General features: G+C 35.9%; 2 protein-coding genes across 5 annotated transcripts; one reads left to right on the forward strand and one right to left on the reverse strand.

Annotated features, from left to right (window-relative positions):
- The first annotated feature begins 15,476 nt into the window (after positions 1-15,476).
- On the forward strand, positions 15,477-79,927 carry LOC134534955 (uncharacterized). Of its 4 annotated transcripts, XM_063373706.1 has the most exons (19): positions 15,477-15,809; positions 21,947-22,139; positions 23,167-23,442; positions 27,676-27,817; positions 31,148-31,453; positions 32,126-32,334; positions 33,759-33,912; positions 36,108-36,220; positions 40,500-40,679; positions 46,280-46,485; positions 48,265-48,421; positions 50,662-50,883; positions 52,359-52,526; positions 69,542-69,655; positions 69,902-71,391; positions 72,463-72,725; positions 75,030-75,225; positions 76,652-76,787; positions 79,522-79,927. In XM_063373706.1, exons 2-19 carry the CDS (start codon positions 21,954-21,956, stop codon positions 79,549-79,551), a joined length of 4,548 nt encoding a protein of 1,515 aa, XP_063229776.1. In that variant the 5' UTR covers positions 15,477-15,809; positions 21,947-21,953; the 3' UTR covers positions 79,552-79,927. The 4 variants fall into 4 exon arrangements, with proteins under 4 accessions (XP_063229776.1, XP_063229775.1, XP_063229779.1 ...); XM_063373705.1 differs by lacking the exon at positions 79,522-79,927 and having other exon boundaries at positions 76,652-77,958; XM_063373709.1 differs by lacking the exon at positions 40,500-40,679 and having other exon boundaries at positions 15,480-15,809.
- A 5,576-nt stretch (positions 79,928-85,503) lies between these two features.
- LOC134534956 (uncharacterized protein KIAA0513) lies at positions 85,504-114,258 on the reverse strand. The gene is made up of 9 exons (XM_063373710.1): positions 114,135-114,258; positions 104,537-104,875; positions 101,973-102,147; positions 98,770-98,862; positions 96,743-96,912; positions 95,376-95,565; positions 92,766-92,991; positions 90,998-91,092; positions 85,504-89,911 (listed from the first exon to the last, which is right to left on the reverse strand). Exons 2-9 carry the CDS (start codon positions 104,867-104,869, stop codon positions 89,847-89,849), a joined length of 1,347 nt encoding a protein of 448 aa, XP_063229780.1. The 5' UTR covers positions 104,870-104,875; positions 114,135-114,258; the 3' UTR covers positions 85,504-89,846.
- Positions 114,259-119,851: the final 5,593 nt, after the last annotated feature.

Below are 119,851 nucleotides of genomic sequence, written 5' to 3' on the forward strand. Positions count from 1 at the left end.
CCAGAGTGTATTCCCTCAGTCGGTCCAAATGTAATCCCTCCCCTCTCTGGATGCGGTGTACCGCGTCATTCAGTCGTTTCGACACTTCACGTGGGCCTTCCTTCTGCCGCTTGAAGTTATGGGCACGTGGCTTTCTTCCGTCGCGGGGTTGTACAGCCACTCCAGTTCGCCTTTCTGTGATCCGGTCGAGTCAGCCGTCATATATGTACATGTGTCTTGTTTGGAACGGAAGGTTGTACATATTGTTACTGGCTGTGTTAACGCTGTAAGATAGCTAAAAATGTAGATAGGTAGTTAAAAAATATATATAAATGAATGTGTTCGTCTTCTGTTTTGTAAAGATAAAGATACAAAGCATTTTTAGAAAGAGGTATAGAGAGATAGAGGGATATATATAGATATGTAAAGATATATAGATAGGTAGATAGATTGAGATATAGATAGAAACGTATATACATAGAGAGAGATTGAGTGGTATAGAGAGATATGGATACATGCATATTGATATGTATAGGTGAGATATTCGGAGTGATAGGTTTAGATATTTTCTGTATATAAAGAAATATAGTGAGATATAACTACAAAACAAAAATTGATGAAAGAGGCATAGAAACGCTTGCCGCGCATTAGCTATTTAAAATTTAAAAAATTATGTGCCAATTAAAAAAAAAATTTCATTAATTAAAAATAATAATAATAACCATAGCCACGTGTGTTACAAAATTTAAAATATATTTTCTTGTAGTGTTAAAAACTACTTCCTTGGCAACTGGTTTCCAAAGTAATCTTTCGTGAACGTACGAGGAATCGCCTGCGACGCAGACGAACGCCGGGATCACCCTTCGAGCGGGCTGGAGGGGGGTGTAGGAGGAGGGGGGAGGTTGGGGAAGGAGGGGGATGGGTGGTGGTGGAGAGGGGTGGGTGGATGAGGAGGGGGGGGGGGAGGGCGGGTAAGGTGTGGCGGCGGCGCAGCCCGCGGGCAAACAACGCCGCTCGGAATGAAGTGGCGGATTGAGTTTTCTCCGAAACAAGAGTCCTCCGGGCGGCGGAGAATTCCAATTACGGGGCGAGCGCGTCGCGCGCCTGGCGGTTACAACTCAAACAGGATCCCTGGCAACTGTTTCCGTCGCGAGTGGGGGGAGTCTGCTGAAGTCCGACTCCCCGTCTCGTTCGAGGGTTTTTTTATTTTATTTTCCGTTCCTTCTTTCCAGTTTCAAGTTTTTTTTTTCTCGGGCAATCTCGGATAATTACTTGTGCGCTTCGCGGGCTTGCCGTTTCCAACTTGTGTATTCATCTGAACGGTGTCTCGGTCCCAGTTTGTTGTTATTATTATTATTATTATTATTATTTTATTTTTGGCCTTGCGATCAAATTTTCAAAGTCCACGAGAATTTTTTTCTGGGGTATGCATCTAGTTAGAAAGAGGGCAGCTATCCCCTTTCGTGTTTGTTTATTCCGAAGTAGAAAATTAAAAAAAAATATATGTAAAAAACAAATTTCTGAAAAATTTACAAACAGGTTGATTCTTTGTATTTAAAACACTTTGAAAGATTCGCACTACGTACTAGAGACTTTTTATCGTCTGTGAGAAGTCAAAAGGTCTTCCTCCCTCATGAAAGATGTTGAATTCCGAAAAGAATTTATTGTTTGAGCTGGCAACTTCCTTGGACACGAATGAAGTCTTTAAAACGTGTTTTAAATTATTATTATTTTTACTTCGTAAATTATTGGGTGAAAAATCAGTCTTGGAGAAAATAACAAAATATTTCTGTAGTAACTTCCGGAAACAGGATGGTCGCCGTGCACTCGGCACAAAATGTCCCCCTTCGTGCCCCGAAAACAAGTGCGTCGTTTACGTTTCGGATGAATGGCAGCTACACAAATTTTTATGTGCGACTACGATAACTGAATAACGGGGAAAAAAAAATAATAATTAGGGCTATTTTCAGGTAAACTTTGTTTTCTCATGAAATTGTAATTGGGTGTAATTAATGTTGATCTGTATTTTACTTGAGGATCATTTCAATCCCGTGATACTTAATTTCAATGAAATGTGCACACGAATCCTTCCAATGATTAGAGGAGAATGCTTAAGAAACGTAAAACTATTTTTTGTAATATTTCGTATGAAAACAGTTGGATTATACGCAAATAAACATTTCAATTTTCTTTGTAATTATTATAATATTTTACATCATTAAAATAATTCAACATGTATTTTAATACATTACTTAACTTATAAGATTTTGTAAATTTAAATCCCATTAAAACTACTTTCGTAAAAAAAAAAAACAATATTTCAGTGTCTTTAAAAGTTACAGTTACGTAATTCGCTTTTCACGTAGACAATTCTTGAGATACGTCATTAATATCAGAATTATTTTCTTTTTTATAAACGCTTTATATATCCCGCGAGTTTTTAGCCAATTAATTTTAAAAAACGCACATTTCCGTTCTCACTTTAGCCCGAGTTCAGATCGGCTGCTTCTGTCAAACATCCGAGAACGTGTTTTCGGGTCATCCGACTTGTCGAGAAGAAAACATGGCCTCCGCTTGTTCAAGGACGCCGCGATTTCCCCGTGACGTGGCGGGTTTCGCGACGTTCTTTATTTCACAGACGAGAGAGCCACACCCGAAGTTCCCCGAAGTTCATGCTCGCTTTTTTTTTCCGTACTACAACAGGTGTATTTATTTGAGGGGGGGGGGGGGGGGGAATTCGCGGCCATTTATTCTTCAAATGCGTGGGTTTAACTTATAAGATGTCATTCTTAGAATTAGCAAGAAGAGTAATTTAAAGAATTATTCAGTAAATGAAGATAAAACGGTACCTGTTTTTTTTTTTTTAAGTCAAAAGAAGCATATGATAGGTTAGCTACATTATAAATACTTCAAAATAAAGTGGATGGTTGGTTATATTAGGTAAGTAGCTATAGCTATATTAAAAATACTGTAAAATCATTTTATGTTTGCTTAGCAAATAACTTTTTAATATGTAGCTATCCAGCGCTAGGAAACCGTTTGCATGATTTCACAGCATCTTTAATGTAGCTATCCTAACCAAATCAACCGTCCACAGTGTTTTAAAGTATTTATAATGTAGCTAACCTAACATAATTGACCATAAGTAAGTATCCTTTTATCAACACCACCAAATTTATTTACAATGAACCAAAAAAAATACCCCGAAGATGCACGATCGGTCGTTCGGCTCTCTCGTCTGTGAAATGAAGGGTTCCCGAGCGGTATACCGCCCGCCCGGCACAAAGGGCTGTGGAGATGAGGATAATGCCGGGGCAGAGCCCTCTGCCCCCTTCCCATCCTTTTCCTCGCTATCAAATAATAACAGAGCCAGGACTCGGTAAACACTTCCCTCTACCACCCCCTTTCACGGGTACAGCCCTCCTTTTTCTCCTTTCGCACTTTTGCTTAACTCCTCCCCCCCTCCACCACATTTCAACCACCCCCCCCCCCCCCCCCCGCCCCTCCTTCGCCAAGCAGCAAGCAGCAATCCGATAAACCCTCCAAGTGCTGGAAGGGTTGTTTGTTTGCATGCCGCTGGCTCCCGTGGTTACCAATTCCCCCTGTTCCCCCCCCCTACATCCACCCACCCCCTCACCCTTCCAACAAAAATTTTTCCAGCTCTCCGACCGGTGCTGTACACGACCACACGCGTAGGAATTTATTTATTTTTTTCCCCCAAGAGGATATTAACGTACCAAGCCTTATGCCGGATGGCTTAGCGGAGTCCGGAGGGGGGGAAGGCTTACAACGGAACTAGCTCATCCTAAATACACCCCTGCTGTGAGAGGGGTGGAACTCGAATCCACCAACCACCCCCCTCACTTTTAACAGACGTAAGGTAAGGCGATGTTAAGATAAACTACCGGGAAATTTTTTTAAATAATAAGTAGAATATTTTTATTTTTTTAGTGCGATTTAAAATTTTGATCACGGATTCAGTTGAATATCTAAAACCTTACATCCCCAAATGTGTTAACAATCCATTCAATATATTTCAAAACGTTTCTGGGGTTCATCTGCAATATTCTCAAATTTTAATCAAACACAATAAATAGTTGTTTCAGTGCTAGACACTAGAAGAAATATTTCATTAAATTTAACTAATCACGCTTTTTTTAACTGTAATGATTAATTTTGGAAATTTATGAATAACATTACAAATAAATATTTTATTAAGATAAGTTTTTAACTACATATTTGAAACATTAAGTGCGGACTTTGACTTTAAAAAAAATTATGCAGACGTCTAGTGTCTATCTACCCAAAATAACTAAAATTCAGATGTACTGAAAAATAAAAACAAAAAAATTATATAATAATTTTTTTTTATTAAAACTGCGCAAGCGCACACTCACAGCAATTCGCAGCTTCAAATATTTCAGTGTTGACATCAAGTAGTTCAAGCATAGTTGATTCTGCGATTGTCTGTCCAACTAAGTCATGTCGGCAATAAATCTCCCTACAATCATGTATATGCAATTTCTCTTCGTCTAGTTCATAACGTTTGTGAACGTAACATCTCGGTTGCGTTGCCGCGCTGTCAAATCTTCGCTTCCAACACCTTATCATGAACCTGGTCCAAAAATGTAGGTGCGTTGAAGACACAGAAGACGTCACTAGCGCGGAACTGTTTGTTTGACAAGTTGGAAAGACTAGAGCTTCAAACAAATATCTTATAATATGGTGGATGCTTTGACAGAATCAGCCTAACAGAATCGTTCCCAGCGAGAACGGATATGGAGAAATTTTTAAATGGCTAAAAAGCCATGGGATAAGTGGTTATCAAAAGCAAATAATTGTGATATTGATGTATCTAACGTAATTTATGGTGAATATCGAATGATGTGACTGTCAGTTTTAAAGATAGTGAAAAAAATTAATTTTTGCACAATGAGTTTCAATGTGATTTAAATTTATAATTTTATTAAATTTGAGTAATATATTTAAATATGATAATTTGTATTATTTTAATGACGTGATATATTACTTTAATTTGATTTGGACTTGAAAGGTTTTTCCCGATTAATTAAATGGTTTTCATACTAAATGTTAATCTTACTTTTTAATTTCATTTTCCCTTATTATTGGAAAGATTATGTGCACATTTAATATAAATTAAGTATCACGGGATTGAAACTCTCCTCAAGTAAATCCTTATCAACTTCAATTAAACCCAAATACCTACAGTTTCATGTGGAAACTAAGTTTAACTGAAATAACCATATCCTTCTTTTTTCCTTTATGCAGGTACGATAGTAAGGTAATATTGCAATACATACTACCACGTAGTGTATCTTACATTCTTACCCTTATAAATTAAAGAAAGATTTTAAAACATTTATTCTGGCATATTTTCTATATAGTCTGGTAACTCTGGAAATTTATCTGAATAATGTATCGGTTCTACTCTGAATTATATAAGAAAATTATGTTTTGTAGAAACGTTAGGTATTATTATTATTATAAATTAGTTTCTGCAAAAAAAATACGTTTTCTATTAGAAATATTCCGAAAATTTCTTAGAAGAGTTTATTCATTGCATAAAACTATTGGTAAGCATATGTGCACACTTTTATCGTAATAAATTATTCCGAGTTGTGTAGGGGAGATTGAGGCAATGGCGTACACTTAAGAGAAAATAATACCACCTACTCATTTTTCGTTTGTTTTTCTTGAAACTGTTACCAATTATTTGTATATCATTTTATTGATTAATATTATTTTCAAATTATTTTCTTAATAATTTTAGGTTTTAGTAAATGTTAAGTGGAACCATGTGAGGCCGGGCCCCATCAGAGTCCCAACTCCCACTGCAAGCACAAATCCCTGTTACTTTCCACAAGGTAAATACTTGCCTAGATGGGGCCTAACCTGCATATTAAAAATTCAAAATCAACGTGAACATCAAAACCTATGCTGCAAAATGTAAGGTGGCAAAAACATTGACCGAACACATCAAATATATTTTCCAAGTTTATTGTTTATCTTTATATCTCACAAATAGTACAAAAATAGTTAGATCTCACAAATATATCACAAATATTTTATAATTCACTAGAGATATCTCATAAATAACAAATATTTTATAATTTACACACAATAAATATTCCTGACTTTAATACTTTCTTTGGTTTCAAAAACCTAGGCTAGAAGAGCCAACATTTATTACAAGTTACATTTAAGTGCTTAATGACTTTAAACCAAAAATAAACAAAACCATTAATCAACTCGCAAGGAAAAGGTCTTTGGAGAGCTAAAATCAATTAATTATTGAAAGCAATATGGCCGCCAACAACAAGCAAAATGCGCAGGAGGTGCAACAAAATTGACCAAGTGCCAATCCCCACAATGAACACCTAAGCAACCCTAAGTTTAAACAGGTGCATCATACTCGCACAAAACACACTCAAAGTTATTTTCATCATATCAAAACATTAAACTCTACTGGCCATTTCACAACAAATTATTACAACACTCATACTTAGCTCTCCAAAACACCTTGCCTTCTGTCAATCCCTCTCTCTCTTTCTCTAATGCCTCATGATGATGTTGGTGATGGTCCTGCTGCTCCATGCCTAACTGATCAAAATCCCGGGCTTATATACCCATTTCTCACCCCCCCTTCCCCCCTATTGCCCCTCCAATCACGGGATTAATAGAGATTATTTTCGAATGTTCCAGAAAGATCTTCATACCAGTTCACATAATCGATAAACAACCAATTTCCGGGATTTATTCTTCTTCTTGCTAAATCCGGAGTTGGTAACACTGAATTCGATGTTGTGTAGGAATGAAGTCTCCACTTTGTCTATGGTATTTTGTTTGAAAGTGCACTGTCTTCTGCCGCACACAGCCGTAGCCTATCTATGAGTCGTGACGTCACAAGAGGTCAGTTTATTCCTACACGTCAACATTGAAGGTAAGCTTCTTCATATCCTTAAATGTTTGGTGGTGGAAATTTAATTTAACGCCTCGTGACCATACACGGTCACACATGTAAAGTACGGAATTGCCCCGATGTTCGGGGTAATTCCGTAAATATTTCGAGGCAATGACGTATATAATTTTGCATAGTGAAACAAACTATATTTGTCATTTACGTCAATGAACTAAAACTAAGATATTTCACTGCCTTTGACAAAAGTCACAAACAAAGTTCTCAGCTGTATCTGAGGCACTGCAAGCTGCGCGGATCCAACCAGAACAAGAAACACATCTGAACCATAGCTCTCTGTCGTGTCCAAACTCGCCACAGATGCACAGATGAGGCAGATGTCATAGCTGATCCAACAGTCTTCTCTCTTGATACTGCTGTAGAGGTAGCAAAGCTGAAGGGTTCGACATCATTCATTTCTTTGCCAACACAAACGTTCTAATTATCATTTCCATTATCTTCATCACTGAAATAAATATTTCTACGGCATCCTTTTTTATTTATCTTTCCAAGATCAACTTTTGGTACAGAAAGGCATTTGGAATTTGTTTTTATAAATCTGCTTTGTCCTTTTGGTTTCATGTCAACAAATTTTCCTATCTTTTTATGATAATTTTTTTCTTGTTTTTTTTTCTTTTTTCACGGGAGAAACTAACTCTAAGGCGATTTTGTTAGGCGTATATGTAAAAACTGTAGTGTGTTGCTTTCTTGGATGTGTTTTTTTTTTTTTTTAGGTTGTGGAAAAGGAGAAAATTTTGAAAAAGGTGCATGGTTTAACTTTTCTGCTGCTTGATTTTTACTGGCACTATGCAAAGAAGAACTGGTTGTAGATATGGTCTGGTAAGAAGAAGACGGCTGGGGTTCAACACTTGGGTTGTTTTGTTGTACAGCTACTACTTTAGTCATCTATGTAGTTTTTTGGTTCCTGTGCAGCCTCTTCATCGATTACCTGTTCTAGTTCAGACTCTTTAGGTAGGTAATGGTGCAAATTCATCTACTGTGAAATTTTCTGTATCTAGAGGGAAAATTCCTGTATTTTTTAAACCAGAAATACCCTTTTCCATGCTGGCAATCCTAATGTAGGCTTTGTTGAACAAAGATGTAATGTCATAAGGTGTTATTTTTGCAAAGGGGTTGGCTTTCATGTAGGAATCAACACTCACGACCAAATGTTTTCGTTAAACTACTATAAAAAGTTAGGTCAAGTGGTTGTAAGCGGTGTGAAGTATGCGGAGGAATTGTCACAACCACAATGTGATTTTCTTTGCATTTGTTATAAGCAGCAAGAGTAGTTTGGGTAGTGTGGTACTCAATTAGGACTCTCTTTTGTAGGTTTTTAATAGGAAATAAAATGATCCAACCACACCAGAAACAGTTCTTCATTCATCCATCCATTTTTACTACACTGGTATAGGTATACTATACTGCCGGGCGGTTTCTCGAAGCTTCTTCCCATCTTCAGTAAAAGCCTTAATTGCTGCCTCCATTGCTGTAAAGGCCCATTTGGCTTTTTGCGTCAACCGTGGTATATTTTTCACCATTTGAAAATAACACATATTATAAGCCTTTTGGTTGGATTGTACCTTGGGGCAATGCTGTACACTTTGTACGGCATTGTCCGGAGTCGATTTAAATTCAATATGACGTCTTAGCATAACCAAACATAAGAAAAAAAGTGTTACTCATACCTAATTTTAAAGTTAAAAATACAAGAACTACGATGCAAGTGTTAAAAGTATTGTATATGTTATAGAATCGCACTTACCTCTTAAGTAGTAAACAGCAAAAATTAGAAGGAAACCATAAAAAAAAACTAAAAAAAATATTGACGAAAACAACAGATGCTAACTATCGCTCAGCTTTCACTGCAGAAGAGTTTAGCATGGCTTCCACTAGGTAGCAGCACGAACCGGAGCGCTCTAGTGGCTTTATAGACAACTAAAATCGCCTGCACGTCATTACCTCAATGTACGGCAATACCCCCACTCTCCCCTATGTACTTTAAAAGTCAAAATAAAATTTCAAAAAAATCAAAAAAATGTAAAAATAAAGTTCACCTGAAAACCTCTCCATTCTGTTTCCTTAATCTAACCTTGTATTTGTAATAATAAACCGATTTAATTTTCAGCTTCTGATTGGGCTTCAATACAGTGGCAAGTAGTGATTCCGCCTATTGCACTCTTCCATAACTTCAAGCTTATTACTTAGTTTCCTTGCCCCGCTCACTTCCTAAGCGTTCCCCTTAAGGTACATTCCTGCCCGACTCTCACTAAAAACGAGTGCTTCCCTCCTTTCTGCAACACCATTTGTATCTTCCCCTCAACTACCTCTGAACTCCCTTCTTAACAACCTGTTTCTCAGCTTTTTCTATCCTCCTTGACCACTATAAACAACCTTATCAGCCTTTCAACCCGTCTCCTCCTCTGTAACGTCCACCACCGCAGAACCATGACCATCACATATGGGAGTTGCTTGGCTTCTGAGTTGTGTCCGCGTCGAAGGTAAAGATATCACCGACTTCTCGGTCGCTGTTTCAGTCGCCATCATCACGGTAGCAGTTACCTTTTGAGGTTATTACAAATTCTCCTGAATGTTTAATTCTCTCGCCTGAGAGGCGAGTGTATTAAAAGGCAGGACCTCAGTGGGTACTCTGATTGTGGCCACTGCAACATCGACCAAAATGTCGCTGAAATCTTAGTCTTCGATATGGTTACAACCCAGAAGCCAAGCAACTCTAGAAAATGGCCGGGAAAGCCTAAGATATACATTTATTACAATCACAGATAGCCTACATATCTCATCCTCCCATTTTTTTTTTTACTCCTCCTAATGCACATTACCTATCTAGCTGTTCTGTGCTGTACCTTTTATGACTCTCGTACCTCCATCACCGACTATTGGTCCCATACTGCTGTCATGTACTGCAGTATCGACCTGACCAATGTGTTTCACCCAACCCTGGGTGATTTTTTCAGAGCTACTCCCGGTGTAGCCCCGGCCTACAGCTCGACTTCTCATAAAACTACCAGGGTTCTACAAAAAAAACCTTCCACACACCACTGTTACAGGAAAGCCAAAAAAAGAAGAAGATATAAACACAATCAAAAATGTCGCCCTTCCCTGTTATGTGGGTGTAGGATCCAGTAACCAACAAAAAAGTAATAAGGTGGCATGGGAGGCTATGGGGCTCGAAATCTAACAAAAACACTTCTTTGCTAAAAAAAAAACCTTGTTTACTAAATAAATACTTGCATAAATTTAATATGTATAAATACTGTGTATACCTTTTTCGTTACGAACTATGACTCTATCAACAACCATATATGACTATCTGAACAACCATATAAACCTGTACATAGGTAATACTATACAGCCAAGTAATATCACAATATATTTAAAAAATAGTATTTAGAACTTACAGTCCACTAATAAGTTCATGTGGCGAACGATTAAATGCTAGTTAGTCCAAATACGTGAGTTCCTTTGTGGTGACTGAGTGCACATGAGTCTCAAAATACTTTGTCCGATTCAACTCTCGGTATGTCTTGCAACTGGGGAAAACTCATTGTGGGGAATAATGTAGTTTTTTGTCTTACTTTGCGATGCACTGTGATGAAACGCCGCTACCTCGGCGCTCGCCCGGGCCCAGGAACTCGCCGACGCTGCTCGCGTCGCGTGGTGCCTCTCGTCATACTCTCGGACTGCAGTAGCCCGGAATACGAACAGTGCTCGGCCACAATCTGCAGACCTCACCGCCACTTCCCAATGTGCCCACTTCGGCGTCCAAAACAGCACTCCTCGCGTGGTGCTCGGCGCACACTCTCTCGTGGCTCCTCCATCGGGAATCTTCGTCTCCACCGAAAAGGCACGAAGGGGTCAGTCACAATGTTACCAACTTCACTACTTGTCTGCACGTCTAGACCGCACAAACACGGGAAAGTTAGGAAGAAAAAAATAAAATAAATTACCATCTACGATAAATAAACAAATCTAAATTAACTAATCATAGAAAATAAATTCCGTTAACAAAAACAAAGGTAAACGGGTGACGCCGTTACCAACCCAGTGGCAACACAGGGTATTTTTATCCTCCACTTGCTGCAACTCCCGCCCCTTTCAATAATTTAACTTCCTTATTACCTTTCTTTTCCTTGTAAAACTAACACATTTTGTCTTGTTCGTATTTTTCTATGTACCACTTGTCAATGATCTTGTCCATTTCAAATTCTACCTTGCAGGTATCCCTCTTTCCTCAAGATTTTGTATATCACACAGTCATCTATGAACTTCCTCAACCCACTCCCCATTCCTTCGCCTATATTATTTATTATAATAGTGATTAGCAGGGGCTCCAGAACCTTCCCCTTTTGTATTCCTGAAGTCATTTTCCCTGCTACCCATTTTTCCATTCCCAGTCTGATCCATGTCACCTATCCCTCAGAAAGCCTTCCACACAATTCACCACCCTGCTGTTTTAGCAACATTTTAACCTTCTCCATTAGCCTACTGTGTGGTACTTTATCATATGCCTTTTCAAAATCTACAAAACTGGCATCCATATGATTTTCCCCTTCCACTGTTACTACCAGTTACTCCAGTATACCAGCCATCTATGTTTCATAAAAGAACCTTCTCATAAAACTATGTCATGGCGTGGCGGGGGAGGTGAGCCGTTTCAGTTCGCCGCCCCCTGCTGCCCTTTACTCGACGGCCGTCTGTTCATGATGTCGGGCCGAAACTTGTTCCGCACCGGGCAGTCCTCGTGCCAGTGCCGCGTACCGGGCGGGCACGTGTGGCACTGCGGTGGTTGGCTGCCGTCAGGAGTTCGCCTCCGCCATGCCGGCTGGAGAGGGCCGCCTGACCCGGACTCGTCGCGCCGGGTGTCGCCCCGGGTAGGTGTGACGTAGGGCACCAGTGCCTTGGTGTCGGCGGGCGCCACGTCCTCCTGCTTGCCTCTGGAGGGTGTGATGTCTCTGGTCGGCCTCGCGGCCCGCAGGTCTTGCTCTACGGCGCGGGCATGCTGGACGAACTCCTCGGCCGGGCATTGTGTCCGCAGGCGCAGATGCGGCCTAAGTTCCGGGCGCATCAGCTCCACCGCCCGCTCCAGTACCTCCGTCGGCTCTCCGTCGGGGCACAGCCACTTGTGCAGACATATTTTCTTGATGACGAACGCCTCCGCTGTCTCCGTTGCCCCTTACTCGAGGCAATTCAGCTCCGCCCGCACTCTCATTTCCGCCTTAACGTCAGCAAATCTTGTCTCTAACTGCCTTGCAAACTCCGGCCACGGCATGTCGTACTCGTGGGTAATCTGCCACCACGTCTTGGCCTCGCCTGTGAGCGCGCTGCCGACCCTGTCCGCCCACTCGCACTCCGGTACTCTGTAGCGACTCAGACGTTCTTGGCACGCGCGCACGAACTTCCGCGGGTCGTCGCTGGTCCTCCCGGCGAACTCCGGCAGCTCGTGGCCTACAAGGGGCGTCCTGCCACGTGGTGTGTCGGCAACGTCCCTCACCGGGCTGTGACTCGGCACGCTCGCTCGCCTCGCGTGGTGACACCATTAGCACGTGTACCACCTGTCCTGAAACGAGGTGATTTTGGTCTTCGTGAAGCACGCCGTGTGCTTGAACGCACGACAGTTCCGGCACCAGCCGCCTCCCCGCACGTCTCCGCCGCACTCCGCGCCCGTGCACTTCCCGTGTTCCGGCCCATAATGCTCCGCCCGCACCACCTGCTCGTGATACCGTGGTACGTCATACTGCCCTAAGCACACGCACGTGTCCATCCAGGAGGTTCCCGCCGTCCCGCTCATCTGGCGCGGTCGCGCGCACATAACACAGTACAAGTTATTCTTTTTAAACAACTCACTTGCCTGGATATCGCCCGGATTGTTGTTAAGTCTGTGATTGTCCAACATTGCTGTGTGTGGTGGTGAGACTGGTCGATTGTCTCTCTTCTCCTCGCTATGCGACGCGACGCGGCTGGCGGTACACACACTCTGACTGCGCCCAGTTGTTGTTGTTGCCAGGAATGCAGCCACCTGGCTGCTCGCTGCTAATTCTCGGAAGCGCGCGCGCTCGGCTGGTCACGTGGCCGGCCAGTCCCGTTATCTCTCGCGCTCCGGTGTACAACCGCCTAACACACGCTAACTCGTGTGGGCCTGGTATTCACGACATGTTGAATATATCGCCACACGCTCTTGGGCGCCATTTGAGGGCGTACCGGTGTTGAGATGTGAATATCTGTCGAGATTAATGGGCGCCACCACGTAAGTGGGCACGTGGACCCGGCTGGAAAACTCTTAACTTAGGGCGTTACGTGGCCCGTGTGCAGTGAGATATTAGCCCTCCTGACTTTTTACGTATCACCTGTCCCTAACTAGGCCCGCTCTCAGCGTCGGGCACGCTCCTAATTATCGCAGTGGGCTCTTAGGGCGTCCCACACGCCGCTGACCAGGTTAAGGAACCACGTGGCCCCCCGAACACATACACGTAACTCAGTTAATTGGTTTTTATTTTACTCACGGTACACGTCCTTACACGATCCTCCGTTGATACAGCTTTAAACGCCCGAGGCACGAATTAGATTAGGTGAGGAGGCGAACCACGCACGTGGCCGCCTCAAGCCGTTACTTAATACACCGATGAGCTAAAAACTCCGAAGAGTGAATAATTATTACTTAAGCAGTCTCTCCGACCAAGAGAGGCCCCGAGGATGAAAAAGAAAGCGATTTGAATAAATTAATTTACAGAATTACTAATCGGTGAACCAACGGTGATGTCCTCGGGGTGTCCGCAGAGACGTCCGCTCTCGGCCGGCTGTAGAAGGAGACTGGGATGAGCTCATGGCTTGCGGGTGGCAACATGGCGCCCTTCGCGCCGAACACAATTACCGCTACAACTTTGCTGTAGCGTGCCCCGGGTTACTATTAGAAAATATATAAATCCTTTTGCAATAATTATTAAATTACTTCCATGTCCCGACCGTCTGTAATAATTACTTATAAGCATAAAACAGGGTTCAAATGAGTTGCATGCTATTTCCTCCGTCGCCCACTGGGGAGCATCCTGGTTCGTGCTTGGACTTATTAAATAACAAGAGATCATGAAGTTATTAATTAAAAGACACTCACATGCATAGCCATCGTTACACTGTTTTGGGGTGGAAAGAAAAAGGATTACAATATTAATTAATATATATTAGGGGTGCGGCGCACTGCAGCTTAACGCCCTCTTGCTGTAGTTCGTGGCGCGCAGTTTGAATCTCACACGGCTACGTACATCACGACACAAATGCCGGGTAGGAAAGGTGGTGGGAAAGGGAACGGAGGATGATCAGGCTCGTGGGGCGAAGCCCCGGCTGACGTCAATATGCACCTTTCGATACACACTTTTACAATTATTCACAAGCACTTTCACATTTTACTTCCTCTAACTCTTCTTACAGCTTCTCCTCTTACACAATTTCATACTTACTTCCTACCTTGACTTCTACCCATGAGTCCCTCTTCGGCCCTGTTCAACTCCTTCATATTTATCCATTTTCTTTTCTACCATCTACCTGTTCCCTTTCTGTTCCATCACTTGTTTTGCCTTTCTGGACTATATTATAATATTCTCAATTCTTGGGAAGAACACCTAAGCTACTTAGCCCAAACACCAGAGAATTATCAATTACATAACCTGATGCACCACCTAAAACATGTACGTCAGGGAGTCCTGGGACACTTGGTTTCGGCCGAAGACAACAAATTCAACCCAGAAAAGACTTGGGATATAATGGAGACCATGACCACGAGGTTCTCGAGACAGTTGTGAAAACTTCAGGGACTCTGAAATTGGATGATAGAGTTCATACAACTTTTTTGCAGAATTTGCTGAACCATGACCGACCTGCTCAACCCTGAAGTGCACTTCTGTTGGGGAACCGATCAGGCCCAGGTCTAAGTAGTGCTGTCAAAACCTTTTTCTTATATGAATAAACCTTACCTGTCCAACCATGCACAACCATTCATGCTACAGACCGAAACAAGCCATATTGGGCTAAGGGCAGTAGGTGCTCTATCAGCCAAGGGGACAAGCATATTTTTCTTTATGCATGTGCCAAGCTCTCACAGGCAGAACAAGTGTCACAGCAATGAACTAGAGTGTCTAGCATCATGTGGGGCCTAACCCTGCCCTACTTGGAGAACAAAACCTTCAAACTATGTATTACAGACCATTGGTTGGGCTCGATGAAGGATACTAGGGCTAAGCTCACGCTCTGGGCACTACTGCTACAAGAATATGAATTCAGCATTGAGCATTGTCCAGGAAGGGACTAATTCGCAGATGCTTTGTCCCGAGCCCCGACCAGGCCCCAACTGGAGGGTCAACTTCCACGTCTATGACAGAGTAATCATTGATATTTATACACCCTAACTGATAATGAATAGAGGTTATTAATAAAAGCCTTAATAAAAAAATTTAATTGCGTTTTCTCAAGCTCTTCCACGTAACTATAATATTTGGTCCCAACTGTTGAATGCCAGAAATACCGGAACTTAACCTTAGAAATGGCGGTAATAACTGCTATGTCGGAGTTGTTTTATTGCTGTTTTTTACGTGTTTTGTGTGCTAAGATCTTCTGCCATGGTTAAATAATAATTTAAAATTTCAGATCGTGCTGTTGAGGTGTTCTGTACAAAGTTGGAAATTGTTTTAGTGTTACAGGTGATGTGTGGAGTTATTTAGTCAGAGCTTGGTTTATGTATGTACAAAATTTCTTGTTTATCCACGATTTTTTAGTCCAGACTTTTTCAACATTTTTGTATATTGGCGACAATTGTAATCACTGCCCGTGTAGGCGTGCGTCTTTTGTAAGTTAATTCTAATATTTAATTTTTTATTTTATTTTATAGATACTTTTATAGATATTTTATAGATACCGTACAAAAGAGATGAATACATGAACACGCAGAGAACGAGTCAATATCAAGACATTTTTAGTGATGATAAAGGATGCAGGCCTAGATAGTGTGTTCCGTGGAACAAATAAAAAAATACAGTGGGCTGTAAAGATGACAGTACCAAATAAAACATTAAATACATAAAAAAATATGCTTATCTTCATATTCTTCATGTGTTATCTGTATTCATCTTCGTTGTCAATTTTTGAGGTTCTTCATTGTCAATGAAATCGTTTTGAATCCATATAGCCTACCTTATTATATTACCATTAAATGAACATAATGTTTCATGCTAATTAATGTAATTTATAGTATAGGATATGCAGTGCGAGGGAATTCTGAAATATGATATGATAATGCAGTACGCTTGCAATTGGGCTTTCACTTGGTGTCCGAATTCCTGAAGCCTCTAGGTCCTTCCCTCCTCTCACAACTATTATCCTCCCCCAAGCCCATTCCACTCCTGCCCCGTCCTTACCAGGAATACTTGAATGATTAGTAATTCAATCAAATATATCATATAGTGAATTGATATTAGTAAGTATTATATTAATAACAGTAATAATTAATAACCACTCCCTCTGGATCTTCCACTCATGTTCCCACCTCCCTCTGTACCCCTCTCTGCTCAACCTATCTCCTAGCCCCCCTCTTCACCTCAAAACATATTCACCAGTCTTTTTACTTTCCTTCTCTGTTGCACTGTTTCCCACCCTAGCTCACTGATGGTCAATGCATCTCCCTCTCTCCGCCTTCTGTTCTTCTCCACACAACTAGTCATCGCCCATCTCGCTGCCCTGCGTCGTACCCTGTCCAGCTCTTCGATTTCCTTCCCCGGGCACAGGTCCCAAATTGGCTTCCTTACAACAGATACAGTAGCAGACACTTGTGCTTGTGCCCAGTGGCATGTTGTAAGCATTCTTTTAGTTCATGCTGCTTGACCTGCAACATGACTCGCCTCAAATTGGCAGCTATTAGGGATGGTCTGTCGATTCACCACTTTTTTTTTTTTGCCTTCGCTTCGTCCCCACATACCTGTTGTCGTTATGGTTGCCCTCTGTTCTGCATTCTCCAGTTCACGCATCTCCGTCACCAGGTATGGTAGTATTCTGTACTACAGCAGCGTACTTCAGCACTCGCCTGACCATTTAGATTCGTGATTCAGCCTTCACCTTCCTGCCCCACGACCAGAGTTGTGGAGGGTTAGGATTGGGAATATTTTCCCCTTCCCCCCTTCCGAAATCCTCAGAAATTCTTGTTTAAAAAAAAATCTATGGTCCCCCACAAACATAAGGAAAGAATTTAAAAGCAGACAACAGGCAGAGAGGTTCTATCCTTCCCCATCACCCCGAAATTAAATTTCTCTTACATTCCTGCCCTTGCCCCTTTTTAACCACCCATTTTACTTGTTCCCTTTACCACAGATATTTCTGCAGACTTACTCCCAGATATTTATGACAATTCGCCTCTCCCATCTTCTGCCCCTTCCAGAGATGTGTTTCCCTTACTACTGCTGTTTTTCTATGAGTTTTTTCTCCTTCAGAACTATCCTAATTATTTTGCCACCATAAATTGCTCCTCTATTTTATTTTCCTTTTTCATTGTCCTTTCTAATATTGATTATACCTTTCGTATTATTCCAAATTTGGTAAGTGTTTAATAATACTTTTCCAGAAAAATTTATTTAAAAATTCTAAAATTTCTTTCTAACTTTTTTTGCTAATATGTCTGTAAAAACTCATTCCATTGAACAAGTGTTTCCTCCGTAAACACCATTTTAAGTAGAGGTTAGGTTGGGGTAGCTACTTTTGAAAAATGGTAGTTTAAGGGTTAACTGTTGGTGTAAAGTTAGGTAAAAGTTGATCCTTTGATTCTGATAGCATGATCCTGTATACATTGATCCTGTGGTACATTATTCCTGCTGTTTTATGTTAGTATGTCAAAATATCTAGGTCAAACAAATACTTGAATACCACAATACAATAAATTATGTCTGGTCTTGTGGAAATTTTTTCTTGAGAGATTGCTCGGATTTTGTCGACGCAGCCCTACTGTTTCTTTATTCTAGCTTCAACTTGATCCTGCAGTTCTGTAGAGTTTCTTAGGAATAAAGCAGAGCTGAAATTTTTCAAACTGACAGGGGTTGTAAATATCTGTACTATGGCTGGGGCCTAGACTGTTTTCTACCCTGATTGATTTCAAGTGAATATTTTCAATATTCTGTAGTAGGCTATGAAGAAAACGATAAGGTGGCAGCAACAAAATCGGGTCAAACTGTCTTGGAAAACAGTGTTGCTACGTTTTAAAGCGAAAAATAAATTTAGGTCACTATATTTGCATTATAGGAACCATTAACCGAAAAAATAGGATATGGTTGATTTTGGAACAGAGTAACTTTAGTGTATTAAAAAAATGTAACGTGCTTTTGCTTACTTCTTGACATGTTTTCCAATCATTCCCTAAAGGAGCATTGCAATAATTTGTTGTTTACTGGTACCTTATCGACAGTTTTTTATTGGTTGGTAAGGGTAGGTAAATTTGTAAGAATGGTTGATTAGAAGCTGTTAGCTACATTTAGAATAGGTACTACGAAATTGTGTGCAAGGTGGGTTTTTTTTTAGGTTATGTTAACCAGGGGCGTAGCCAGGGGGGGGGGGGTTAGGGGTTCAAACCCCTCCCTTAGCACCAAATATTTAATTAATTTCCTATTCATCACTCAACAAATTTCATATTAAAATTAATAAAATTTTTGCCATTACAATATTTAAATTTAAGAACTGAAAACTGCTAAAATAGCACTATTTTACACCTTAAAATCCTAATTTTCCCGGGGGAGGACCCCATCCCCCACTTTAATACGGGGGAGCCATGCTTCTTAACACCCTCCATACACAATTCCTGGCTACGCCACTGATGTTAACTATATTAATATCACTAAAAAATATGTGTGGGCTGTAGGTTAGGTGATTTTAGCAACATTGTAATAGGTAATTTTAACCAACCATTTCAAATTTCAAAGTATTTGTGGCTATATCCTAGCATAGGGGATCATCTGAAAGATAAAAATTCAGTTAAAATGGTATTTTGAAGTATTTCTTGTCCTGAAAAATGGTGTGAACTACTTTTAATGTTGCTAACCTAACTGACGATTTACACCAATTTTAGTATTTTTAATGTAGCTAACCTAACCTACCTAAAAAAATTTTTAGTATTTTTAATGTAGGAAACCTAACCTAACCAAATGTTGAAATGATTTTATAGTATTTTCAAAGTATAGTTAACTTAATTGAACAGACTGTTCAAACCAGTAAACTACTGGTAAATTATTTGAAAAAGTTAATGTTTTCTTACTGTAGCAGCCTTAACTTTACCAGCCACCATCTTTTTTAAAGCAACCTATTTTAAATGTAGCTAAGCTAACATAACCAGCAGTTCACAGAATTTAACTGTATTTTTAATATAGCTATTTAACCTCAGTGTGATGATTTCACTGTATTTCTTATGTAACCAACCTAAACTAACCATTAAAACTGCAAGCTAATGGTATAGTTGGCTTCTTGAATGGCCATGCCCCTTACAGAATTAATAGGAAAATACCAGAAAGTAAGAAATTGCAATTTGGATTTTTTCAAGGCCTACGCAAAAGTTAGTCTGCTCTAAATTAAATTATTCAATGTTTCTTCATAGTTTGTAGTAGTATTGATTGTTTGATTGATTTTAACAATATATTTTCCCAAGGTTAAATGCTTGCATGTGTGGCTGGCAGATTATGGTTAAAAATATAAGTTTGGTGGGTTAGGTAGGTCACATTAATCAAAGTATTTACCTAATACTTAAGGGCGTTTCTTCCATTTCAGGTCATGATTTTATATTTATATTAATCACTCATCAACTTTTAGACTTTTACAATTGTTTAACTTTCACGAAATGAAAAATATATACAGCTCATACTTTTTTTTGCATAATTAGCTGCCAAAGTTACATTTTTAACATTTTTGGGTTGTACAAATAAGGAGAATTTAATTTATTGCATAACTGCAATGCCACTGGCTACTTCATGTTATGGTTTGTATTCCTATCACAAAAACTCATTTCATGTTTCATGGCTGTCAAAATCGTAACAAATTTGAGAATATTGAAATGCCAGGTAAAATTAATTAATATTTTCTGAATGAAATTCAAACCATTACTTGAAGTAGCCAGTGGCATTGCAGTTAAACCTAAAAAGTTTCAGTTCTGCAATAAATTTAATTCTCCTTATTTGTACAATCCAAAAACGTTGAAAATGTAACTTTGGCAGCTAAATGTGCAAAAAGTGTGCACTGTATATATTTTTCATTTCGTGAAATTTAAACAATTGAAAAAGTCTACAAGTTTATCTGTAGGTAATTACTGTAAATATAAAATCTTGACCTGAAATGGGAGGCACCCCCTTAATAAATATATAATACATAATTAACATAGCTGACCTAGTCTACCCAACCGTGCACTTTTTTTTTACAGTACTTTAAATGTAGCAAACCTAACTAAATGATCATTGAAGTGGTAAATTACTATTAAACTACTTGAAAACTCCCAGTGGAATGTTACAAAATGATTCAAAAATATGCCAGGAAGAAAATAAATTGCATATTCTGATCTGTGTAGCTTTTTTCCTACATAATTACCAATAACTTGTAGATTTAAAAAAAAAACTTTTCTGGAAATAATTTTTTTTTTTTTTTTTTTTTTAGAATTTTGTGATTTTGTGATATGGTTTAGTTATTCTGCAAAAGTATGTTATTTTATTCTGATTTTATTTTCTTCCTTTTAAAAATATTTACTTCAGATTTTACATTTTTTTAAATATCATATCCACACCATTCTGGTTCTTGAAACATGACCAGAGCAAGCATCAATCAAATGTCTACCTACAGTTATTTTATTCATTACCTACTAGCTGATGTACCCGCACTTCGCTACAGCTCTCTACAGGCAGAAGACTCTCACGCCGCTCATTATACAATTATACACGCCCCTCCAAATGAGTATGCCATTGCTGCAGAGTGTCAAATGAAAACCAAAACTAAATCAAATTTTAAAACTCATCTTATGGGGGGGAAAAAAGTATGTACTTAATTTGAACTAAGATAAGCTTAAGAAATATAACCCAAATATGCCATATTGGCGTTAGAAGTTGTTAAAAGACTTGAAATTCACGTTTATTCAACCAAAAACACACTGTCTGTAGAATGGCTAAGATATTAATTACCGAAATAGGCTACTGGATTAATAACAAAGTGAGGCATCGACAATGCAGTAGCAATTGTCAGGAGACGAAGAAAGCATCACAGACAATGCTACAGCTATTTCCATGGAGGAAAATACAGTCCAAAGTGAAAAATAAAAAATAACCATTCAAATTTTGAAGAAAAAAAATTCACTTTGAGATGCAAACTGACCCCTCTTTAAATGATCCACATACCAAATTTTAAGGCTATAGGCATCATTGCCACTGTGCTACGTGAACGACAGACACTCTCCTTTATTAATATATATTTTTAATAGCTAACCCAATAAATGTTGTAGGTAGGGGGCCTACTTGTTCGTGCTCTCTATGCCTGCTTCTCTCCTGGAAGCAGTGATTTTTAATCAAAAAAGTGGGTTGATAATTGTATGAATTCAGCAGATATGCCTTTGCAGGAAAATTAAAAACATCAACAAAAAGAACATAATTTTTTTATTTTAAATTTTATGCTGTGTTTGCAAGGTTGCCAAATGAATGTGAGCTTTATCAGGGCTTGGGAAAATATTTGACTCTAGATGCGTGTAGGTATGTACAAGACTTTAATACCTAGCCCTACCTGTGAAGATGAAACGTAAAGCAGAGTTTATAGTTCTGTTGTTTCTTAACCTGCATTTTCACGTGATTTCCCATATTTCCACGTGGTGGCTATTGGAGGTATCTCACTCCTGCTCTTCCATAATTAGATTGCGTGATTAATATTTCTTTTGTGCAAGTTCAGTGTTTGTGGAGACATTGTTATTTCTTAAGAATTATTTTGCAGGACCACAATGGAATCCGAACTAAATGAAATTAAGTCTGTGATACGTGGGTTGTTGATTTCGACCCCAAAAGCTATGACCATTGCAACACTGAAGAAAGACTACATTGAAGAAGTTGGCGAAGCCATTCCTTTTTATAAGTTTGGATACCGAAACTTGGAAACTTTTTTGCAGTCAATAAATGACACTGTGGTGGTAAGTTTGATGTAAAGTTGCGTGATGATGTTAATATTTTTCAGTAATTGTAAGAATTTCAAAATGTTTTTCACATGGTCAAAGCTCTGTAAGTTGTCTGGTTGGATTTTTATTGCATTTTGAAGTTTCTATTGTTTTCAGCTGTATAGTGAATTTAATTCAGTATCCGTACTGTTATGAAAACTGAATGATTATTAGGATACTTTTTGTGTTTTAAATTAAGTAATTTGTGAAACTACCATCTGATTTCAGTGCTAGTCTAACAGAAAGCTTGGCAATTAATGTCAAGTGTGATATGTCTCCTGGTAATTTTTTTATGCAAGTCTATGATGAAACTGAAACTGTCAGGGCTCGTACATCACCTTAATATCCTTAAGTCCTTAATTTGCCTTTAATTAAATAAGGGCCCTTAAAATTGTTTGAATTTCATTAAGAATCCTTAAAAAAAACTCATATTAAAGACTGATAGCATGAAAGTAATGGATGAACATGGGTATTTTTAAAAGTTCTTCTATTTCCAACTTGGCAGCAAACAACGCTTTGGGCATGTGCAGTACAGTGGCAAATTTTGGGCCACATGATTAGATTTTATATATAAAAGAGTTTTAATTTTATTTTTTTTTCATATTTAGTATCTCACCTTTAAAATAAAAATTGTGTGTTTTACTGTCTTACTTTGAACTTATAAAGTAAATGTAATTAATTAGTGATAAAATAAAATGTTAAGACTAAAATTTTCAGATAAACACTGTGTTCCAGGGATAGTAATGGGCAAAAGGGGCTTATCTGTAAGAATTAAACCAACCGAAAAGATATTTTTTTTTTGTGCATTTGCTTTATATCATCGTTATTTTCTTGAGGGTCTGTGTGATATTAGTGTAAATAGTTATTGATAGCGGTGACGGTGATGACGTAAAGGTGTCTTAAAACTCTTAATTTTTGATTGCACCAGAGGGTACGAACCGTGTGTTTCGTGTTCTCATTTGGTGTTCATTTGCGTAGCGTCTCCCGTGTAAATTGTTTCCAGATGCAGTTTTGCCCGGTGCTTAATTCCTACACGGTCCTGCCGGTGAGAAGCGAGAAGTCTGCTCACGTGGAGGAGCTGGTGATGAAGCAGAAGGTGAGCCAGCCGGCGTCGCGCAAGAAGGGACCGAGGTTCCCCATGTACGGGTCTCAGACGCGGAGGACGCTGGTGCGACGCCCGCCGGCGCTGTTGAAGCCCAACGCCTTCAGGCATGCCAGCGGCCAGATCACCTACACCACCAAGTGCAACATAGCAAAGTTTGTGTCTTCGTATCCGGAGGTGAGCCTTGTTCCGCGACGGCCTGCCTGGCTCATCAAGTTAGCAAAGGGAGTGGAAGTAACATATTAGGGCTGCTTTAAAACCAGGGTATGAAAAAATCCTGATTTTTTTTAAAAAAATCAAAAAAATCAGATTTTTTTTTTTTGATTAAAACTAGGTATTTTTTTATTAAAATCAGATTTTTTTATTAAAATTTAAAAAATTGTAATCTGTGTAATATACAGTACATTTTCATGACTGTTTTCATGACTTGACTTTGCTCTACAGTACAATTAATAACAGATTAATTAATTTTGTAAAGACAACTAGCCTAATTTTCTTTCTTTGAAATAACCACATTTTACATTGCATAATGTTTTAAGGAAACATTAATGATGTCACTTTATGAAAATTTTTAGTACATAGTTAACATTAGTAAAAAAAAAAAAAAAGGTGTTATAGAAAATAACTACATCATTGAAAATATATAATATTTAAATGTAACTTTGTCACTTCTGTCATCCCTTATAGTCTTATAGTACAATAAATTGTTCTAAATAAAGTAATTTAAATCAAAACCACAATTTCCTTTTGTTCTTCTCAGAATTGCACACATTCGAGAGTATTCAAAGTAAAACTTCTACATAAAATATTATTTATTAAAAATTTGAAAAAAAAAATACAAGTTTTGCAGCTTTTTCTGTACCCAGTCGATTTCTTAATGTTGACTGAACCAAACCAGACATACCAAAGAACTGAAAATTTCCTTCCTACAGTTCTAAAATTAGCATTTGACATTGTTGGAAGACAAACCTGTTGCCAAAGAAATGTGACACACACACAACACAAACACATGAGGTAGAGGAGAGAAGAGAGAAAATGAGATGGCATTTAAAGTTACATTCCACCCACCTATATTTAATGTGTTTCAAAATAACTATAAATAGATTGTAGAAGAAATAAGTACTATTCAATTTTCATTCTATCTTTGCAGCAGTCAATTTTTATGTAAGTAGGCATGATTACTTGGTTTAAACAATACAGTATAGGAAATATTAACGTTCATATTATCATATTATAAATTGATTTTATTCACTGATTTTAAAAAAAATCACATGATTTAAATCATGAGATTTAAAAACAAATCACATGATTTAAATCATGCTGATTAAAATCAACATACCCTGTTTAAAACAGTGGAGAAATTTCAGCAAAAAGGTTGTATTCATGTGTAAAAGCTTTTACACTAACAGCAGGTCATTTCATGTCAAATCAACACACTTTTAATAAAATTTTTACCTCACCATCTCAGTTTTTGATGAAATTTTGCACAGATGTTTTATAGAATTTATTGAAAAAAATTAAAAATGCACTTTTTCCAAAATTTTAAATTTTAATTTTAAAAATTATTTTTTTCTAGACATTATTATGTTACATATCACATGAAAGGCCATACCAAATGCTGCAAAATGACACCTGTCTCACCTTTCTAACTTAATTTGGAGAAGAGTTATGGTAATTTTAAAATATGCCTGTCGTGCGATTTTGAGTGTTTTTTTTTTTTTACGAAAATTTACAAAGCAATATTTTCAAAACTGATGGATATATCGTTCTAAAATTTAATATTTTAGTGAGTCTGTATGGAGGACATCTGTGCAAAATTTCATCAAAACCTGAGTTGGTGAGGTAAAATGGGTGTGTTGATTTGACATGGAATGACCCCAGCACATATTGATTGAACACCAAATCTTCAATATAATTTCATAGCAAAAAACATTTCACAAAAACATGCCTAAACACAAGAGCTAGGAAGGATACCGAATTTCTGTTCTGGAAAATCGGACGGGAAAAATCAGTTCCCACGGGAAACTGGATGGAATCTGGTAATTATTTGAGGTTATAAATTTCAGAAATTTCAATACTATTTCAAAGGTAAAATGTTGTCCTTTTTATTGTGTAGGCCAAAATCTAGTAATTATACATTGATAGAGGCAGGTAATTTTCAAGGAAAGCAAAATACCATGGAATAAAGATAAACATATTTTATTATATGATAATTGCAAAAAAAAATTAACAAAAGAGCCAATTAGCAGAATAAAATAGCTCTAATTTCCACTTTATACTCAAATTATTCACTTGTTTTAGTTATGTAATAATCAATTTAAACATTGTTTCAATACAGTGTTTACATTTGGTCCATAGCACAACAGTTCCTGTTTTTTTTGTTGATGCAGTCCATGTGTAGCAGCATAGGTTACTGCTATTTCCATTTACTAAAGATGCATATTTTTATAATCAGAAATGATACTTTGTTAGGTTTTCTATCATTATTAAAAAAAAACAGTTGTTTATCAGTTATAGAGGTATTCATGCTGTTGAAACATGTTTTATGAACTTACTTTCCAACAATTTAATGCGTTTTAATATTTCCGATGGTTTGTTTACTTTATAATGAAAAGGTTTTTTGAAAATATTTTTATTTATTTTTGCTTGCTCTTTAAGTTATATGATTTCGCGTATTTCTTTTGTATCATTTGCTAGGGTTCTTTTTCTGAAAACTAGTTAAAATAGTTAAACCAGTTACATCAAAATTAGAGAGAGACAGATGTACTTTGTGTGGGAAATTAATTCACATTATGTGCCTTGAGGGCAAAAGGTGCATCATAGTCGGTTTTCATGGCTGAAAAGTGTTTTTTACGGGACCAAATGGTAAATTTCCCTGTGATTGGTTGTTGATGGCGTCGAGAGTCTAGCTCCGCCCAGTTAGCAAGAAGCTGGAGTCGTAGGTCGCCATGTTAGTCGTCACTTGGGCAACTGTGAGAGTATGTGTGCTGAGTGGCGATTCCCCAAATTAATGTTTTTATCGTAGCGAAGAAAAGAATTTCATGCCTGTGGTCCAGGCCGTGCTGGGGAAATTTTTTTCGGACAGTTTTGCAATTATAAGTTTTGGACCACGGGGTGCAGCGTAGGCCCAGTTGGAGCCGTTTTTTGGTTATTCGGTGGCCACGCCGAGCAGACAAGAGGTCTCTTTAGCTTTTTGTACCGTGTGCCGCAAGCGACAAGTGACAGCAACCGCAAGTAAATATCGTGCCATTCTGATGAACCAATGTGTTTGAGAAGTTTATACTGCACATTTTTGTTTTTCTTGATTTAAATGTTACTACGTCATAGAACTGCGGCCATTTTCAGTGTGTGATGAAGGGGAAAAATATATCCACAATCTTTATTTGTGAAATCTTTTATTTTTGCAAAGTAAACAGACTTAACCTCAAAACGTAATATTCTGTGAAACTTAACGCAATATTCCGTGGAACTTAAATTGTTCTGTGTGCCCAACACATTTCTTCAAGTGTTTTTATGTATGTGCAATCTAGACAAATTTTGAGCTAGCCTGACGTTTAGAGTGTAACACACATGGTCAAAGTCACTTTTGTTATTATTATTTTTTTTTGCGCTACTGGTACGTGAAATTAAACTTACAAATGCTAAACGATTATCATTAACCTTTAATCCTGTATTTTATAAAATAGGTGTAATACAGCTTTGCCAAGAATAAAATTCACAGTTTGTTTTGACTTTGTGATTATTTTAAACATTCAATTTAATACTAGCTTTGCATCAAAAAACTAGTATTCGCACAGGCTGATAAATGCTGTGTCAGAATAATTGGCCGTGAAGATGGCTGCAACAATTCATGCCCGAAATGTTTGGCACATTTTTGTTTTTGCGGAAGCGGCTACGAACCAAAAGCCAAGAGGCAGTTAGCACAAGTTTTCCGCCCTTTGTTAGCCATTGAATCAAGGGCACAACTGTTTTTTTTTTCAAGTTGGTTTTTTAAGGTTTATCTCAGGGTCCTCCCATTTCCCCCCATAATTCATTCTGTCAGTGCTTCATCCTCATCTAATGACCCGATGTTGATGAGATGTAATGCTGTAATGCAGCTGCATGCAGTTAATGTAAACATGCTTACTATCAGGCAGTTTGTTTAAGCTTAGATTGGTGTGTCTGGAAAACATTTTTACATAACTGAAATTTAACAAAGTTGCTTCTGATGTAGCTCAAAGTGTTACCGCACTGGAACTATCTTTCACTTAGTTCGTTATTTTTAAATGTATTACCGACAGTAACAAAAAATTTTTGTGTAATTTTTTTTACGCTTGTGTATTTAATTTTAAGTTGAGATGTCTCTATCACAAGTTATGTTGAAATTAAGTATTTTAAGCTTATATATTTATATATATTATTTTCCCACAGGGAGTGCCCATTCATTCTATTATGACTAAATTTCTTAGAGACTTTGTTACTACACCACAAGAAGCAGAGGAATTGCTGCAAAAGGTTGAAGATGTAGAAGTTTATAATAGAATGGTGTACCCTACGAAGAGGAAGAATTACGGTATTTTAATTGCTTTATGTTAACTAATATACACAGTAAGATTGCATTTGTATTAACAATACTCTGGTGGTAAATATGTTACCTTTGCCTTCACCCATTTTTTTTATTCTATTCTGTTGAAACCCTGAAACTTAGTAAAAATTTTAATATTTTGTCTTTTTTTGTATGCCCTTTTATGTGGTTTTATTTGTGAAATTTACTCCATTTACATTCGGAAATTTACAAATTATCTATGGTTGCCCAGATGGCAGAACAGTTGGAGTCTGATGGAAGAACTTGATTTGTGGCCCTACTACTGGTTTTGTGGGAATATTTCAGGACTTGTTGTGGCATGGCTTGACCACGTGGCCCTTGCGACCTGCAGTTCAAGTGCTGTATGAAAATCTCTGTGCAATCGATGTACAGGGACATAATATTCTGGTTGTCTTTTAGAGGCACACAGTGTCAGGGTGTAGCCAGACAGCTGGTGATGTGAAAGATCTTTAATCAAACTCGTTAAGGACATTGGTCATGTCAGATTGTCAAACATCAATTTATATTTAACGGGAATACTATAGAAAAATTAATATGCACCAAGCCCTCGAAGTAATGCCCTAATTGTTTCCAGGAAAACAACACTAATCAATGTACTTATTTCATAAGAGTATGTCAATCAAAATAATTTGTTTTCCAATTAGGTAAGTGTACTTGCTTAATACTATTTTAATCAAGACACTACTCAAGTTAAAATCAATTTACAGTGCTAATATATGTCTAAATACATTGGAAGCACATTTAAATGTTTATGATTAAACAGCTAGAAATATAATTATAGTGTAAAAATGTTCAGGATGGCATTTTTTACTTATAAGAGCTTGGGGTTAACATTCATGGTGCTAACAACATAATAATTGTTAGTCATATAGGATATATATTTATTATTTAAGATTTAATAAAGCATAAACTTAGCATTTTATATTATTAGAAAAATTATTTAACCTCGTTAACATAATTCCTGACTGTTGTTTGCTAAATGTGTGTCTGCCATGATTTGCCACTAACACACCCTTGGTAGCCCCAAAGTAAACTAGCCTTGAAAGCTTCTGGGTTTTCTTACCAGAGTTGCTTCTGACATGCCAGATGGCGTAGTATAATAATTGGCTGAATACTCCAGTGTTGGAGATATTTGTACTTAATATAAACCACCAAGATATATTTAATGGGCTAAAGTAAATATGTAATGAAGAAAGCATACAATTATTAAGGAGATAGCAAAATATTGTTTGTTGATTCATCACATTATTAATTCGTTGCATTGAATCTAATGCTACATGAGTAACATTGCCATTGTGTACGTACAGAAATAAAAATTCAAGTAAATGAAAAAATGGCGCTACCTCGAATTTATGACTGCGCTACTTCAAATCATGCTGTAGTTTATTGGCATTGTTACTTCAAAATCACACAAATTGAACTCCGTTGCGTCGAAAGACGGGTGTACAGTACGGTAGTATTAAGAACAAGCTGTAATAAGATACTAATAGAAAAAAATAGATAAGTATTACTGTTTTGAAAATAAGCGTGTGTGTAACCTGGTGCAAGTGAGAGAAGTGAAACTGTGGCTATTTAAACCTTGACTCTTTTTTAGTATTTCCTGAATAAACACGAACAAAATTATGACTACAAAATAACTGCTTAGAATATCAAAAATTAGTGATCAATCATTAATAATAAGTACACAATAAATATTACTGTTGAAATACGCCGTAAAGAAAAACTGTGCGTGTTACTGTTTCTTCAAACAATTCTGCCATTTGGATTATGCCAAAACTCTGAAAAATATTAAATTCATAACAGGTAGTGCAATCTATGTGAGAAATGTAAGGACTCTCTCAAGCGTTCTCTACACTGCTGGTTGAACAAGGAGAAAGGCGAGCACGCTGGTAGCAAATATAAACTTCAAGTCACTCACAGCTGACTTTTTAGGATACCTTTATCTATTTTCTGAAACAAGTGCATGTGCACTCTCTCTGTCTTATTCTTTCATTCATCAATCTCTATTGGTTCTTTTTTTTTCCTTTGGCAAAGGACGATTCATTGCACAAAAAGGAGAAAGAAAATGAGCCCAGCAACATAAATAGCATAGTGCTGCTCTCTTTACATCTCCTTGGCTTTGTTGCACAAAAAGTTGCATTAAAATTTGGCCTTGAAATTTTACTGTGAAGCACCCAGAGAAGTTTCACTTCAAAAAAAAATCCTGATATCTTTACAGAAATGTAACTTACAGGAAAACAGGAAACACTACGGGAACAAATGAATACCGATAGTAACAATAAATTCAGAGCAAACTGAAATCGCTGGCTGTGCAGTAATGCGACATGGCGGCAAAGATAAAATCCCGGAATCCACCCCAAATAATCTGAATGCAAGCGACTCAATTCGGTACCGAAATACAGAATGTGCCAAACCATAAAATACATTGTAGACCTTTCACCATTGCATGTGCCTAAAACTGCCATCTGCACACAACCTGCTGATGGTAGCAAACACTCCAGAAAGGCCCTGGCTGTTCTTGGTAGAAACTAGTCTGTAATTACACTAATGGCAGGTCACTAATATGCATTACATTTAATTTTAAATAAAATGTTTATAAAAATTTTGAACAATGTATGTACCAAATATCAACAATCAATAGAGCGAGGCAAATTTTTTTTTGTATATGGTGATAATAATTAGGGACAAGATTATATGGTGTATTGTGATGAACCTGAAATAACAAAGCATGTAAATATGTACACAGCATAACACAGAAATGCAATTTATTACACCATGTTGCACCAGAAAAGAAATTAATGTTTGGAATTCAAGGAATGTAATTATTTTTGGATGAAAATTGTATCAATTGGGTAGATCAGAAATCGTGCATCTCTTGCTGAATAATTTTTAAAGCACATATGCTCACCAATTTATTTTTATCTTCTGAATGTATGGGTTTAATACCAATGTATTACAAATTATTTTATCGTAAAAATGCAACATACTAACATCCTATTTTAGTAGAGCAAGTTTTACAAATCAGTATTTATAAAAATTAAAACCAAAACAACAAAATCTTCCTTTTTAAAAAGGAAATTTGACTATAAATAAAACCAAAAATCTTGTCTCTAGTAATAACACATCAGAGGCTAACTGCATTTTCATTGGTGTAGCTGTTGTGTGTATATCCTCCAATTTTTTATTGTTTGCATAGCTGGGCTTATTTTTGTGCTAGTGGCCAGCCGAGACACATCTCATGAGCAAATTATTTAGGTACCACAAGGAGTTTATTTCAATTTTTATATCTGTTTCCAGGAAATATTGAGGCCTCCAAAAATTTTCACCAAAGTCAGCCAACCTTCCACGTCACTAAAAAAGAGACGGTGTATGCCTCGCCGAATCACCGCCCCGTTGAGAACGGATACAGCGCCAGAGAACCAAGTGCATCTCGGTTGAATTCCACTAGCCAGTTAGTCCCGGCGGAACTGGATGACGAAAAGGAATATTTCAGCGATGTCGAAGAGATCAACTCTTTGATTGATGATTACAACGAGGGTTTCTGGGAGGTTAACAAATTGTGCAAACAGTCATCGCCATCACTCCCGGTGTCCCGTGGGGAAGGTAAGACCCTATATATTTTCTCACTGGATACACTTTCATTAGGAGCATTTCCCCAGGTAGGCCTGTTCGAACATATGTTTTTTAGTCCTAACTGAATACGAGTATCAAATTATTCTCGAACATGAATATTGAATTTGAATAGTAAGAATTAGAATCCCACTAAAAATATTTTTTCACATATAACAAATACATATTGAAAGAAAAAGTAAATGTGTAGTGTAATAGCTTCTGGGAAATCAGATAAACAAGAAATTCTATTATGTATATACTATGGTCAACAGGATCCAAAAATTTTTATATTAAATGATATTAAAAAAATTATGGCAATATTTGAAACCAAGATGGCATCTTTCAGTTACGTTTTATTAAATATTTTTCCAAAATCCTAATTTTTTAAATTTTTTTTTTAAATTTCCATTGCATGTAAAGCTGTGTCTAAATTTTTTTCTTTTCTTTGGGTGTATCTGTCAACAGAGCACATTGAAAAAGGACAGCACTAGTAGTAGATAAAGTGTGTTGGAAAGAGAGAGTAAATGCCATTAAAAATGCCCACTAAATCAAAGGATGGACACACTATGCTATAGTATAAGAACTGAGTTGGTTTTAATATTTACTCTTAAGTATCCTGAGTCTCGACTTGATTGTAATATATGACCTGTTTCGGGTTGGTAGGTCGCGTGTCTCTTCCACAAAGGACGAGTGCTACCGTCGATAACAGCAAGCCCAGCAGTAATGGTTTTGCCCACGAAGACAAGAGGGACGACTGCTCTCCGGGCAGTTACTCCAGCCTGATCAGCAAGCGCGCCGAGGAAAATATCCGCTATCTTCTGGGGGTGCATTCTGAAGGGATCCTGGCCTCTCAGTTCGAACAGAAGTACCAGGTATTGTATCCCCACGTGTTGTGGCGTAGAAAGAAGCGTTGGTAAGGGGAGTGCTGAGTGTGTGCAACACCCCCTCCCCCCCCCCCAACCCCCTGCAACATCACTGGGAGAGTCACAAAATGACAAAAATAACAAAATTGGACTCACAAAATTTTTTCAAATGATATATTTTTTTAAAACTTGAATAAATAACTTTGTTAATCAACTCTAGAATGGTATTCGCTAAGAGTTTGTTCTAGCTTCTGATTCCAAACCAAATTTGACTTTAGCCTTAAGAGTCTTGTTAACGTTGTGTGTTTCAGTAGCATAATTTGAGAGAAGATTCTTCTTTTTTTAAACTAAAATAAATCCGTTATCTTAGGGCCACTGTGGTTCTAGCTCGGCTCTCTGATTTAGCCATCTTTTAAATTTTAATCAAAGAAGCAACACAATTTTATTTTGATGATGTGATTTCCCGATTCACAGAGAACAGGCTTAGGAAGAAAAAAGGTTTGTAACTGTTAATGTGTTTATAATGCTGTAAACTAGAAAAATACACTTGGATCGATACGTGTCTTATTTTTACTTCTTTTAATAACTTCATTTCTTGACACGAGATCAAGAAATTTTCCACACCGGGTACCACCTGAACCTTGCTATGCCACTGGGTGTAGACGTGGTAGAGTAGGTTGGGATGACAAGACTTTGCTGCTCTCTGGCCCCAGGAAGTAAGGAATGGGGAAAGGGACTTAATTAGAATTTTCAAATAATTTTAGTGGAATGTGGTAGGTATTGTGAATTTTGACCTTGAGCTGGGTTTTCAATTTGGAAATTTCTGTGTGTGAGCTTTTAATACATGGCATGTCTACTGCTAGACGCTTTTGAAAATTTGGCTTCTGTGCAAGTTTTACTAGTAAAGTAATGGTAATGGGATAGTATATGTATTATTTGTTCAACTACGCTGTGATTTTGTTCAGCTGCATTCTTCTCTCTTACTACCTACCATTATTAGTGCCGTTGAAACAGTTTACACGTTCGGTATACTCTTGTTTTTGAAGAGTTTTGTTATTGGTGGAGAGATAACGAAATGATCATGGGCCAAGAAAGAGAAACTTCAAAATTGTCCCTGTTTAACAGCAGTGGTCATTTTATGATTTTTCAACATGAACTTTTATTACTTTGTATTACTGTATTTGTCTTGTTTTATATTCTTTATTTCAGACATGCTGCTACTAGTGGCTTCATTTTGAATGTATGTTCAAAAATTGCACCAGTATACTTTTTTTTATATATATATATATATATATATATATATATATATATATATATATAAAAGTATACTTGAGTTTTCTGTCAGTATTATGAGTAAAATACCTGTTATATTGTGTAGAAATACTTGGTAATAGACTTCTGTTTTATTTTTGTCATTTTTTTTTTCTTTTCAGGATTCATTTGGCTATACATTCAAACATCAAGACTTTGGATTTGTAAGCATGATTCAGATGGCAGCAGCTTTGAAACATTTATTCAAGATTGTTGCCGTAAGTGGTACTACTGACTGGAAACTCTTTGATGCTAAAGCTTCTGTGACAGAGTCAGGTAAGCAGTTTCACCGGCGTATTATATTGCCAGGTATGTTTGGTCTTAATGGCGTCTTTTAAGTGTTCAGAGTTGTGGTTTCTACGCTTTTAGCAGTAAAACAGATTATTTGTTTTTTTTAGGGATGGTCCAATCAAATCCTCAAATACCATAAAATCCTTAGTATTCCAAGAATTAAAAATTAGAGGAAAGAGGTTCAAAGAAAAAATATTACAGTAAATTAAGTAGATTAAAAAATTCAACACTGATTTTAACATGTAATTATATAAATTAATTAAAAAAATGTATTGATTATAGAAACTTGGTTCATGAATAAAACATTTAAAAGTTTAAATGTTTCAACATCATAGTTTACATTTTTAATTTCTTGTACATTATTTTATTTTGGTATCCTTTAGACCTTGATTTTGATTTGTAGGATATATTCGAAGTACTCTTTGCGATTCAAATTAAAGATTTGGATTTGAGCAAATTTGGATTTGACCCATCACTAGATTATAGTTTTAGCATTGGATGGTGGTATGTACATATTTAAAGGGAACAAGCCGACATCATTTGGTTGAAGTGTTAATTTCTGTGTGAGGGGTTCATGATTTGAATCTGAGGTAAGGCATATATGTGTGTAGCTTTTTAAATTATTAGAAGACCCTTAAGTTATCCTCTCAATTAGCCTGATGGCATAAATAAATATTAGTACAGCATCAGTACTAATTGCAGGAAATGGTTAACATAACGTAGAGGACAATTGATGACAATCCAATAAGTCTTCTGAGTATCGCTATATAGGTATATTATGTGCAAGGTGTGCCAATATCATTGATTCGAAACTGGTTTGCCGTGGCATGCTAATGTACTAAAAGATTTTATAGGCATGATTGGAAAATTACGCAAGACTTCCTGAAACTAATTTAAGATTATCGTAATCAAGGCAATTTCAGTTAATCAGAAACTGAACTTTTTTCAAACAAGTCAAATCAACACAATATTTACTGAATTCATAAAGTTTAATTCAAGCTACCAGCCAGCGACACAAAGTAAAATAGCATTATTACTATAATTATTACTGTAATTCTGAAAACTTAAAATTTTAGTTTTTAAAAAATCAACAATTCTAAGAGTTTCAAATAAGAGAATTGTGAGTCTGTATATATTTATTTTTTGTTAAACCATATTAGTATTTACTGGCCAAATTTATGTTTTACATTAGTAAAGAAGTAAAGTTATTAATGTAATTGTAGTTTTATCCACCAACAATACCTTATTTAAACCAGTTGATATTTTTTTGTGCATTTGTGTAGATTTTTCAGTGTGAGTTATAATTTTTTTTTATGTTATTAATGTTGTAATATTATTAATATAATTTATAACTATAATAATTTACTTTTTGAGCTATTCAGATTGGCAATAAAATCAATTCTACCACATTTTTTTACCTAAATAGTAAATTACACAGAGCTGGAATATCATTTGAAGGCTTATGATTTAAATATGCTTGCAAAATGTTTTTTTGTTTCTGTATATCAGTATGTATTAATCTCCGTTCCGTAAATGGCGAATCTTCTTTGTTAAAATTGGCAGTCAGCGTACGTTCTCTGGCTGTTCTCCAAAGCCGCCCCAATACATCCTGTAGCTTCACTTAGCTGTAGAGTACCCACCCGCCAGTGCCAATGTGGAGCACTAGTCTAATGAGGAAGTTCTGCCGTTCTTTGCCCCCCCCCCCCCTTCCCCGTGCATTTCCATCTCATTATTTCACATACTGTTGAACGTGTTTAGGACAGTTTTTCTTTCATTATTATTGATGGAAATTTGTGGACAACAACAGTAGTGGTGGTTTGTGTGGCAGTCTGTCCATTGTCAAGAGTGGTACATGTGTTTGGACAGTAAAATGAATTAGGTTTTTTTTTTAAATCAAAATTACTGTATACTAGAGGACAGTGTCCATGTGTGCCAGAGAGAAAAGACACTTTAAATGTGGGGAAAAAATTATTCTAAAAAAAATTACACTGTGAAAAATGTTTGTCTTCTTTTTTGCTGTCAGTTGCTTTGTGTCCCCCTTTTTGTGTGCTACTCGCCTAGGAACCCTAACCCAATAGAACCCACAGTAGTTTTCCTGTTGTAGCGTGTATTTTTTTTTGTTCCGAGACAAACTATTTTCAGCTAAACAACACGGGTGATTCGTTTCATTTGGTTTCTAGATTGCGTCAATGGAAATCCTGTGATACCATCTGATGTTAAAAACCAGATTTTGGAGCTGGTGAACAGACATCCCGGTGGGTTGGAATCTTCACAGCTGGAGCAGAGATACGAGGTGTGATGTGTAGCTGGTATTGTGGCAGTCTGGGATAGAATTTTATGGCTTTCCTGTAGAAAATATTGCCAGCTTTGTTTCTGCAAATTTTTTTTAACATTCAAAGCTCGGTCTCGTATGACATTTTGGTTTATTTTATGTTCTGATATTAAAATTTCATGGACCAAAAAAAAATTGCGTAAAAATAGCTTATGTTAAATACTAATTTGTGGGAAAGTTATGTTTGTGAAAAAATTTTACAGTACATTCTGTTATCACATGCTTATTAAAATGATACTGAGATACTGCCTGTCGGCTATGCAAATGCAGGTAAGTCCAAGTTAGCAAGGAAGGCGTAAAATCATCAAGGAACTGAGACTTTTTCTAATGAAACTGTACTATCTTAAATGCTGAGTTTGTTATAGTTAAAATGATTTTTAAGGAGTACAGATAATATTTATATAAAAAAAAATTAAAATCAGAATTATCTATAAAACAAAAAAAAATCGGTTGTAAATTGGGAAACATACCGCAGATATACTTTTTTCTGGGAATTTTTAGTGTATAACTAACATTAAAACTTGCAGGCAGATTGCATTTATGATATCAAGTAATTGCTTAACTAAATACTATTTGTAAAAATTTTTGATGAAAAAAATTACTAAGCAATGTGCCATTACAGTAAGTCCTCTATTTACGTCGTACCGATTTACGTCGTTTCGGATTAATGTCGCTAATGTTTGAGTACTCATGTTTCAATTTAAGTTGTCGCCAATTCACAATAACGTCGTTTACAATGACCGTAAATCTTTATTTTAACCAAAACACCGTATATAATTCGTTTATAATTCTTTGTTTCCTTCGGTAGTTAATTTATGCTATGTAGCGTAAGCTACGCGTTCACCGCCTTATCTTATCATACATCATGAGGTACGCTTCCTGCTCTCCGCTGCTCTCCGCGCGGTGATGCAATACTACCAGCCCGCCCGCTCGGCCACCCACGTATCTCGCACGTAGAAGTGTTATCTACTTCCCGCAACGACACAGCATTTTCTCCTACCCCTTTTCGTCCAACTCCTTGGCACTTCAGTAGAGGTGTAAAAGTAACTAAAAAAAGTTTACCCGTATGTATTCGTTACTATAACAATTAGTACTCTTTACCTTCGTATCGTTACTCGTTACTTCTGATACCGCATAACATGCTATGTTATGTAACAGCAACGAATCGAGTCGTATTTCGTACGCGTACAGTATGACGTCGCGTAAATAATAATAAATAGAATATAAACAATTAAAAGTATTTGATAATTAACAGCTTTTGTTAACCAAGAAACAATAAAATCTCATTAGAGCAGCTTTATTATAATATATCTTTTAAGATAAGAACAAAAAACGTGAAAATACGCGATAATAAAAAACAAAAACATACATATTTATAATTTGTAAAAAATACTTTCTTACGTTGTTTCTGTTCCAATCTCAAACTTTGTCTACACACACAATACCTTTAATAAACAGTAAAAAAACTTGGACGACGAATTTCCAAATTATACTTTTCTTAATAAACAAACATCGTTCTTTGTAACGAATAAGTGCGCGCATGCGTAAAACATACGAAAAATGCGAGTAACGAAATGCATTCGTGTGTAACGTTTCGTTACTCGTTACTAGATGCCGCACCCGTTACTCAGTAACGAATACATACGGTTTGCTACAGCTCTACACTTCAGTCGCTATGATATCATTGAGTTGGCCGGAGTTTTAAACGTGCCGTTGTTAACTTTATCGTGATTAAATGCGTTTGTAGTAGGCCTACAGTATCATCAGCTCACTGCAATTTATGATTTTTTCTTCATAAGATGTCTTCCAAATGACTATATCTGTTTTTATATTTCAATCAATAAAGGTAATAAAGCAGCTGGTTAAATAACCATTCTATAAAGCTGAGAAGTACTAGTTGGACTTGTTTCCCATGCTGTCGGTTGTCATTTGCTGATAAAATTGCCCGTTGTCACGTCTGTATGCCAGCGCTTCCGGCCGTGGTCGGCCGGTGGTATGAAACATGGCTCATTTTGCGTCGTTTCTATTTATGTCGCGGTTTTCAGGAACGTAACCCCGACGTAAACCGAGGACTTACTGTATTATTCTTTTTTTAATGTATTGGAAAGTAAGGTGTTTAAATTCATCAAACGATAATATTTTGGTGGGTGGATGTTACCACTTTATAATCATGATCCTTTAGTGTGGTTAATGTTCTTGGATAACACAAAAAGGAAATTTGTGACTCAGCATTCAATTGAAATACAGTAGAACCTCGATGATACATTCCCGTTTCATACATTTTCCCGTGTCATACGCCGATTAATTTTGGTCCCGCCGAAAGTACTATATTTACAATGGTTTACTTTCCCGGAACATACACTTATAAAATCGTTAATTTCCCGTTTCATACGTTTTTACAAAGCGGAAAAGCCCTAAAATTCTAAATTTTTTTTTGTTATATTCCTCCTGATAAACTACGTTTTAATGCTTTTATTTTGAAAAACGTTCATTGTTTACCTTTGCAAAAGTAAGAAAATAACTTTATCACACCATAGATATGGGTAGTATCAGGAAGACTGTGCACTTCGCTAGTAGCATCTATGGCCAGCACCGAGCGAGACTAGTGGCGCAAACTAGCAATGATGAAAATGGTGCACGTGATTTACCAAGGCACGGATCTCATATTTTGTGCATTCAGTAATCTTTGAACTGAATATACCCGTTTGTTATTGTTTTCTTACGAACGGATTGTTTTGTAATTTACGTTTCTCAAGTTAAAATTTTATTGAAAATTGTTCTGTTGCATAAAGTTGTTTGTAAAATGAAACAAACAAGCAAAAATTTCTGATTTTCTATTTGCAATAGCCTAATTTTTTAAATTTCTAATTTAGGCTTGGTGACTTTTCCCCCCTTCCAAGAAAGGACTTCATAACATTTTGTAAGGCCACTGTTTCTCATGTCAGCTTTACTTGATTATGGACTGTATTTTACATTTCTGGTGGTTTTATTATATGTATATATAATGAATTCATATCTTTCATTATGCAATTATTTACACATTATGTATTTAAGTTTAATCTGACATTGTGCTGGTATGCTAGATTGAAAAAAAAATATATTATTGCCATTCCCTTTTCATACACTTTCCCGCATCATACACCATTTTTGTGCCCTCCGTTGAAAAGTGTATGACAGGGGTTCTACTGTATACATCTTTAGATAATTGATTTATTGAAACATTAATGTATTTTAACCCTTGTGTTGTTATAAAAACATGGTAAACATAATTTACGTTTTTAGACATTAGTCTTATTTTTTTAAAATTAATTTACATTTTCATATTTACTTTTTAAAGGGATCATATTTTCCTTCTTCTGTAGCTACTTGTACTATGCTGTAGAACACGGCTACTGACCATTTGATTTTTATTTATTTATTTTTGTATTTTTCTTTATACCATTATAAATTTTATCTAAATGTTAAATAATACACACTTTAGTATTGCTGTATGTTTTAATTCAATTGAAAGAAAAGTATACATATTATTATAACATCTATATATACGTATCATGAACATATTGAAGACAACCTGTTAACAAACTTTTTGTTAGGTCCCATACTGTATCTTCACACAAAAACATGGAAATAAATTTTCACCTTTCTTTTCAAAAGCCATGGTATGTAAAAAAAATTAAAATTATTCATTTCTAAATAAAAAATAAATTCACATGGGTAATAGAACAGTGTGAACACAATAGGAATGAATACATAATTACTTAACTCTCTTTCCTAATGACTTTTAAATGCATGTGTGTATTTCTTCAGTTTGTTTTGAGTCTATCTCTAATAGAGATTTTTCATTACATTTTATGTTATTCCCTACACAGTTGCATGTAATTAGAGAATTAAAAACTTCTTCGTTATGAATGGAAGAATTGTAACAGACCCTTTCTTGAAGAAATTGATTGCTGTAACAAATTTTTTGCTCTTACAGTGGCGCACTCCAAATATACATGAAGGGTTCAGAAATAGAGGTATCATTTACTGGTTTACCTTGATTGATCCACATCTTTTTAAAGAACTTTACAAAATACACACTAAAAATAATATGGTCACTTCAGTTTTGTTATGGAAATTTTTTATCTTACTTATAACACCAATTGATTAAATCTTATTGACGTATTTCTATACATAAATTAGAGAGTTTTTTTTTTAAATTCTGAGTGCAGTAATTTTTTTTTTTTTTTTATGTCTTTAGGCTTCATATAGATCAAAGTTAAATCCTCAGGGAATGGGATTTGCAGATCTTGAGGCCTGCTTAATGGCATTATTTGATGATTTGTCACTTAAGTATGTTAATGGAAATATCTACATCCATCCAAAAATGATAAAATGGGCTGATATTTTGAAGGATCCGCCATTACCTCCAATGACTGTGGTACGTTTTAATAAAAAATAGTGACTACACTGTGTTGTTAAGGAAGAGAGACAAAACCAAAAATTGCCAAATTGGTAGAGACAAGATTTTGTAGTTTTCTTTTCAATCAAATTTTGTTTTCAAAACAGAGGATTTCAGTGTTATTGTTTTTATTTTTATAAAAGCTGTTTCGGAATACTCCACTGAAATACGGGTAAAATTTATGTGCTGCTTTTTACTTTAACATAATTTTTAATAGATTGGTCTAAAAGAGATACATTCCTGAACAATAGAGAGAAAAAAATTGTGAGCATTTATGGTTTAACATTGATTCGATAAGAGATACACAATAAAACAAATTGAGTTAATTTTCTAATCTATGCTTTTTGGTACAGTTTTTATTCAGGAAATGACATTCCTTGAATTTTCAACATCAAAACATTTCTTTTTTTATGATTTGGATTAAGTTTTGGTTAAATGCTACGTAATTCCATAGTATACATATCTAGCATTTTGGTGCTATGTAGGTGTTTTTACTTGTATTTCGGTGTTATGCGGTGCTTTCATGTGCTTTTCGGGGTTAGGTTTTATCGCAATTCATTGTATAATCTTGTCCCTAACCACTGTATTCACTAGTTTTTAGGTTGTGAGGTTGTGGCAACAATTGTTTAATGGTTTATTGTTTAAAATTTACTAAGCCATAGCATGTTATTAAATGGAATGTTACATTGATAATAATGCTTCAACTTTTTTTGTGTGTGAAATAATTGGTGGGTATTAATTTTTAATAATTTTCAGACTTTGTGGTGTGTGCTTTTTTTTTTTATCTCAACAAAGGCAAAATTGTCAATAAATTACAAAAAAAAAATATCTCACCTTAAAATTGTTGAATCCAAGATTGTGGGTTTCTCTTTTTGTTCTACCTGAATGACTGACACATCCAAAAAATTTTCTTCTCTTTTCTCAATCTAGTAATTAGTTTGCTCCCATTAAAATTTATGTCTCTATGTTAGCTGCATGCCAGAAAACTATAATTGCATTTCTTCGTAAATTTTGTGTGAACATCTTCAAAAGAGTTTGAAAGATGGTTTAAATATTTATTAAATTTCTAATAATGACCTGCTGATTGTTCAATAACTCTTTTTTCACATATCCATATAGTTAGTTTTACATCTGCATGTATCTGTATTATTTGTCTTATTTGTTTATATTATTGATGTTATTTATTGCTGTGTGTGTTTTGTTTTTATTATGTTTTGGTACTCTTTGTTTACAAAGTTCATTTTTTAACTTTTGATGGGTATAGAATATGTGTATCAAATTAAAACTTGTAGTTTTAACTGGAAAGGTTTTTTTTATAATAATAATTTTTTAAGGAAAAAGGAGGATTTTAAGTTAACTGCCAGAGTATATTTTGGAATGACTTGATGTAGGCTTTTGGACATATGCAATTGCTATGCTCATGTATGTCTGTAGAAGAAAACTACAAAAAACACAAATGCCAACAACACAAATTAAACAAAAAAATTGCTGTTGTCAGGATATAAACACCACACAATACTCCACAACAGGAATATGGTCAACAAAGAAAAACAAAGAAAAATGGACTAACAAAAAACTAAAAAAAAAAAAAAAAACACACAAATGATGACAGCACAAAAATACCGAACCCAAAAAATTCAGCACAACAGTTGAAATGAGACAAAAATCACAGCAAAACGAAAAGACGAAACAAACACAATAGTTTTCCAAAAACAGAATAGAACGAGGGAAAAAAAAACCACAATGATGACAGCACAAAAATATTGAACCCAAAAAAAAAGATAATATATTTTGGCATGTCTTCCTCTACTTGTGATTGTAAATTATTTTTTGTTGTGTAACAGGTTTGATTTTTTTTTATGTTTAAACATTCTTGAATTTAGCTATACTCAACTCTTGCTTTAGAACATACGCAACTCTACTCCATTACTGCTGTAGCTGTATAAATATAATGCATGCAGTTTGTGTTTGCTAAAGATTTTCTGTAATTTTTTTTGCAAAGCCTGTTGGCTTTATCTTGGCTACAGTGAAAGCTTGAAAGATCTTTAATATGATATTCAATGACTCAGCACACGTATTTTGTAACCCTGCGTCAATCGAGCAGCCGGCATTCAGATGTATTTATAGTGGTTCCGACGGTTGACTTTGCTGCAATGCCGGCATTTTTAGTTCGCTCATAGAGTTTTATCATTTTTTTACCATTTTTTAGCCGGTTACATTTCCAGGGTGATGATTGGTCAGGATTATTATGCATCTGAAAAAATGGGGCAAATTCCCAGGAATTTATTCAGCCCCTCTGGAGATTCGCTGTTCTTCATTCATGCTGTAATTATTGTCCAACAGTTAACAAAGTCACTGACTATCTACAAGTGCAAATAACTACAATGTGGAAAAAATACTTTATAGCTATGGATTGTGATGAAAATATTTATTTCTAAGATAAAAGACTCCACGGAAGAGTCTGTATCTGCAGATGGAAGCTTATTCAGCAATCCTGACACCATTTATCTTTACTTTTGTGATGCTCATACAAACTCTTATATAAACTGATGCAAGAGAGCAGTGAATTTCAATTGTTTGCCGTGCAGCATGCCAAATTTTTTAATGTAAATTGCCTTTTAATATCTTTATCGTTGATCTCAGTACAACACAAATTTATGGTTTCTGTGTATTAAATATTCAAACCCTTTTTTTTTAATGTAATTTTTGTTGGTTTTATAATGGCTAATGCTTGTTTTAGTGCAAACTTTATCACGTTAATAGTTGACTACACTTCATCTAATGTATCAATATCATCGTTTATGCAACATACAATTGTAGGGAAAGTTATGTGATTTCTTTTTTTTTTATAATATGTTTATGTGTAATGTAGTTCTATTACAAAGAAAGAGTAGAAATTGTGTAGAAAATGAGTTTAATGGTCTGGAAAGTCGCAAATTAATTTCTGGAAAACCTGGGAATATCCAGGAATTATGTTTTTAGGATTTGAGTAGTTACCCTGCATTTCACATTTTTCACATTTGGTATTCCTGTTAAAAGTATATTGAGGCTTTATAATCCGGCATGGCTGGGGTTTTGAACCTGCCGGATTAAAGATCTGTGTTCTGGTGTGCAGCAAGACCAAAGATAGGCTATTGTAGGTTTATTTTTCCAATTTCAGTTAGTAAATTGTCTTAAATTCAATGTGTCATTAATTTTTTATTCAGTTCTTCTTTTGTTATGGTGCCTCTGGAGTAATTAATGTTTGAATAAAGATGGTTCAACAGTAAAATATTAATGTGACTCACCAATATAGAAAGACTTTTTTTACGTACCTGAAATAATTATAATTAGCACAGTAAATTTTGCCTTATCTTAAGAAGTTTACTTTCAAGCTACCCTGAATGATTTCCTTGAATTCCTTTGTTAAGTCAGATGCTCTTTTAAAATTACAGTAAATACCTGTTAAGAATATTCTCAAGGTACTTAGCAATTTAACTTATTAACCGGGAAGTTTTACAAAAACTAAAATTGTATGTATTTATAGGTCTGATGAAAAAAAATTTTAACCTAATTATGCAGAAAATTTTCTTAGTGGGATTTTTTTAAAAGTATTTTACTTACCATTGTTATACAGTTAGGTACGTGAGACAGATAGAACCATTTATTAAAAAACACAAAGTTAAATCTTGCACTGAAATTATCCACTATTGTAGTAGTATGTCTACTTTCAAGTTCAATGAAAAGTATTATTTTTCAGTGTATAACAGTTATTTTATACCCTATTATTCTCTAAAGAGCCTCATCACTTATTACAAATAAAAATTTGGCATCTGCACCGATATGAATGCAGATATATTAGAATAGTAGAAGTTTTATCCTGATGTATTGTAAAACAAATGTTCACAATTTATATTCATAAAGATTGCCCCACATTTTTTTGTCCAAATTGCCAGATTATTTTTGTACAAACTTGAAGCAATAATTCCGCAACACACACTTAGAATTTGTTTTATTCTTGAGAAAGTTTGTGTGTGACCTTATTACTATTGCTCTCTTTTGGTTTTCATTATTTACTATTTTCACATACAATTTCCAATTACATATTTATTTATTGTCTTGATTATTTTTCTTTCATGATTATGTAGAAGCTTGTCTTCAGTGCCATGCACAGTAGATTAAACAATATAAGGTTATTATTGTATAAAATGTACTTCTTAAAACAATAGCAGTATGTTTGATTTTATAAAATGTTAATGGTCAGTTTTGCAATGTTTAATTTTGTTCTGATAAAGTTATGAGTCTTGGTGAGCAACATTTTCTGTTTCTCATTATAAATGGTTAGCTTGGGAAGAACTTAACAGAACCACTCTACAAAAATCATGGAAGAGAGTTTGTCCTAGCCTAAACCAAGAGCAAGAACTTCCAGAAGCTAATGAGTCAGACACTGCAGATTTAGTGACTGATTTGCAGACTCTTCGAATGACATCCCACCTGCTGATGTAGAGGAATGGGAATGGCTAGCAGAAGGCAATGCTGCTGTTACCAATGAAGAACTTGCAGATGATCAGATCGTCGATCTTGTTTTGCAACAGTATAGTTTTGAGCGAGAGGAGTCAGATGATGAAGAAAAGGAAGAATATCAGCCACTCTGCAGCAAAGGATGTGTTTTGAGACTGCCCTAAAATATTTTGAAAAACGGCAAACCTCTTCAGCTAAGGACATTTGTGGGCAAAGAAGTGGTGTGATGCAGCTGCAAAGTCAAAGTTTAAGAAATTGAAACAAACAAAAAAAAATTACATTCTTTTAAATAAGATTGTCACTGTCTTAAAATTTGGTGTTTTCCTTTCTCTTTATTAGAAATATAATAATTATTTTTTTACTTAATTTTAATTTATTACATTGTTTCAAGCTCAGTATGTTTCATTCTCCTCCGATTATCATACATTTTCAGTGTTCTGACCACACCCTATTCCGAAAAGTGACAGTTAAATCAAGGTTCTATTGTAGTAGAGTACATAATTTTCTTTTGACTAAAGTAAAGATTGTTTCTGAAGAATTAAATATTTGCCACATATTATTTTACTGTGTTTACTGTCTTTTGTTAGTTATCAACATAAAATATTTTCAGCTGCCAATTTCAATGTGTAACTTCACTATTGCTGTGCCAGTATTATAATTTATATGATTTGAAAGTCTTGATGATGCTGTATTGAACAACTTGTTCAAAAGAAGTGGAGCAGTATTATAATTGTGATTATTGTGACCGTTCTTGTTGTAGTTCAGTCAGTAGTAAAATATATTAGTTCTATTGATCTTTTTGATCAGGATACTTGTATAGTGCAGAAGTACCCATAGACCAACTCAAATAATTTTTTTATATTATATCATAAGTAATGTATGTGCAAATTTTCATTAAAAAATTTTTTATAAAAAAAATTATTTTAGGATATAGAGTAACTTTTATCCAAGTTGGAATGTGGCAGTTTTGTGTTTGGATATTTTAGGACTCCAATGCATTTTCAAAATAATGTGGCAGTCCAACATGCCATGTATAATTTCCACTTTACAAAATGTTTTTCTTTGTGTTTGTACCCCAGGCTGATGTTTTGGAAGGAATGAATGATTATTACCCTCCTGAAGCCTTAAAGCTAGACTACATCCTACCTCACGAACAGTTACCACCGGACTTGAAAACAAAGTCGCTTCTGAGTATTTTAGTCTTGGATGTCATCTCTCCTACCAGATGGTTCTTTCTTAAGTATGGAAACTTAACATCTTTTGAAGATTTCATGGATGACCTGCAGTAAGTATCAATTTCAAAATATTGCTATAAAAATTTTGGTTACTGTATATCATATTTATATTTGCAATTTAGACGTGGCAAACAAAAATAAGCTCACTTTTTGTTTGTTTGACACCATGATAATAAATATGTGTTTTGACAAAGTGCTTTGGGCTCAGAAAAGTCACCAAAAAACCAGCAATCTTTAATATTATTTTGTTTAAGTCACTTAACTATATTGTTCTTGATCATCTTTAAATTTATTAAATATTATGTGATATTTTAATAATAGTGCAGTTTATATTACAAACCACATTTTAAAGTAGTTTTTAGATAAAAACCTTTTATTTTGCCAAAAGGACGAAGATAAAATGAATGGAAATTTTTTTTTAGTATGTTTGTATAATTTTATATGTGAATGCTAAAGACAGGTAAAGGTAGGTTAAGAAAAGTCGCTAATTTTTATTATTTCTGAAACATAGTGACATCTGGTTGGTGCCGTTTTATAAATATAAATCAGTTAATTTATAACGTAACAATTTAACATTAAGAAAAGAAGGTAAAGGGAGTAGAGATACAGTTTTGTTGCATGTGGTGTTAGCCATTGCATGTAAGTTGACATAGGTTTGAATTTTTGTTTTTTATCTGAATGCAACCCTGTGTGGCATAAGGGTTTTTTAAATTAATGTTAAGAGTATATTTCCAGAAAACCAGTTTTGTAGGAGTGTCAAAATTTTTTTAACATGTATTTCTTTAGTGTTCTGGTATTCAAGGGAATGTGAAATGTACCTAAAGTACTAAGAAAACATTTTAGGCTCTATCCAGGTATCTTGCAGTCATGACTAATTTTCCCTATTTCTGTCTTTGTTTTGGTTAGGTTTGTAGATTGAAGTGTGTGTCTTTTTATTTCATAAAATATGACTCATTCGCAGAAAACTATTCTCAAGCGTGTACAAAAATCCTGCAAATTGTTCGTTTCAGTGTTTTTATGGATATAAACGCAACATTGTATTTTTCATAGCTTCGAAAACACATTAATAAATTAGCTTTTGTAATAATATTACTCATTTATAATAATTTTCCCACCTGCTCAACTATTTTTAGGTGTTTTCAAAAGTTACTTTTTCCATTACAAATATTAATCATCCCTACATTGTCAGGTAGGGTGAAATATGCATTTTGCCATAGAATATTGTGTATATCTGTGGGGATATTTTCATTACCAACAATGAAGTAATGTAGACATGACTAATAAAAACATTTGTGGCCATTCATGCATCCCTGCTGAATGCCAGGTGGATTTCAATCAGTGTTTGTAAATTTACAGTAATGAAATAATGCACAGAAAATGGTCACCCCCCTCCTTCACTCATTATATTAATAACATGCTATAGCAGACACTAAACATACATATATATTAATACATCGGACTAATTCATTGTAACAAAAAGAAAATGGTATTGGCAGTTTTTCCAAGTGATAATTTTTTTCCTAATTTCAAACTGCATTCCAAAATGTTACAGTATTACTAGAAATGTTGTCAGAATGTCATAGAATTATTTTTTTATCCAGTAAATTTGTATATTTTTGCATGAATCATTAGTAGCCTAGGAAAGTACCTCATTCGCTGTGTTTGGTTTGGCGATCAACATCATGTTATTAATTTCAGTTGTTCGCTCCAAACTGCATGCGATCAACTAACTTCATGCCATGTTTTCGCTTTGCTCTGCCAGAAGGAATTGAAATAAAGAAGCATTCATGAGCAAACAGTGTGACAACCTGTTTTGCTTTCATTTCCAGATTTTTTTACAACGCAGAAGGTTCGCACCTCAAGATGCATCCGAAGACGGTACTGAAGAACCATTTGTGTGCGGTGGAGTACGTTGACCCCAACAACCAGTCCAGGGATTGGTGTAGGGCTCGAATCAGGGAAGTCAACCCGGACGGAACTGCCCTGGTGAGTTATCGTGGCAACGGTCAATCTTAAGGCTTGTTCTCGCGTGTTGGGTCTATTATTTTATTTGTGGTCATTAATAGAGACCTTAAAAAGGAGAGATTATTTCGTAAAGTGGTCTTATTTTTTTTACAAAATTCGCAACAAAAAAGCAAGGTTATTTTATTTTTATGTGCGCTTTTGTTTTGATGACTTAGAATCTTGATCAAGAAATAAATGATACATTGTGTATAAATAACTTCACATTAATTCTGTTTCGTAAATGTCTTATACTTAGGGCCTGGAATTTTTCGCGATCGCGAATTTTGCGAAAATTCGCGCGAATTTCGCATGAAAACGCGAAAAGTAAGTACATTCGCGAAAACCACAACATTTCTATATTACACTGCGAATATATCCCCGAAAAGTACCATTACAGTAGAATCCCGCCGATGCAAGCCCCCTCTGATGCGTCCATTCCGTTTATATGACCGTTTTTTGAGAAAACATGAAAATTTGAGCAGAGAAAGTCGAAAATTTGAGTAAAATCGGCTGAAAAACAAGTCTGTTACACTTTGTTGGGCTCTATGTGTTCATGTTTATCTTGGCGAGAGCTGTACTGTAAGCAGCCAGGCATACAAAAACTACCACCCCTCTAGACTGGCCACGCGGCAGTGTCTAGACGAGCCTCCACTATCGCACGAAAAGCCGTCTCAGCTGTCATGTTATCTTACCCGCCCGGCGGCTTGACGTCATACGTGACGTGACGCGACGCTTACCTCTCCCATCCCCTGCTAATTCTTCAAGGCTCATCCCTCCCAGAGCCACAAACCATGTAAAAACAATTCCACCCCCCCCTGACTCCTTTTCCAACTAACATTTCAACACATTCCCTCCCTTATTTCAACCTTCTGCGTGAGAAACTGTCAGCGTGTTTTTTTTCTCTTTTTTTTTTACGCTGCGAAGGGACGTGGAAAAGATAATTGCTTGAGCTGTCAAAATAAACATCGCTGAGATAATTGCTTGAGCTGTCAAAATAAACATCGCTGACGGCAAGTGCAGGAGTGCATCCTGTCGGTCTGTCGCTGTGATTATCTACTCCAAAAACATGTCACAGCATTTCGGGATAGCATTGTTATTTCTTTCGTTTATAGCCGAATGTTTTCTACTTGATCCACACAAGGTTAAAGTATCCTTTAACCCAAGTCTTGTGTTTCAGCATAATTACCTTATTTTTACATAAGCCGTGTTCGTGTATGGTTTTGATGCTCAAAATTGATCTGGGGTATAGTTCACACTAAGTTTCTTCTCATTTGTGCGCTGGGGTTTGTTCAAGTGGCAACCCCGTGTTCCTCCACTCCATTAAATACGAGCATATCAGTATCAGAAACATGGGTTTTATTGTACTGACAATAGCACAGTGATGTGCAAATTTTGCAACTGTAAAGTTTCATGGGATAGAAAAGATTTCATTGACAAACACCTAAAGTCGGCTAAGCATGTGGCATTGGCAGCCAAAAAAAAAAAAAAAAGAAAAAAAGAAAATTTGTAGTTGCAAACATCTATAGCAACGTGTCTGTTTTGTGTAACTGTTTTGGATTTAATTGGCTGTTATTATGCATATTAGCCTATTCCTAGTATACATGGATTGTTTATTAAATATGTAAACTATTATATTCAATAACTGCACAATTTAGTCAACATTTAAAATACCGGTAAAATTTCCATTGCATAACGAAAATACCGACTTTAAACCACCGCTTTTCTAATTTGAAAGTACCGCTTTTTGCGTACTGAAAACACCGAAATTTTCCAGGCCCTACTTATACTGCATTGAAAACTTTAGGTACAGAAAATAAACCTAATATAAAATTAAGTCAACAAAATACAGCATAGTAAAACACTCAAACACTGATTTATTTAGGTATAGTTTAGCTGTAGTTACAAGAGCTTTCATGATACCACTTTCGTCAGTGTGGGCGTTTGAACAGGAAGTGGCAGGTATGAATAAAAAAATTGTGTTGCAGAAGAAAAGCCATTGTTCAGATTTCAAGGTAACTGCTAAATACAATTGTCTCTTAAAAGAGTTATTTTGCACTTGTATTAAAAATAAGTCGAAAAAATTTGGGGTCCATGTTTTACACGTGTGTATTTAATGCATTAGTGCAACGAAAGAATTGTTATTTGTTCCATGTGTGTTTACCCAGAGTTGTGATTATAACATGATCCCTGTAATTGTTGTACTCTTTTTTTTTTCCCCCCAGCTTTTCTTCATTGATTACGGTAGCAGATCAACAGTAAAAATTTCTGAACTGAAGTACCTGCACCAGAATTTTGGTGGCTATCCTGCGCAGGCCTTCAGAGGCACCCTGTACGGTGTGAAGCCACCACATGGGGAGACCTGGCCTGTAGAGAGTTGCAAAACTCTTTTGAAACTAGTTGCCTCAAAGGGCATACAAGCTGAAGTGGTGGAGGTGGATTACGAGGTACGGTTTTCTCGTTCATTTTGTGGTCGCTGCCGTTTTACCCTTACCATATGCTTAATAAGTCCAGGTTTGAAATGCCGAAGTTTCATTTCTATCACAGGTACTCAGTTACAAGTGCTCTCTTTTTTTTTTTTAATAACGACTCAAACTAAATGTTCATGGAATTGTAATTTTTTTTTTTAAAAGACAAACTGAGTTAATGGCGGTGAATTTCGCTTTATTCGGATTTTGCTCTGACTTCAGTGTTTGGCTGTGTATTGACTTTTGTTTTGCCGTTCACCTTGTAAAGTTGCCTGTATTGATTATGAATGGAGTGGTGCTGGCTATAAGTAGTCTTAATGTCCAAGATGGCAGTCTGGCTGAGCTGCCAGACGACATGCGGAGCTCCAGGTGTTAGCACGCCATTTTAAAAAGACTCAAAATTTCTGAACATTGTTTGCTTGCAAATACCATTTAAGAAACATTACACTTTCCTATATAAATTTTGTTTCATGATTTATTTTCTAAAACTTGTATTTTCTGGCAGAAATAATGTTGAAAACATGTATTTAATTTACTTATAGATTCAAAAATTTTGGCACTCGATATGTAAGTAGTATAATGTGGACATGTAGATAGCTTCTATTATTAATTTTCCTGTGATATAGGGTCACCACTTAAAGGCTCCTTAGAGACACATTGTTGACCCAAAATTGCATACCAGTTTAGTGCCTTGACATACAAGCAAAGAGGTGATTGATAGAGGCAAGATTATATGGTAAATAGCAATAAACCAAAATAACACCGCCAAACACTGATACGGAGGTCAATGCATATAATACCGAAATTCCGAAATGCAAAGAATGCAGTGAAAATTACTTGAAGGACCTTATTTTGTCTATTATAATATTGAATTCATTTCATCAAGCTTTATTTTAGGCTTTTATTTGAAAACTTAATTGATCATGTACTCAGTAAAAGAATATATGTTTATTTTCCAAAGTAAAGAGAGCAGTTGACAGTTAATACCATACACCACGCAGACATGGATAAATCCTTCAGAGAAACAACATAAGAAACTGTATAATTAAAATGAATGTGGGCTTTTCATTGCATATTGATTTTTTGATTCATATTAATAGTTTGAAAAATAAGAGAGTGACAAAAAGTAAGCATTTAATTTGAAAATATGTAGGCATTACATGTGTTTTAGTTAATAATGACTATAAAGATGAAAACCACTATTTATAATGACAAATTTTTTTTATAACACCTTAAAACGTTAAAACCTTAGCTCTAGTGATTCATGTAGAACCCAGTGTCGTCCTTGGAGCATTTTGCGTTAAGGATGAATAACAAGAAATATACCTGGGTAGTGAGTGACTGATGAATTATATTTTATGCAAAATTAAAAATTAATTAAAAAATGTTAACTTGTTTCCTTCAGCTTTGAGTAGAAATTGTACTTAAAGGCTAAATTTGTTTGTTTTTTGCAGAAGTTTTGGGTGTCTGTTCACATGGTGGATACAAATACAACGGAGGACATAATAATCAGCAGTGTGTTGGTGGAAAAAGGATTGGCTAAGTTTTCACTTTTTGAAGAAGAAATAGAAGAAGAAAAGAGTAAAGTACAAGAGGATAGACCAGAAGAAATTTCCTTCACGGTAAAGTCAATGTATACATATTTGGAGGAATTGTATTCAAATGATTTGTGAGGGTTCTCGGTAGTATTGATGTTTTCCTAAACGATTAGGTCTTATTTTTAGTTGATATTGACATTTTAATATTGTAAGGAATCCGTAAGAACTATTTTCGTACCTTCAAATTTGTTTTTGTCTAGAGAGTTAATGATACCTATGTGACATTTCATTCAGTTTTACTGTAGTATTAGTACTATCTTATTTTAGTGAAACGTGCATTTCAGATCTGTAGTATTGATTGCTAAATCTTCTGTGAAGATTTAATGTAATGTTTATGTGAAAAAGTGTATTGTGATAAAACTTTTGTTACTGATTTGTGATAGGTATAAGCATGTCATGTTTCATTTAGGACAAGCATGTGACAGTTTGCAACTGCAGTAGTGGTGCAGTGTAAGTGCAGTTTGTAAGAAATGCACATCACAATATAAATAAGTAAAAGAAAAGTAGGATTACTTTGAAATTTATACTACTATTATTTTATGCCATTCACATATGTGGTTATAATGGTAATTGCTACAAAAAAGTGTTCTTATAGAAAGAAAAAAAAATCTAGTAGACTATTTTTATTAAGATTTAGGTTACACATGAAAAGCTTAGTTGATTTTTCTTATTAGGTTTCTCAGTTTGCACTGAAAATGGTGTTTTCTACTTAGCTTAATGGTTCCAATACACACTGTTTTCAATTCCATTCTATCCATTGGTGTCTTAGCTCGTTGTTGCTACTCTCATTTCTGTAGTGGACCATGCGCTTTTCGTTTTATGACTACATGACTCGTGCAACTATTTCTACTTGATTTTGAAGCGGCGAAAATATCTTTTTTAGTAGTGAAATAGAATAACTAGAACTTGAGCTGTTCAGTCTGCTACCGCCACATATAAGATAGGTATACACCTATCCTTCACTTAGTACGTCTTCAGATTGCGCAGATTCATTTAGCGCGATGTTAATTTTACTATCCCAGTCTTGAATAGCACGTCTGTAAATTTCAGTTAGCACGAAATCTCAGCAGGAAAAAAAAAAAGTCGGGTACGAAGTTTGTTTCAACTTCTGTAAACAACAGATGTGCCGTCGTGCCGTACCGTTGTCGCCTGGCCACAGACCGGGATGTGAACTCACTCCAGCCAGTGGCAGGGAATTCACTCAGACAAAAGCAACGTCTGCCCATTCAGATGCCGGTAACTGTACGTTCTTGATCACTCATAATGCATCGTGTTCAAGTATTTGAGACAAAACTAGAAGTATTACGGCACGCAGATTGTCATGAAGGCCACGCTTATGTTGGTCGCACTCTAGTTTTAAGCAAGTCAACTGTGAGCAAAATCGTACGAAATAAGGACTCTTACCAAAAGATTATTTAATGTCTGATGCTGTTGGTTGTACTAGCAGGAATATATTTGACATTAGATACCGGAACAGAAATTAACAGATGATTCACATGGAAAAGGTTTTTAAATGAATTTTGCAATGAAAAAAATAATCATTGGCCTGACAGGATTGGTGTGGACCAGGTGGTGATACGTGAATAAGCACTTTAATTTTTGAAAAATAAAATATAATTATCCGGTCAGTAATTTCGGTTTCACTGTCAGTAAAGGATGGTTTGGAAAAGGATGCGACGCGAGTTGAAGGTCACGCCCAGGCGGGCAAGTCAGCCGGCCGACTGACGATAAAGTACATAACCATGTATCTCCCGTTACACTGTGTCGTATTTGTCATACAAAGTGCGATGGGGCGCATATAAAGATTAATGGTGTGACATATTTATAGTTGAGTGCTATATATTTATATTACGTAAAGTATATTTTTATACACAATTTTGGAACACATTAAATAAATTAGCCTTGTTATTTATGGAAACTAATGTTTCAGAATACGCAATTTCGAATAACACTAGCATTTTTAGGAACAAATTAGTCGTGCTATGTGAGGGATTGGTGTAGTTCAAACAGGCAATCTAACAACTTATTAAAAAATTGGATGGAGCTAGCATATATACCTCACACTTTTTGCTGAATTGATAGGCCTCAATATTCAATATCTTTGCTCAGGGACATTTTGCAGAGGAAGGGGAATTTTTTAATAAGTTTCTCTCTAACAAGAAATTAAGTCTGGTTTATGATTTACGAGAGTGAAACCAAAAGTGTTTTTTTTATTTATTTATATAATTAGCAACTAAAAATTTAAAGTAATAATTTTTATCAGTAACAAATAGGCTAAAGGGGAAAAAAAGTCTGTAAGAGGAGGGAATTCCCAAAAAAAAAAATAAGTTCTGGTTCTTAGAGCTATAATTATTTATTGTTTTACTTTAATGTTGAAAATAGAGTTCACGGTATTGGTGTTGAAACCGAACGCAATTGGAATCCTTGGTAGTGTTCATAATTTTAAAATTTTTTCTTAAATTAATCTTTAAAAAAAACTCATTATGATACTTTAAGTAATGTTCACTTTATAATTTTTTTTCCGTCCAATTTTCATTATTGAGGTCATTGAGCAATTACCATATTTACCTGCATATGGATCGCATAAATCTCCTGTTGTTGTTTAATAAGTATGTTATGAGTAAGTGTACATTTAGTTAAAATATCTCGGAAGTACCTGAAAAGCACCATGAATGACGCCATTGTGCTCATCTGTCCGGCCGGCTGCCGCGCCATTCGTCCAGTCACAGCTGGTGCCGGTGGGTGACGTGACTTTCTGGGCCGGCATTCAGCTGGAGGAGGGGGGGAATCTAAAAATAAACCAGCCAATTTGTGCATGTGCACGTTCTGCTAATGCATGTAGCCATGAAGCGGTGTTGACGGTTCTCCTTCCCTTCTACATACTTGTAAATGTCCGTGAACTGGCACACACTCCACGTTTTGGTTTTTTCTTTGCTTCTCGAAGTCAATTTATAAAAAACTTTCTGGGTGGGCTGTATTTTGGACTACAGCCGCGAGGGGTTTGTTTCATGTATTTCCACCGCGCTGAACGGGAATGTTTTTGTATGAAATAAACAAAAAATTTTATTGCTTTAATTTTTGACATGAATTCGATGAATGTCTTACTTGACGGTCGGGCGGCCACGCCAGAAAAATTGTGGCACCAGACTGCAACAAACTCGACCCATCGTTACAACCATTGGCTCTACTGACTCCGCATCAACATCAGAACCATCAGAAAGCACATCCACGTCCATTATCAAACAATTGTTGCATTCCCCGTCGTTCCTCGCGAGGTAGATGGCTGAAGCTCGCTCAAGCGCAAATTTCACACCTCTCTTGGGGGCTCGTTTTGCGCCACTGACTCATTTCTCTCTGCTAATTTTTGCTTCATTCGATACCTGTGACACTTCTCTGTGCTTTTAATTGCTTCTGCTCAGGCGATTTCGGTTGTTCTCTTTCTTTTCTCCAACATGACCTGGTTTTGCTTAGGCATTTTGTAAACCAAAGTTAGTAACTTCAAAGTTATTTCACTCAACTAGCACCACTCGGTGCTCACTCACGAGCAACGTAAAGTTCAAATCACGCAAATCGGTCCATTACTGTCGCAGTCACAGTTCTCACTGACTGCAGTCCGGTGCTCTCCACCATCGCTCGTTATGTCATCACTGCAAATATTAAAAGGGTGAGCCGTTAGCAACGACCACAAGCAAAGACTGCTCTACTAAGATATATTTACTTCAGATCTGTAGCTTTCATAGTTTACGAGATTTAAGCTGTGACGAATCCTCGGCTGAAATGACACCCAAACCGTAATTAAAGACATTCACGTTCCTGTCAGAAATTCATGTCAAAAATGTTGAGAAAGTTATTTATACAGAGGCCATGGCCGTGGCAAATTTATTTTCCAGTTTTAATGATTTGTGTTGTATTGTGTAATGACCTCTCTATCATTGAGATGTTAAAATATAATTACTCAATACCTTTGGCAATGTGCCGTGAACAAAAAAATTGAGAACTATAAATGTCTTAAAATTGGAATTATGGAATGTTTTTGACAACATTCAGTCCCTGAAAGTTAACTTTGTAGTTCATGTTTTCCAGCACAATTTGGATTATTGTGCTTGACAACATTTAATGAAGCTTCTTTTAGGTCTAAAATTAAATTTTCACGTATCTCATTTTGAGTGCCATTACTTTCTACGTGTGCTGAGATTATCGAAATGTAAATCGTCAATCTTGATCCTAATTTACTGGAAATTAGTTGAGTTTTTCAAATGATTTTAATTCCGTGTCGTGTAGATCATACTTGAAAATTTCTGAATTCTTTTAGCAATTGGGGGGTATTAATAAAATTGTATTTTCAGGTTGTAGTTTCTCATAAATCAATAAACCTTGAGTATATTTGTATGTGTTGCAGAAACTTTGATTAAGTGGCAGACAATTTAAATCTTTTCATTTTTATTTAATGTGAGAAGTTTTGTTACTGTAAATAATTGATTTTTAGCATCAGATAAGAGAAAGGGTAAAGCATTTTTGAATCATCAAGTTTTCCCAACATCTTAGATTCATGAATTGTTTTGCAAAGCATGACTTGTGTTTTTCACTAATGTTATTTTTTGAATAACTTTTAAATGTTTATTATTGCTTCTATAATAATTGTTTTTGAAAAATGATGTAAAAGGCTAAAACAAATTGATATTATGTATGTTAACAGAATTTATGCTGTTAATATTTAACACACTATGAGTAGTTTATTTGTCATTTGTGTTTTTGTATTCATTAAATGGCGATGTATTGTTAACTCATGTAACAAACTATGTTTGTTTAAATAAATACAATTTTCATCTAAAACTGTTGGTTTTTCTTTCTGTTTGTTTTGTGTGCTATTATGGCACATATTTCATTTACACTCTCACGTACTCTTATTACTTCTGTACAACGAATGGTAAAAGTGTTTCGTTTATTGACACGTCTTTTTAGAAAACTTGATACAGTTTCGTGAAATTAAAAAATTCTCAATACATCGCCTGTCTAAGAGTACAAAACCACAATGAATGTTCTGCAGATTTTTGTTTGGTGAATTAATTTTCCCCATGAATTCAACATAATAGTGTTTGATGAGTTTTAATTTTAACCTTCATAATCTGTTTTGAAGGTAATTGGATACAGCTTTTATTTGGAATTGTCAGTTTGGTGAAGTCTGAAAGCTATTTGTGCCATGTTGCAGTGAATCACTAGAACATACATAGAACTTTAGGCATAAATACGTGTAAACTTCAGTCTTACTTTTAAATTAACAAACAACAATTTTACTGTTTCTAAATCATTATTGCTTTGGTTATTTATCTTGTCCACACAGTCATTCAACATATTGACTGGCCATAATGCAGGAAAACTGGAGAAAGAATCAGCTATAGCCTATGGCAAGAACCGTTCTGTCATTTACGTATAATGATTTTGGGAAACATTGAAAAACACAAAACTAAAACTGCTGAAGTTGGATTTGAACTATAGTACTTATGAATGTAAATTTGGTGTTTTTTATTGTGCTACCTCATTCAACACTGAAGAAAATGAAGATAATACTATAATTATAACCAGGCAAAGTCCATGCACATTTGTTTTCCATCCCAAAATGTACTGATATCAAGAGAAGATTTTGTATAAAATTTATTTCCCACTTTAGAATTTAAAACATGGCTATTTGATGAGCGAGAGTTGTCTCGTCTAATTTTATGCACTTTTTTTCAATCTTCTCACTATTGCTCAGAGTTTTAACACACACTTAATACCTAATGAAACTATACATACATGATTGTAATTTTAACCTGCAATACTATTTAAATAACATTGTTGAACATTGTATCAATGTGTATTATTTTTTTAATGTTGCAAACTTATAGAAAAAACAAGTGTTAAACTTACAATCGATTTTAGCTTAACTAACTAATTTTGTTTCTTAACCTTTTCTGTCTATTCATCCATTTTAGTGTTCAATTTATTAGCCGATTGATAAATTGGGTTATACATACAGTAAACTCGCGATTATCTGGGTGCGGGTTATATAGTTTGCGGGTTAACCATGCCAAATTTCCATAAACTTTAATAACAAAAATAATTTATGGATTTTATTTCTGTGCGTGCACAATGGAAATGGCACTTGTGTAACATTAAATACAATGCAATGAATTAATAATGCAATGAATTAACAATGTGACGTAACATCAAACAATACTATGCTCTTCCCTCAATAGTTAGTCACTTCCTTCATTGTATATTTATTTCCGATGACGCGTGAGTTTCATCCGACTTTTATATTCCGCCATCTTGCATGTCAGAATAGCTTTCAAGAGGAAAGCCAGAAGCTTTCAGGGCTAGTTTACCTCGTACCTACTAGGAAGTGCTAGTTGCAAATCATGGCAGAAAAAGCATCTAGTAAATAACAGTGCGAGGAATTACATTAACAGGTTAAATAGTCTTTCTAATAATAGACAATGTTAAGTTTATCCTTTTTAAAATCTTATTATAACTTAAAATATATCTCCTACTAGCAGACCCGGCCACGTGTTGCTGTGGCATTTTACTGAAAATAAAAAATTCAATCAAAATGAGAAAATAAAAAGCAAGCACTTAATACATAGATATTTTTGTTATTTTTATAAACTTAGATTATAAAATTTGCAGGAAAGGTAGAATTAATTAACACTTACAAATTTTTTAACATGAAATAAAATTTGATGAACTCTGATTCTCTAGCTAATATTATTTGTTTTATTATTATATCTGTAGATTGACAGCTGAAGATAGATATCAATAATTGTAAACACGTGAGAATAAAATCAAAAATAATACAAAAAAGTGAGGTTACGTAGTACATTGATCAACGAAAATGTACACAACATGGAGAAAAATAAAATTAGAATTGAAATGTAGCGCTATCTACGAGATATTTATGTCAGACAGTACAACAGTTGTCTGTAAAAAACTGATTTAAGGCGCCATCTGTTTCAGACTTATGAAACTTACGATTAATAACACCAATCAACATTGATAATCAGTTTATTTTTAATTATAGATTATTAAGACCATTAATCGAAATAAAAACTATCCTATCTTTCAAGTTGGAAAAAATTACACATAAATGGCAATTTTCATTTAAATTGGTTGACTTGGTGAAGAGTTCACTGGAAACAAACATCAGGACACTGGCTTGATGTAAGTTTTTGGACATACGCCATTGCTAAGAACTTTTTCTGTTGAAGAAAAACTAATAAATAAAATAAATAAATAAAAATAAAAATACTCAAAAAAAGATACAAAAAACACACAAAATTAAGCAAACAATTGCTGTTGTCAACAAGGATATGAACACCACAAAATATTCCGAACCAGGAATATGGTCAGCAAACAAAGAAAAAACAAAGAAAAATGTACTAAGAGAGAGTTCTCTTAGTACATTTTTCTTTGTTTTTTCTTTGTTTGCTGACCATATTCCTGGTTCGGAATATTTTGTGGTGTTCATATCCTTGTTGACAACAGCAATTGTTTGCTTAATTTTGTGTGTTTTTTGTATCTTTTTTTGAGTATTTTTATTTTTATTTATTTATTTTATTTATTAGTTTTTCTTCAACAGAAAAAGTTCTTAGCAATGGCGTATGTCCAAAAACTTACATCAAGTCATGCACTCCCATTGCACAAATCTTTTAAAGATAACATCAGGACACTGGATTTATATATATCTCCTATATCAAAAACATTATTATTTTGTAACTCAAAAATGTTGGTAGTGCCTTCATAGGAATGTTATACCCAAGCCTTAATAAGTAAACAATGTAGTACGTGAATTGTTAAATATAATTTTAGGTGTTTTAATCTCAGAATGTTATTTAATAGTTATTTTAATGTACGTCTAATGTATTTAGATATACGTATATTTGTACTGTATGATAATGTTCATGAAAGTAGTGTCTTGATTAAAATGGTAGTCAGCAAGCACACTCACCTGATTGGAAAATGAATTATATTGATATAAATTCTCTTCTTATTGAAAAAAAAAAATGCATTTGACAAGTGCTGTTTTGATTAGTGCTCTCCTTTACTGGAACAAATTAGGGTGTTACAGTGTCGGTCTATAAAGTCGGGATAAAAGTATATTTAATAGCTTTGTATTACTTTGTTTTAACCGTGTTTTTTGGATCCCCTGCTAGTCATGACCCCGGATAATCGGGATTCTACTGTACTTTGAAAATGCAGGTCATGGTGTACATTCTAGGTGACATCATCCTTGTTAGGGGTCGTCCATTAATCACGTGATATTTTTTTAGCAAATTTTTAACCCCCCCCCTCCCCCTAGTGATTTGTGGTGAGGTCTCAGACTACCCCCCCCCCTCCCCCCCCCCCCCAATAAATCATGTGTATTTTTTTGCTACAAAATATTTTTAAAAATTTCAGAATATTATCTTTAAATATAGGTATAATCTAATTTAATTCTGGAAAATTAAGCACAGTGATAAAAATGTCCACACACACATTAAGGTTGCAGGTTTATTCTCACTGGCATAAAAATAATAAAGGAAAGGCTTATATGTGATATACGCATGTATTCGGCGCCAAAATCACAGTCATACTGGCGACTGGCAAGCCGAGCCGGGTGGTTCATGTTGCGGTGGGCGGGGATATTGTTGACTGGCTACGGCGAGTCAAGGTCACGCGTCCCTTTTCGGTTTAGTAGAAATCGCGTGAAAAAATAAATACACGTGATATCTCTCTACACCCCCCCTCCCCCTTGTGATTATTTGTGATTTTTCCCGACAACCCCCCCCCCCCCCCCCCCCTTTTTTTGAGCCTCACGTGATAAATGGACGATCCCTTACTGCTATGATAGTAAATTTTATTGTGGTTATTATTCATATTCAAATATAGTTTTTACATGTAATATTATATTTTTATTTTTTTTATTTTGTGAAAAATAAAAAAAAGCAAGATTTTAGGTAAGGAAATGATAAAAGTGTAATTGAAAGGGTTAAAACTGGGTGGTAGTATTAACTTGAGAGTTGTCAATAGGAAGTTACAAGTTTTACTAATTTATGGATTATGGATAGCAAATATGCAGCAAGTTTCTAGGAATAAAGTTTGACAATATCGCGAATATTCTGCACAAAAAGAGCATGTGTGCATCTTTTTGAGAACAAAACTTTTCAAAGAGAATTAAGACTATGTGAATATTTTGCATACTGAAACCAAAATTGCGAAATGTGAGCATTCACTGTGATGTATTCAAGTGCAGATAAGATATTAGTTGTTGGCTACATCAGAGGATATTTTCATTTTATTTGTATTTTTTTTGCATATAAGTTAGGATAATGTAAAATAATGGGTTTTCTTTTGTGTTAACATCAGGTGGTCCAGTTATTTGCAGTTTTTTTTTCTTTCTAATATCAGTGCATCTACATATCTAAAGTCATGAAACTGTAACACAGTGAAGAAGTACTGGTAACAAAGTCACTAAAAAATCCTGAAATAAACTTTTAATATGCTGGTATTCAACAAATTTTTTAAGTTATTCTTCTTTAGGTGCATTATGAAAAAAAAAACAATGCGAGTGAATTTTTTACAATGTGCAGGCACCATGCAACAAAATTTTCACAAAGTAAAAGCTACATACAAATAAAAATTATATATGTACTTTTTAATCATATACTTTAGTGATTGATATTGAATACTGGTTCATATAATTAAGAACAATTAATATTGTGAATATTAGTGATAGAATATGTGCTCATAAACGTTTTCAAGTGTGTTTATATAATTGAGGTTATGTTCCCGTATCTATAATTTATATGCATTATAAGTTATTACATTATTATTTAATAAAGAATTAAAATAATAAATTAGAATAATCATTCAGGATATCTATTGATTTCCATTTTTAATTATCTTGATTATTATTTTACTAAAAAATAATTTTATGCACATGTTCATATTAATATTGAATAATGAGTATCTATTTAATTTTTTTTTAATTTGAGGGAATTTACATTTTATACCAACCGTATTTATAGTATCACTATAGTCTTTTAATTATATTATTTTTGTTAGTTATTTGCATGCAAAATTAAAGTTAGATTTGTATGATGCCAAATTACATCTAACGTACGTGCATAAGTATACACACCCATTTTTTAATTTCCAGCAGCCTTATGTACTTGCTTTTTTCTTTCTTTCTCTCTGATGCCTTACTTCAGTTTATAGTTGCTTATAAATGCTTGAGACTGTCTACTTGAATCATGTGGAAATGTATCCACCCAAATGCCAGGCAAGGATTTTTCTCTAGCCTAGAGCATAGAAAATTCAAATTCATTTTGCTTTGGGGCATCATTATGTAATTCACATTGTTAATATTTTTTTTCCTGCTTGTAACTTATGGGAATGCTAAGCTGTATCACAGATGAATTATTTGAATACAATTAAATCAGTATGCAGAGTATTAACAACACACAACCTGTATAAGCTGCCATGTTGTTTTTTTTCCATAGAAAAGAGAGAGTTTTTTCTGAATGTTATAAATATGTCATGAATACAACGTATAAGAGGTGAGATGAAAACTTAATACAAATCAGTGTGTCATTTTTTATAGTTATTTCAAATAAACTATTTTTTGCAGAAGTGTTGCAGTCTTGCTGTGTCTTTATATCTATGAAAAGTGCTAGTGAAAATAAACAAATGCTGGTTGTAATGTATAAATAAAATCAATATTCAACATTGTTTATTCAAGTGTTTTGCGTAGGTAGGTACACAAAAAAAAAAACTTTGTCAAGATTTACGTGTGTTTTATGTTAAAGTATTAATATGGCGAAGAATGAAAGTGAAGTTAGAATTATCAACAATACTCTCCAGGCTTCATTTCAAATATTTGTGTTTTGGTGTCTGTACATATTTACACAAAATAATTTCATCAAATTACCATATAATTAGACTGAAAAATATTTTTCTTCTGATTAAAATAGCGATTTTTTTTTTTTCGTTTGGGTAAGTAAAGTATACAAATGTCCCTGTGTTTTAAAAAAATGTTGAAATAACAAGGTTCTGAAATTGGTTCAACAGGTATTTGTAGACATTCTATGTATTGTGATGGTAAAGAATGGGTATAAACTTTTAGTCAAGTAAATGTGCAAGGATTAGAAAATGGAACAACAACTTGAAGCTTTCAAAATAAAAAAATATTAGTGTTGTCTGGATTATTTTCATCAATTTTTTAAAAGTGTTCAGCAGGGAATGTAAAACAGCTGTGTCACTTCACGACTTAAATGACCGTGGGTGACGCTCTCAGGCAGTGATGTCACCCCTATGGCTTCTGGGCATTTTCCCCTCCAAATGCTGTTAAAACTTGAAATCTCTGCACATGATTTCAATAATCATGCCATGCTTCCTCATACAAAAATATATTTATGGGTAAATATGTAGTTGGGCGGTATTTGTGAAAAAAAATGTTAAAAATCCAAAAATACTTTTATTCTATGCTCTTCAACTTCCTCTTTTCATTAAACCCGGCGGAGATAAGAAATTCCAAATACTTTAGGAGATATCGCCATTCTTATTTTGCAATACAAGACCTGTGCAATCATTCGACCGTTGCAATTCTTTTATTTTGCCGTGTGTTCGTGTATGCCTAATTAATTAAAATGGTCGATTAGGTCAGGTCAGTTACATTATAAATACTTTTAAACTAAGCGGACATTAAAAATAATGTGAATTAATTTTAATGGTGATTTAGTTTTAAAGTATTTATAATGTAACTGACATGACCAAACAAACCGGGACAAAGGATGAACAGTAGGAACTCACATAATTTTTTTTTACTTATTACTTGCGCAACAATATCAAAATAACAAATAAAGCATTAAAGTTTGAAATGTTAAACTCACCTAAGTTAGAGTAGGGTGCAATTCCTTTGCCATTAGTAGAAAATGATGTAGTCGTTCACCTACGTTGCGAAAAAAAAATTCATACTCGTAAACAAGAAACAATGGAAATGCCGCATGAATGCACAGGTATTGTGATGAAAATTAAAAAATTTGATATCTCCTAAAGTATTTGGAATTTCTTATCCCCGCCGGGTTTAATGAAAAGAGGAAGTTAAAGAGCATATAATAAAAGTATTTTCGGATTTTTAACATTTTTTTTCGCAAATACCGCCCAACTATATATGTATTTACCTATTTATGTAATTTTATATTTTAAGTTTTTCTTAGATTCCTTCTCACACAGTTGACACTAACAGAAACTGATCAAAACACTAAAAGGCAAAGGCTTATGGGCGGCCCAGACAATGACGATAATGATTTAAGAAGCCAGCTTAGATGGATGAATCTTAGTAATTTAATGATTCTTAAACCTTTGACAGAGAAATTAGAGTTTCATGGTTCTTAGAATGATTATAAAAACCATGATTAAAACGTGGCCCAGTATGGGCGTTCGACAATGTTATTATAGTCCTCGCTTTTTTGTAATAAATAATATTGAAGGCAATATTGAAATATTTGTTTAAAAAAATACACAGCCCTTAGGAAAAATTGACTCGGCCGACTTTTTTATTACTAAAAGAGGAGGGGGGGGGGGGAATGATGCACTCATGATCGACTTAGGTTTGCAGTCCAGTGTTCAAACAGTCCTGTTTTTTGCGACATAAACATGCCAAGTACGAGGGATATTCGTAAAGTAAGCTCCATTTGGTCATTAAAAAAAATTAAACTTTAAAGAAAAAAAAATTTTTTAATTGACAGTTGTAAGTTTTAGTTTGCTACATATCTACTTCACATTTTCACATAACCATAAACTAGAGCTATCCTTGATTCTTTTTTTTTCTTTTCTTTGCATAAATTCTATGAAATAAATTTGTTAAGAATTACAAAATAATTTTAGTTAAATGCTATACACTTGGACAATGTAATGCAGTTGTGTAAGTTTTAAAAATAATAAAATTGTTCTCAAATAAATTAATTATAGGGTATCAACTTCACCCCAGCTGTTGGGGTTACTTTGATACCCCTTCTAAAAATGCACAGAACTAATTGTAAGGACAGTATATTTTTTAATCTCACTCCATAGTTAATTCTGCCAAGCATTTTTCATACTACAAGAGGTTCAGTGCGTTAGTTCATGGGGTGACTTTGATACCCTTGGTAAGACTGGCTCTTGATACAAATTTTTATACAAATAAATAAATAATTTTGCATTTGTTATATATTTATACATACTTTTAGGTAGTTTTAGTTCCAATGAATTAATGCTAACATCCACATGTGAACCATGTAATTTATTATGGCTTGATAACAGACATAAACAAAACCTACTAGCCTTAGTGACCAAATAACCTGCTTTCATACAAACATTTCACTAACCTACGTCATTTTCTACAGATTCAAAACTTCATTTGCCTTTGTCAATTGAATTTAGTCCCATTACACTGTATTCATTTTCCTTGCATTCTTGTATGACTGAAACTTATTGAAAAGTAACACTTTTTATTTTCCCAGTTATTACTTTTACAAGCACGAACTTTCCAACTGGCAGCTCTTTAAGGTTGGGCGTCTTCTGACTCGACAAAATCACTCGACTTTGTATTATACATATCTACCACTATATCTTCATTGTCACTCTCACTGGGCATTTCACTAGGAATGCATATACTTTTTCTTGTCACTTCATTAATTTTCTTCCTTCTGCCGCATATACCTTTGTCTGCATGGCCGTACTTATGTTCACAAAGAAATTCTTTTAACGAATTGTTAACTGCAAAATTAACTTCTGCAGGGTCTTTGCTGTTTTATGGCCGTATGTTTAAAACTTTATCTGCATTGACTGGTACTATCACAGTAGCTTCAAATCCACTAATGAGATTTCTTTTACACTGCACCTCCATTTTGTCCTTCACTCTGTCCATTTTTTCAAGAGTCGGTGTTGAAAGAGAAGGGGAAACTGATCTTGGAACAGCTTGCTGCTTTGGGTTTCTTGTTTTCCAACTTGTCAAGTTATATCTCTGCGCACTCCTCATGGGTTGGAAAAATGAGACATCGAGGGTTTGACAAATATGTGTTGAGTTTGGTGGAAGAAGCACAAATGCCACATTCTCTTCAGCACATGTTGACAGAACTTCATCAGTAATGTGAGAACATAAATTGTCCCCGATCAATACTTTTCGGCTTTTGAGTCTTTTAGCATGTGGGAGAAAGACCAAATGAAACCAGTCATTGAAGCACTGAGCTTCCATCCAGCCATAACTTGTTTGGTTGTAACGGGTTCCCCTACTGCAACAAAGTTCAGAGCAACAATGACTGCCGTTTGGTCCCCCCTGAGTCCAGGTATCCCACAAATGCTCACTGCGGTACACAACATACGGTGGCAGAAGTATCCCCGATGCGGAACCACAAATCATGATGGTATTTGATGATTTGCTATGGTTCGTTTTTTTTTTTTTTTTTTTCAGGATATTTAACACCTCTTTGTTCAAAGTAACAATTTCTTCCCTGGGTCATCTGTCAAATTACTTTCATCATAACTGAATGTGTGTGTGTAGGTGGCACATTTTCAACGGTGTTTGTCAAATTTTGAAAGTACTCTTTCACAGGTTCTCTAGAAAGATTTTTTTCTTGCTTGTGAAATGTTTGGTGAAAAAATCCACTGTGAAAGTTGGTTCCTGTGGCGTTTCACAAAACTTCAGATCCAGTCAGGACCTGGTGTGTTCTTAAATTTTGTTATGGTCATTCTTTTTTTTACCCAAATAGCTTTTACTGAACATTTGGATATCATTAATAAGGGGAAACCCCAGTCCCCACATTTCTGCACAGCCCCCACAATACACTTTTCTTCCACTTCTGAAACTACAGTTTGTCCTCCTGGCTTGTAAATGTGTTTACCGTGGAACCTGTTGTCCAGTGTGCCATATGGTATAGTATACTGTTGGGAAGCTTTCTTGATGGACAAGTTTGCATTTGCTATGTTCTGAACAGCTTCTTTTATAGTTCACCTAAACAAAAGACTGCACCCATAAAATATTTCTAATGTACACTATATCAAAGTCACCACAAAAATGCTATCAATGCCACATCATTGAAGTTAAATATTTATAACTTCAATTGATTTAGTTTAAACAAATCACTTTTATAGCATGTAGCTAAGAAAGTTCAAAATATTTATAACCAACATATATTTTTAAAATTTCAATCAGTAACCTTGGAATGTTAAAGTTTGAAGGTCAAATCATTCTTCACAACATAATTTCTAATGAATTTATTTGATTTAGCTAGCATACACATGTTCTGTTCAATAGCAACAGCCATCTTGCAAATCTTAAAGCATCAGAACTTCAGAAGTACCAACAACACTTTCCAAAATTTTTTATTTGGTTTAGAAAATTAACTACACCTGTTACAAATGTTACAAAGTGGTAGTGTACAGTTATCAAAGTCACCCCTTGAGTTCAAACTGACTGTAATTGCCATTCACTTCCAAGCACTTTCGCAAAGCTGCATCAGTTTTTTTTAACCCCTCTGCATAGAAGTTTGCCGCCTGGAAATTAAACCAGTTGGAAATCATAATTTTGTAATTTTTTCTGTAATTGTTGACCCACGATTCATTAAATCAATCAAAGTGATGCCCTTTTCGTCCCAAAAAAAAATGGTAGCTATCAATTTTTGACTGTAGTGCGGAGATTGTTTAAACTTTTTCCCGCAGATGTTTACTAAGCGCCTGTACTTAGGCTTCACTCATTGGGTATTCAAGTCCATGATGCATGTGGCGGAGGCGTCCATTCCATTCCCAGGCGGCAAACTTCTATGCAGAGGGGATAAAGAACTGGTGTAGCGTTTCAAAAAATGTTTGGAACTGAATGGCGATTATGGGAAAATGCTAAGTATATATGTAATAAACTAAAACTGTCAATAAAATATTTTTCTCAAGAGTATTTTTTTTAATGACCAAACGGAGCTTACCTTATGAATATCCCTCGTACTAGTGGTGAATAGGGGGAAGAAAAGAAGGCTGAGGGTGCATGCTTACATCAGACTGAAGAAAGACCTCACTACTATGCTTTTTGGTCCAGTTGGAAACTGCAAATTTTTTTTTGCTTTACTTATTTAATTATATTAGCATTGCTTTTTTACTGACTTGCTATAACTTACTTTAAATTGTTACACATGCAAACAAATATTACTGGCAGAATAGTTAGTTGGATTTCACTCAAAAATGGGCTGCTGCTGTGACATCACATGGCAAAACTAAGTGTCATATTTAGGAGTTATTTTATTAGGTTGTCATGACTGTACTGTTTTTCCAGGCCACACATTGCAAGCTCTGATATCATCTACATATCCTTTGTGTAGAAAAAAAATATTTGTTCCGAACCCTTAAAGTAGTTTGTACTGTAACATCAACATTGAAGAAAAAACTTTTTTTATCAGCAGGAAGGATTAAATTTTTTGATTGGTCGCCATAGTTGGAAAGCGGCTGCTGTAAATACTGTGTTTCCTGGCATATTTGCAAGTTTGGAGAGCTTAACGCTGCTTCTCATCTCATACGGCAGGTCATCTTATGTGATGGTACTTAATGTCAGCATTACATGGAAGAGGCTCGGAAGAAACTATTTTTAGAATGAATTGACTACCTTTAGTATCCACACATACAACTTCAGTGTGTTGATGTTCTTTGTCTGTGATACTATACTGTTTTATGCTTATGCACTTTTTTTCTAATTAAAATTAGAAAGTAATATAATTGAAACTAACCCCTTTCTTTTTTTTTTATATAAAACTGCTGCTTGCTTGGGATTAGAAATTTATTTTCCATTTTTAATTACTTAAAATCTAGACCTGTCTTAATACCTAAAAAATAACGGTATAATTTTAAAATTATTAATTTTACATATCTTGGTTCAATTATAGGTACATATATCAATACTTTAAAAATAAATAAAAATAAAAATGAATAGGCTTAGGTCTAGGAGTGAATTGGCATAACATTCATGGGGCCAAACTATTTTCTTATCTCGAAAATCCTTACAGGACTGGAAAAGTGAAGATCTGGTGGAAGAAGAACCATGTCAAAAGCCTGAAGTATTTTCCAGTGTTGATCAGGCAGAATCGTTCGTTCAGTACCCAGTCCTTCAGAACTCTAAGGTAAACTATTTACTATGAAGAAGATGGCCCTAACTGCAAACTTGTTTTTGTATGAAAATTATTTTCTCTGCCTATACCACTCAGTGGCCAGTATACATATTTATTTCTCTCTTGTGTATTATAAGTTGCATTCTTGTAAGTTTTTATGGGATTAGTCTGTGTTTTATTAATTTGTTCACAGTAAAGTTGTTTTGTAATTTTATGAGAGTATATTAAACTATGTTCTTTGCTCCGATATTTTGACAGGACTCTGAAAGTGATGATTTGAAAGAACTTGAAGTTCCTAGTTTACCTCCTGAAGTTTTCTTACGAGTTGAGCAATCTGCAGTCCAGTTACCCTTGCTGGAGAACGTCAAGGTGGCCAGCGGCACACAATCGCCAGTGAGCATGAGCAACTTGCCGTGCACACCGCCTCCTTCAGCTTCAGCGCCTGCGATGAATGTTTTCGATCACCAGTTTGCCGCGGCCCAATACGGCCACCAGACGTTGCCCCCTGCGCAAGTGTGGTACAATAACCAGTTGCCAGTACAGCAACAGCAGCCAAACTTCATGAATGGCAACTGGCAGTACATGACGAACAACTGGCCTCCGATGACCATTCAGAAGAAGCCGCCCCCTGGGTTTATCGCCCTGGAGCACTTTAACCAAACTTTTCGAATGCAGGCACCAGGACTTGTACCTCAAGCCTATCAGATGAACTTCAACCAGCCTCAGAGGTCCACCATGGACTTCGTGCACTCCCAAATGCCACAGATGAACTATGGTTGTGCCCCCCAGTTGCCCCAGATGGGCATTGGCCACCCACCGCCACACATGAACTTCTCCCCACAGATCTCCCAAGCACAGCTGCAGCAGAATGTCATGGAATTCTTCATGATGACACAGGCCGCCCAATCGGGGCAGTCTCGGGTCGTCAATTCGCCGAGTGTTCCGGTCAGCCCGTGGTGGACGAACCCCAGCGCAGTGTACAACCCGCCCCCGATTGCCAGCAGCTCTTCTCAGGCCTTCTCGATCTCTGAGCTGCCCCCATCGCCAGCCCGGACGCCCACTGCTCAGTCCGACTCCCACAGCGAAAACTCGTCAAGACCAGACTCTCAGGACATTTCGGTGCAGACCATTGACGATTCGGAGGAGGCATCCAATTTCCAAATATCAGCACCGAATGCTAATGCTGAAGTGTTGAAATTTTCCGAACTCTGTGCTGTAGCTTCCGAAAAGACTTCCCTAACGACTGACGCTACAAAAACTTTTACTATGCCTCTGGCAACTTTAGCCAAAGCCATGTCGCAGGGTGATTCTTCAAGGACTTTTGAATCTGGTGATGCATGTGAACCACAAGGGGATCAAGAAACTGCTATAAGCTCTGCACGCTATGATGAGACTGCTGTTAACTCTGCCCACTATGATGCGACTGCTAGTAGCTCTGTGCTATATGATGAGACTACTGGTAGCTCTTTGCAATGTGATGAGACTGCTGGTAGCTCTGCGCACTATGATGAGACTGCTGGTAGCACTGCCCGGTATGATGAGACTGGTGGTAGTTCTACGTGCTATGAGGAGACAGCTGGTAGCACTGCCCGCAATGATGAGACTGGTGGTAGTTCTACGTGCTATGAGGAGACAGCTGGTAACTTGGCACTGTGTGATGAGTTACTTCAACTGGATCTGGATGCACTAGAAGCACTGTTGGTTGACGGGAGTTCCAGAGATGCCGATGTTTGTTCATTTATCTACAGGTAATCATCATTACTCTTATTACTTTATAGAGTTTGTTTCTTTTGGCGTCTCATTGTTATTGGCATGGGCGCATATCCCAGGGGGCCAGTCAGGCCCCCTCCCCCCATTCCCACCTCACTGAGGTGGCTCGCTTGCACTTGCATCATCGTAACTGTGGAACGGGTTTGATAAACTTAAATGTCAAAACTATGTTTCATGAAAAATGAATGTCCTGTATATTTTAAAGTTTTATGCTTATTTCATGAATATGAGCAGTATAAAACATACAAGCACCCTATACAGAGATGACTTGTGTCAGTTGAAACCCAACACCCAAAACTCACCCCTCCCCCCTGCAAATTTCCTCCCTCTTCCACCCCCTTGGTGAATCCTTCAGATTTGCACCCCTGTTATTGGCAATCAGTTTTATTCTGAAGTTGGCAGAGTGCTAAGTTATACAGCCAACAAAGTGTCTGTTAAATATAATAAATCCTAACTTTAAAATATGTATTAATTTATTTAATGTTAAGTAGGCCTAATTATTCTGCTTTTGGTTGGTTCACTTATCAAATCGAGTCCACACTAATTATAAAGTAAGTTGTTTGTTATAAAAAGTCTTTATCCAGTAAATATTTCTGGAAAAAGTGATAAGCACATAGATAAAACTAAGTTAAAACATTGTTGTCCAGTTTTCTTTCTGATTCAGTATCACTAGTAAATTTATATTTAAAAGATTTTTTTTCATAAGTTTTTAAGCTAACTCTAATAAAAGGCATGTAGATATGGGTATTGTATGAAAATTCTACCCCCAAAAAGGTAAAATGGGGTGAGTTTGGTTTTTATCAAGGCTAAGCATATCTTCAAATTCTTATCCATCTTGCAGATGGTGTGTTGGGTTTAGATGCTTCTGTACATTCTCTTGCGAAAATGTAGTTATTGTCTTCTGGTGTGTATTTTCAACTTTAAAAAATTGTTGTGGTCATAAAAACACATACCTAATACAAAGCTTCCTTAATAGTTATTTATTCACATAAAAAAATATGAATTTTTATTTTACCATTGTGGTAAAACCTGAGGCACCTTGACTTTAGGAGTGACGATGACGAGGATGACTACGATGATAATGACTCTGTGGAAGAAGCAAATGAGTGCGAGGAGGTGGAAGAACCTGAAGATCCGAAGAGCTCCAATAGTGCGTCGCATGTCGCACTACAGGACGTACCACGGGATGTACCAACCGATGTACTCATCGCACCAGAGCAATTGTTTCAAGAAGCAAGAAGGCCGAGGTCCCGGAGCCCGGAGGTACCGCCAGTACCCGCAGTTGTGAAGGACTGGAACATCCAACTGATATGTGAGTGTAATGCCAAGTACTGTACACCAACTGTATAAAAGTAAGCTTGTTCGTTGATGTAGCTTGGTATCAGGGAATAACTACTAACTCTCCACCTTCACATAATTTTATTGTTTTATTTTGTGGTTTTTTTGTAGATCCCTGCAGGGGCTAGCCTCTCTTTGGCCTTTACCTTACGGCCAACTGATCCAGAAATGCCTTGGTCAAAAGTGTAGGTGAGTGAAAAACATACAAACATCTTACTCTGTCACGCTCTCATAAAACAAGGAAAATGCCAATTATCTTGGTGCTGATTACACAGACTTCACAAATGTTCACTGCAAATGGAGCTCTTGCAGCTGCAGTACGATGGAGGGGGAAATATGACCGACATGTGACACCCGATCCTCAGTTTCTAGTCCATCAGCCTTTCTCCGACAAATCACAGTTTTAGAAATGTAATAAAAGATACAGCATATGTATCATTAAAAACATGCCCATGTTCTGGCATTGTATTTGTTTGTCTACTGAGCAAGGTGGTACACCTGTAAAATATTTAACTTGCAGTTGATAGGACCTAAGTTTTAATCCTGGTTCATTCATTCTGACTTAATGGCTGATTCCGGCCTTGTCCGTCTGTAATAATGTCATCACTCTCACACAAACCACCAAACAAATAACACATGTTTTGCTGTAAATATTTCTTGGACCTTAACTGTGGCATGGAAATTCTCCATCGCCCCTTTCTGCGAAAGTTCCGACTGTGGAAGATCTGCTCGGGAGCTTTATCCAGGAAAGGCTAACAGGCTAGAAAGTTAGGCTAGACCACACGAGTGTAGGTCGTCTTTCTTCTCTGTCGTATTGTGGCTGAAAGGGCTCCATTTGCAGTGAACATTTGTGCAGTCATATAGTCAGCACCCAGATAATGGGAAATTTCCTTGTTTTTTTGAGAACATGAGAGAGTAAGACGTTTGTACATTTTCCACTTAACCTATGCTTATGACTACGACATTTCTGGACCAGTTGGCCATAAGGTAAAGGCCAAGAGAGGCTAGCCCCTCCTCACTTTTGACTGGCTGTCTGTCAGCCTTGTTGTTTAGTCGCCTTCTTACAAAGGCGTTACGACTTTCACCTCAAGGGGGTGGGCACAGACACTTAGGTTGTAGAGGCTAACCACCAATTGTGTAAATGTGTTGTGCCATAAATTTTATTTTAGGGTGATTCTTGGAGTGTGTTTACTGTATAAGCATTTAATACTATTGCAAATTTTGTCTCCTGCTATATAGTACTTAACATTATATTCTTCTTAAAGACATGCAGTGTTTTTATTGCTTGGTGATAAATCACTTAAGGCTTGGCTCCGTGTCATGTTTATTTCTTCACTTTTTCATCATTACTTACTACATAGGGCTGTTTCTTAAATTTTAACTCTCTTGCATTTGTGGTTACTTCACAAATATTTACATTAAATGTTCACATCATGTTATATAGTGGGTGTATAAAGTTGCTTAAGTCTTCAGACATAATTATCACTTGCATGACTTTTTACACCAATATTATTGCTGTAAGTGAACATCTTTTGGAAATATTGGCGAAAGAACAACAAATGCAAGGGAGGAATTGATTAACTGTTACCAAAGGCAATCCAGACCATCCAAAATCCAGATAATCCGGGTAATAAGCAAAACTAAATCTTTAAATTAGCAGACTTACCATTCATTATAATAAAAACCATAAGTTTTTAACAAAAATACCAGGTATGTATGCCCTATATTATTTACAAGACATTAAAAAAAGTATAAAAATAACTTTTCACATCATTTATTAACAAAGAATTTGTTCTGCTTTCTTCTGTTTCAAACTTTGAATGATGCAAATGCTTTACCATTAATAGTTCAGTTGGAGCTCCAGCTAATTTTCTATGTTTACTCAGCTGGATATTGATGCATATTAACCTCTGTGTTACATTTTTTAATAGAACTAGCTGGCTAAAGTTTGGAATTAGAAAACAAAAAAAAAATTATGTGGCAGGAAGTGCTGAGCCTTAATAAGAGACTTCAAAATGTATATTTATTATCCAGGAAAAGTTATATTTTATGTTCCACAGCAGGAATATTTATGGATCTAATGCCAAATTACATAAAACTTGTTAATGTGGGAAAAAAATATTATTTTAATCAAACTTCTTCAAAGTGTTATACTGCATATATATGTGTGTATTTCAGATGATGACAAGAATTAGAATACAGGGGTAAATGTAACTAAATTTTAGGAAAAAATATATTTGAATAGGCCTATTACACAAAGAAAGAGTGGTTGTTTCAGCTGTGGGGAAGCATCGGCTACACCTGATCACCGTGCAAGGGAATGATTACGTAAGCACAGCCGAGCTGAACGCCACGTATGCGTTGTTCTCCGCACAGAGCGTCTTGCTGAACATCCTCACGTCCATGAGTGTGCACGCTAGTTTCCTCGAACTAAGCCGCATCAAGTGGAAGGGACTTTTTGAAGATTTAGACTTGTAAGTTTTTTTAATTGCTATTCTACATTATGTTATTTCCACATGTAGTTATTGTACCCAATATAAATAGTACAGTAATATTAACATCCAGCTGTACTGGCTATGCGTTGCTGTGGCTGTCTGGTTCAATGGAAAGGAAAGAAAAGAGAACGCATGCAATTTTTTTTGTAATTTGTTTGAAGTTGTTACACATGTAAAAAGCATCTATATAGCCATCTTATCTTTCTAAACCTCTATATATCTGTATTTCCCTCTCTATACATCTCTCTATCTCTCTGTCTAGTCTATATCTATATCTTTACAAAACAGAATATTAGCACACCAACACTCATTAATATATATATATATATATGTGTGTGTGTGTGTGTCTGTGTGTGTCTGTGTGTGTCTGTGTGTGTGTTTACCGGTCTAGATTTTTATGTATCTTTTTACCTATAACAAATGTGACATGGGTATATAAAAACACACACATATTCGAATGCAATGAGGTATAAAAATTTCAAAGCAATCGCTAAATAATTTTCAGATATTTATATAGATTTTGTAAATTTTAAGATTCCTTTAAATGTGCACTATTGAATAAACTATGGCACAAAAATTAATAAATTAATTATTTTATGAAATCTAAAAAATGTTTTAGAATTTATTTTTGGAATGAATTTTTTTCAATGTAATATTCAAAAAGAAAATATCAATGTTGTTTTGACAGTGAGGTGATACATAGTTTAAAATAATGATAAAATTTAAAATTCTGTTACCCATTTTCTCAAAGATTTTCATCGTAGACATTTAAGTGGTACAGTTCATAAATCACAGTGAAAACAGTTAATTCATAATGTTACATTACACACTCTTATGTGGATACTATTTACTCATGTCTGTGAACTGAGAGTGAATTTTATTCTGTGTTGGCACTAAAATTGGGCTTTGGGTGAAACATATTTTAATTGAATTCACATTACGTGTGTAGTTTGCTAGTAAATCAACATCCCTAAAAGTATGAAAGATTCTACTCATTCAAACACAGAAATGGGCCAGACACCACACATAAATAACTACATATCCTTTCATTTTGATATATTCATACTTTTTAGGTAGTTTTCATAAATAAAGTAGTAATAGTTTTCTCTATGAAATCATTCCAGTAGTATACGGAATCAATTAAATTTTAGTAAAAAAATCTATTAGTTTAAAACATACATAATTTTTTTTGTTAGTGCCATATGACATTATCAACAAGATTAACAGAAATCAGTAGAAGTGAAACATAGTTCATTCCCATCTTTCCCCCCTTAAAATTTGCCACTTGTATTGAATTTAGTGTTTGTAATTATAATTATTTTGTGCAGTTATTTTAATTTTTTGTTTGGATGCAAACAATTTCGTGTTCGTTTCACGTAAAATAATATCTTTTGATCTTTTACAGATGCTGTGACGTGGCAGGCATCAAGAAGGCAAATGGCAGGCTGGTCGGTAAGATGCACCTTACGCCTGTCGATGCAGTAGCCAGCGTCTTGAGAGCTGTCTCAAAGAATGCCAAATCCCAAATAAACGAATTTGAGGTATTCCATTTTTACTATTTTATCTGTTTCATTCCATTTTGCCATCATTTTTGGGAAATAACACAGCCTTATGCTCTTACCTAGTTTACGAAAGCATTTTGCTGCACAACAGGTGAAATCTAAATGCAAGGTTGTTAGCCAAAATGCAATATGGATCATGTTCTAATCCTGCAGATATTTTTGCGAGATTATTTATTGATCATTTTTTTTTTTTGGGATGGTCCAAATTGCTGTGTACTGCAGGGTGGTAAGTAATTGGCTTTGATTCAACATGTAGCACTCGGAACCTTTGGCTAGCTTGCACGTACATGAACAAATGGAGAAATTTGTTGGGCACTGAAAAAAGGTTAGGTTCCAAAAAAAAAAATGTTACTGTCGATGATTGATTACTGAAATAATGTATCTCGGACTTAAACTGATATTAACTTTTTTTTTTAATTCTTCACGAAAATTCACAAGTATTCATGGCCGCCATATTTGAACCACGATAACATATACTGTCAAAACTACAAACTTGTCATACAAATCATGTGCAGTGTATCAAAAATGCAAATTTATTGTTTGAGGTTACTGAAAGTGAAAGTGGAACATCGCATTGGTAAATTGTATGGTTTCTTGCAACTCACAGCACAAGCCGAAGGACTCTGTCCTCGGAACAATAGAATCTACTCGCTCATCGTTTTGGGCTGTTACCGACGACCGTGGTAGAACGAATCATATTTTTAAAATGTCCAGAAAGGTTTCAAGTTCGGCGTAGCCCTGATCACGGCCGCAAAATATTGATTCTGAGCCACTGCCTGGCACGCAACATCTCTGTACCTCGTACAGACACTGACTGCCTCCATTGCTGCCCTTCTTCCTGAGGAAGGACCTTGGACGCTCATGTGCCGTACCTCTGTCTCTCTCCAACGCTTATGTAACTGGCAAACTATTGCATCAGTCAGCTTTCAAACCAAGAACTGTAGTAAAAAAAGATACCAAATAAAATTATGTGACCACACACAAAACTTAACCAACATTAAAAAAAAATAGGTATAAATGCAACTTCCAATGACTTTTTCACAACTAATTAAGAAAATATTCAGAAATATCTGCAAACATTAAATAATGTAAATTATGATTGTAAAACTCATGGAAAACACACAAATACTTCTCAGAATAAATAAATAAATAAGTAAATAGCTGTTGTTTACATGATATCAAAACCTTCTGATCAGAAAATATAATAAATATTTAATATACTCATTTAGCAAGTGGGGAGGGTTGTAGCTTGGGTTGTTACAAACAATTCTACATCCTTTTCAGTGATGACCCGAGGCCTCATCTCACAAATGTGGCAAGTATTTGTTCCAAATTGATTATAATGGTACAGTATTTTATTACATAGAGCCTAAAAATCTCATGATTTTTTTTGGTCCCGCTGTAATGTTCCAAGCGCTTTGTGTAGGTAGTAAAAACATGACCTTGCCAAAGATCACAGGACAAAGTATCCCGCTACAGTTATCTGTTTTCAAGTTGCTGTCTGGGAGGTGGTAGTAATATGGGAAAATACACAATTAAAATTATAGTAAAACTTGTTAAGATATATCAGCATGATGTGATTTCCCATTTAATACTGTCAAATGTTTCAGCCCTGCCATTTTCTCCATAAAATGTACTTTTTCTCCTCATAAAACTATGTATTTTAAAGTTGCAATCCATTATTTGTTAGTTGTTGATTAACAGAAGTATGAAGTTATCAAATGTGCAAATTATCTTTTAAAGATTTTTCCAATGTTTTAACCTTTAATTTTTCATGGCAGCAGTGTAATATCAATATTGGCAGCTTGCAGATTGCATGTAAAGTGCACACTCTGTCTTGTGCCAAGTAAACTACATTACGTGGCCTGCACTCTTTTCATGGTTAGTATGTACTACGATTATACTTATGGGAACACGTCATTAGTTACGGCTCACATTTTTAGTTTATCTAGTTTAAGTTTAAAATATTTTTTGTTCTGTGGCTAATAAATTTAAATTGTTTGGCTTGCTTTTATGTACTCTGCTTTTTAATTAAACATACTTTCAAGGCAAAGTATTTTGATTTTATGAAAAAACCTCAACTAAAAACTCGCATAAATATTGCAACCCCTACTTTTCCAGCTATATTTAGCATAAAGTGTGTGATGATTATGCGATAGAAAATAGTATTTTTTGCGTGATGAGGTATCGGACTATAACGTTTTTGTACGACTGTTTATTCCAGAACCATAGTGCATTCTTTGTATTTATGCTTCTTTGTTCCTAATACTTTAAATTTAATTTTTATAAGTAAGGTGATCTGTATTGGACATTTATGTGTTTTTTATGGTAATTCAATCACATTAATAAAAAAAATGGGGTGCGTGCTGGAATGTTGTAAATAATAAATAAACATACTAGAAAAATATTTTTTTTTTTGTTGTAACAAGAGAGAATCATGTGACAAAGTCAGGAACTTTGCCAAAACCTACCCCAAAGCTAGCAGGTGGCAGCAAGCAGATGAGTTATTTCAATGACTTTCGCATACATACAGGTGATGTATTATGGTGTTACGTATATCTTATTTTGTGTTTCCAAAAGTGTTGGCCATTTTCTTTATTTAATTGTACAATATGTATTTAACCAGGAGCATTGTTTAACACTGTTAGTCTTTAAGAACTGTTGTAGAGTGTCTTGTGTGCAATTTAAAGTGAGGATTTTTTTTTTCTTCCAGACCTGGAAATGTCAACTTGAAACAACTTGAATAATTTTCAGTCGTGAGGGAAATACGGGACTGTGATTTTTGTACCTGACAATACTTCAAATAGTTTGACGAGCACTGTTTATGTTTGCCAGCTGTGTTGGAATTGTGGAGCTTCTGTCTGATTGTCAGTTTGGTTTTGAAGAACCACTGGTGCTGTGTGTTCCCTACAGATCTGCATACAAAGCTTGTAAGTTATTAACCAGTGAAACTGGGTTGGGATAAACCCATTTAAAATTTTGTACAGTTTAGTTTGTTTTAAAATCCATTGAGAGAACATATTCCTTTGATATTTTATCAATGATGAATTTTTCTTTCTTGAAATTGTTGCAAGTATAGTGCCATGTTATTTAATTGTTAGTAAATTTTGCATACAAAATTTGTTGTGTTGTTATTTAGCAGTGAGTTTTATGTCTAGGCATCTATCAAACAATTGCAAGATATGTTTATTTTAAATTGAATATTTTTTTTTGAAGGGTTACTCTCTTATAATTGGAAAGCTTATAAACATCCACATTCCATATTTATCTGTGTTTATTTCATTTACTTACAGAGAATTAATCTTCACTGTCCACTTGTTTGCAGTTGGCCAGCAGAAATTTAAGTTTCAGCATACTGGGAGAAAATTTATAGTAATGGGAATTTTTTCTTTCTTTTCATTTTGGAAATTTATATTTTTGGGGCTTTGTTTTGTGTAGTTCAATACAGTGTGTGTAATAATGAATGAAACAATAATAAGTATGAATTTTGCCCAACTACAGGTTTAAGTTTCCAAAATGTGTTGGTTGACAGGATTTGTATATGATTTTAGTGTGTTTAAATCTGTGGTTCATTTTTTTTTCTAGGCTTGAAAAAAATCTCCCCTACCCCTCCCTCTAACTTCTCCCATCAAGCTACCCTTAGTTGCATCACTTATTTATATATTCATATACACATGTAAAAATTAACCAAAGAAAACTTCATCTTATTTTCCTCATAATACCATTTTAAGTTGCAGCATCAAAAACAATTTTATTTCGGCATCCAGGTCATTTGGTATTTGATTGTGACAAAAAAAATAGTTGGTAAACACTGTAATGATTAAAAAAATTGCTGGGTGCTGGGATGTTGTGCAGTATAACCTTCTTGCTTATAAGATAAACAAAACTCTGTTATAAAATTCATCAGGTGATGTAATTTTAGTTAATGTATTATTTGTACATTTTTTTAACATGTAATTATTTAATCAATTTTGCCTCAAAACCTAATAGATTTTGAGACAAGCAGTGTGTAAAATTGTATTCTAGGTTACCAAGTCAGTCAGCACCATTTAGTTGTAAAAATTAACATTTATTTTGATGTGAAAGAATTTCTTTGACAAAGTTTCGGAAAGTGGAGAAGTTTACGAACGCCAATTTTTAGTATATGATAGGTTATTTATACAATTAAGCTATGGTTAGGTTTGTAAATAAAATGATTTTGTCTTCTGACACAACTTAAAAAAGTGCAGTATTGTCATATTTTAAATTGGAATGTTTGATTTTAGAGTATAATTAAAATTTTACTTTTTTTTCTTTAAATTTACATTAGTGTTTTAAGTTGTGCAAAAAAAAATACATAACTATTTTTTCCTGTGATGGAGAAAAATGTTCCTCTTTCAAAGAAAGAATTTTAAAGCAACTGTATTCAGTTATGTGTAAAAAATAATGTCTTCTCTTTGTATTCAAATGACTGAAATAAAGTTAACTTTTTTATATATTTTTTTTGTATATTCTGTATAAAACCTAATCATCGAATGTTAATTTTGTATTGAAGAAATATAGAAGCAGCATCACCTACATTGTGGCAAATACTTGTATTTTCATTTTTGTTGGATGTTTGTACTCATTCATTATCTTCTCCAATTTATTCCGTGTGTCCTTTTCTCCTTCATACAAAAATTTTTTAATGAGGTTTGAGTGTGGCTTTAAAACATATCTTTTAAAATTTGTATTTTATAAAGAAATAATTTTGTTTTCAAGTACTAACAAAATAGTGTTTAGTGAAGTAAGACTGAATGACTTAAAATAACAAGTGTTATAACAAAGGCCACATAACTTGCAAATGGTTAATTCAAGACAGTATGCCACTTATTAAAAGTCAAACATAGTTGTATTTTAAAGTCAATTTAAATCATGGGCAAAAACACAAAGCTTTAAGCAAGATAGTTTTCGAAACTACTCAATGAATGTTTGGTCTCGCCTGCCATGTTGTTTTTGTTAGTTCAGTTTTTTTTGTCATGAATTTTTTTTAAAAAAACAGTTGCTGTAAATATAAATGGACGAATTGACAAATTTTTGGGTCAAATTCAGTATTAATACCTTCGAGTTGAGCAGAGTGGAGTCCACATTTCATAATTTTTTATTAACAGTTAATTTCTTAGAAATTGAGTCTAGCTTGCGTAATTGCAGAAATTTTAGAGTAATACTATTATTTTCCTGGTGTTAATGTACCAGTACGAGTTTGAAATTTGTGTTAAGTAAATAAGTAAAATATAACTTTGAATATACAGATTGATTATTTCCTTTAAAATTCAGTATTTTATTCCCATTGAATTCTGGAAAACTTAGTAGATATAAAGGTCTTTGAAGTCAAGGAAAATTGTGTAGTTTAGTGAATTAAATAATGAGAAAATATTGATAGTAAGTTCAATGTTTTTTTCTCATTTTTAAATGATTTTAACCTTAAAATTTTCTAGAAGGTAATTCTGAGCAAATTTCCTTGAAAAAATCCTAACTTTTTTTTTCATGACATGATGTCAGATTGTTTTCTAATAGTGTGCTTTGATACATCAAGTAGTTTACCAGTAGATCACTATTTTAACAAGTGGTTAGGTGAGGTTAGCTACATTACAAATAAAATGGTAAATAATTTAGTTAAGTTAGATTACCTACATTTAAAATACTGAAACTTTTTTAATATATATTTTTTAAGGTTATATTAGTTATATTAAAACTACTATAAAATTAATCAGGATAGTTATTCAGGTTAAAATAGCTATCTTTTAAATTTGTAGTTCCTAACTAATATGGTTTAACATTATTTTCTATGTAGATAACATACAACCTAACTCCAACTGTTCTGAAAATTTAATGCTAGTTTTAATGTACCTAATTGAACCAATCATTAAAACTGTAAACTACTTTTACTGCAATATTCTCTTATAGGAGAACTTGAAAACATATCAGGAAGTTACAAAAAATTTAATTTTTGAATTAAAAGGATCTCCTTCAGTTTTACGTTCAGATATTGAGTTTTTTTAGAAACCAGTCTGATTTAAAAAAAAAGGCTTATTGCAGCATAATCTAGCAACATTAATACTTACTCTAAAATATACTTTTCAGAATTTTCTTTTATATTTTACTTTAAAACCCCACTATCTTCTCCTTTGAGTACTTTTTTGTATCGTTATTTAATGGACGTGCCAAAAATCATGCGCATAAACTATAATCTTACTGAAATGTAAAATTAACTCTGGGGTTCGTTTTCCTTTTTTTCAGCCATTTTCTGTGGCTGGGAACAAATGTCCTGACTTCCACAATGACAATACTTAAATCATTTTCAAATGTCACATCAAGAATTTCTTTATAAAAAAAAAGGCATTAAATTGCATGTAAAATAAATGATAACCTTTGTTGTACATAAAAATAAAGCCATCTGCTTAAAAAATAAAGCCACGTTTACTGGATAGTCAGACACATGGGTGTAGATCTGGTAAAATGGGGGGGGGGGCAGCCCCCCCCCCCCTCCTGGAATCATAAAGTTCTTAGGGGACCGACTTGTGCTTGCAATATCATAACTGTGAAATGAAAATGATAAGTGTTATCCTATGGCGGTGCCTCCCCCTTCCCCCCACCACCCTCAGATATCCTACAGATATTCGCCGTTGGTCAAAAATGACAATATGTGGTGCAACACTTTCTTGTTCATGCCAAACAGCAATAATATTGTTTGCCGCTGTAGACAAATATCCAGACGCATATTTTTTTACTTACGTAGTTTGTTTTGCTATTTTACAAATCTTTTTAGTACACCAGGCCATTCCGAAATGCTGTCTATTTATAATTTTCTGAAACGTAAATAGCAGAATAAATGCTTTGACTCTTTTGGGACATAGTGTTTGTGTAAAATTAACCATACTTTAAGAAAACTGTGAGAGTGTGAATACGAGATTATGCTGTAAAGGGTTTGCAAAATGATGGTATGTGATTTTTGCTTGTTGCGCATATCAAATATGTATCAAGTTGAAAGGAAGATTGTCAAGTCTCGTTCTTTTGGGTCCACTAAACTCGACTGTCAAGTCTAGCTTTACCTACTCGCTCAACTCTGCTAGAGTTTTTGAGTCTCTGTCCATCTCTAGCTGTAATTTCATTAAGCTAACCCTCTTTTTTGGTATCCTCTCAAATTTTTTCACCTGCTCAAGATATCCGAGTGGGGTCTGTTTACGAACATCTTTTAAGAATTCACGGAGGGTGAATAAGTAGTTTTGTTTCCAAGTTATTTTTTTTTAGGCATGAAACAACCAGCACAAATCCGAAAGCACTTAAGGGAATGCATCTTCAATTCTTTTCCTTATAATGTTATGATCACCGCTCAGATATTATAGTTGCCGTACAGACGATGAGAAGACTGCGCGCCAGTTCAGAGGAGATACCGCGCTGGAAGAAACAGCAAGGGCTGTCCTTATCATTCCTCCTCACCATCACACACACACACACTCTCACACTCGCACACATGAGACTAGGCGGGCCGATTCAATGGGCACGGCTATTGTGTGTGAGTGACACGGGGTGAGAACTGCACATACGGCAGAAGAAAGGCGCTGCTTTTGTGGGAGCTGGAGGCATTTGAACACACACTGGAGTGACCTCCCTCCTCCTTTCCCCTTCGAGCGCCAGCTTGCAGGCGGGCACTTCGATGAGTTGATGTACGTCAGTTTCGAGAATCATTTTCCACCAGGAGAATGAGGTTTGGACAGTACGATAGTCTCCAGTAATGATTTAAGGGAGACCACGGCAAATGCGGTACACAATAAGTAGGGACAAGATTATGTGGTGAATTGCGATGAAACATAAATTACACAGTAAAGCACGTTAATACACCATTAAGCACCGGAATGTCACTGAAATCACAAATATATTCAGAATTTTTGATCAAAAATTTACTTGAATCGGAAAATGCTGATTTCTTTTATTATATTAAACTCGAGAATTGTAACATGTAAGTGGTGTACTAAATGAGAATTGTAACATGTAAGTGGTGTACTAAATAGATTATTTTTTTTAATCTCCTATCTGTTATTAGTAACTGTTTTTATATTACGGCATTGGTAAATTTTTCTAACACGCAATTACATCCAGATTTATTTTAATTCTTGCAAGCAGTTAGGAATGCTTATAAAAAAATTATATCATTAAAAAGCATCAGTTATAGTCTCAATAAACTTTTGATGAATTAAGTATTATGAAACATTAATGTTTCATAAATTGCGCTATTTATAAATAAATGGTTCAAAAAATATAACCAATAATACCAAAAACTCTATACTTAATAGGCCTAAAAATAAAACCATAAAATCTTGTCGCTAACAATAAGAAAAACTTTGTGGTTTACATTTGGCACAGTGGTATCACTTTTCCAGGTTACATTTTTCTCCAGATGTTTTTCAATGTAGATTCTTTCACTTCAACTTGTGATTTGCTTAACCATTAAATTGCATCATTGAAGTTAATTTTATTCAGGCTTTCGATAACAGTTAGATCATTTTCTAGGTCCTCAAGATAATGATTCGACAGTCTTTGCCGGGAATGTCACTAGGTCGGCTCAGATGAAATGGACCTTGGTTGAGTGAGACACTACTGTAGTGACAGTTTTTTTCTTGGCTTGGACTGCAGAAAATTGGAATGTAAAAATAAAGGATTTACACAAATGCATGGGTTATTACATATCTGAACACTTTATTGCTTAAAGAAATTGCATTCAAAAAATACATTAGTGTTGTTTTTTTTTCTTTACTTCAAATAAATGCTGTGATGAGAAGCGATGTAACAATGTGTTTTGATATCAGTGCATTTTTCTTTTTTTAGTGGCTATGCAAATTATTACACCTTGAAATTTTTTACCAGGTGAATCACTGTTACATACAGAAAGACATTAAAATTAACTATTTTTGGTCTTCATTTAATTATTACTGGGAAAAGAAGCAAAGTAAACCATATTAGTAGGTAAGAATAATTTTAATCTGAAACTTCTATGAGCTGTTTGCTGTAACATGGTACCTACTAGTAACTCATGCTGCCATTTGAAATTTTTAGAATTGCAGTAAGGTGCAACACTGATTTTTACACCAATAGTAATCACATAATCATTCTCATGATAGCTTTTATTATGTTAAGACATGGATATATTTTATTTTGCAGCCATAAACTTATACAAATAGTGTTATAAATAATGTATCAAATTAGCTTACATTTCAAACACTCAAATATTCAGTCAGAGTTTTATATCCTGAGAAGAAGAAAAAAAAGCAGTTTCCCTTCAAAATCATCAAAGGTAAACCTGTAACAAGAATCATTAATTGACTAAACAGGAATTCTTCCCATGGAGAATGTTCACAGCATGCACAATTGTTATATACTAGCTATGGTACTTGGCTTTGCACAGAAAATTAAAGTTTTTCAATATTGATAGAAGGAAGTCAATATAAACAAATTGAAAAGAATCTTGTGTTAATACTCATTTCCTACAAAGTATAAAAACCAAACTATTAATAGAAACCATTCAGGATGTATGTACACAATGTTGTCATAACTCAGTTTTTCCTTCAAAAATATATAGAAAATGTCTGAATATTTTTTTTTTTTACAATTTTAATTTAGATAAAGGCCATGCGTCACTTCTATATTCTGTAAAAGTTTCGAAATAGTCAGATAGTAAGATTTTGGGATACGCTTTATTATATAAGAAAACTGTAAGGTTTAAAAAAAATGGTTTACTAGAAATCTATGAATTAAGTTATAGATTTGGAACAGGCTTCATTTTAGTCATGCCGTCAAGGTGTATATAATTGCTTGAAGATAGTTATTTGATATGTTTATATGTGGGGATAATTGAGAAAACGTAAAATATCTCTAAGAAAAAATGAATTTTGAAAAACTTTAAAGTGCTCACGGACCATAAAGTTCTTATTACTATTATTAATTTGTACAGGAATTGGAGAACTGCTAGTAAAAAGGCAGATGCACTGAGAAAAGAAAGTTTTTCTATGTTCGTATAAAGATATGTATACACACACACACATGGTAGAATTAATGAAATAGGTATGCTTTTTGAATAGGGCTGGAAATCCAGCCCAATGCACAGTCTATTAGAGAATATTGAATTCAAGTTGTTTGTACATATTAATTATTTTTAATGAACTATTAAGACAGATAATAGGTAGTTACTTAAATGAAGCAAGTAAATTTGAAAACTTTCTAAAATAAAATTTTACAAGTTTTATCTGCATACACATTAGTATTTTAAACAAATTGTATTGGAATGAGTTGTAAAAATAATGGGGCACAACATTTTGCCTTTAAAATAACTGATCACTATTTAGGCTATTTAGTAGATTAAGCCATAATGACATCTAAGTAAGACTGAAAAAACCAGTTTATTTTTTTCTGAAACATTTCATGGATCCAATTTCACTCACTGGACCTTACGAAAACCAATTTATGTAATGTTTTCCAAAACAATAACTATACACACAAAAATCTTAATGAGTGTAAAATAAAATACAAGTTGCTGCATTAGAAAAACTTGAAGATCTTGTTATATCGATCACTTTAATACACACAACTTAAAACCATTGAAATAACTCTGGATTATGGAGTATAAGAGAGAAAGTAAGTTACATCACCATCACATAAATTTAATTTACAGTTGACTGTAACTATTCAGTCTTTTAATGTTTGTTATTATTCACTGTTTTCATTAACAATGTAATTCTGGTTCTGAATTATTTGCTGCTGATGTAAAAAATTTATAGAATAATTATGTCAATAAAAAATTGTTATCTATTCCAATCTGAAATTGTAAATGGTGTAATCAAAATTTTTGCTAGCCGTAACATCAAAAAAACTAAATTATATCTTTCACTAGAAAAATTTAAACTGTGAGGTTGAACTATACATAAATTAGATAAACAGAACCATAGCATTAACTATATTACCACCTAGGTACCTATCCTTCTAATGTTTATTCCACACAATTTCAATCAAAATTATAATACAGATATTGATTTGAAATAACATTTCTTAAAATTACTACTCAAAAACACAATACCTACTCAACAAAAACACAATACTCAACCTAACTTACTTTTGTTTTCTGAACATAATGTCAATTTAGATTATCTTTTTGTTTGTAATTTCTATACGTACCAATTATAAACACAACTTTAAATGTTTATGTGAAAGTACGCCTTAAGAGTTCTCCAGTTCATCATCTTTGTTTCTTATTTTGTTATTTGGGGAACAAAAATGATATTTATAGATTAGTTACCAACTTCAGCAAACAAGATAAACATAAGCAATTTATTTCTTGACTCAACTATCTACAACTAATTGTAATAAGTAGATGATTTCATTGGATTGTACAAATTTTTTATCTACTTCTCTACTAATATTAATTTTATTAGTCTCTATTAATTTTTTTAATTTTGTATAAGTTTTAGTTAGTGTAACTTTAAAATTATTTTTATCTAACTACATGATTATTGTGTTGTTATTTTTAATTTCACCTGTTACCGGTGCATGTTATGTTATAATATTGTGTTTGTCTTAGTTGTGACTTTATCTTGCAGTGTGTGCCTTAAACTGGTAATTGATGGTGTCAGTAAATGTATGTAGTGCCTACCCTATACTATTCAGTGCTTTCCCATGTATAGTCTTGTTAATGTTTGTTTGTCCTGTCAATTAGAGCTATGTTTTTCTATACCTAGTATGTATTTGTATTGGGCCATTCTCAAAAGTTATTCAACTGTTGACAGGCATGTTACAAATGAATAAATGTTTCAATGATTATTAAGGTTGCGAGATTTATTTGATTTTTAAACTGTTAGGAAAATTATGGTTTCCTAGTGGCTTATTACATATCAGTTTAATACCTTGTCACACGACAGAAATTTTTCCTGTAACACAGTTTGCTGTAGCAGTCAGAACACATCAGCTGAACTGCTGCAATTCAAAGGATGAAGATAGATCCTAATTAACATGTGTGCTTGATTGTCATGTCAATCTCGCTTCAGGCATTTTATCACAGCATCTTGTAAAGTTGAACATTGTTCTATCAGTGGGGAAAAAAGGCAGGTTTTTGTGCAATTTGCCATATAAGACTAGGGTTCTAGATTACTTTCCAGCTATGTGACATTAAATATAAAATAAAAGATTGGGTGCGTGTATTTATATATGCGTGTTAGACGTTAAAGTTACTTGGCTTAATAAAAAAAATACTAATTTTGCATGCAAATAATTAATAGAAAAACAAAAGGAATGGAGTGATATTATAAATACGGTTGGTAATGTATAATCTCAATAAAATTAAAAATTTTGATAAAATATTCAGTAGGTATTCAATATTAATATAAACACACGTATAAAATACTTATTTAACTAAGTAAAATAATCAAGATAAATTTTAATACTGAAAATCATTTAATATGCTGAATTATTATTCTAGTTTGTTAAATAATAATGTAATAATTTATGATGCAAATAAATTATACATACAGGAACATAACCTCACAAACACTCCCATGAAAACGGCCAGGAGACTACTTAACCTTCCACAAACACTCCCTGCCAGCGACAATGGGAGCTTACAAACAACCTAACATCGTTATACAAACGGGAACATAACCTCACTTATATAAATACATTTGAGAAAGTTTATTAACACAATTTCTATCACTAATATTGACAATAAATTATTTTAATTATATGTAACAGTATTCAATATCAATCATTAAAGTATATAATTTAAAAGAACATATATAATTTTTATTTGTATGTAGCGTGGTGCATGCGCGACGTAAAATTTCACCTGTCATAATTTTTTTAATGTGCCTAAAATAGATTAATTAAAAAAAAAATTATTGTGTAGTGGTTGAAGAGGGAGACTTCACAAGCTAGTCTGTCATTTTATTGCTTCAAGGGTGGCATGTCTGTGAACATTCTACGGGAACCGTAACACGGATCAGTCGGTGTGCTCGCTCCGGAATGTATGGAGTTGCGGAACTACCGCCAGGGATCCGTCTCCTTGTACATTCTGTCAATGTTGTCCCTCAGCATCTTCTCTTGTTCTGGAAAGAAAAGATTACCATCCAGTGAATTCACTTAAATGAAATGATGAACAAGAAACTCAGCGTTACGGCTCGGTCTAACATGCCGAGTCGGTTATGTCATTTTCTTGTTATTGCTTTTCATTAAGTCTCTTAAATTTATTTCAATTGCACCCTTGCATTTTTTTTGTTAGGTAGCATATTTTCTCGCTAGATGTTTACTAAATGTTATTTTCAAGCTGTAAAAGGTCACACAGTTTGTCAGTTATGAACGCTTGCGTGAATTTATGCAATTATTTGATCAATTTCGCTAACAAGAAATGAAATAAGTATTGACAATAAAATGAAATAAACAAACATGGCATGTTAGACTGAGCTTTAATCTTTGATGATAGAACCATGTGATCCTGAAGCAATTTCTGACATTTCACTATGACTGGCTCTTTGCAGAGTGAGCTATCTCTGCTGTATTTAAGCACGAACGACTGAAAAGGAATGGTGGTATGGAAGTATGTAATGGAAATAGGCAAGTGATTTAATCCACTTTAAGAGCAAATTTTTGGATACAGTGGCGGTGAATAAAGCCTACCGAAGCAAGCATTTACTAACTTTTATTGTGTTTTCATTTTTCAGTAATAATATTGCAACTGATTCGCAGGGAAAAACTAATTTCAAGCAATTTTTTTTTTATACATACTGAAATGTTCTCTTAGTTAATTCATGTTATGTGGTTTCTTTTACCATTGAACATACATGAAGTGTTGTAAAATGTACTTTGGTTACCATATGTTTACCGTATCTATTACTAGGTACTTGACCAAAAATATTTCATGATTTATGAGAAGCTGTTTGTCGTCCCTGACAATAGAGGAGATTTCAAATACAGTACAAGTATTTTTTTTGAAACTAGCAGACTATTTTGAGGTATGTGGAGATGTAATTAAAATTTTCAAGAAATCGAAACCAGACACCGCCCAGCCAGAAGGTTCCAGTTATTGATGTCTGCTCCAGAGTTAAAAACCCCTTGTACATAATAATTTTTTTCAAACAAGACATCAATTCACGATTCAAAACATATTTCTACTTGTGCATGTTGGTTTTTTTTACCTTCGCTGAGGTTGGCAATGATGCATTGCTTTCTCAGAAACTCCGTGCACAGCTCACGGCTCAGTCCAAACGCGTGCATGTTGCAGGTAAACGTTCTGAAATTAAATAAATAAATAAATAAATACATAATTGTTAAGTTTAGGGTGTTTTTCCAGTAGAAAAAGCACGTGAAGTTTTAATACGAGCTGCACATCCAAACTTAAATAGAGGCATAAATGTCAATGAAATGCTTCTATTTATGGCAGAGAATTTACCCTATAAATGAGACACGCTGGATCCTTGTAATGTGTAAAAGAAATTGCAGTGTATTTAGCTTTGAGGAAAATAATTTTAAGGAACAGGTAATCTATTTTGGTGCACTCTATTATATTGGCAACATTAGTTATGTTATAAACCATAAAAGTTACACTTTTGAGATTTTGTAATGTTTGTTATAATGTGCCACTTGACTCTTAGACAAGGAAGTTAGTAGATATAGAATGTAATTAATTTGTTATAATATTAGAAATTTCTTTTAGAATTATGAGTTGTAGAAACATGATTCGAAGTACATTGCAATCGGATAATCATGTATGCTAAGGAATTAAAGTGAATTTTTAACATGAATTATGTAACACGTATGTATTTTAAATCTCTAGATTAGTAGTTAAATGCTTTAAAAGGCTGCCTTTAAGGTAATGGTTTAATGGCAAGATGCTCTTGACTTTTAAGTGTTTTTTTAAGTATATTTTTATGAAATAACGATTACAGACTAAATGGCCAATCTGAGAAATGTAGTAGATATAGTTGGGTGGTTACACATTAGAACCTTTTATATAAAAGTGTGAGCCTACATATTGTTTCTCATTTGTCGGTCCAGAGATGTAGACAGTAATTTTTCTCCTATTATGAACATGCATTGCATAAAAAATTCATCAAGAAGTACCACAGTTCTACTTTAATGGGTTAGAAAGGGGAATTGAAAAGAGGGGGTTATTGAAAGGTCAGGTGTGCCAAAATTTTATTGAGATTGGAGTTACGTTTGTAGATTTGTACAAGCAACAACCAGAAAATTATATATAAATATACATAAAATTGTAAATGTTTGTGCCAGCCTTACGTACCTCAGGCATAACTACAAGTTAATAAAATATTGTGGGCTTTCGCGGCCATTGCCAGAAGTTGCTTGGCTTTTGGATTGTAGAAACGTCGAAGGCGAAGATATCGCTGATGTTTCGGTGGACGTTGCAGTCACCCGCAGCAGCAGCAGCAGCAGCGGCTGCAGCCAATCGGGAAACACTCTGCTCTGAAGTGAGAGAATATTAAAAGGCACAAGAAATCGCCAACAACCTCAGCAGGTAACTGCACCCTGATGATGGCGACTGCAACGTCGGTGACATCTTCGCCTTGAACGCGGCTACAGCCCAGAAGCCAAGCAACTCCGTAAGAACCAGGGGCGCAACAACAGGGGGGGCAAGGGTATTTTGCCCTCCCCCCCCCCTATGAAACCTTGAAGTGGGGGCAAATGGGGGCAAAGAAAGTGCTGTGTATTCAATTTTTAGATGATAAAACTGCTTAAATAGCACCAATTTCCACCTTGAAATACAAATTTTCCTGGGGGAGGCCCCCGGACTCCCCCCGCTTCAATAAGGGGATCGATGATTCTTTATAATAAGGTATATTGCCCCCCCCCCCCCCCCTTTGGAAATTTAGTTGTTGCGCCCCTGATTAAGAACGGACAGTCAGTTTTTTGGTCGTGGAACGTGTTGCACAGGGAGGTGAGACCGACCCCAGCTGCCCGAAGGTGATGTTCTCCTGGTAGCGCCGCTCGTCGGTGACGGCCTCCAGGCTGTAGTGGCGCACGTCCTCCTTGGTGACGACGGGCCGGTGCACCCGCTCGCACTGCAGCGCGTCGAAGAAGGCCGCGTTCCAGAAGCGCAGGCTGTGCCAGATGGCCTGGTCGCGCAGGTACGTGTAGAGGTACTCCTTGTACGGCTCGCAGCCGGGCACGTCCACTGCAACCGGCCACGTGTGGTGCGGGTCTGCTCTCAGGGACGGCGGACGGGAATCCTTTTCTTTTCGCAGACGAGCGAGCCAAACTCCCGCTCGTGCATCTTCGGGTTATTTTTTTTTGTTCGTTGTAAATAAATATGGCGGCGTTGATAAAAGGATACTAATGGTCAATTATGTTAGGTTAGCTACATTATAAAAAACTTAAAAACATTTTGGACGGTTGATTTGGTTGGGATAGCTAACATAAAAGATACGGGGGAAAAAAAGCATAGAACTTCGGGGAACTTCAGGTTTTGGCTCTCTCGTCTGTGAAAAGAAGGCTTCCCCTCAGGGACACCACACGGTTACTTGCCAACATAACAACTACGAATTACAACAAAACCAACAAAGCGCCGACAAAACATTTACTGTAAAACGGGATGAATAGGATCAAAAGTCTGTAACATTATATTTTGAAACATAATATAGCAGAAAAGTATTATACGTAGAACTATATATTAAAACTTTTTTAGAACTATTAGAACAATATATAATTTTTTTCTGCTATATTATGTTTCGAAATATAATGTTACAAACTTTTGATCCTATTCACCCCGTTTTACGGTAGCGTTCTAAATTATTATGCTTCTAATATTTTGTGTATTTACACATAATTTTTAGTAAATTTTTTTTATATTGATACATTCCTGAAACATTTGTGTAGGCAGTGTTTCAGATCACAACAAAATCTTTATACAAAGTGGCGAAGGGGGGGGGGGGGAGGTAACTGCGTATAATTCGCACCACCCCAAAATATAACCATTATATTAATAAATATTACATTAAAACATACTCCAGTGGGCTTGTGGATCTTGGGAGATCGAGCAAATATATTATAATAAAGCTGATTTCAAAACTTGATTTCTTAACTGCGAGTGTTAAAAATAACGCTGAAATATATTAACTGGTGCAAAAAGAAAGTGGAATAAACCAGAGAAAGGTTCAGTTTGGGTTTTTACCAAAAAAAAAAATTGTAAAAAAGGGAACAAAATCATAGCAAGTGTTTCATATTAATATGTAATTTATTAACAAACTCTTTAATTTAATTATCAATCTTATTTCCTTTTCGATGCTGCCGTAGCTATTGCATTCATTCGGCATGGACCTTTTAGGCTTAATGGATTCCTTTTGACTTGCATTTTCTATCACTTTGAGCATATTTACGATTCATATGAGACGACACCTTTAATTATTTTGTAATTTTAAATTCAATACTGTTTTTGACTTATATTCTGGTGAATATATTCATTGTCTCACTTAGGTCCTAGTAGTGCTCCGCAAACTCTTAACAATGACACCCGAATCAAAAGTCCTAGCTAAACGTGTTCCCACGCTACACCAATTTATAACTTCACACAAAGCCAATTCGTAACAATCATGCACATGCGCTTACACTGGCATGATGTTGTCACACCCAAAAAAAAAAAAAAACTGTTCAACAAACATATATAGACAGATCCATCCATTGTGGGCTCAACCATTGTTGACACATTATGTCACTTATTAATTAGCAATTTAAATCTGACGGTGTTTTGTCACACAAGAAAGTTCGACCTACTATCACTGTAACGAGTGTGAAGATGGTTTGACATCAAGCGATAAAAAAAAATTTATAAGGCATGAACCTTGAGGGTTCATTTGCACACGAGTGTTGTTTTTTTTTTTGCATAATTTTTTTCCCTCATCACCATTAGACTGGATCTGTTGCAGCAGCATTGCTTACGATGTTACTATGGCAGCTTATCTCCCATAATGTCTATTAAATCTGGTAATAAAATAAATATTCCACGTGTGCATTCCAAAAGGTGGCGCATGGCAATGGTTTCCACACTCACGTCACCCCCCTACATTACGATCCTGATTGGGATGTAGCAGTGCGTTCCAGAGTGAACCATGACCAGGGGCGTAGCCAGGGGGGGTTTTTAGGGGTTCACCCCCCCCCCCCCCCCTAGCACGAAATCTTTAATTAAATTTCTTATTCATCACTCAAACAAATTTCATATTAAAAATTAATAAAATTTTTACCATTACAATATTTAAATTTAAGTACCGAAAACTGCTAAAATACTATTTTACACCTAAAAATCCAAATTTTTCCGGGGGATGACCCCCAGACCCCCCCCCCCCCCCACTTTAATACGGGGGGACCATGCTTCTTAACACCCCCCATACACAAATCCTGGCTACGCCACTGACCATGACTACACTACTGAGCCCGTTGGTTTTGACGTGAAAACGTCTGTTCCCTCATTACTGTGATAGTCGGTCGGAAATTTCTTCACAGTAGACCCTGGTCGATTTGCTAGACCTGAAACGGTAAACAGAACTGTCTGTTGACGGACAGTACCTTCGTGGTAGAAGGTGAAGCACATGTTCATGAGGGACTTGGCCGGGGAGAAGTCGTCGGCGTCCGCGCACTCGAACAGCACGATGGCAAAGTACTGCACCAGGCTGTAGAAAGTGGTCTCGTCCACCTTCTTGTTGTGGACTCGTTGGGCATTTACGAACCTCGCGAACCACAGTCGACCTGCTTCGTTCTGAAACACGATCGTGGAACAGTTGCGTTGTGAATTAATATGTTGATTTATGCAGGAAGGCAAGGCAACATTCTATTAATGCTTGTGGCCAATGGCGTATCCAGTTGGGGATGGAAGAAAGAGCAGCCTCCTCCCGAAATATATAAAGTGCAACTTTATAAAAAATTTTGGCAACAGGTTGTTTGTTGGTATTTAAACACTTTGCACGAAACTACAGTATTTCCATAAAAGAGTGTCCCAGTTATCAATTTTAATAGTATCAGATGTAAGTTTTGTAGTGTGTTGGGGTCCAAGGCCACAATTAAAGAGTAACTGAAACATTTTTAGATAAGTGCAAGTGCGAGTACTGCTTTGTTGTTTTCTCGCTTGCAGCGCCACTTACGCAAAATGGTGACTCCTGAGAAGAATTAGTAGATGCTGAACATGTAAACTTTATTTGGCAACATGATGGAACCCCACCCCATTTGAATCTCTTTGTTTACTACAGTCCGTCTCACGCTACTGCAGTAGAGAGCAGATGGCATCCACTGTTACCACATTGATACTACCCAACTCGTTAAAATTACATTTTTTTTTTAGTTTTGTATACTATCGAGAGTTATAATGTTGATTTTTCTAATACTATAAAAGAGTGTCTTTTGATAGTATCATCGAGGTTGAAAAAATTTTGAAAGAAAAAAAAATAATTCTGAACACCAATTATTATTTCACAGGAGAAACTATTTGTAGCATTTGGTTACTACTAAATAAAAAAAAACATTCCATTAATTATGTACCATAGTGAAAAGAAAACCAATATTTTTCAAATTAGATTATATAAAAAAATTTGATGGCAAAAATGGTTGAAACCAAGATGAAGTCTTTCAGTTACATTTTTATAACAGTAAAATCAGAATATTCCCAGATGATGCTCTTGATTAAATATGTACAATAAGTTAAATTAATAAATATTCATTCCAAATTTACCTTTGAAAAAAATTTTTAGTACATTTAAAAAAATTTATATTGCATTATAAAGTTGGGCCTCAAACTTTTGTGGTATTTGGGTGTATCTTACAACATACACCAGGACAACTCTAATAGTAGAAATCCCACATTGGAAAAAGAGAGTTAACGCCCATTAAAACGCACGCTGCAAGTGGGGTGGTGAGGACATGACACGAAGGTCAATTCTAACCTGCGAAAGCTGCCCGAACTTGGACTTCTGCTGCAGGCTGATGTCGGAGCTGTCTGCAAACAGGTCGGCCACGAACTTGCGCATGAACTCCACGGCCTCCGCCGTCATCTCGTCGTGCTGGCTGTCGAAGCTGAGGCTGGACGCCCACGACTGCACCGAGCCTTCCGAACCTGCGAGCACGGTCTCTCTCTCTCTCTCTTTCTCTCTCTCTTTCTCTCTCTCTCTCTCTCTCTCTCTCTCTGTGGAACTGAACCCACACACTTCCAGTTGGTGGGGATGGGGAAGGGCGAGTTGCGTCCGGGACACAGCGTAACGGGACAATGTGCGTAATGGGACACTTTTTCGTGCGTGCAGCCGGCGTTCATCGATTTATCAGACGTTGTCGCGTCAAAAAAGTTTCCTTCGATTGTGGACTCACGCTAGCGCAACGCGGGCAAAATAATAATTTCCCAGCCCATCTGTGACGTCAAAGTGAAGACATTCGCGGGAGCGACAGACATTTTGACTAAGAATGTTTTCTGTTTCAGTACTGAAGTGTGAGTCTGAATTTTGATGCCACGGTATTATAATCACAGGGATACAAAAAAATATTTTTATATATTTTATACACAAGATAGGTATCTGTAAAATCTTTTAAATGTTTCAAAAAGTGAATTTTCCCGTGTTCACTCGAAAGTAAGTCGACCCTGAATGCAAGATGACCCCCCAATTATGCATGTCATGGCTCCAAGAAAAAAATTATTAACTCACCTTTTATCCTTTCCTTATTTAGTAGGATGTCACTGTACAGAATTTAAAAAAAGCTATTTTAATCTTTTTTATTTTCTTGCTCAATTCTAAAATATTTAATGCCATTAGTAATTCTTCAATATAAAAAATAAATGGAAATTCTGTAATTTTAAACAATTTTTTTTTCAACTTTTTTTTTTAAAAAATAGTGTTCTCTCAGTTATAAGACGACCCCTGATTTTTTTTTGGATGGTCTTTCAATGGAAAACTCTCGTCTTATTTTCGGATGAAGGCAGAGTGTTATATTGGGTGATGCGAAGGTGTGCTGTTATGCTGGAATCAAAATGGTGCGACGGCGCGATGGGAAGATGGCGATGCGACTGTAAAATGTCGCGTTGTTGTGAACATACAGTTTTTACCAGCCCGACAAAAAATAAACGGCTATCCAAAGTGGATGCAGGGGGGATAGGAGGGACTCCATCCCCTCAAAGTCATGAAAAATTGTACAAAATATCAGTGAAGACAGAATGTTAATGTGTGAGGAGCCACGTCACATGTGGCTACCTACAACTGTAGGCCCATATGTCACTATGTAAGTGTTAATAGTTATGTAAGTTTTTTAAATACAAGTGTTCAATTTTTTTTTTATATTTTCATTTTTGAATTCCTCCATCCCCTCCCCATCCCCTCCCTTTTCCCAACAAAAAATAAATTCCTGCATCTTCAAGGATGTAAATGAAAACAACTAGTGAAGGCAGAATAAGAAAATTACAGCAACTAAGCTGCATAAGGTTACATCCTTACAGTGTCCTATATTAAGTGCATTTCCTCCCACATTTAGCCCAACCTGCCTCGTACACACAAATAGCAGGAATTGTTTGCAAGAAGTCTTTATTTTTATGCCGGTTTGCACCGTGTTAGTTGCAAGCATGTCTTTCATACAAACTTGGCATGTGTGTGTTTCGAATATTAAATAACATATATGTGTATATATATACACATATATATACACATATATGTTATTTAATATATATTATATATGTAGAGAGAGAGAGATGGTTTTAACGAAGACACCAAACATTTGACTTATGAGAAAAGTACCTATTTGTAACAATGATATAAAAATCATCTCAGGCAAAAATTATGTATGTAAACTTTGGACTTTTAAAATTCTACTGTTCCCTGAGATTTTAGTGTGACAATTTTTTTTTAAACTCGATTTAAAAGAAAACTCGCTCATATAAAAAAAAATTGTTTCAATGGTCGCACCGTCTGGTGATGGCCCTGCTGCTACTAACCGGAGCGAACCCAGTACTTCCTCTCGGAGGACTCGAGGCTGGTGCTGGGGCCGTAACCGTCGCCATCGCTGGCCGAGCCGCTGCTGGGGGCCTCTGCAGCGGAAAACAAAGGCAACTCACTCCAGAGAACTAGCTCTCAAGGGCGCCCGTACCTATGGGCAGGGTGGGTCCGTGGTTCCCCCTAGCTTTCAGGCAAATAAAAAAAATCAGGTGTTCTTGAGCATTTTGGGCAAATTTTGAGTCCTTTAAGGCCATTTTTTGGCCATTTTTTTTTTGTCATTTGTTAATGGTTTGCCCCCCCCCCCTCCCCCTACAAATTCTGCCCCCCTTCCCCCCCCCCCCCCCTTTTTACAAACTTTCATAAGGGCGCCCTTGCTAGCCTCTCTCAGTCTGTTCGTCCACCGAAGTGGACAGTTTGTTTGTGTTCTCCGTGATACCTTGAATGCCTGGGTTACGTTCTAGTGGACATCATACTTCGTGGCTATAAAATAAATTTTATTTTTTACTTTTATTAATCATACAGTAACATATCTATATCTTAATATAACTACAAAACAAACAAAAAATACTAAAAATTAAATATATAAAATTAGGTATACTTATCTTAAAAATTGACAATAGTGTGAGTGAATGGGCTAATGAAAAGTAGTAATTTTGATTCTGTTTGTGAAGCATTCAACTGTACTTTTATCGCTTGGCTGCACCAGGCACAATACAGTGAAGTTCATACACGTGTTATAATTAATAGATAGCCTTGGTTTTTTAATGTTCAGCCGTGTCGAAGTGGTGATAGTACCGACGTTTCGCTATGCGTCAGTATAATCCAGCCGTAGTTCTTGAAGGGTGCAGGGTGGTTGTTTCAATCACCCCTCCCGAGTCCATATTTTTTTAAAATCTATTTTAGGTTGTATGATTATGATAAAGATTGCTGGCTTTCACGGCCATTGTCTGAAGTAGTTTGGCATATGGGTTGTAGCTGCGTCCGAGACGAATGTATCACTGATGTTTCGGTCGACATTGCAGTTACCTACATTGATGATGGCGATTGCAATGTCGACCGAAACGTCGGTGATATATTTGCCTTGGACGCAGCTACAATCCAAAAGCCAAGCTTCTTCAGGTAAAATTATGCTAACTTACTTGAAATTCACGTGTTAAACATTTATTTCATCAAAAGTTATATAAAACTATTCAGTATTTTCTAAGGCCAAGGACTAACGACCGGAAGAATTCACTGAATTTTTTCGTGGTAGGCTAGAATTAAAATCATTTAACCTCTGTGGAGTTTTTTTTTGCTATTGGTTCATAATTTGTGCAGGCCAGCGAGAACCCCCCTTCCCATACCAGAGAAGTGTCGGATCACGGACTACCAAGATCAGACACCCTTCAAATCAGCAGCCAATGAACACGTGACATTTCCCGAAGTATGTATAGGATCGTGAAGTCAAGGTTCATTGAAACAGTGTGTGTGTGTGTGTGTATATATATATATATATATATATATATATATATATATATATATATATATATATATATTTTTTTTTTTTTTTTTTTTTTTTCCAGGTTTTCACCAATGACTTCATTTAATGTCATGTTTAGCACAACTTCATTGTTTCTTTTCCCCGACAAGTTAGGTTTATTTCTTTTCAAGGAAAATGATTTAAAAGTCGGTATTAATGTAGAAGTGATACAACAATAAAATGTAAAAGTGTAATTTGTCTTTTCCCAGATCTAGTCTCTGGTGGATCCGGAAGGGGGTGGGAGAAGCATAGTGGCATCTTTCCCCCACACCCGAATCGTGAATTATTTTCATATTATCATGGTTTACCAAACTTACTTAAGTATTATTTTACTACATTGCTATAGATAGTGTGACTTTTTGAACCACAAAATAAAATTTACCAAATAATTTAAATTTTAATTGTACTGAAGTTGTATTGGAAAATTTAATTTCCCCCCTTTTTCCTTTTTGGGGGCCATCATTCGGGATCCGTCCTTGGATCTTGGGGGTTCCCTAGAAACTACCACGTGGGCGCCCATTGGCAAGAACTGGAAGGCCCGAAGGTAAGTTCACCTGCATGGCCCCCACATTCGATTACGGGCCTCGGACCCAGGATCGGAGATTGCACCCCCCCCCCCCCCCCTCCAACCAATTTTAGTCACATGCTACATTATAATTGCATGGTTATTTCCAGTGTTGTTAAAAGTACTCGGTAAAAGTAATTGGGCTCAATTACAATTACTGTGGTTATAATGTAACTAATTACAAGTAAAAATTACTTTATATAGAAGTAATCAGTAATATTACAATTACTTTCCGCTGCCATTTTAAAACTGACCACGATTCAATTTTTTACACTTTGTTACATTAATAAACATACATACATATATGTTTTGTTAAAAAAATTATTTCATGTAATAATTAAATTTATTATCTTTAATTAAATGAATAATATTTCAGTACAAACTTGCTTGAATAACATCAAAAGACTTCATACAAGTAGCTACCTGTAATAAAAGTAACACTCTTTAAATTTTGGAATTGACCTTACGAAACAATTGCATTTTAAAGTTCTCATCAGATAGATTCCCTCTCTTGATGGCAAAAACATCTTTACCAACACTAAAAAGACGGTAGCGATGTGTTAAATTTTAAAAATGCAGATTTTAGGATAGGGTAATGCTGGAGACACTGCAAGTCACTATGGATCTTCATTTTTGATCATAGATGTTGTGCATACGATCGTAGCACTACAAGCGTAAAATTATAAACTGTACTAATACAAAAGTGTATGATATTCTTGTTATTAATTGTATTCATTATACGTTCCGAGAATAAAAGTAACGGTAAGTAAATATAAAGTATCGATTACCTTAATGTATCGATTACAATTAATGTTATGTATCCCGATTACAAGTACGAATTACATTTTTTTTAAATGCAATTCGTTACAAGTATAAATTACTTGAAAAGTAATCGTTACAAGTAATCCGATTACTTGTAATTCGTTACTTAACAAAACTGGTTATTTCTTAACTATTTTTAGAATGTTATTTAACATGAATATACTGGATATGATTATGGTTACTATTTTATATGTCCAAACTAAGCTATTCCATGTTTTTTCAAGTTTGTAAAAAAAACGAGAATGGTTGAACATGTAAGAATGAACGGGGCCGGACCCAGTGGGGGCCACAGTCACCTGTGCTGTAGTGGAGCTTGTCGTAGGGGTCGGGTCCCGTCGCCCTAAGCTCCGCGTGCTGGCCGTACTCGGCGCACGGCGTCGCGGCGTCGGCGTCGGCGTCGCCGGACGCGCGCGACCTGTCGTCGGGCGCCGACAGCCTCCTGCCGCCGCCGGCGCCGCTCCCCGGGTCCTCCTGCGGCGACACGCGACCTCAGCCCCCGCAGCGAGTCACAAAGGCTGGGCCGACAAATAGGGTCGTTACCACATCGCCGAACGTACAATAACGAAGAATGCCAAATTGACCGCAACCGCCGACAGCTAGAAAACTGCCGTGTACCACAACGCCGAAATACAGTAACGCCGAAAAATGTTTGCTGCGTGGAAGGAGAAAGGGGGAGGGGAGGGGGGGAGCGGCGGTGGTGGCCACAGGAGCAAAATGAAAAACAACTTAATGAATTTGTGTGCTAACCTTACCTAACCTAACGTTTGTGGCAGTCCTGCAATGACATTTTTTTCGGGGGGTTAATGTATTTCGGCGTTTGTGGTACACAGCATTTTTCTAGCTGTCGGCGTTGTAGTCCATTTGGCATTTTGGCGTTATGGTTTTCGGCGTTATTGTACGTTCGGCGTTGTGGTGCGTCCCCCGACAAATATATATCTTCTTTTTTTTTTTGACGTGATAACGTCTTATAAATCGACAAACGCCGGCTGCACGCACGAAATAGCATGAATCATTGTCACGTTCCGCCTGAGCCGAGCGTGCAAGAACCGGCCAACCACCGTGCGAGAAAATCTTCTATAATATCAAAACAGGTTTAAGGCGGGCTTTTTAACTAATTTATTGTTCGTGATTATATTCAAACAAAATTATTTGAATTAAATGTGCAAAAAAACTGTAAATAATATTTGAAAATTAAAAAAAGTATGCAATTTTTTCATCAATGTTTTTTATGACGTTATCACGTAAAATTATCGTCCGTAAACCGACTTTACAGACAACCCCCCGTTTTTTTGTCTCTGGCGTTCCACATCAACAGGACTTGTGGCACGACATACTTCTGTTCATGACACAATATTTTACTACAAGTTAAATCATATATATATACACACACACACGAGGGCTGGAGCTTTATTAGTGGCTACTTTGTATTTACATCTGGTGCAAAAATTATACATACATGTTACGAAGTTTTACTGTTCTTCAATGTAGTCAACCAGCATTGTGTGCAGCCAGTTGGCCAGTCGTGTGATACCTTTAGCAGCGCCTAGTTATGTATACAGTTCGAGTGGAGCGGTCTTCTGTCTGAAGAGATCTCTGGGAAATTTCTGAAGCGAATGACACCATTTGGTTCCTTCGTGTTAGGAATCAAGTGAAAGTCGCAAGGTAGTTTTTTTACAACAACAAAAAAAGGCGTACAGGAAAAAAAAATACATGTGAACGAGTCTTTCGGTCTACGCCAGCGACGTGTGACATCTGACCTCGGAAACCCGCCGCTAGAATCCGTAGCCGGAGCAGCTACGTCGACTATCGACTGTTGACTCATTTGAAGCAGCTTGGCTTCTGGATTGTAGCCGCGTCCTTGGCGAATAATTCACTGACGTTTCGGTCGACAATGCAGTAGCCATCATCTGGGAACGATTACCAAGATGAGAATGTTGTTTTGTGGCTAAAAAATAAAATACAGTTTAAAAACTTAATCCGGGAAACAACTGCTTATCGGCCCTCAAGGAACCCTTAAATGCTTTTTCGTAAACAGACCCCACTCGGATATCGCGAGTATAGTTTTTAAATCCCCTTTTTTTTTTTTCCTTGAAGCACAGTATGTGCGCCCAGGGCAGACTATCGGAGGTACTGCGACAGCTAAGCATAAATTCTCGGGTAAGAATCCGAACCCAATACTATCGCGAACACTATTTTGTATTGATGCGGTTTTTTTTTTCATGTCCGTGTCTGTGATGGGAAGCCTTTTTTTCACAGACGAGAGAGCCAAATCCTGAAGTTCCCCGAAGTTCATGCTTTTTTTTTTTCCGTATCTTTAATGTAGCTATCCTAACCAAATCAACCGTCCGCAATGTTTTAAAGTATTTATAATGTAGCTAACCTAACCTAATATTGACCATTTGTATCATTTTATCAACACCGCCATATTTATTTACAATGAACCAAAAAAAGAACCGGAGATGCACGATCGGGCGTTTGGCTATCTCGTCTGTGAAAAGAAGGCCTCCCGTCTGTTTCCACATGAATATTGTATGACAAGAACAAATGCCAGTGTGGCCGCCACTGTGGGCAGCGTGGCCGCGGGAGGCTACGGAAGGTTGCGGGAGGTTACGGGAGGTTGCAGAAGGTTGCGGGAGGTTACAGGAGGTTACGGGAGGTTTCGTGAGGTTACGGGAGGTTAAGGGAGGTTGCAGAAGGTTGCGGGAGGTTGCGGGAGGATACGGGAGGTTGCGGGAGGATACGGGAGGTTGCGGGAGGTTACGGGAGGTTGCGGGAGGATACGGGAGGTTGCGGGAGGTTTCTGGAGGTTGCGGAAGGATACGGGAGGTTGCGGGAGGTTGCGGGAGGAAGGAGCGGGCACCTTGCTCTTCTTCTCGTGGCGGTGGCGGGCGATGGCCGAGTAGTCCTCGAAGGACAGGCCCGACCCGAAGTGCGGGAAGCGCAGCTTCCTCGTGAACACCTCCGGCCGGCGCGCCCCTCGCTGATGCTCGCCGGCCGACCCCGTCGTCTCGCTGAGCGACTCGGTGCTCAGGCTGAGCGCCGACTCGAGCCGCGACGAGATGCCCGTCAGCAGGTCGCTGCTGCCGTCCAGCACGGAGCGCAGCCGCAGCCTGATGAGCCCGCGGGTGCGCCCCACGAGGCTGCTCACGCCCGCCCCCTTGGCGGCGCCCGGCGGGACCGCGTCCACCATCATCGCGGGCTGCGGGACACACGGACACTCCTCTTAGCCTCGCCGTCTCGCAGTATCCATGCTACTACTTTACAGCGGCAAGAAACATTCCGATCGCATGTACGTGGATGGTAGGGGAACCGGCAGAGGAGACTATTTGTTAGGTATGTGTTGGGGGTAGCGGGAGAGGAGGATTTTAAGGGCCGTTTGCAGAGTCAAGTAAGTAAAATCCAATCAAAAACTTTCCAGGTTAATCAAATGGAGAAATACTTTACTTTGCCTCAAGTCACGCACGACTGTGCAAGCCAGCCTAATATTTAGGAACGGGGTTGCGGGAATTGGGGGAGGAGGAGTTTAATATTTAGGAACGTGGTGGGGGGATTGGGAGAAGAGGAGTTTAATATGTAGGTACGTGGTGTAATAGTTAGGTATGGTCGGGGAACCGTAATAGGAGGAGGGTTATAGTTATGAACGCGGTGGGGAACCAGGAGAGGAGGATAATGTGCGGTGGGGGAACCGGTGGAGCATTTTAATGGTTAGGTATGTGGTGGGGGAACTGGGATAGGTGGGTAATAATTAGGTATATGGTGGGATAACCGGGAGAGGAGGGTAATAATTAGGTATGTGGTGGGGGAACCGGTAGAGAAAGAGTCGGCAGGGGAGAGGTAGAAATGAAGCAGCATATTATCACACTTGCATACTTTCTCACTCGAATAATTGCACATTTGTACATTTGTACACATGCAATCTTGTATGCTTGCATAAATAACACTTGCATACTTTACACTTGTATACTTACGTACTTGCACAATAGCATAATAATAATCACTCACATGCTAGCATATACTTTTTTTAATCTGCGACCTCAGTCTAAAAGATATAATTTCCCTATACCAAATAATTAAATACAAAACACTTTTTACGATTTTATCCCTACGTTTTCACGCAAAATTCTACGGCGCAAAACCGAACTGCGCTTTTTTTTTTTTTTTTTAATGAACCTGCAGCTGAAGTTAGTCGATCCACTCCTACCTATTAAAAAAAAACTTATGCCAAATAACGTATTGCCTTTACGAAGATATCGCACATTTTGTTTCATAGCTTCAGGGAGGAGGGTGACAAATACCACTTATGTCTAGAGACCGGAAAAATTCGCGGTTTCATTTCGCGTTATGCTAGAATCCAAATGTGTTTAACCTTTTGCTGCTTCAGTGATTGGACCACAGGTTGTCTGAAGGACTCTGAGCCAATGAATAATCCTCAACGAAAGAAGTATCGAATTCAAAAGCATTCTAGTTAATAGTTGTCACGAGTCAGTAGCCAATGAGCAGATGTAATATGTCCGAGTGCATAGAGGATCTTGGAGTCTATTCTGTAGGTCATGGAATTCACGAATTTTTCCGGTCCCTACTTATGTCCCCCATTCCCCCTTTTGGCGGGGGACACTGCTAATTTACGCGTGTATGTAGGTGCGTGGATTTGATTGCTGAATCATGTCGCAGGTGAACGCGAAGGCACGGATCGATATCGAAGTAAAGTTATCCCTGCCTGTGCTGCTGTGTGCGGGCTGGCGACCGCGACGGTGCAACATGACGGGGGCGAACGCCAGGAGAAATAATCACAATGATTAGGGGCATGCATATAAACCGGGAAAAAAATACGCGGATTCATCAACGCGATAGTCTGAAATTCAAACGCACATAGCCTACCTGCAAGCTGTTTTTTTTTTGACGTGACGTCTAATAAATCGATGAACGCCGGCTGCACGCACGAAAAAGGATGACTCATTGTCCCGTTACGCTCATTGTCCCGTTACGCTCATTGTACGCTTGCGCCGCATCTATCTTACACTCGATTGGCCTATGAATCTACTATTATATTAAATAGGTTAAGGCGGGTTTTTCTAAAGTAGCTTTTAAATTTAGTACTTTAACTAAACCTTTTTTTTATTATTTAATTTTTTTTTTTTGCCGCTGGCTCACTGTTTTTCTAGACGACTCTTGGCTAGGGCCATGCATATTTCGCGAAAAGATTCCGAGAGTAGCTGAAAGTTAAAACAATGTAGCATCGTCTGTGTTTCGTGATCGGGTGAGTTTATTTCAGGTACATGACGATTGTTAAAAACACCAATCACAGTAATTCAGTGCGGAACCAAACGCGTCCTGAGTGGCTCAGCCAAATAAGGCAACTACTTCTCTCGCAGACGGCCGCCAATCACGAGGAAGAAACCGCTGGTGCGTTTGTACCTTGTTGCAGTCCAATAGGCGATCAGGTTTGTTTTCTTCGAAAAATTCCTCCCCCCCCCCCTTTTCCGTGCTCCAGCAACACCACACGGCAGTGATTGGGCAGGATGACCCATTTAACTTGCTATCAATGCTGACCTACAAAATTAGCTACATAATTACGACGCCAGGATAGAATTTCACAAACGTGTGCGTAACCAAGTCGACGTCATACGTATATTGGCAGCTGCCGCATTTCGCCTTCTTTCCGAGTCTCACATGATTCGTTCAAATGCTACCCTGAGTGAATTTTTTTTGTGTGTGTGTACATTCTCAGTTCTCGGTATATGGCATTTGGTGGGAATGATTACGTGAATGGAACGGAAGTGTGTGACCACGCTGCTGCCATTTGTGGCGGATGGCGCTAATCAAAGATCGGCGGATATGATGTTAGAATGCGAGATGGTGGCCGTAACGAAAATTGCGACGTTCTATAATCCAAGAAGGCGGACGTAACGAAAAGTGCAACGATGACGACATATGTACACATCCAAATTGTCGGGCGTAACGAAATATGCAACAAAAGTGAGCGGGGTCTTGATTTCATGATGGCGGATCCAATATGGCCCTTTGAGGTCAAGGTCAAAGGTCAAGGTCATTCAGGGCGGTCGGTCACTGACCCGCTCCACGCTCCACACCCAGAACCCAGTAGCTGGACCGACCAATATACTCTACTGGAGCGAGTTGTTACCAATTTTTTTTACATGTTCGGTTTTTTTTAAAAGTCTCAAAACACACGGCCCTGAATGAGAAGCATGGTGTAATCTCGTGTGAAAACTGTATTTGAACTTCAAAGTTGTGATTAATAAAATTTTAAGAAATTATAAATAAAACATTACCTATATCTTTATCTTTAAAAGATTTGTGCAATGGGAGTGCATGACTTGATGTAAGTTTTTGGACATACGCCATTGCTAAGAACTTTTTCTGTTGAAGAAAAACTAATAAATAAAATAAATAAATAAAAATAAAAATACTCAAAAAAATATACAAAAAACACACAAAATTAAGCAAACAATTGCTGTTGTCAACAAGGATATGAACACCACAAAATATTCCGAAACAGGAATATGGTCAGCAAACAAAGAAAAAACAAAGAAAAATGTACTAAGAGAACGAAAAAATCCCCACAAATGATGACAACACAAAAATTTTGAAACCCAAAATAATTCAGCACAACAGTTGAAGCGAGACAAAAAACATGACAAAACGAAAAAACAAACAAATACAATAGTTTTACCTAAACAGAAACAAGCGACGTTTCGGGAACTGCTATCTGCTCCCGTCCTCAGGCAGAGACGCACATGGCACGGAAACGGAGTCGCACCTGTGTTTCCGTGCCATGTGCGTCTCTGCCTGAGGACGGGAGCAGATAGCAGTTCCCGAAACGTCGCTTGTTTCTGTTTAGGTAAAACTATTGTATTTGTTTGTTTTTTCGTTTTGTCATGTTTTTTGTCTCGCTTCAACTGTTGTGCTGAATTATTTTGGGTTTCAAAATTTTTGTGTTGTCATCATTTGTGGGGATTTTTTCGTTCTCTTAGTACATTTTTCTTTGTTTTTTCTTTGTTTGCTGACCATATTCCTGTTTCGGAATATTTTGTGGTGTTCATATCCTTGTTGACAACAGCAATTGTTTGCTTAATTTTGTGTGTTTTTTGTATATTTTTTTTGAGTATTTTTATTTTTATTTATTTATTTTATTTATTAGTTTTTCTTCAACAGAAAAAGTTCTTAGCAATCGCGTATGTCCAAAAACTTACATCAAGTCATTACCTATATCACTGAGTACAGGATATCTAGTTAAAACCCGACTAGTGCATAAAATATTTTGGTTGTTAATCATAAATAAAGATTGAAAATGTTATTTAAATTCTACGGAATGATAATCAATAAAATAACGTGCTATTGGTTTCTAAAGTTTCCGGTACGATTCCTGATGCATTCACTGACAAAAATTTGCGACACGATCTTCCTCCACACATCAGACTGACTTCCACCACTACTACCAGACGTATATCAATTCAACCAATATGATTGATGAGTAGAGACCTGCAAAATTCGCGGATTTATTCGGTGATAGGCTAGAATTAAAACACATATACCTCTTAGATAATTTTGCTATTGGCCTACTGTTCATCTAGACGAATCTCAACCAGTTATAAACCCTCAACCAAAGAAGGATCGAATTACAGACAAACCAGCTGAGACGACTTACAAGTTGGCAGCCAATGAACTTGCGTTATTTTCCCGAGTGTACAAGTACAGGGGTATGCGCAGTCCATCCTGAAGGCCATCGAAACCGCGAATTTTGCAGGTCTCTATTGATGAGTTACAACGACCATACTGAACGACCTTTTGAATTTATCGTTTGTCTTCTGGAGTATGCCAGTTATAATAATCACCATCTTACTCCACTTGATATTCGCTAAGGTGTGACGATGTAAATCATCAGATCGTTTTTAAAACTAGTTTTTAAAACGCAGTCTGACAAGTGAGAGACTTTTCTTTTTTTCCGCCGTGCATGCTAACCGCCTCAACGTATTCGGGACGCATGTCGCACGCGTTAATAGCGCCCGCAGGTTATATTTGTCAGCAGCTCCGGAAACGCTGCGATAAAGCATGCCTGCCGGTAGCGCCGGCGGAGTTCACTCTTCCTTGCTCTCTCTCTCTCTCTCTCTCTCTCTCTCTCTCTCTCTCTTTGCAACTGCTGCAAAACCAATGATGGCTTAAAGTCCAAGGCCCGTTCCGCAACGACACGGAATACGGAGACGGATCACGTAAACGGAGACGGCTCTCACAGGAACACGAGTTTCTACAAACAGCGCGCAGACGGAGACGGACCCTTACGCATCAGCTCGGCGATGCTGAGCTCTTCCGTTTACGTCGCTCCGTGCGCAGGGTGTCCACAAGGAAAAAAATATTTATTACCAACTTAGGCGAGAAAAAAGTACTAGATTTGAAAAAAAAAGTACTAAATAATAATTTGTTACGGTTTTAACAATTTAGGAAGTTATTATGACATTGCAATGCTTGAACTTAAACATCTCACCACACACACATACATTCCATAGTATTTAAAAATAATTACGCTTAATAATAAAACATATTGGAGTTACTGTAATATTACTATATTAAAGAAAAAGTACTAGATCTGAGCGTAAATTTACTAGACCACTAAAAAACCCTGTCCGTGCGACCAATAGAAGCCGAGAAACGTGGTTCCGAGAGTAGTCACGATTGTTTATGTTCTAAATAAGGTTTAAATTTTTTTTCAACTACAAGCATATCTAGTGTTGTATTTTTACTTTGTGGTTTATTTTTATTAAATATATGTGTATATATGTATATATGTATATAGGTGTGTGTGTGTGTGTGTGATCTATGATCTCAAATCGTAAATATATATTTTAATTGAATTGATATTTAGTAATCTTCAAATGCAATCTGGTTGGTTGTTATTTGTTACGTTTCCGTGCGAGAGGTGGTTGACCTCGCCTTGAAACATTTATTTTTGTTCACTGAGTTTACATTGGTTGCGTTGGTTGTCTGGCAATACTCAACCCTATCTAAAATGAATCAATTAATAGTTGAATGAACTGTAATTGTATTTCTCAGTATATATATCTATATTTTTCCAGCTGTGTGGAAATTAACGCTTTAAGAATATTAGGTATTATAATATCTCTGTCTATAAAAAAAAGGGAAATTATATTTGTCGATCCTACTGATGAGTGGCGGACCCATTAATGTTTAAGGAGGAAGGGGTGGAGGTAATTCCCACCTGAAGTTATGAAAAAAATATGCAATATCTCGGTGAAGGTAGTATGTTATTATGGGTGATTCAAGGTAAGCTGTTACAACGTCTGGAGTCACTAACCACAAATGCAGTGATGCATTAAGATAAAGATAATGCGAATTTCGAAACCCCTTGTTGTGGAAACAAATTTTTTGATTACAATTTTTTTTTTCAATTACTCTCCAGAAACAAATTCCTGCTAGTAATGAAAATGACTATTGAAAAAAAAATTTTTTTTTTGTACAATCGACTAATTTTTAATAACAATGACGCTAATTACTCTTAATGACTAAAACACCGACATTTGCGCACTATTTTCAGTTAACTGGAATTGAGCTATTTAAGAGTAAAACCATAGCTTTTAAGGCCGTACTTTATAAATGAAAACATTAAAAAAATATATATATCCCTTTCGGCACAGCCTACAGACATAGGTAGATTTCAAAGTACCTATTTCTTCAGGAAATATTTTGGTAACTTCTATAAAATTCTGGAACATTTAAAAGTACTTAATGTACGTAAAATATTTATGTTCTCCAATATTTAAAAAATTGATCAATTAAACATTTTCTCATTTTCCGTGCAGCAAAAATATTATGAATGTTTTTAATTCACATCCAGCACTGAATAGCTTAAAACTAATTACATATTATGCTAAAGTAATTATTCAATTTTTTGACCTTGAAAAAATATTTTTCCTCCCTTGCACTAATAACGTAGTCATATGAAAATTTGCTTTCTACCAAGGTTTAAGATAATAGTAAGATTGTTTAAAATAAATTCTAATGGATTTGATATTAAGAAAATTAATTTTTTTTAAATTTTAACCCCTGTTTTTACAGTAATAATTCGTTTCATCAAAAATTGTTCCAGCCGAAGTGTTATATGTTTAGGATTCATACAATAAATTATAAATTATAAAGGATTTGAAAGTATACTTTAAAACCTTGTTATTTACACCCCTTGCAGAAATGGTAGGATATATATATATATGTGTGTGTGTGTGTGTGTGTGTTAGGCGCTATTTAGAAAGTTAAACAAAAATAAGAATGCATTCGATAGCGTACGTGATAATAAAGTTTTTAATTTATTTTCTTATTCCAGCCTCAGGTTTTTTAAACCCCTTGCAATAATTGTTTGTATTATCAAAAATTGTTTCAGACAATAGTTTTAGATAAAAATTATAAGATTTGCAAACAATTTGAACGGATTTATTTATTTTCGTATTTCAACCCCATTTTAACCACCATTTTGCAGTGGTTGGCTATGTCAGAAATTGTTTCAGACAAATGTTAACTTATAGGTAATATTTGTAAGGTTTGCAATCAATTTGAACGGATTTGATGGTGTTCTTACTAAGGGAGTTATGATTTTTTTTTGTCCTATAACCTTGTTTTTACTACCCTTTGCAGTTATGGCTGGTCGTATCAAAAACTTTTTCAGATACAATATTTTGGTATTACTCCTACGAGTTACAATACGATCTAACGAGTGCGACCGAGATTTTCTACTACTAGATTTTTATGTATCAGTTTGGAAGTGATTTGTGAACAATTAGGACAGTTATCTTGTCCATAAAATTGTGATATATGTGTGTGTGTTTTAGTGCACAATATTTTTGGGGTCTAGGGAACATGAAACGAAAAACTATATAAAAATCTTCCGGAAGTCGCACCATGGTAACGTCTACAATAGGTAGTGTTTCTTCGAAATCTACGTAATAGTTATCGCTGAATTAAATATTTTTTACTTCACAGAAAAAATTGTAATTTCGGCTTTGAGGACTGTCCTGTTAAGGGCGTAATTTTGTACATTTCGCGCTGAAACCAACTTTAACCATTGACCTTGAACTTTTTATAAAGGCTCCTAAAGGAAAACTTTAGCGTGGTTGGAAACGGAACTAAGATTACTTGCAGAAAACACACCGGGTCGTTAGCCTAGCGGTTCGGAGTCCTACTACAATCTCTACAGTGTTTACAATCTACAATACTACACTCTCTACAATCTACAATACTACAATCTACTGCCTCGGTATATGATCGTTTTATGTAAAAAAAAAAAAAAACCAACCAAACCAAACTAAACCAAATTAAACTAAACTTCCAGAAATCGATTACTAATGTTCGCATTAGCTAGAATGAACGTTGCATATCACACATACGTCGTCTATAGAGGTACGTACAAGCATTTTTAGGGGGTTACACCATAAAATATTTTGCTTATAATATTTCGTTTTTCTGAAAGTGATTTTAAATAACTTTATTTATATAACATAGTTTTTTATAGAAGGCTTTTCTACAAAACAAATCCTAATTAGTTTTTTTATGAACTTAATGGCAAATTTGTATTTCAGTCCTAGCATACATATATTGATAGCATTAAATTATGTGGTTTATAGTTTGGGATTAACCGTTCGTATATGTAGCCTTAGTCTTGAAACTCTTTTTTATTAGAATATTATTCATAAATAAATAAGAAACATAAAAATCTGAGTGTTTCAGAGTTTTGGGAAAACCTAATTATTCTTGATTAATGAATATTACATTTAAAAAAAAGTATTTGAAGACGAAAGATACGCACGAATGGTTTACTCTGAGCTGTATAGTACAAGATTTAACGTTTTCTGTACATGCTAAGACCGACATAAATATTTGCCTTTAAGTTCATGAAAACCATAATAAAAATCATTTTATAAACAATTAAATACGGACATAACATGAATTTATTTAAAATCATGTACAATAACACGAGAGAAAAAAAGAAGTAAAACTTTTTAGGGTCTACTACCTTACGGCCTCCCTCCAACGCCCAGGTGATTCTTTTTTTTGCCCTTCCCCGACAACTTACAAGAATAACTTAATCAAATTTCTATAAAATCAAAACTGGTCAAATTATATTCCCCAGTGAATAACGCCAAGTCGGCGTCTGCGGCACGCTTTTCGCGGCCATGTTCAGAACTAACTTGGCCAGTGAGGGTGTTATGTTTGAAAGACTCTTGGTTCGACGTTTGTCAGAGTCGCCATCTTCAGTGGGGGCGCAAAAACTGTTCCCCTGTGAAGATGGCGGCTGCGTCGACGTCGACCGAAAAGCCGGGACATAATTTCCCTTTTCCCCTGGACCTGGAGACGCGGCAGAAAGAAAAAGTAGGGTAAAAAAGGAAAGCTCTCCCGGCGCGAGCCGACAAAACCAAAAATTCAAGCGAAGCACTCACTCAATGCGCTCGGACCACTGCAGGTATGCGTGGCATGCGGGAGAGAGGTGTTGATCAATACCCGGGCCGGCGAGCACAGGCAGATAGGACCACGCCTCCGCGCGCGAGACTGCCTCGCGTCGTCGTGTGGCGCTGCTGGCGTCACCAGTGTTGCCAGCCGGACGAAACGAAATTACGGTACGTCGCCCCCAAAATTACGGTACGTCGCCCCCAAAATTACGGTACGACGTCCCAACGTTATGGTACGCTGGTCCCAATATTACGGTGCGACGTCCCAACATTACGGTACTCGGGTCCCAACATTACGGTACTCCGGTCCCAACATTACGGTACGCCGGACCAAACACTATGGCACATGTCACGTAGCTATGGGCTGTGTCACATAACTATGGTACACTCCACGTATTTACAGTACGTCCCATGTAATTACGGTATACATCCACGTAGTTATGGTATATCTCACATAACTATGGTACAGTACCAAAAAAAGTCTGAAAATTTTCGTTATTCCATCATTGCTAATTGGTCGGCTTTCGATTCCAAAACGTTCGTCAACTGTTACAAACGATAGGACAACATTAGGACTATCTCTCACCTGCCCCTGAATTAATCCAATTGGAAATTGTTTGAGCAGGGCATACGTCGCACATTTCAAGACGTACCTTAATGTTTTTGTAAGCTATATTTATAAGCTACAGGGATACCCCGATTATGTCTAAATTCCTTCTTCCCCCTCCTTATTCATTAAACAAATGACTGAAAACGCCATTGTAAACGACTTTCTTGAAATCTAGGAAAAAAAATCTTTTACTTTCTAGAATTTAATCATATTGTGATGCGTAAAGGGCTTGATCTAGTGGCTAACGGTTTCAAGTAATCTACTGTAAATGAATGCCTCCTGCTTTGTAGAGATATCGTGTTCGAGAGGCTGTATCAGTTAATCTGTCAGGTAAACAAACTAGCATAATAAACTAATATTATTCCATTTTAAGGCTGGGTTTATTTACTGGCAAACACGCGACAGCGCTAGGACGTAACACGCAAAAAAAAACGTAAGAAAACTACGTTTGTTTATAAAACACTCAAGTTGAAAGACATTACCAACTCTAAAACATGAAACTGTTAAACAGGAGAAAAACGTTTCTCAGTCGTAACATTTTTCACGAACATGTGAAATACTTAATAATTTGATTCGAAAGGGTAATTTTCTATCACTTAGCAAGTGATATACAAGTTAAAAAGTTATGCTTGCGATAGAAATAAAGTCATAGCTTACCACACACATTACATCTGCATTTTTTTTTTTTTTTTTTTTTTTTTTTTTTAATTTTTAGGAGCAATTCAGTTCAAATACAAAAGGCGGGAACGCGTGCCGAAACGCAAGAAGTTTAAAATTCATCGTTGCTTTTTTGTGTCTTACGTAATTTATAAACGGGGATTTGAAAACGACGTTATTTAACCATTTTTGAGTATTGATTTTTTTTGTTGCGTTTTTTAAGTAGGTACCTGCGTAGTTTATATGCCTGGCCTAAAAGCAACAAACCAATCGCAGTTGAAAATACGTCCGTTGGTTCTGTTGGTTGCTTGGGATAGAACGATTTATCGGCGGATGTGTAACTGTTGGTACGCTTGCGCGCCGGAACAGCTGTGGTCTGTGACGACGAGCCACGCCATTGGTCTACGCCTGCGCAGGGGCGCGTCGCGTCGCCATGGCAACGACGCGTGCCTCGCTTGGAATTCTGGGAATAAGTTTGTCGAACGTAAAATTATCGGGAAGCCGTAGTTTCGGTTCCCTGCAAGAATTTCCGAAGATTTCCGAAGTTTTGCGTTTTGGTACTAACGCCACTTCAGCCGCTAAATCAGAAGTTTCCAATGAAAACAAACATGTTGTGGCTAACCTAACCTAACCCTTCGATTTTTTTAATTTCAATTTTTGAGAGAAATCCGAAGTTGCACGAACTTGGTAGGGAACCGAAACTACGTGAGTTGTAGTGTAGGCTACCGAACATTTTCATGGTACTTGTACCTAGGTATGTGAAGATGTTATGTAGCCCAGATTTACCATTGTTTGACGAAGACGTTATTAAAGAGAGAAAACAACCGGAGGGGGGGGGGGGAAATGAAAACTGTGCATTGAAAAGATTATATAGGTTTTCTTTTTTTTATATAAAATAGTATAAATATTTTAAGTAACGAACGTAGACAGGAGCACTCACGCTAGTTTTTGTGAGAGTTATATATCCTGTCAAACATTTTGTTTATGTGTAAATGATGTAAAATGATTCGAATTGAGTAGCTACATCTATTTAGACACTTAGTTTTACATAAGGCGAATCGTATGTCTCACACGACATGTAATTTATTCTTATCAGTTCTCTTTTTTTACGGGTCTAGCCTTGTAAACTTATCACGACAGTTCTCATGAATGTTAAGTTTCTTCCCCAAATATTTATTAATTGTGGTTTTAGCAGTGGTGAAATGGCATCATGCAAGTGTTAATTATTATAATCCCTTACAAGACAGTTTATATCTCAGAAATAACATTTAGTGATTATCCGGTGACGACATTTGCATCACCAACTGCTAAATAACACTGTCGTAATACATTTACAAGAATAGCACTTAATTGATGGTAAGGACAAAAAATTTTACACTTTGAAGCGTGCTGGGTTCGATAACCAGTAACCTCCGTATCTGCCGACGAAGAGAGTATACCTTGGGGGGGGGGGGGGGGTTGTGGGGGTTGCTCTAAGCTCAATTAGAGATGTCTAGTTTCAGTGTGTTGATGAAGTATGCCATCATAGTTTTCCTCAATGGAACAACCATATCAACATTTATTATTGACGCCAATATAATTGCAGGTGCAAATATAAATACAGCTACAGTCTGTATAACAGGTACAATAATTAAGAGAATTACCTTAAATCATGAAAATCTGTAATATTTATAATACGCAGGCTAACAGTGCACATGAACTAACAACCGTTACGCAAGAAGTAGAAGCTCTACACAAAACATATTACATATAAGTAAGCCTCCCGCGACCTGAACAAGGTAAACGGCCGGTTGAATGGCTACCTGCGAAATTTGATACGCGTGACTTGAAATAAAGCGATTACCGCTACGAAGACACGTCCAACCATAAGGACATTAGGTAGCATCGGCCTGACAAACAATTACAAATGTATAATGCAAGTTTCATATAGAATATAAAATCAATAAAAACCAGCGAACACGAACACGAGCGGTGGGACAGGACAAAGGACAAGGCAAAAATAATACGTCAAGACTTGAAATGCCACAAAAGAAACGACTACACCGAAAGAGAATTTATAAGGTGGCGGCCGAAACAAAATTTTGATAAACTGGGAAATTATATCAAAGTTAACTTACATAACGCTGAGCCACCTTCAGCACCAAGCAACAGCTGCTACGAATCAAAGAACATTTTCCTTACACAGTCCGCTCGTCGTCCGTAATTCGCACAAAAAATAACTAAACTCCTACATAACGTACCAAAAACTAACTAAAGTTTGGCTAAATGAAGGAAGAGACAAGGGTCGCCAGAGCTTAAATACTAGTCGCAGGGGCATACGCCGAAACGCAGGAAGGGGACTAGAGCAAGCGAAGGGAAGGGATGTTTTTTTTTTTTCCTAACCTAAGTTAAAACTAAGTGTGTAAGGGAGGGGTCTAGGTAGGGAAGACTCTAAGTGCGTCTCAGGGCAAGCCCTATACGCTCTAAACATGCGGGTTTTTAACCATGCAGAAAAGGTCACGTGCATCATGTGCTAGGAGGGGATTGGCCAGCCATGGCAGACGTTTTCGCCATGACTAACTCCCCTCACTCTTAATTCTAGACTAAAACTAGATATGAATGCACTAAAAAGGAAGGAGGGGAAACGGAGAATGAAAGAAGGGGGGGGGGGAAGGGGACAGCTAAGCCACGCCGATTCACGCCGATAACGATGAAACACCTTTCAACTTTTAAAATTTTTCACCTTCAATTCACGTAGAACGCTTGGTTACAAATTATCCAGTGTGACCTTCGTTAATTTACGGCTATCTTCGTAAATTTACGGTCACTGAGTTAAACTTACTTTGGACACGAATCCAAAAGAATATCCTTGGTATAGTAACACAACGTTCGAAAACTGGTTAAGTGTACAGCAAGAACAATCTCCTTGTATCCACGTGTGTGGTTCATCTTGGTTTAGAACGAAACACAAACTCGGAATCCGAAATACAGCGTAGTTTGGACGAAGATTCAGTTATTTTAAATAACGAAGAACTATTCGTTTATTTGAGTCAAGTTCTTTATTGGAAAGTCCGCAAATTTACTGTAATTTCTTACAGTGTATAAATAAACGAAAATTGTGTGTGAGACCCAGCCTTGAAGCTGTTCATGAATACTAATTCATTACTCATTCATTAACAGCTGAACTTAGGAGTTTTGGGTTGATGAGGTAAGGTGATTTAGGTTCATCATATTATTCCTACGTGCTTGCAAGGTCTCTAAGATTTATCTTAAATTTCAGAATATAAATGAGTACTATTATTAACACTACACGAATTTTACGATAGGAAATTGAGATTTGTCGGAAATTTACCTTTGTTTTTGCTAGTGTTTCATTACTTTTAGGGTATTATATCTTGATTAAAACACTGTCTAGCTAACATCCAAACAACTGCGGTCGGGGTTTTCTCTATGCACATATTAACATTTATTTTTTACGCGTGGTTGCACTTTCTCTGTTGCCGTCACGATAAAACAACTTTTACTTGGACTTGCACACTTCGTCGATAGCAAAGTCATTACGGACGATAACACACAACGATACCAAACATAGCTGTTGAAAAAAAAAAATCTGCAGTGGTCTATTGTAAAGGAAATATCCCAGTATTTGCTAAGTACGATTTCGGGAAACAGTGTAAAACCGAAATAAGAAATATGGACTGATCTAGCGTTGGATCCAATGATTTTAAATTCTGGTTTTCGATCTACAGAAAGTGTATAAACTTTTCCACATGGACTATTATTACTTTAAAATTGAATGCAACTATTCGTCTACATTCATCCCGCACATGCAGATCAGATACAAACAAAGAAGTTACTATTCTACTGTTTCTCAGTATCTGTGAAGTAATTTACTGTTCCGTTCCCTAGCTGACGATATCCTAAAATCACACTGTTAGAAATTACAGTAAATTTACGGACTTTTCAACGAGGAACTAACCTAAAATAAACGAAGAGTTATTCGTAATCTCAGACCTTCGTAGAAACTAGTCCTAATTACGACTTCCAGTTGAGAAATTCGTTATTAACAAAGTAATTACAAGCGTGGGAGGAAAAAATATTTTTTTGAAGTTATACTTCTAATGCGACTTCTAACAAGGTCGAGTAAAACGTTCAACGCTCCTGGGGAGGGGGAATAGAAAGAGACAGAGCGAGAGTGAATGCGTGGCACTCGAACGCATGCGCGTAGTATACCTGTTACAGGCCAGCGCGAGCGTTAACAACAAGTAGCGTCCAATATTCCAACACAAGAGGGAGAGAGAAAGAAAGATACACAAAGGTAGAAAGTAGGAGACAGAAAGAGAGTGAGTCGGCAGATCCCAAGCACATGCGCGTGGTATTCTTGCTATGCAGCGAAGTAAACAGTGTGAGCGTCGTGAAAACCGAAGGGGAAACTACCATTGATACAGTTTTTGCAAGAAAT

This window comes from Bacillus rossius, chromosome 8 (genome assembly GCF_032445375.1).
Source record: "Bacillus rossius redtenbacheri isolate Brsri chromosome 8, Brsri_v3, whole genome shotgun sequence".
Taxonomy (NCBI): Eukaryota; Metazoa; Arthropoda; class Insecta; order Phasmatodea; family Bacillidae; genus Bacillus; species Bacillus rossius.

Coding starts and splice junctions, on each gene's coding strand:
- LOC134534955 (XM_063373705.1), top strand. CDS start 21,954: ATGGAATCCGAACTAAATGAAATTAAGTCTGTGATACGTGGGTTGTTG. Junction 23,443..27,675: donor TTGTGTCTTCGTATCCGGAG/GTGAGCCTTGTT, acceptor ATTTTCCCACAG/GGAGTGCCCATTCATTCTAT. Junction 71,392..72,462: donor GTTTGTTCATTTATCTACAG/GTAATCATCATT, acceptor CCTTGACTTTAG/GAGTGACGATGACGAGGATG.
- LOC134534956 (XM_063373710.1), bottom strand. CDS start 104,869: ATGATGGTGGACGCGGTCCCGCCGGGCGCCGCCAAGGGGGCGGGCGTG. Junction 102,148..104,536: donor GCCACGAGAAGAAGAGCAAG/GTGCCCGCTCCT, acceptor GTGTCGCCGCAG/GAGGACCCGGGGAGCGGCGC. Junction 89,912..90,997: donor CATTGCCAACCTCAGCGAAG/GTAAAAAAAACC, acceptor TTTTCTTTCCAG/AACAAGAGAAGATGCTGAGG.